We start from the raw sequence: 114,833 nt of genomic DNA, 5'->3' as shown, positions 1-114,833 counted from the left end.
TTCCTCCTCAGATCTGACTCATCCTACCATCTATTTATCTCTCGCATCATCTTTAAGTAGATACATTTTCTGCTGTATTTAACCTCAATTATCCTTTTTTGTTTTCCTGAACAATTATGCAAATTTCATGGTCCAGTCATTTAATGATTACAGGTTATCTGTTTTAAACGAAGCAGCTCCTTTTAAAACCAGAAATGGCCCTTCTGCTAAATCCTTACCCTGGATGAATGAAAGTATTGACTGTTTCAAGTGTAGCTGACAAAAAGTGGAGCATTTGTGGAAATCCAGAAAGCTCCAGGTTCATCTTAAACATCATTATCTAAGAGAACTCCTACACTGTTTTAATCACGAGCGACCCAGTGTTTGAGTTTTATGTATCTTTTGTATTCATTTGTGCCTAGCTTAGTTCACCTAGTTAATTTCTAGATTGCTGTTTAGTCTTGTTCCTTAGTTGTTTATGTCATCTCCCCCTGTACTAAGTCTCCCTGGTTCATGCGTCATGTCTGCGTGGTTATGTTTAGTTCATGTCATGTCTAATCTCCATGTTTCGTGTTTTACTTTGAAAGTCTGTATTCAATGTCAGTGTATTCAGTTTCACCTCTCAAGGTTCAAGGTTCAAGGTTCTTTATTATTTGTCACATGCATAGTTATACAAGTATAACACACAGTGAAATGTAGCCTGACACGCTCCTCGACATGTGCAAAAATGTCCTGTCCTGTCGTTAGGTTCATGTGTGTCAGCTGTGCTCCCATGTGTGGCCACTTCCCCTGATCATCCCTCATGTGTATTTAGTCTCTGTGTTTCATGTAGTCTGTGTCGCGTCGTCTGTGTTCCCACTCTCCATGTTGTCACAGCCAGTCTTTTGAATTCATAGTTATGGTTTCCTGTGTCTTCATAGTTTATCCTGGTATCACTTCCCCAGTTTAGTTATAGTTTAGTTTTGTCACTGCGCTTCTGCCTTGTTTGCACTCCTTGTCTTCAGCCACAATAAAGGCTCGCTTTTGGTTCGACCTCAGTTTTCGTGTCCACGCCTGTGTCTGCACCTGAGTCCTCCACACTCTCCACACTCTCTGCGACCGTGACAATACATACATACGTACGTACGTATGTATGTATGTATGTATGTATATATGATCCTGTGGGACTTCCAGATACAGACGGACAAAATGGTGGTGGCTAACCTACCGGACATGGTGGTGGTAGACAAACAGAGGAAGACGGCCGTAGTGATCGATGTAGCGGTTCCGAATGACAGCAACATCAGGAAGAAGGAACACGAGAAGCTTGAGAAATACCAAGGGCTCAGAGAAGAGCTCCAGAAGATGTGGAAGGTGAAGGTGACAGTGGTCCCAGTGGTAATTGGAGCACTAGGTGCAGTGACTCCCAAACTAGGCGAGTGGCTCCAGCAGATCCCGGGAACAACATCGGAGATCTCTGTCCAGAAGAGCGCAGTCCTGGGAACAGCTAAGATACTGCGCAGGATCCTCAAGCTCCCAGGCCTCTGGTAGAGGACCCGAGCTTGAAGGATTGACCGCCCACAGGGGCGAGTGGGGAATTTTTATATATATTTTAATGCATAGAGACTGGAGAAGTCACTTGGATGAGTGACAAAACGTTCCTCCCACTGGAAACGCTACATCCAGATGAACAGAATCAATTTTGGGTGATTTAATGCAAAGAGTTTAATATTTTGCTCCTGTACTTTTAGGTCTTTCTTCTGCCAGCATCTTTGGGTTAGCGCTGAATTGATTCTCTCCCTGTCACTCCCGTGCTTCCACTTGGACATCCTGAATGATTTTAAGGACATGACATACCACTGTTACACAGATGATATCCATCTATATAAATCATGCACAAAAATGTTCTAAAGAACTGGATGGCAGCTAATTATTTCTCTTTAAAAAAATCATTTTTGTCTCTCTTAGCTTTTTTTCCCATGGACTCATTTCATCCTCCTGTGAAAAATGTGGGTGTTTTGATCAGTATTCAGCTTTGATAAGCATCTTGGCTGTTTTGTACAAGTTTCTAAAAAACAGCCAAGATTATCATTATGATTATATATGCTTTTACCTGATCATGCATCGATTATTCCAATCCATTATTCCTTTGCCTAAGGAAAACATCCCTGGATCACTTACAGAATGCTGCTGCAAGGCTTCTCACCAGGTCATCTAAAAGGTCCCATGTCTAAGGTCAGCTCATCAATGGTTGTTGGTGCTGCCCAGGTCCAAGTTAAGGACACAAGAAGACTGTGGAGACAAGGAGACTTAAAGGTTGTGACTCCCAGGTTGTGGACCTTGCTTCCATTGCACTTTCTGTGGCCGCTGTTGATACCTTTAAAAGAAGCCCAAGATTTACCTGCACATGTGTGCTTTAGTTTTTTAATTTAGTTTTGTCTATTCATACTTAATGGTTGTATCTCATTTTATATTGTAACACGTTTTGTGACTTTTGTTCTTGAAAAGCTCTATAAAATTAAACTTTACTACTTACTGACATAAGAACAAAACAGCTGCCCTTCCATTGAGGCCATTTCAGATCAACTGAAGAGCCAGTTGCGTCTCTCAGGACCTGTGTCAGGTCTTTATTGTCTTTTTTTCCTATTTCCTAGGGACTTTCAGATTCATAGGTTCTTCTACCATATACAGTTTTAGATCTACCTACTACTTATTTTGTCACCCACTTTTCTCATTTCCTTAAAATGTTCATGAGCACAGAGCACACCATACCAAGTTTTTTGGCATATAACTGGTTAATCACCTTGTTTGTTATCACTGGCATTTTTAATAGATTCAGCTAAAGAAATGGGAACAAATGATATGTTTTTGTAACAGATCGCCAGCAACAAAGTGCCAAAACGTACTATTTAATATAGGTTCTTTACTCAAAACCATAAAATGAGGGGTGGCTAAATACTTGTGCATGGTAACGGATTATTTGTATTGTTATTTGATCCTAACTGGCCACCCACCAAAATGGTAGTAATGTCTAATAATTCAACCCCAGTGAATAAGCATAGCCTACATATTCATAGTGGTATCAGGTAAATATTAAGAAAAGTCCTGCTAACACAATGCAGCCTCACTTTCAACATACCAAAGGCGTGGATCTCTGCTCACTCACTTCTTTAAGAGAGCTGCTTTTCTGTTTGGAAGAGAGACCAAACCCTGAGACAGAGATCACAAAGCACTGCTAATAAACACTAAAATATGTACACTCTATGAATATTAGTGCAGACTTATGTCTGGATATAAGAATCTACTATCAATTTTTTGATGCCAACTAGAACTCTTAAGTTTAATATCGCGCTTATAAAGAACACCCTGAGTATATCTGATGACATGGGTGAATTATTCCATTGATTTATTCCCACTGTTACTCACCAGATTCTGAATGATTCACAGTGGCCTGGATCCTTGCTGCAAATATAATTAGTTTGTTTTCTATATCCTCTCCTCTTTTCAGCCCACTTTTCAGATCTCTGTGTTTTTTCTTCTTCTGTTTTGACATGAAATATTGTATACTACTGAGATGCGTGGACAAGTAATTTCACTACTCTTGCTGCATGACTGGCAAGTCTTGGGGAAATGTCAGCTTGCTCATGCTGAAACACTGCTGAATCAGTGTGGATTACAATTCAGCAAAATTAACAATAAAAATATGGACCAAAGCTGCTGTTGGCCTTCACACAGGGGACACTGGCAGCAGTTAAAAGTCCAGTGTACCCCGTTACTTTGTACACGGTACACCTTGGCACACCAAGTATTGTAATGACGTCATATCTTTTAGTAATGAAGTAATTTAACGTGTTAGAGCACTAAAATCAGTAATCAAATTACAGTTACAATTTTGTTGTAAGTTCACTTAATTTTTTTTTCTGTAAGTATCAGCTCATCAGCTGATACTTACAGCAGCAGGAAAATGGTGGTGTGGGCTACAGCTGTTCATGAGTGAAGATATGAACATTTCTTTTATTCTTAGTGCACGAAAGAAGAAGTGTGGAATGGTAAATGGCAAACTGCCACCACAACAAAAACACAATGGCATTATACTGCTAACACAACTTTGGCTCTCTGCAAGCATTTGCACATACAGCATGCTAACAAAAAGCTAGCCAAAAATCCAGAATGATGTTCAAGCTGAGTGTATGCTGACCCCCAACCCAACATCCAGAATCTGAACTTAAATAGGCAGCAATGAGAGGTCAGACCTGCAGCATTCATTTCTACCTGTTCATGTTTCTCAGCAGAATAACTGTGGAGATCGCATTGAAGTCTAGTTAGGCTGGTTTTCAATTTTGCCTTGTGTTGTCAACATTATGTTCACATGTGAGCACTAAAAGAAAGATAGTGTGTCCTTATTAGGGGCAGGGATAACTCAGCAGGTAGCGTGGTGGCCCCATGATTGGAAGGTCAAGGGTTCGAATCCACTGAACGGCTACCCTAAGGTACCGTCCCTACACACTGCTCCCCAGGTGCCCAATAGCTACCCACTGCTTCACTGAGTGAATGGGTTAAATACAGAGAGGAAATTCCCCACGGTGATCAATAAAGTATACGTTGTTGTTGTTATTATTATTAGGAGGAGGATCTGTATTGGTGTTTGGGACTGTAGCTTTTTATGGAGTAATACGAATATAATCTAATGAGTAGTACTTTCTCCAGTGAGTAACTGAGTAATTTAATGCAACACTTTTTAGAAAAGTAACAAGTAATGTGCAACAAATTATTTTTTATGAGTAAACACCCCAACACTGCTTATTAGTCCAGCACTAACCCATCTTCAGTATCAATTGCTTCCATCTAATGCAAAATGTTCGAGAGCATTGTCAGAAACATGTGGACCCATTGTGCGGCTGTGAAGAGCACATCTTGCCACACTCCTTTACTTGTGAATGACTCCTGCACTCCTTTCCAGCTGTACTATTAACCAAAATTTGGATTCAACAAGGACTTTTCTTAGGGGATTGTTCAAAGTCCTTCTGGAAAAAGAGGTTTAGTGAAGGAAGTAAACTGAAAGGGGCTAAAACAGCAGAGTAAATTTAGACATTTTTCATCACACAAACTCCTAAGTATTAAAGCTAAATGTGTGTGAATGTTTAAGCTAAGACCCATACAATTTTTAGGCATGCATTTTTAAAAAATCCCCTTAAAGTTCGTTTGAAGAGAACTGAGTGGCATCAACAAGGCAACGATTTTTCACCTTATTCTTAGCACCTATTCATTGTGTTAACAACAGCTGCCGTCTTTTGAGTATTCTTAATAGCTGTGATTATTGTTTCACTGTGATTTAACAGAGTAGAGACATCAAGCAAGAAATCATGAATTTGCTTTCTACATTTTTATAAATTACCTGTCTCCTAATTGTTTTGCAACCTAATTAATTTTATGACTAATTAGTTCTAAACTACAATAAAAGACTGCTGGTTCTTGTACAGTGCTTTTCTACTCTAACTGGGCTTTTAAAGCACTTTACACAACTTGCCTCATTCACAGAAGCACTTTTATCTAACATTCACGCTCTGAGCGAAACTTTAAGTGTCATGCAGACTGGAGTAGACAGGGATTGAATCATCAACCTTCTGATTAGTAGGTGACCTGCTCTACCACCTGAGCTACAGTCACAGAAATGATTCGTTCCCCCCCCCCCGTCTTCTACAGGGAACAGAATAGCGTGCTTCATAGATGTAATTTCCCAGGTAAAATGTCAGGCTCCATGTCAACATGCCCTATCTCAAAGGTTCCAGCATCCACGATCTTCTCCTATGTGTAAGTGTTTGTGAGATTAAGGTGAAGATCAGTTCATTTTCTTCGGCCTCCTGAGAAGAGAAATGCTGTGACACTTTTTTTTGTTGCTCAGGCTACACAGAGATGAAACTGCTCTGGAGATGTATCATTAAAATGTCAGGCCAGATGGATCGCGGTCAAATGAGCAATGATTGCTTTCAATTCACCTCCATTCCCGAGGGTCTTAATTTCAAGTCTCAGTGGGAAAAATGCCTCCCAAGTTTTTCACATTTAAATGCAAGAATATCCTTTACTCCTGTCTTTGGTCTTCATCTACTTTAATTTATTGTCAATAAATGCAGTAATAGTGAGAGGCTGAAACCTCTGCCTCTCTTTACAACCACCTTTAATCAACATCCGTTGAGGTGATGAGGCTGTTAAATGAAATTTGCAATGTGTGAACAAGGTTGATGTCTTTAATTTTGAACTTTGCATGGACATAAAATGAAATTCTATCAGCATTTGAATGCAGGAACAAATGCTTTCATATCCAAGAACATTAATGTCCTCTACTCCAGTGGTTTTTTTTCTCCTCACACAATCTGTGCTGAATGTTGTGGAAAAATTGTTATGTTATGTGAAGGCTGAATGAGGACAGCCGCATTCCATCATGTCATTTACTGCACCGAGGGCCTGTTTAAAATCAGAAAACAACCTCTGTGTTAATGTATGTAAGGAATACATAAGGGATAAGAGCGGACACTTAATAAACATAAAGGCATTGTCAAGTAGGACAATATAGTCCACGTTGTGCAGCCATGGAGGGGGTTCTCAGGTCAAAGGTTCAGACTGTTGATGTGAAACATCATCAATTTTTGGCTCAATTAAGAGATTTGGTTCAAAACAAGTTTTTCATTGCAGGTTGAACACACAGTGATATTTACCAGGGTGATTTTCTGTAGATTTCTAAACCAATTTTAATGAGTCAGAAAGTTGTTAGTCATTTGAAGGTCATCACCATTCAGCAACACAATTTCAATAACAATGATAAAAGAAAAAATAGTGATAGGAACCCAACAGGCTAACCATCTACAGCCATATTGACAAACAAAGAAAGCAGCTGGCTCTGAAAGGATGACAGCATCTCAGTGGCGTATAGTTTATGTCCAAATGAAAATGTCAGTCTTTCAGGTAGACTATTTTGGACGTCAGGACTTCAAGTGGTCGTGATGTGAATAAGGCTGTCGAGGAGGTGCACGCTAAAGATCAGATCCATCAGTGGTGGGTGGATATGTGCGACCTTGTGTAGAACATTCTTACCTGTGAAAAGCAAACGGCATTCTTTGCAGAAGGAAGCAGTGAATGTGAAAGTGAATCCTGTCAGAGTTTCATGGCTTTCTCTTATTTTCCAGCCATCCTGTGACTGAAGAACTATTCAGACCTTTTTCTTCAATTAAAAAAAAAGTGAAAGGACCAAGTATAATATCAGGAAATTTGTTAGAAATACACTCAAGTACATACTGAAAAACAGTAGTTAATATGCAAATTAAATGCATATAAAGTTAACACAGATGTTTGATAAGCATGCAAAAAAATGGACAGTCAGTTTAAAAATAATATTTTAATGCAATATTTAATTATATATGAAGGGGATTAAAATGATTTGTTAGACCAGGGGAAAAAAAGTATCATTATGTATTATTCTGCTACACAAACTGCTGTTGTGAGTTCAGTAAAAAGGACCTGATTGCAAAGATGAACAGCAGTCAGTGAGGTAGAATAAACCAAAGGTACTTGGATAAAGTCTGTGGGAGAAGCTAACAAAGGTTGACAGTGAAATAACAACAGGTGGCTGATGAGTTGCTGGGTTAGGGTTTAGGTAACTCCTACACAGCAAACCCCCAGGGGACAATGTGACGGCACAAAGAGACACTCAGAAAGGATGCAGGACACACAGACAGTTAAGCAGAAGGGTGCCTTTAATTCAGCTAACATGTCTACATAATCTTTTCACTCGACTCTCATCTCCAGTTTTGAGCTCTTTCTAGCCAATATGTGAGTGAGAGCTGGAATCAGGAGAAGGAAGAGATGAAAAGCCAAAGCTGCCAAATGACTTTGGCTCTTCAGCCAGTCACAAGACTGAGGAGGCGTGGCTTTTTGTCACATGGCGCACCACTTGATAACAAATCTCTGTAGAATACAAATGTGTTCCCATTCTCTAAGCTCCTCCAAAAGCTGCCTCTTTACTTTCACCTTGAAGTTCAATTAAAAAACTGAAAGCTTATCCATGATGATGATGGAGGATGATTTTCCAGATCACAGGATGAGAGAAGTTGTGTAAGTTAGCATAAAGAAAAGGAGGGAGGATATGTGGAAGCAGGTGGAAACAATCCGAAAAAACAGGAAAAAAAAAAAGAATGTTAAAAGCTCCAAGTAAGAGAACAAAGATGAAGGGAGGGAGATACAGCAGGGATGGGAATAATGTAGTGTGAGTTTTAATGACACAGTATAGTAAACACACACACACACACACACACACACACACACACACACACACACACACACACACACACACACACACACACACACACACACAAACCGACCAAGTAAGCAGAAGTAACTGCAGCATTTTCAGAGAGTTAATATTTGATGTAATCCTAAAGACAGACCACAGACTTCACTCAAGATGCTTATAATACACTCAGACTATGCAGGTTTTTGCTGAACTTGTTTACTTCGAGGTATTGTTTGTCTGACATCAGCTTTATTACAACTTTATAATTAAATGTAAATGCAGAGCCTCAATTCCCTCTCTGTATCGCCCCTTTGTTTCCTCAGATGTATTCCTGCCCTTTCAAGTAAAGAAATTACTTTTGAAAAGTCGACTTGTTAAATGTTTTAACAGGTGCTGCCAAGATCTATTCCGCCTGCCCTGTCTTCCCCCAGCCTGGGGTATGTGAATCCCGTGTCCTTGGCTGGTAAACACAATCTTCACGCTTGTCCCTTACCTGCTATTTAAGAGCGTATCGGCTCACTACTTCCCAGGAGATGTACTAAAATTTATTGGTAGTGAGGTCAGAGAGCCTGCTGTCCTGTTCGAGATTCATGGCCACGCACCGGCTGCAGCACCCGGTGCATAGAATGAGAGGGTGGAGCGCAGAACTCATCTAAACTTATTCAAATGAGAGTGTGTCTTTGAAGCATTGCATGGGGTGAGCTTTGTTATGGTTCCCAGTGGATGTGCCGTTGACAGTCTCAGGTTTTCTAACGAGGGGAGCCTTGGCATTTGCCTTAGGGCTTATTCACAATCACTTCGGGTGCTTCTCTGATCACTCCCTCTGCTTCTTTATACCCTTCTTTTTAATTGTGACCTTGAAGTCCACTAGAGGATTTTAAAAGGCAAATATAGAACAAGAACAAATACACTAGCTACCAATTCAGGCCATTTTATTCAATGAATCACTGATAACAGTCCAAGGTTTTTCTCCAAGGATGTTCTGAGAGTGACTGATACCAGTCTGTCCACTCGGACTCCTTAAACTCATCCAGAAAACTCCTACATGGTTCTGTCTTTGCAGTCAGTCTATGACATGATTAAGACTGCAGACCTTGAGACATACCTGATGATGTTCAGCAAGAAGAAAGCATTCCACTGATTAACAATCAAGAGGGCATAATATTAACATATAATAAGTATGTCTGTTGCTTTCTTCTTAAAGAAACTGAATTGAAACGACACTGAGCCCTTGTGTGTCTGGAGTGTTGTTGGAACAGCTCAGATGCATATTGAAAAAAGTCTTGTGACTTCTAAACCCCAAAACACTCTATACTAGAAATCAGTCCACCCTACGAATCGGATCCCCCGGCACAAACAGACCAACGTAGCACACGTAGTTAAGTGCCAAGAGGATTTACATGAATTATACACTCAAACAACCTTTACCTAAGTGGATGGCTCAACACAGAAGAACTACCTTAGACCCGAACTTTGCATTTACATCCATAGCCCAGTGACCACTCTTTCAATGAACAGGATGTACATGATCCGTGAAGGGAGGGACACTGGTTTGAGCAGGGAGTTAGAGAGGCCACTTACATAAAAAATGAAGTCTTAGTGTACATCTTCTCTGGATTCTCTAGTTCTCAGTGAAAAGTACACATTACCATTGGACAACCGTCATGGTTCTCAAAATCTAGACTCAACTCCAGATCAATAATAATGAAGGAACAATAACGAGGGAACATACATCACCAGCTTGTGGTAAACCTTTTGAATTAAAGTTGTAAGTCTGCACTTCAGCCACAAGTTGATTGTTTTATTTAAAGCCCACTGTGGTGAAGTACAGAAAAAAATCGAATTGTACAAACCTTTAAGGGCCTAAATTTGAAGTCTTTTAAAAATGTGAAATTATTAGGAAAATAAACAGCTACTTATTAAAAAACCCGATACTGGACTCCCCTCGAGGTCTGTCAGTTTAATTACAGGGAGTGCAGAATTGTTAGGCAAGTTGTATTCTTGAGGAATAATGTTATTATTGAACAACAACCATGTTCTCAATGAACCCAAAAAAACTCATTAATATCAAAGCTGAATGTTTTTGGAAGTAGTTTTTAGTTTGTTTTTAGTTTTAGCTATTTTAGGGGGATATCTGTGTGTGCAGGTGACTATTACTGTGCATAATTATTAGGCAACTTAACAAAAAACAAATATATACCCATTTCAATTATTTATTTTTACCAGTGAAACCAATATAACATCTCCACATTCACAAATATACATTTCTGACATTCAAAAACAAAACAAAAACAAATCAGCGACCAATATAGCCACCTTTCATTGCAAGGACACTCAAAAGCCTGCCATCCATGGATTCTGTCAGTGTTTTGATCTGTTCACCATCAACACTGCGTGCAGCAGCAACCACAGCCTCCCAGACATTGTTCAGAGAGGTGTACTGTTTTCCCTCCTTGTAAATCTCACATTTGATGATGGACCACAGGTTCTCAATGGGGTTCAGATCAGGTGAACAAGGAGGCCATGTCATTAGTTTTTCTTCTTTTATACCCTTTCTTGCCAGCCACGCTGTGGAGTACTTGGACGCGTGTGATGGAGCATTGTCCTGCATGAAAATCATGTTTTTCTTGAAGGATGCAGACTTCTTCCTGTACTACTGCTTGAAGAAGGTGTCTTCCAGAAACTGGCAGTAGGACTGGGAGTTGAGCTTGACTCCATCCTCAACCCGAAAAGGCCCCACAAGCTCATCTTTGATGACACCAGCCCAAACCAGTACTCCACCTCCACCTTGCTGGCGTCTGAGTCGGACTGGAGCTCTCTGCCCTTTACCAATCCAGCCACGGGCCCATCCATCTGGCCCATCAAGACTCACTCTCATTTCATCAGTCCATAAAACCTTAGAAAAATCAGTCTTGAGATATTTCTTGGCCCAGTCTTGACGTTTCAGCTTGTGTGTCTTGTTCAGTGGTGGTCATCTTTCAGCCTTTCTTACCTTGGCCATGTCTCTGAGTATTGCACACCTTGTGCTTTTGGGCACTCCAGTGATGTTGCAGCTCTGAAATATGGCCAAACTGGTGGCAAGTGGCATCTTGGCAGCTGCACGCTTGACTTTTCTCAGTTCATGGGCAGTTATTTTGCGCCTTGGTTTTTCCACACGCTTCTTGCGACCCTGTTGACTATTTTGAATGAAACGCTTGATTGTTCGATGATCACGCTTCAGAAGCTTTGCAATTTTGAGACTGCTGCATCCCTCTGCAAGATATCTCACTATTTTTGACTTTTCTGAGCCTGTCAAGTCCTTCTTTTGACCCATTTTGCCAAAGGAAAGGACGTTGCCTAATAATTGCCTAATAATTAACCAATAATTAATCAACAATATTCAACATTTGGACACCACGGCGCCAGCTGCTAGGCCCAAGGCTGGAGCCCACCAAAACAACTCCCTGATAACGACTGTGTGATGACTATTCTTCCCATCCCATGAAGGACACCTGGATCGGCTGGAGGACTGTTTACTTAGCCTGATACAGCGAAGGACACTGTCTCAGCTGAACTATGGACACGCACACACATACACTTACACTGATAAGCACGCACTCATCCCCCTCCCTTCCAAACGCCTTCGATGCTTGTTCCTGCGGGGGAAGGCAGCGGGTCTGCGTGCCGCGCTGAAATGATAGCATGGTGCAGGACGACTGCTGTGTTCCTTCGAATCACCCCCCACCCCCCTATCCATCCCCTGTGGCTTGTCATGTGCTCTGATGTTGTGATGTGGACATTAATGTGCTCTCTGTGCAGAGGAGTTTTTTTGTTTCCTGTTCTCATGCTGTCCTCCCATAGGTTGCCCAGCGTGTGAAGAGGTCTCTTTTTTTCCTCTTGTACTTTTCCCAATGTTGTGTAATTTTTTCAGTGTTATTCTCCCAACGCTGCCGGTCTCCGACTGTATTCCCTTGTGTTGTCTTGTTGTTGTGTGTGTTAGTCGGGGGGGGGGGGGGGGGGGGGGGGTCCTATTCCTCTGTGGGGCAACCTGCATATGGCCAATAAAGCATTCATTCATTCATTCATTCATTCATTCATTATGCACACCTGATATAGGGTGTTGATGTCATTGGACCACACCCCTTCTCATTACAGAGATGCACATCACCTAATATGCTTAATTGGTAGTAGGCTTTCGAGCCTATACAGCTTGGAGTAAGACAACATGCATGAAGAGGATGATGTGGACAAAATACTCATTTGCCTAATAATTCTGCACTCCCTGTAGACAAAGAACCAAAGAAAATGTGCTGCCTGTTGACATAATGACAGTCATTAAATCATAATTAAATCAAATCAGTGAGCATGCAACACTAGTGAGTGACCCTAATTGCTTACTCCGATATACTTGTCAAGACAGTCGAGCCCCCCCAAAATGCCTTTTTACCTAATAATGGAATTATTTCCCAAATGCCCAGCAGTGCACAGTAAATATGGGAGTACTGAGACTGAGATTTTCTTTTAATTGGAACCAAGAATGTGCAACTGTGAGAGGCAATGTCTTGATGCAGGAATTCCCCCAAATGTAAATGTTTCCACCTGTCATGCGCCGCGGCGCGCGTGCACAAAAGGATCCAGACGCAGACTCCGCGCTAACAAAAGACACTTTATTGTAATAACGAAAGGCGACCTGGGAAAACTAGGGAGCAAAACAAGAAACTAAAAACCCGGGGAAACAATGACACGAGGAAGCCGGGATCGGGACCGTGGGAGGCTGCAATAGAAAGGGGAAATGATTACTAGGGAGCCGGGAAGCGGGGAAAACACATCAGGACGGAGTTAGAGTAGGGGGCTTACGATAGAACGGGACCGTGGGAGCTCGGGAGGGAAGTGTGGCAGTCCGTGAGCAGGAAGTCCGTGGGGATGGCGAATGGGCCAGAAGATGCACCAAGTGATCCAGTTGAGCCGGAGGACAGGCAGGTGGCAGACGCCGAGTCGAAACCTGGACACAAGTAGGCGGATTAAACACAGTTCCAACCAGAAGTGAATGCACGCTTTCGTGGAAGTCTAGTTACCACTGTGGGGGTGACTACGGACTGGCATGGAGCATCCGTCAGCGCCGGGTTAAGTAGATCCTCGTGTAGTCACTGTGATGGAGAGCAGGTGTGCCGGTGATGGCCCAGTGTGTGGCTACCCGAGCATCACGCATTCCACAGACACAGGACCACGGACCATGACACCACCGTTTTAAAATGCCATGCTAAAATGCACTTGTGTCTTGTGGCTATGTCTTCAAACCCTCAAACACACAATAATAACATGGACTGAACCACCACTCACAACCACTAGCACTTTATATAGCCTCTGTAGGAATTATATCTCACTTATCTTAACTGCACTACTGTATAGCTCTGTTTAAATAATCATTCTGTACATTTGATCATTTTTAATCCTACTGTTTACAACTTGCATAGTTCCCATTTCTGTATAGCTGTATATCTCAGATTTCTGTAAAGTTATTTATTTCATATTCTGTATAGTTTTTCATATTTATATCCTGTTCATATCCTGTACATAGCTTGTACTCACTACAGCCTGTACATACTTATAGTTATAGAATATTCACAACATACTTCATACCGTGTACATTATAACATACCATAATAGACCCATTTCTGTAATATACTCACATATCTATATTATTGCTAATATATATTGTAATATATCTATATCACTAAAGCACTTCTGGATGGATGCAAACTGCATTTCGTTGCCCTGTACCTGTGCATGTGCAATGACAATAAAGTTGAATTCTATTCTAAAATACACGTTCTCCCCTTCAGCAGGAAGTGGTGGTGTGGTCCAATTATCCCTCTTTGTATTAAAGGCTTCAAACCACCTTTTGTCTGGCAACCCCCAGGGATCATGGCAGGTAAGAAGCAAGTAAAGAAACAAAGGTTAGTCAAAAATCAAACAAAGTAATAAACTGGTATGAAGACATAAGTAAACTAAATGTGCATGCTTGCAAATAGAACAAATGTACCTAAACCAATAAATAAACTTACTGGAAACTAAAATGTGTTATTGTGTTCAAGTGAAGAAATAAAAATACACAAGAGTTACCAACTCTAGAGTGTGGCCATGGGTTTGGCCATCACAGTCTTCTTTGGACGTTCCCTGGAATTACAGGTTCATTTATGTTTTGCCAAAGTCTGATGGTGTTTAAAATCAGAATTTAAAATACATATCAGGCATTTGATGCACCAAGTAGTACACTGTTTCATCCAAAACATGTTTCCTCTTATATCCTTTGAAAGACCCAAATATCTTTGTTGATGACACATTTTTATCCACTGCCTTGCTGCTGATATCTCTAGAATGTGACACAAATATTTAGATGACAATCTAGTGTTTTTGTCATTTTATTTCACATTTCTTCATCTTCTTTTTTGTTTGCTTTTGTACTGAAATTAGTTTTTTAAATAACGTGTAAAGCATATTTTCAAAGTCTTTCAGCTGATTACAGACAAGCTTGTAAAACATTTTTAAAAAAATGTTTAAAAAGTCCCATGTAACTGCTAGTTGTTATCGATGTAATTTCAGCTCACCGGCTTCCTTCAGCCCTTTCATCTTCTTTAGACAATACAGTAACATGTGGGAATGAGGATGCTAATTAATTCAAACACAAAAATTGCTTAGAGCACACACAAACACACATAAAGTTGTCCATGTTTGAATGTGATAGTGACTGTCAGGAGATCATTTCCTTGAGTTTCCCAGCCAGTGTCTTGTGTTTCCTTATTTTTGACTATTGCATTGAGCAGAAATCCAGGCTGGTGCATTCAGATGATTGCCACTCACGTTCTGTGCTGACTGAGCACTCAGCCAGCATGTGTGATGCACTGCTTTTAGTTGCAGAGTCATATAGGAGTAGTAAAAATGAAGAAGTGCACATCTGGCGATAACCCAGCTGTCATGTAGAGATGTCCTGAACAGAAAAGAGAGTGAGAGGAAATTTGGAAGGGAGAGAAATAGCCGTTCAGAGCTGAGCTTTGCTGTTATTTCTTTTTAAAGTTTAACATTTGGGGGAAATTTCTGCTGTAATCATTTATAGTTTGAGGATTAGCCAATTTTAATTCCATAATAACAGTTGAAGTCTGTCTTTGAACACTGAAACCACAAACTGTCTGGTCAGATTTGAAGTGAATAACACCGGTCCCGATTGCCGCTAGAAAATTCAGTTTGCATTAAAGCTCGAGAGTCTCCGCTTAGCTAGTTTACCTCATTTGAACCATGAAGCTTCTGTTGCTTTCAGCCAATCAGAGCCTACTATTGTGGCACTGACAACTCCCTATTTTCAAATTGCATTCGATTTAAGTCATTTTAAGTAAATTGCACTTTTTTTTGTGAAACATAACATTGAAAATAAAATAATGATAATTAAGTAATGGAAAACATGATGTGACTCAGTAAGCCATCAGCCCTCGTGATTTAGCCTTTCAGGCTGTGTGTATTGACAAAATGACAAAATTACCTCCTGCAAAGGTAACATCAAAGTACCAAAATGGTAATAACGTCATTCAAAAATGCAGTTTGAATCAGCAGGATGCAGTAGATGAATGATCTCACTCCAACACAAGGCACACTGGCATTGACGCACAAGTTCCCTGCAGAAGAACATGATTTGCTAAACTACTTTACAGCCAAAAGCAGCCAAGCCTGCGCAACAAAGAGCTCTGTAATTATACTGACAAAGCAAGATCTGGAGAGGTAATCACACCGGCAGACATTACCAGACTTAGAAATGTATTTGTGTGATCTACTGACGGCGTTTGAATGTATGAGAACAGACTCACCTTTATCATTTCCGTATTGTTTTGCAATCAAGCAGACCACAAAATGGTGTGAGTGATGACTAAAAATAAGTACAGGTTTTATACATGTTTTTATTTTACAGAACAAGCAGAGGAACTGCTCGGTGTGGAATAACTGACGTTAGTGGAGGAATTGATCAAATACTGTACATGGCAAAACCTAACCTGCCAGCAAAAAGGACATCTGTAACACAGCATGCCCGCAAATGCATGTGCAGAATGCGGACAAAGTACATTGCACAAGATAACACGAGCTTATCAGTCAAAGCTGCTGTAGGCCTGACCAGCATCTGTAGGATTTTTTTTCTTAACCAAAATCATCCACCAACATCCATCCAGGATCCTAAAGCCATTTAAAACAAAGAAAAAGAAAAAATAGTTCAAATCTTCAGCTTAATAGCCCATGAATTTCCCCTTTTTTAAAATGTTGTCTAGACGTGTACTGTAGGCACGACATGACCTTACAATGCTTGTGAAAGAGTTGTTAGAGCCCTGCTTGAGCTCTTAAAAAGGAGAGGCAGCAAACACAGAAACACACAAAAACAAAAAAAGAGTTTCAAGACGTTTTGTGACCGAGGGCATTGCATAATTCTTATTATAAATTTGGAATAATCTTTCTTAGCAACTGATAAGTTCTGATAATTGAATATATCTTACTTTTCTATTAAACGACTCTCTCTCTCTCTGATAGCTCGACTGTTTTGTGGTGTACACATTCACTTAGTAAGCAAAACTCTGACAAATCAAATATGTGGAGCTACCTGCTGTTGTGACACCTAGGTACAGGCAGCCAGCTATAGCTTTTAATCTCTCTCTCTCTTTTTTTACTACTTCCTCCCACCACCTGCAAATGAAGCCACATCAAGTAGAAATTGATTGACATGCTGTTTTTAAGTCTACAATGATATAAGCAGGAAATTGACCAAAGCAAAGTTGTATGATTGTGTGACTGTAAAGCCTGTATGATTAAATTTAACCCCTAAATGTAGCTGTTTGAAAGGGGAAGCCCACGCCTTTCCATCACACACCTTTAACAACTTTAGTAAATCCTGAGAAGTTTTGTAATCCCCAGAAAGGGTTTGTTCCGTTGAAAACATTTAATCTTATTTCCATTTATTCTAAATATCTTTTGCTTTCAATACTATATGTTTTCTGTTTTTAGTGGTATGAGGTTCCCTTGTATTATAATTGTATGAGAAACTGTTGGAACGTCTACACCCCAATCTCCAAATAAATAACATGTTCCTCATTTTCATGCCACGGTGTCAGGCATATTAGCTTGCTGTATATGAGCTTGCTAAATCAATCCTGTCTTGTTTTCATTAAAAAGGAGCTGTATGCTACAGTTCAAGGTGATTTTGATTAAGAATTACCGCTTTCTTGACTCACTAGAGTATCTTAGCCACACTTAGTTCTTGCTGTGACTGTGAAGTCCCTGTGTGATCCTTGGGGTGCCGTGTAATCTTTTCATATCCACTGATCCAGAGGAATAGAGCAGTAATTTGGACAGCCAAATGCTTTTCCTACCTCTCTGCTGAAGCAACTGAAGACTTAATGTTCCCTGTGAGTGGTGTCCTTGTAATTATTTACCTTCTGTATACACTGAACCAACACAAACATTTGCTGGAGTCAGTAAAACCGGACTTGATTAGGTCTATGAATGAGTTTAGAAACAAACTAGACCCATCAACAGCTTATAAAAGTGCTGTGGTTTTAGGTTTTGGATATCTTATTCCAAAGCGATCTTTATCATATCCAGTTAGGGACATGAAATAAAGATTTATGTTATTAAAAAGCTGCTGGAAACATGATCTTGTGTTAGGGACAACCAGAATATTGTGTTTTCGCTGAAATTTGAGGGTTTCCCCCACTTGACATTTGGCTTCTTTCAAGTTGCGCAGCTTAGTGTATCTTTGCTTTGTTGTTAACAAGCTATTGTTGTGATGCTTTTGAGCCGCGCTACTCACTAATCATCAATCATTCATGCAGTGCAATTGCAGCTTGTTTTGCCCATTGATCTCCTGTTAATAAAGAATGATGTTCTGTCAGCGGGACTCTTTGAGATCTTGTTCACCTCACAGTGTACGACAGCAAATGCAGCAAAACTGACATTTATATGGTAATGTAGGAGATTATTATTACAACTATCTTTCACAACAACTCGAGGAAGTTTGATTGCTTCATTTGAATAAACTCTGTGAATTGAATATTTAAAAAGAGCTATTAAGGGTGTGAGCAATCTCTTGAGACAAACGTGGTATTTGCTAAAGGACTATAAAGAAGGTAGCGTGAGTTGTGGAGCTGAATTTGCTTCTGAACCCACGGGGAGCATTTCTTGATTGTGTGCAGTTCCACATGAGTATTCTCTTTGGTCGCTTCCCTACAAATTCCCACTATCTAAAGGGGAAAAAAAAGATAAAAGAAAATGCAAAGTCCATTTCTTTTGCTGCCTAGCACAGACATGTCAGTTGTTATTATGAGGATTTCTTCTACACCTTTCAAGGAGAAAATAAAAGGTTTAGCGGTGGTCAGTCCTTTGAAGTGACACAGGCCATTGCTAACATTTGTTTCAAGAAGGCACAGGAGGACTGAATACTAATTAGGCCTGTTTTGCCCCTCATAATTTCAAGGAGAGAAGAGGAGCTGCAGAACTGCAGTGATTTGGCTGGAACAACCTACACAACTGTAATGGAATTACATTTATTAGAAAGACAATGGGCACTTTCAGGATAACTTAAGACTGTAGAGCAATAGTTTTACATTTGAAATGCATTTATTTGATTTCTCATTAGATAGATGAGGCCTGTCTCTGTTTTCGTTAATACAATCACGTCTAGTTACTGTGGAGTCCAAGAGGAATCAGCAAAGACACACAACACTGTATACTTGCCATACACGCTTTCATTCAGCTTTTTCAAGTTACTGATAAAAAAGCAAGGCCAAGTACCAAGAACTTTCAACTCTAGAACAAACCTGTGGAGATCAGCTATATTCTAATGACCTCAAAGGCTAATTTAAACTCATGTCTCTATTAAACAATGATAAAACTAGCCAAACTTTTCCTTCTCTCAGTGCACCAAAGATGTACTCAGAAACTGGATTTTCTCTTTTTGATTACACTCTGAAAATGTTTTATGCACCAGAGTTAGTGATTATGTGGTATTTTGCAAATACTGTTTCCATGATTATATTTCGATAGCAATTTTAATATTTAATTATTAATTATTGCACTTTTAATATGCTCCTGATTTGATTTTGCTACCTTTGCGCAGAGGCAGACCAAGCTAGCTGTTCATTGCGTTAACTGGTCATTACATTAACCAGCAAAGTGTTTCTATTACTCTCTGACACAAACATTGAGCAAATTAAATGGTCAGGTTTGATGTAATTTGTTTTTGGGAATTTTATTGCTCGTGGACACAGCCAGGATAGTTCATTATGATTGCATATTTTCAGTTATTCTGTTAAGCAAAGCTAGCCTTCTGGCTCATATTTACAACACTTGATGGTGGCATGTCATCTTTATGGTCTATACACATTATGGATTGTAGGAGTTAAAACAGGCCTTAGCTCTCCAATTCTAACTTGAACTTAACCACTGTACTCACAATTTTCCTCTGTTTAAAAAAAATGAATTAGCGATTTGATGACAAAGTATTGCTAGTAGTAGCCATGTGCTGTTAATCATATGCACTTGATTAAGCTTAGCAGTTTGGTGGTCTGGAGTGTTCACCAGAATCTCACCAGGAATGGACCACCCAGCAAATTCACTACAAGGTCAAAGTGTGCACTTTGCAGAGAAATTGCAAAAAAATCCAAGCTCTACATCTGAGACTCAGTTAGCATGTGAAATGTTAAAGTTCATGTCAGTGCCATTAGAAAGAAGGCTGAAGTACTGTAGTTTGGCTTGTTTGGAAGAGTTGCAAGTTGTACAAACAACAAGACCTCTGGAACAATGACAGATGAGACCAAAGTGGAGGTATTTGGCCCAAATGTGCAGTGCCACAGTCAAGAAACCAAACACAACACATCAGCTCAAATACCTTATGCCATCTGTCAAGCACAGTGGTGGAGGTGTGATGATTAGGGCTTATTTTGTAGACACAGGGTCTGGGAACCTTGCAGTTGCCATGCCAACTGTGACCTAGTCAGTGCACCAAAACATTCTAGAATCAGATGTGAAGCCATCTGTCCAACAGCTGAAGCTTGGTCCAAATTGGCTCATGCAACAGGAAAATGATCCCAAGCACAGCAGCAACCACAACAGAATGGCTAAAAAAGAAAAAAAATCGAAGTGTTGCAGTGGCCCAGTCTGAGACCAGACATAAACCTGACCAAAGTGCTATTACTGATAGTCCCTGCTGCTGATGGTAGCTCTACGAGCAACTGAATCATGCGGCGTATGCAGTTTCTCACAGGTTTGCAGAGTGCTATGAAAACTTTCTTTTTACGATTGTATTCTTACTTATCAGATAGAAAAAAAAGGATAAAAATGCTTTAATGATACTGTAGAATGAGATTGTAACCTCATTCTCAGCAGTTATAAATTCCACTTTATTTTGTAAGAGTGCTGTAAAATAGGAATATCTGCTGCTCTAAATCCTTTTCGTTTAGGTAGCTGTGCTTGGCACCACACTGAAAGGTCACAGCATATCTTGGTATATCTATTTTTAAAGTACTATTAATGACTTTGGTGAAGGTCCCTCCCCTACCAGGGCTAAAAATATTTCAGGAGAGGCAAGGATACATAGATGAGTGGGGGAAAATCCCTCAAGTAAATTGCGCCCAGCATGTAACATCTATATGCAAAGAATAATACTCTAACCCCACTTGCTGCAGTCTTTACATCCTTTTCTGTATACGCCCAGTTTTTTTTCCACCAACTGAATGAAATAAAGTGTATTCCCTGGAATTAAGTGTTATTGTGTGCGCATGCTTCTCAAATAGGCATCATAGTGAAATACAGCATGTATTTCACAGGCTGATCAGGGGTAAATAAGCAGCAGATACTGAAACATTTAAAAATGAAGGCAGGTAAGTCTCTTTCATCCATTCCATGGCAAATAAAAAACATTTTATGTTTCCATTCATGTACTCCAAATGAACGTAAATTAGTGTAAGATGGTACTTTATTGGTTTCAAGAGATGGAATTGCACCAGCCCAGAGTCTTAGTTGAATGAACATATCCTTGATTTAAAGCATTTCACATGTACAGTAGGTAGATCTTCTCCAAAATCATCTTACACAAACTGTTGAGACATTCAGTTCACTGTTGTTTAGAATCCGGTTTTTAATATTTAAATGAACTATAAAAAGCACATTAAAACATCTTAGTTACAAAAATGGGTCACCGAAAGGGATTCTCAATGCATTCACAGAGGGATCTGAACAGTGGATCTCTAACAGTTAATGTATTTCTCTCTTTTAAAAAATCCCCACCCAAATATATATAAACTTAATTGCTTAACCAAGGTATATACAGGGCATGGCAACCTTGCATCTTAAAGGTTATCAAGAAAGTTTGAGGTATCCAACCAAAATGAAAGCCTGTCAGAAAATGGAAAAAACAAAGAAACAAAACAAAAGAAAAATAGAATTAAATAAAAGAAGATGAATGCCATGATTGCTTCCTACTAGCACGGGATCACAACATTAGTGGGAGATGTTGTCATATACGTGCAGGTGTAATACTTCCAGTTGTTTCACCTACGGTCACAAGGGCAAAACAGCAAGTAACCTCAAGCTTTGGACTGTCAATATATACAAAGGGCATACAGTCTAATTTAGCAATAGAGAACTGTTTGAATGCTCACTTTTATTTTCTTCATGACATGTACACAGTAAGTGTTGGAACAAAAAGACAGAATTATAAATTGACTTGACTTAATGATGCCTTTAACTTACACGGTATGTCTTTAAACCAGCGTTGAAATGAAAGAGCCAAAAGTGAAATCTGATACACATGCAAGTTTTGAAAGTGGATTTAGAAATAAAAGTTTTGTACAAAATAATAATTACAGTATTTTATAATTAGCAAAATACACCTTCTTTTGTAGCACCTCTTTTAGACGTTGTGTGTGTTTTGAACAAGCACCATTGTTGTTTTCATACAGCACCTGGAGAGTCCAGAGAGGAGACGCGTGTCACCCCCCTCGGTTATGTCCGATTCACCCTCTGCCACACGATTCGATTGTCCTTCACCTTTGCTCCGTGACGTGGTTAAGTCATGTGGTTCGAGCCCCACAAGGGCAACAAGTATTTTCCTGGGTTACACATACATACATGGAAAGACATGTTTGCTACACCATCTCTTATTCAAAACTTGCATGTGGCATGGAAAAGGGTGGGGGGCTAAAAATGGGGTTTGGTAGTACCCAGAATGTCTCAACTTGACTTTCTTTGTTGGCCCCATCAAGTCCTTTTTTTTATTTTTTATTTTTTTATTTGACTTTTTCATTTGTATTTAGCCAAGGAAGCAGACAGGCCCAACTTCAAACCCAAACTTCTGGTTCGGATCCCCAAAGTCAGTCAACATGACATCGATAATTGGAACCTGATCAATTTTGGGAGTATTAATCTCCATCACAGTCTTTCCGTAGCCCTTCCTCGTCTGCAACAAGAGAGAGAGGAACACATTAAAAACAAGCAGTCAGATGAGAAATGATCAGGAAAATAAACCGGGACCTTCAGCTGTGTGCTCAATCTGTAAGCTCATCATAAAGCCATTTCATTTATATCTTAGAGAAAAAAGCTACTGGAAAAACTCTGTTTGAAGGAAGATGTTACCAACTGATAACTTTAATTGCATGAGTAATAAAAGTTGTAATTAAAGTAATTAAAGGTGCCAGCAGCTCAATTTTTTATCCATTCTCTGATATTTTCTCATTTTTCATATTGTATGAAGGTTTGGAATCAGTTGAATGATTTAAATTGTGATTTAGATCATTCAACTGTAGATGTAAAAGCCCAACAAAGGCCAGCATTGGAACCATGTCAAACTGCATTGTCTCTTTTAAGTAAATGAAATACTTAAAATAGCTCTATTCAACAAATGTGAATTAGATAACAAACAGAGATTATAGCCATTCAGAACAGGACTGCTCTTTATCTTTAATTTAATACACCGCAATAAACATTCTTATTTAGGCGGTCAAGCTTACCTCGCATCCATCTGAGATGGCCTTGATGTAAGGGTTGTTGTCGTAGGACATCTCCTCATCATTGGCACCCAAGAAACGCAGTGCCTTGTTGTAGCTGTCGCTAGAGGCGTCGTACCACGCCACAGACTGGTGGCAGCTGTAGGTGAAGTTTTGCCTGGCTGAGGCTGTCAGTAGTCTGAGGAAGGTCATTTGTACCATGTTTATTGCGTTCCCATCTGCGTCGACATAGGAAAACTGGACAGAGATGGAAAGAGAGAGAATGAGCAGCAATTACCAAATGTTTGTGAAATAAATCTAAATAAATGTGATGACTGATACCTGATCTTATTTAACAAGAACAAAATGTTCTGTCTCTCCATGCAAGATCGTACAAACTATGTGAAAAACAGTGCAAAATAATTTCAGATCCCTAAATACTTTAAGTTGAAGGACTCATGTGGATAGTAATGCATGTGGATAGTAATGCATGTGTATGGATGCTCTGCATCCATACACATGCACAGTCTTGGAAAGCTTCAAGAGAAACAAGACCTTTAGACACGACACAGTTCTGACAGATACTTTGTGTAACTCATGTCTGAACATGTGCATTAAAAGCACTCACTATCCAAAGTCAGGAAATGCACCGGGCTTTCAATACCTCAAAGTCGTGTCATTTTCTGTCACAGCCAGCCTTTGTGCTGTTGTGGAATGAACCATGACACCAGTTTGATGGAGCAGGACAAACCTGTTTCTTTCATTGGTGAATACAGTAAATAGATGACGTTTAGAGAGAGATTTTCACTGTCCAGGGACAGAAGGAGGACAGCTGGAATGCTAACATCCTGAAGAATTCTCCTCGGCTTCACTCTGATATTTTAGTGATACTTTCTTCTGTATATGGCAAAGTCTGGTTACAGAAATGTTTCAACAGTAACCATTTATGTGTGGTGTTACTGTCTAAGCAAGTTTTTGAAGTTCAATGAAAAACTTCAGTGTATGCACCCATAAAAAGCAAATCCATACCTGCTTTAAATGTGATTGCTTTCACTCTCAAGGTCATCTTCTTGTAAAGCAGTGCAGTGCTTCCAGCACCTCTGTTACATTTACATTACTCACTAAGAGTCCATTTTTGACTCCTTGACTTCTTGCATTTGTGATATTATCTTGATCTCAGGTTTGGCAGAGATCAACTTCTGTGTCAAACTGACTGAAACTTATGTTTAGGGATGGGTATCGAAAACCGGTTCTTGTTGAGAACCGGTTCCCACTGTTTCAATTCCTTGGAATTGTTTGCCATTTTTGCAAACGATTCCCTTATCGATTCCAGTCGCCCCGAATGACGTCACCACGGTGCGGAGCATCATTTACCTAGCAGGAAACACGGCGCGTAAGCGGCTCAAACGCTCAAAAGTTTGGTTACACTTTACTAGAACGGATGACAACAGGGCAACTTGCAATACTTGCAAAGTAGATATTTCATTTAAGGGAGGAAACACTACGAATATGCAAACGCATTTGCTCAGAAAACACGTGATAACCTTAAATGAATGTCGTGTTTTTAATTCCGCTCCGGACTCATGAATCTCAACCCAGCAGCAGCGGTAACGTTTGCACGTCCTCTCCCGTTAATGCGGTCAACTAACAGTGCATATTATGTTAGCGCGATCTGCCTTATTACAAAACCTGCCATTACTGTGCGTTTAGGTGATCATGATGAGAGAGACAGACAGAGTCTGGCTCAGATGCTGGCAGTTGTCGCTGCAGTCTACCGGTAGCGTCTCCTTTCAGGCCAGGATAGACGAATGTCACCCAGCAGTGTCTAAGTTTGTGGTCAAAGGCTTGCACCCATTTGCCACAGCAGATGCCCCCGATTTTAGGTAAGTGAATGTGTTTAATTGTAGGCAGGGACATTACTGGATATTCTTGTATAATTGCTACTGAATAATTTATGTTATATTTTGTTATTGCTACAGAAGAATATTTATTTTATTATTTTACATTTACAAATTTTTTTCCTGGGGACCCTGTGACACCCCATTGAAGAGCCGTAGGCTGTGGATCTCTTAAGATCTCACTGTTGGGTTTGTAAGGCCATGTTACTCCTAAATTTCTATCTTGTTCAAAGAGAAGATATAAAACGAAGTTCCAAGCTAATCGAACTTAGTGTTCTCCTTTCTTATAAAGAATCGATAAGAGAATCGATAAAGAATCGAATCGTTAAACAGAATCGAAAATGGAATCGGAATCGTGCAAATCTTATCAATACCCATCCCTACTTATGTTGCAGTTTGGGCCTCCAAGTCAGGAGAAAGTGCATTAGATCAGATCGATCTTTCTTTCTTTCTTTCTTTCTTTCTTTCTTTCTTTAAAAAAAAAATCTTTTTTTTACAATTACAACTGTGAATCTTGCCCAAAAGAAAAAACTGGTAACAGGTTTTTGCATTTTTTTTATTGAAGTTTTTGCTAAAACAACACAATGATGGGACACCGCCTGGAGTATTTGCCCCTGTTTTGACACACTGGAGTTGATCCAGCAATTGGGATAAATGAACACTTCCAAGTGAAAATGGGACTTTGACTGAGTGACTGAAACCTAGCAGGACTGCTCAAAGAGACAACTTTGAAAGAGTTTGCAGCCAAATTCAAACTAAGCTTCTTTTTTTTTTTTTTTAATAGGTGCTGAATCATATTGTTGAACCAACAGCTGACTAAATATGTTTCAGTCTATGTTAGATCTCTAAGAGATGGATGAGAGATGAAAACAAAAAGAAAACTTACTATTTTACCACGCTTAAATTCACTAAACCATGATCCTGGGACTTCTTTGGGCCACGAAGATATTCTGACCTTTGGAAAATAAAAAGACAAAGTTTATTAATATTTTAGATTACCACAGGCATAATATGTGAACATTTCTGCTGTATACAGCAATGCCTCAAGCATAGCATCAAAGTTTATCATCTGGGAAAGAAGATAAAACTTATATCTCCGAGAGAACATTTTCACAAACTTCTTGAGTTGTGTGTAGTGTTTGCCTGTCGGTGGTGTTTGAGGTGCTTGCACAAAATCAGATCTGAACAGGTTTCTACCTGCAGCAGATCAAACAAGTTCTTATAAACAATGGCAGCCTTGTGATGTGCCTTCTGTTGCGTCATTGTCTTAGCATAATGGCTTAATAGTAATTTAGAAAGGATGATTAACAATAGTCAGTTTGAAATAACTCGTAAAAACCTAAGTTACTTACTCCACTGGACTTCTTATCTGGATAAATGCAGGTTTCGCCTCCGGCAGTGAAGTTACAGTAGACTTTGAAGGAATCCCCTGAGCAGCCTTGATTCGGGTCAATCCAGTACTCACCTGAAGAGAACCAAGAACAGCCAAAATTTCTCTTCAACTTACATCGACAGAAAATTGCAGAAAGCTCAGTTTCAAACGTTAGTGTGCTTGATTTCTTTACCTTAAGTAAAAATTTGTTGCTCATTTTCATGGCTCACACACAGCTGGATTAAATGATGTTTTTATGCCTGAGCCAAGGTACATTTTATTCCTCAAAGGAAGTAAAGCAGCAGTAATAAACCTACTGCGCAGCAACAGCTATGGTTATAGACTTTAGAAGCAGATAATCCCACATTGTACCGAGAGGAGAGACGGCCTAAAATTCATGCATTAATTATAAGGCAAAGACAGGGCACAAAGGTTTAAAAAGGAGATATACAAAGAGCTATCAAACAAACACTAATGCTCTGAATTTAATTCTTTCAGAGCAGGTCTGCCAATCACTGTTATACCGGTTTTATTTTTTTCAATAGAGAATCCATTTGTCACAATAATGGCTGTTAGGATGAGCATTAGTATCTGAAAACATGAGGAGAATCTCTGGTGGCTGCTTCTCTCTGCTGATACAATGAAACATGACAACAACATGGGTGTGTTTTCCTTTCAGGCTGAAGTCTTGCTGGGCTTCAACTTACCATCGGCAAACTCTGGGTGGCAGAGCTGCAGATCTTTACATGTCCTGGCGGGGTTGTTTTGGGTGCCCATGGGGTATTTCATGCGTTCAATATCTTGCTTGAGGTTGTTGAGGGAGCCAAAAATGTCCTCCATACCCTCGCCATAATCCATGATGGTACCATCTGACTGGATATCACTGGAGCGCTTTGTCTTCTTTGGTGACTGAATTGGCAGAGGCTGGATAGCTTCACCTGGTGGGCCCTGTAAGGTGTTTTAGATTTCATACAATATAAAAATATACAACAGACTTTGTACAGGAAACAATGAAAACAGTAGATTGAAAGACTCACAGGAGGACCAGGAGGACCAATTGCACCAGTGTCTCCTTTTGGACCAGCAGGACCCTTTAAAGTTTACAAACATGTTATTAAAGCTCCATTTAAAGTAAATGCTGATTGTCGCAGCAGCAATGCATTATTAGAAACATGGGTTTGTACTCACACTTGAACCCTTGGCTCCTTTGGGACCTTGAGGACCCTGTATGACAAAGAACACAGTACAGCAATTTAGCAAAGTCATTCTGTTATGACATTAATATATAAGTAGAATAAGTAACAAACATACGGGCAAACCAGGTGGGCCTGGGGGACCAAGAGGACCGCTGGCTCCAGCGATACCCTGTTATGAGATCAGATCGAAGTAGAAGGTACATATATTTGAGAAGAAAAACAAAACAACAACAAAAAACATTGCAGGGAACAGAATTACTGTCAAGCTTGAATAATTGGTGACATAAAAAAAAATACGATAAGAGAACCAGTGACATTCAAAGAAAACTATCAAAAGTGGCCAAACACTGCACTTGTGACAGGCCTGTTGCTTCTCAGGCCTTAAAGTAAACATACGAATCTGAATAAAAATGTTTACATTCTTTAGCTTTGATAAAAGGAGGCAGTGCAGTATCACATGGATAGATAACCAGCACACCACCTTAAATCACTAAACGAAGGCAGGCTGAAGACTACAGCAGAATGTGTTACAAATGTAATATATTCAGTGATCCTGCAGTGTGTGTGTGTTTTTAATGCATGAAGGCTGTCATGTCCTCCTTTCAGTACTGCTTCTTATTTAAGTGGAAAAGACAGAATAAAAGCGGTCTGATTTTTAATGATGTGGCTCAGAATGAAAGCAGTTTTTCACATCACACAGTGTGATATTATAACAGCAGTGTCACACACACATAGGAACTGACCACGGTGTTAATGAGTCGTCAAAGAACATCTATACTAGTGTTGATGCTCATATACTTGAACTGCTCGTTTCCATGATGTTGATATTCTACATGCTAAAGCAGTGTCAACTAAAGAGTTTGGTTTAAACACCTCACAGCCATAATTATACAGTTTTCTCTACACATTTTAAGCAATTTGCATCAGTAATCCAATGAGACAAATGTTTTGGATACAGCAAGAGAAGAGATGTGCAGTGCATTGCAGAGCTCTAGTAAAAAGCTGTAGTCAAAAACAAGTGACTGTGGCAAGATCTGTGGCCACAGTAGAAGGGCAAATGGGCTAAAAATGGCAAGAGGTGCAGGGCAAGTGGCCTGTGGACCAGTGTGGGAATAGAGTCATCAATCACTTACACCGTCGCCCTTGCCACCAGGAGAACCTTGAGGCCCGGGCAAACCTCGGTCTCCCTTCTCTCCTTGCTCGCCAGGGGGTCCAATCAGACCAATCAAACCTGGGTGACCCTGCAGGATGAAAACAAATGTCACTTGTGAACTCTACCATAAAAAAATGTTCATATCTCCTGACAAAGGTGAAGTTATTTCTTTATCCGCAAAAATGAAATGCACGTGGGAGGCTGCAAAGGGTGAAGTTTCATTACAGTACAAATCCTCAGGGATTAAAACTGGAATGCTTTTCTTACAGCACACACCGAAGAACTTCTCTGAAAATCAAACATGAGCCAGGCCAATTCACAAGTACGTGATTACTGAGAAACTGGTGAGTTCTAACCGGGCCCGCTAAATTGACAACATGCAACACGGTGCCTAAATTGTGCACTTTTAAACTGCTCACTCCCAAGCCGACCCTGTCAGTGGGTGGGAGGCAATTTAGCTTAGCAATGTGTGCTGTCTGAATATCCTCTGCAGTTATATTTCATCAGCAAATTTGACAGTGTTTAGTTTAGACAGATTTACAGTGATACATCACATTCAACTGCATATTCAATCACTTTAAGGCATTTTTCCTTACAGAAAGTATGACAGAACTCATTTTGGTTCATTTTAATTTAAGGGTATAGTTGTCTTCTTAATTAAATCTGTTGCTTTTGATGATTTCCAAAAGGCATGGAAGCTGGGTAGAAGTTGTAGTCTTGACTCACTTCTGCCCCAGAGTTCCTCTCTCTAATTATAGGGTTATCTCCTATATCAAAAATGAGAAATGAAACCAGTCTGCAATCAGACGAAGAAGAAAGTGCTACGCTCACCTTTTCACCTTTAGAACCCGGGTCACCTTTCAGGCCAGGAAGACCGGGAGGACCCTGAAGAACAATAACTGAAGTTAAAAATCAATTTTCACAGAGACGAACAAAAAAAAAAAAAAGAGAAAAGAACTCATGACAGTACAAGCAAAACTGTAAAGTTACAAGACTTGATTTTTTTTAAATGAGGCAATAAAGAGAAAGAAAGAGAAGACAGTAAGAGAGAACTTGGAGTGTCAAAATGAGAGGGAACAAAATAAGTGACTCAAAAATCACACGTTTCACAGAGAGGGAAGCAAAGAAACAACACAAAAGATGAAAACACTTTCAATTGAGACATTATTTAAGGGGATAGGCTATGGTTTTGTTAAACAACCAAATCTGGAACAAGTCTAATGTGAGTTAACCTCTGCAAGTCTGGAAGCAAGACTGTTTCAAAAACACCCCCTTCCAACAGCACCAGATCTAGTTAGACAGATAAATGCCAAGGGTAGAAGGCAGGAGAGTGTAGGGGACGCTATGCATACTAACCATAGGACCTGGTGGGCCATCTTGTCCTGGGGAGCCGGGCATTCCTTGTTCACCCTGTGAAAAACCATTCAATTGTAGTGAGCATTATAGGCTGCTGTATTTTCTCTGGTCTGCCATTGATTTTCTGTGCCCAGCATGATGATTAATAGCCCAAACAGGGAAGAAAAGTGTGCTGGAATAAACAAGCGAAACTAAAGTATAAGCCAAATGGGAGTATTGATTAGTCCATGAAGTCTATCATCATGCCTTAGCCGTAGTTTTTTTTTTTTAGAAAAAACGTGTGTGCACTTTGAGTGTGAGTCTTAGTTTAAGCATGCGTATCTCTCTGGAGTATATCGTATGAACAGGAAGGCATCATTGCTGAAGCTTCAACTTACAACAGGGCCAGGGATTCCACGCAGACCCTCTGGACCAGGTTTTCCTGGAGGTCCCTGGGGGCCAACTGGTCCTGTTTTACCTGCTGGACCCTCCACACCTGACTCACCCTGTATGTGGACATACAAATGATCTAATGGTATAACTTAAGCAAAGTTTTGTACAGTTGAGCAAATGCAGGTTTTAAAGTAGCTAGTCCAAAGTGTTCAGTCATTGAAGAAATTTAGGAAATGTGTCCTGGAGCCTACAAGCAGTAAAACAAACAAATAAATCAACATGCACACGGTTTTTAGGAAAGCATAGCCTGCAAGCACTCACCACAGATTCAAAACCAGTGGTATATAGCTGGTTATTCATAAAAGTCTTAATGTGTAATAGCAGTGTGTAATATAATGGGATAGATTAAAAACTGTGTGTGGCGTTTGAGATCTGCAACACACACACACAACCTTATTAGCTTATTAAGTATTTTTCTGAAGTGACTCAGCACTACAGACTAATTTCAACTGCAGGCTGCTTTGAGTTTTAAATTATGCCGAGAAAGTATCTCGTCTTTAGACTGGGTAAATGGGGGCCAGTAAAAAATTCATATATAAATAAATGAATAAAATTAAAAAGATCCTGAGTTTTCAAAGTTATGTTGCTGCTGCTTTACACAGGGTTGAAAATTGGCCCAATAGATGGAAGTTACTCTGGCCATGTTTTAATAAAAAGCTCATGAGAACATAAAGTCCTCATGTTCTACAGCTGAATACTGACAAGCTGTAATCTGAAACACAGCATTATGCAAACAGAGCACATGGAAATAAACCATGTCTGAGCTGCAAGGCACTTACAGATTAAAGGCTTATTGCAAAGCTGTCAGAACAACTTTACTGAATTTATTATGACCACTGTGTATGACATATGCAATGTTTTCGATCAGGAATCAGATAGTTAAGGCCAAATCTCTGTTTTAAGAACACCGTAGAGTGTCATTCATTAACAGTGATTATCAAACATGTATGCAAAGTGTGCAACACTACTGGCATTAAAAAATATTATTTTCTTCAGGTTAACATCCACATCCTCCCTGTTATCCATAAACAGAGAGGCATCTTGTTGCAAGCAGCATCTGGTGTTAAATGATTTTGCCTATGCACAAAGCAGCAGAGTATGTGTGTACATTTAGACAATGATGAAACAAAGAAATTGGCTTACAACAAGTGCAAACTCAAGAGGAATTTCAGCGAGCACAAAAAAGAGAAATGCACGATAACTGAAGAATACCTGAGGGCTATACGTAAATAGCCTTGACTTCCTTTGTAGGCCTCGAAATTAAGCCACAGAACAATAGGAGAAACAAGTGAATCTTGGTTTTAATCAAATAGACTGTGTTCATAAATTTCCATCTAATCTGCGATGGAAATTAAATGACTTCAGCGCTTTTTTTGCGATTTTAATTCCACAATGTGGGCGCAGTGAGGGAGGAGGAAGTCCGAGGGACTTGCTGAGACGGCTCTACTTTGCAAAGGAAGAATTGATTTTCCTACCTTAGCGCCCTTCTCTCCTTGCCTGCCCTCTGCACCAGCAGCCCCCGGAGGTCCCTGAGGAGGATGATAGTACACTGCTTCAGCATTCCGACATAACATCAGCACAAGCCAACTGTACAAGAAGACTGCACAAACGCGTACAGGAAATGAACACCAGAGTTATTCACAGAAGTTGTTACTCTGTCTGTTGGCTCATTTTTTCAAGTTACATGCAACTCTGCATCATGCATATTTTGGTCTCAAAAGGGGAATCGCTGGAAATTTTTGTCAGTTGTCTTTCTAATTAAATTCTTGGTGGATATTTTCTTCAAACAGGGTGGATCTTTCTCTATCATCCAGTGTGAAGTACAACAGGTCTATTATGCAAAGATCTATCTGAATGACTCTTCTATGTCTGCCTTCAATAATTTGCAATCAGCCATGTTAAAAACAGAAAAAATCACATTTAAGAAACACAGGCGTCTTCGGTCAGAGCCAACAGTTGTTGGATCCTCTTATCTTTCTGGTCAGGCTCTTCGAGGCCCACAATGATTTCTTTCAACTCCACCCTCTTCAAATCCACTCTCCATCCAAATTCCACTCTGATCTGGCCGACTGCAGCCTGAGTGCTATTGACTGAGAGCCTATAATGTGAGCTTGCCTCCTGTCTTGGCGCTTTCATCTTCTCCTGATGTGCACCTCTTACTGGTGATGAAGAGGCAGGCTCTTGATCACCACAAAGAACCATTTCAGTTGTGGCACAATATACAGCAGCTAGAGTCAATAAGTAGGTTTATGTCAAGGTTTCTAAAGCACCTTGACATATGCCATGTGTTTAGGACAGAGATTATTAGTGTTCCAGTTAAAAAAAAAGAAAAAAGAAAGAAAAGCTGTGGCCTGTACCCAAATAAAAAGAATTAAAGCCAGACGGGGTTAATATGTTTTCCCACCTCTCTTTTTTCAGGGAGCATAGGTGAATAAATTTCCAGCATTAACGCATTATAAGAATAAATGAAGCTAAATTTGTGGACAGGCTCAACCGACTAATTAAGAATCACAGGCTGAAGCAGACAACGATTTAAGGACGGTTACAGATTTTTAAAAGGCCAAATGCAGAGAAATTACAAAAAAGTGTTAGGAGGAGTTATGTATGAGCGACCGGGCATGGACTACCAAGGATCTGCGTGGAGGGAAAAATGGCCCTTATCCTAACTATAATCCCTAGGACATTAAGGTGCAGCATATGCTGATACCATGCTAAAGACTCAGAATATAAATTTGACTGGAGACATTAGAAAAGCAATCAACCCTGGTTTATAAATGCACAACATGTTTTTTTATCCCATTGGACCGAAGCCCAGTGCTTTTCTTTGAAATGCAGTGAGGCACTCACGATTGTAACTTTTCATTCAAATTTGGGAGAATAGCTGCTCATTTTCATGTGGACTTTGAATTTCATGTGGGATTGAAAATATGTTAATGTTCAATCCTTGACCTGCACATTCTGTTCAGCAATTTATTTTCTTTGATATTTTTCACCGAAATCTCAGCCTCATGAAGTATATGAAGGACATCTGCTTTACTCACGTTGTCTTTTAGTGTGGCTATATGCTTTTTTTTTGTTTTTTACATTTTAAATCAGGCCTGCAACCTTGAGAAGATTCTCCCAACGTTGAAATCCTCTATTATGGCAGCCAAAACCGCAGTGGTGACAAATCTCAGCTGTCACACATACTTTGACTGGTTGCTGTGCACTGTCCTGGCCTTGACATCACTCAGCTCTTCTCTTTTAATAACATCCTAGCAATTTTTCCATGTCCATGTTTTTGTTTTGCTCTGCCTGTCAGTCTAGCACCCATGGATCAATAGTGTGTCAGACTCGCTATATCTCTCTCTCGCTTTTGCTCTTTCTGCCATATGGACCTAAATGAGTTTGGAACCCACAGATTCTCGCTTTTTTTCTCCTCTTACCAGCAATTTTTTCGGTAAGCCTTTCCAATTTCTTGCTATGAAAAAAAAAATTGATTCATGATTTTCACATCCTGACGTTCATCTCTCAGTAGGCTTTAAGGTGGCTTCTCTTCGCAGACAGCGTAACGCCTCGACCCCTTAAATCTCCCACTTTGTTGTCCCCATTCTACTTTTAATGAAAATGAGTCTCTCCGGGCTTTACTGCCAAAATTGAGCTGTCGAGGAGGAGTTGTCGCAAAGCGAGGAAGAACACTCGCCCGCTGGCTAAAGAGGCTTTGTACAGTGCCAACAGAAATCCCACCTCCTTTATCTATTTTAAAAACGACCTAATACACATCTCAAATGAGCATAATAAGTTAAGATGTTGTAGCTGATAAAAGCGTTAGTCAGCAATGACAACTGTAACAATGGGACCATCCGATTGGTCGATTATGGATTGTAGCTGGAACCATACCAGTGATGCAAACAGTTTGAAATGAGTTTTAACTGCCTCAGGCTTACTCTCTTGCCAGGTGGTCCAGGTGGGCCGGCTTCTCCTGATGGACCTGGAGGTCCCTAAAAGAAGCAAGCCAAAAAACAAAAGAAAACAGAGAAACGCTATTAACAGTTTGCATAAACAAGTAAATCTGTACTGATTATGATTTTTTATGAAAGCACAGCATTCGTCTTCTGTCTGCCAGAAGGATAATAACACAGAGGCCGAATACACATTTTGGGAATGCTAAACCCCTCCATAGTCTGTAAGAGTTACACCCAGACCCAAAGTTGGATGGTGCACAGCACTGCTTGAAATAATACACACTGTGTTCCCTGAGATACTTTCATCCAATTATCTCTGAGTTAATTGCAGACAATCAGAGTGTTTTTTTTTTAAACATTCAAACTGGTAAATATTCACAGTGTTAATCAGCTCATTTTTGGGATGACTGCACAGTGACATATAAATACAAAAGTCATTGTGTGTAGATCTGATTTCAAAGAAGGGGAAGCCATCATATGAAGTTCACATTATGTATTAATATACCTTCTAAATCAACATATTTCACTGCAGCATTCAAAGATGCAAACCGGCTTCATAAACAAACAAACAAAAAAAACAGAATATGTAACATCGGTCGAGTTTTTCTCTGGCAATGATAAAGGCTTATTTACATCCATAAATATTCAGAGTTGTCATTCGTTGCACTTTACACAGGGCCAGCACATTAATACGTGGATTTTATTTCTAATTATACTTAATGAATCTACAAAGCAGATAAGTCCATTTACCCTACACCCATACCTATGAGGTAACTAGCATGAATTAAAATGCTGCAGTGTAAATTATTTACTCACTAAATATAATTAGAGCATTTAGTGGCAAACTTGTGGTGGAGTACTAAAGTCTAATATAAAACTAAAAAATTAATAAAAGCACTTTGACAGAGAAACTGACTATTAAGCTGATGTCCTCATATGATGTGCTTGCACCAAGTGTACCAAATGTTATACGTGATATAAGGTCATGCAGTCATTTCTTCATTCCAAATTATAAAAAAGTGTCAACTTACCGGTTGGCCAGCCTCTCCATCCTCTCCTTTCTCTCCTGGTTCGCCATCAGTGCCCTGCAAAAAAGACATTAGAGATTAGTCTGACACTGGAATATCCATTAGGACCATACTCTTTAATTCTTGCATTAAACATGATCCACCTGGAACAGAGTTATACGTACTCTGTACTCTATATAGGGCTAACATAAGGGTTTCATACTTACAGCTACACCTGGCTCTCCAGGAGGGCCAGGGTCTCCAGGGAATCCAACAGGACCCTTTGGAAGAAAGAAATAAGATGATGAGATGCATCCGTGTTTAAAAAAAAGACATAATTTTCCTGGCTTCAAGCATTAAGGACATGGTTAGTAATTTCGACAGTGATTTAGACTTGGTGTACTTGGTTACAGCCTCTGAAGGAAATATGATGGACTTAATGATAATGTTGCAAATCTTTGAGAAAAGGCTTCACTGCATCCCATTTCTATGCAGGCATAAAATATAATCTCCATCAATAAAAAGGCTTTTTAGCTCATGAATATGTTCTAGGCTAAAATTGCCTGCCTTATGGCTGCAAGAGATATTTCCTTTGGAGCAGTAAATTTAAGCTTGTCTGAGTCAATCCTAAAAAACTCTTATAGAGATATTGAGAGTATGTGCCAGACGTACAGGGTTGCCCTTGGGGCCATCATCTCCAGGGGGTCCTTTGGCACCAGCAGGTCCAGCAGCTCCAGATGGGCCAGCTTCTCCTTTCTCTCCCCTCTCACCTTTAGGTCCCTGTAGTGATGGGGGGCAAGGGAGGGCATTCATTACATCAATTCCACAAGAGGGAGCATTTTTTTCTTCCAAGGCTGACACTGAACAGGATGGGGTGATAAAAACAGACAAGCAGTCAGAGGCTGCTGAGAGACACTGGATCCAAAGATCATCCCAGTGTTGGTAACAGAGCACAGCAACCCTGGATGGTCAAAAACACTGATGTGAAATGAGGTGCAACATATATATTTTTAAAAGCCTTATTTAAATTATATAGATAAATAAAATATATTTTAAAACCTCCCTGATGAAAAAATATGCTGGTTATGATTTTCAAGTTTTCAAACCGTGTCTATTATTTGCAAGTCCAGCTGTTAAGTGTTGTAAAGGATTAAAGCTGATTTGGTGAGAAATCAGGAGAAGATTTGGATACATGCGAAAAAATCTTTTATTCTGAAAATTCTGACTTTAAAGTAATTTGATTGTAACTTTAATGGAATCTGGTCAGTATATAGTCAGTTTATACAAAGATCCTTACTGATCAATAATTTGAGTAAATAAATCTTTACTTTTACACATTTCAGGCTATTTTTACTTTTTGCTTCATGTTTATGTGGGTGAAAAATCAAGTCTTTGAGCGTACGAGTTGGTAATTAATGTCCTTGGTTTCTGCAACATTTCTTAAAGTAAGATGATTCACAGTTCAGTTAAGACGTGGAAACAAGCAAAGAAACAGAAAACTAGAAACTCATGTAGTCCACTACTGTTTCATTTCTTAATATTTGTATTATAAATTAATTTATTGTGTCTGAATCTGATGTACAGCATGTAAAGGTTCATGCGTGTAAGCAAATAGGATGACAGCTAGATTTAGATTTATTTTATACTAACTAAACTATACGGTACCAACACTATTGCTTATGATAGGAATGTAAACTTCACCCTAACTCTGAAACTGTCACACCAGCAATTCAAAGAGGAACTAATAGAGGGCATACAGACACCTATAATCACACTTTTTTTACAACTTTTCAATCTGCTGTTGTACCTCAATAATGATAAATTAAGAGCTAAAAAGCAAACACTGATGGGTGTTTTTCTTCGACAACAGCAAGGTCAAGTGTATGACTGCAGTACGTTAATGAGTTTAAAGCTTTTAGAAGTAACTCCAAACAAGTATGGCACTGAAGAGCACTTCCGATTTCTTGTGCAACAGCCCCAATGTAACTATCAAGGAGGACAAATCACAACTTAAGCTGCATTAACACGGATGTCTGATGTTTTAAAGGCAACTTGCTTCAGGGTTGCTGCAATCATTGTTCATAAGGTCAGAAGCAGTGTGCAGATCCTCCTGCTAATTAGGCTGCATCTTAAGAGGAATAGACTCAGCTTGGCGGGTTATGTGGATCCAGGGTGCAAAGCAGAAGAGTCATGCTGAGATGACTCTTCTTCTGTTAAATGTGAGGAACAATTACTATCATGGTGATGAATACACAGTGTCACTTACAAAAAACAAACAAAAACACCTCCTCATTAGGTTGGAGTTAGTGGTAAATATACCAAAAGTTAGTGAGTCTTGTTTTTTTTCCTTGTCACCATTCAATTGCAATGGTGTGCACAAAGTGAGTTTATCCATTTTAAAGACGGGCCCTTCAATCATGCTACAGTGCTAGAATCTACAGTAAAATACTGAATGTATGTCGATAAGCATGGTCCAGTGTGTAAACATCTAACATGTAACACAGTGACACAAATATACATTAGCAACACATATTTAGCTTGACAGAAAACAAAAACAAGAGCTTACTTACCTTAGTTCCAGACTCTCCAGGTGGTCCTGGGTTTCCAGCCTCACCTTGCTCACCCTGTGGTTAGACAAATGTCAATGTCAAAACAAATAAATCTTCAATATCACACTTTTTTTTTTTCCAAATTCAGATATGATATCTGAAATTGAGCCATAACTACGTAAGTCATACATGAGAATAAGTATTATTGTCAGAATAAATAATGATATTACTAACAGTTAACTCTATTAAGTCTATAACTGTAGCTGACTAATAATGTGCTACTATATTCAAAGTATTCGTAGTCCTAGTCCTGGAAGTGCTATAATTTATTTTTATTTTTTAAAAACGACATTGTGTCCAAGCTCTAAGTCATAAAAAACATACTGAAATGAACACACGGTGTTAAAAAACAAGAAGGTGACTGGGTTGTCTGAAGTTGGCTGGAAGGTGTAACAGACTCTAATTCAGTCTCAGTGCCTAACATCCTTCAGTGCAGGCACAAAACACTGGGGTGCCAAGTTTTGATTCTTACCTTCTCACCTACAGATCCCATGGGGCCCACACCACCTGGAGGACCTTGTGGACCCTGCAGCAGGACATAAGAAAGAGATAAATCATCATCAATCACTACAGGGAAGGACAAGTAATGATATAAAGGCCTCACAATGTAAGTTGATAGAAGTAAAAAAAAAAGTCACAGTCTAGTATGCATATGAGTATAGTTGTACTTAGTACAGTTGTTAACAACTATTTGTACGTACATCAGCTCCACTAGGACCCTGAGGACCTCTGGGACCAGGTGGACCAGGGGGGCCCTGCAGGAAAGAGTCAGAGAGTGTTACAGTGTATTTAACAGACTTTTATAAGTACTAACAAATATCGAGTGGTTTCTCTCTTACCATAGGTCCAACATCGCCGTTCTCACCCTTTTCCCCAGGAGGTCCTGGAAGCCCCTGTGGACAAATAAAATGAATAAATGATCATGTTATTAGAAAAGAAAACAATCATTTTACTAGAGTTGTTAACTGTAGTCACAACGGCTGATACTACTGATGCAGTGATGCTGTAAAATATTAAATGTATCTGTGAGCCAAATGTGCACAAATGAATTACTTGAATTCATGTTTCACCTGCTGTCCGTGTTCAATTAAACATCCAGTGAGTATGATCAGTAAGGTCAAGGAAAACTGCTGCCCTGAAAGGTTGAATTTGTTAGACTCTATGTTACGTACTTGTTGCCTGAGCAAAACGGGGGGGGGGGGTTAAGCTCCCTTATGAATTCTTCGGTGAAGGTGTCATGTTTTTATTCTACAATTCTTCCTGCAGCTCTGCAGACATGTAAGAGAGCACTAATCTATTATTTCTTTCTCCCTTTTGCAGTCAGTAACTTGTACATCCTTATTCCAAGGTGCAGGCATAAATCCTGCTCACTAATTCTTGTAAAATAAGCTGCGTGGTCCAGACCTCACATGTGTTTTTGATCTGTGACATTTCTACCAGTAATTGCCACGATATCACTGCTGAAGGTTGCTTTGCTTCTGTGTGATTTAGGAGTTGATCGTGAGTGAGTGGTGTAGGTTTGCTGGGGGAGATCGAAGAATTTATTTCTCCCCACATTACACTGAGGACACACAATGAAAACAAAGACCCTGTGCTGACTGTTTTGAGCTTGTGCATGCATGCGTCTCAGCATGTGTGTGCTTGCTGGGTGCTGAAAAAACGGTGTGTGGATGCATGCTAATGTCTCCTGTGCTGAGTAATATAATCTGTGTAAAGGTCCCGTCTAGTCTAAGATCATTAGCAGTGCTACTCATTATGTAGAATAGTAAATGTGCTCAATGAGGCCAGGCTATTGGAGTGGGTTAGTCCATGCAATTAATGGAATCGTGATGGGAAGTGAATTACTCCCAATTAAAAGTCCATTGAATAAAATCCTGCAGAGACAGGATAGCACCTCGGATTGATAAATAGCAGTCTATGTAATTTGATCAAGACAATGACCCCAATCTCTGCAGTAAATGCCCAACACGTCTAGCTTAAGAAGTTGATTACTAATAAACAGATAATTACAAAGAAATGAGGTCTATCTATGGGAAAGGTCCTACCTCGTTAGAATATTATCATAGTTCAGGAAAACATCATTAAAGTTTATGTGTATCTTTTTGTGTCAAAGTGTTGGGTTTTTAAAATGCACCCAATAACTTTAGTCTGGCCTCAAGTATTTCCTTGGATGAATAACCCTCACCAATGAATACATAGAAAAGAAAAGTACGCCACTGATAATAATCTATTTTGCAATACACGCACTGGCAGGCCTCGTTGGTTTTTGTGAATTCTTTGCGGGGGCTGAGACTGGCACTGCACAGAGAAGCCAGGCCGTGATGAAAAAAGGATTTTGCCGTTGAATGGAGGTGAGAGGTGCAATCGTTGCAGGTCAAAGCAAGTTTACTGGACGTGACATTCCAGATCCAATTAAAGTGCTTAAGCAATAGTGTAAATATGAATTTGTTTGTGTCTACCATTTTTCCACCGTAGCTTGTAACCTGAAGGTCACAGTGTAGTTAAAAAAGGTAAATGAGTGTTTCTGACTATAACGTGTGACATCATTAGACACACTATTGCAGGCAGACAGAATGGAAAAAAATAACGTGAATATTATCCTGTGTGACAGCTATATATTACAATTTGTATTCATAGTTATGGCACAAACCTGCAGACCAATAGGACCAGGAGGTCCAGGGAAACCTCTGGAGCCCTCATCTCCCTTCTGTCCGAACATGCCCTGTTGTCCTCTGGGACCAGGCTCTCCATCACCTCCCTTATTAACAACAAACAAAAGCAAAGATTTGAACAGCACTGCTGTGACCTCCTGCTCAGGTTTAACTTCTCATTCTTTGTCAGTACTTACAGCAGGACCAGGAGCGCCTACAGGACCTTGGAGACCGGCTGGACCAGGAGGACCCTGAAACATACAGTGAAAATAATGCCACCAAAATGCACATCCCCACAGAGTCAAAGACAAATCCAAGCACCCACGAATCACTTCCTGAGTAGAAGTCTAACGGGCTATTTTTTATTTTGAAGAAGGATGGATATAAATGTTCTGTATCACCTACCTGTTCTCCCTTGTCAGCTTTGCTTCCTTTCTGACCTGGTTCTCCAACTTCTCCCTGGTAAAGAAACAAACACACAGTCAGTTTTTGAGATAATGAAAAATGACTTGACTAATAAACAAAACATGTCCCAAACCCAACAATAAACAACAACAATAATAGTTATCAGCTAGTGCTGATATTCTTCTTCTCTGCATATTTGCAAATTCAAGCCCAAACACCAAATGTAGGATTTAAGACTTCTAAATGAGCACAATACTACATTCTGTTATTGCAAAATCATTGAAAACCTCAGCTTAACAGAAATATACATTATCTATAACTGTAATGGTGAGAGGGTATACCGACACAGTCTGCACAAATGCACTCCTGGGACTAATTTTTAGACCTGAAACTAACTATGTCAACCTTTCTGAGGGCCATAAAGGTATGCATATGTATAATATTTGTTCTCGATATTAAGGTGGAATATCAGAAAATGGTTAGGTTAGGCTGAATATTGTTTTCATTCCCAGTTTCAATTAAAGATAAATTACAGCATTTAATACACGGTGACAAGTTTCATTCTTAATCTAATTTTGTGTAATGGAAGAATGAGGTTCAAGAAGAAAATAAGTGCTTCCTGTCAAGGTGCAATTAGGTACTTTATTTCCCGAGAGTTCACGCTATGTATATACAAGTACAGAAATGTATTTTGTCAGTCAAAGTTAATGCACTGCAAATCTCTGCATGAGCATTTGTTTGGCAGCTTTTATAGAATGTCTGATAGTAACCCTAAAGGCCATAATAATTTCAAGAAATGAATGATGCAACAGCATCTCCTGCAATTGTGCTTTCTGTTACATCTGTTTATGAAGATGGATAAGCAACAGTTAGAAAAAGAGGAATATATTTTTGTTGCAGATTAATATGGGAAAATGATTGATTTACCCACATGCCCCACTTAGGGAACACAAGCAGCTGTAACAGGATGAAATTGGTGGTGCTGAATGTAGGTAACTGACCTTGTCACCATCCTCACCAGGTGGGCCCTGGGGTCCAGCAGGTCCAGGCAGACCTACAGGACCCTGGACACCATCACGACCAGCTGGACCTTGAGGCCCCTTCTCACCCTATAAGAAGACAGAAATGTCTTTTAATTATATTCTGAAAATTGGTAACCAAAGAAAGGACAAGAAGAATGAAGCTTTAGGAGCAAAGTAACACTTACAGGTGCTCCCTTCTCCCCAGCGGGACCTGGGGGACCCTGAGGGCCAGGTCTACCAGATGGGCCAATTGGACCTCCTGGGCCAGCAGCACCTCTCTCACCAGGAGAACCCTGTAAGCATGAGCACAATACGGACAATATTAATGAAAAACAAGGGCAGAAGGATTTTTTAAAGATTTCAGTTTTGTTGGCCTGGTTGCACTGAACAAACACCGAGGACATTAGGAAGATGGCAAACAAAGACCCCACTGTGTCTTTCTGTTAATAATATATCAATAGATACACAGCTACACACAAAACCCTCTTTTTAAAATGGAAAGTGTGAAAACATTAGCAGAAACATGCAGTATCAGGTGGCTTTCAAGTTCTAAAAGAGAGCAAAGCTCATTGAAAGTAGTCAGCATTATCTCCTGTCAGGGAGCCGATGTCTTAGTGGTTCTCCAAGCCCTGAGCAACTCTCACCTGCAGCTGCATTACAAAATGAAGCAGACTTCTGTTGCATATATATTATACTACTCAGTGTTCAGCTCAATCCATAAAACATGATTATGAATGACACTCAGCACTTTTTGTTTTATATTATTGATGCAGTGAACCAACCTGCATACAAACTAATTTTGGTTACAGAAACACAAGATAAAAACTCTGAGTATAAAAGCCAAACAGATCATTTAGACTCTGTTTTTATTGAACAAATGCTTTATGTAGAGACAGGGATGCATCTTCTTTTTTTAAATGATAAATTCATACAAACGACTGGTAGTTTTGGCTTACTGAGGCTGTTCTAGGCAAGGCAAGGCAAGTTTATTTGTATAGCACAATTCAACAACAAGGTGATTCAAAGTGCTTTACAGAGACATTAGAAACAAGAACAAATAAAAAGCATGATTTAAAATTGATTAAAACTACACTAATCAAACTTAAAACACTACAACGTTCAACATAACAATAACCCTAAACATGTAAATAAATAATAAAAACTTAAATCTGGTTTATATTCTATTTAGCCAGTACTGTGTTGCGCAAGTGTCATGATGACACAACAAACAAATATCTGAATTAAAGTAGTATTTGAATATTCAAGTCTTAATAATACTTCAAATGTATAGTGTGGAACTATCTAGAATAACTATCTAGAAGAATCTAAGATGATAATATAAATGGCATGCAAACCAACACAATCCAGAGAGCATAAAAACAGTTATCTTTACATAGCTCTCAGTACTGTACTTACAACAGGACCAGGTGGACCCTGGGGACCCTCTCCTCCCTTCAGACCAGCAGGGCCCTGAGGTGAAGATGGAACAAGAGACATAAATACCTTCACACAGCTGTTGAACTTTGTGTTTTAATTGCATTTAACCAAGCCAATCTCCACTACAGCTGAGCGCTGAGATTTTCATCCTAGTAAACACAAATCAAAGGCCAAAGCTATAGATTGCTAGTGTATTGTAAATCTAATATCTGTAATACATATCTCAGTCACAATATACAACACTTCAAAAAACACATTTCATCTATAATTGTGTTGTTGTGAATACTGCAGGGAAAGTGTAGTGGGATTCTTTTGCAGATAGATGGCTGCTTAAAGTTGCAAGCGATTGTATGGGTGCATACAATTTTCTCCATCTTGTTCTGCATATGCAAGCTTGTAAATTCAGTTTTGCTCATGCAGGGGTGTGCATAATAGGCTAGACGCATGTGTGCTGTTTTATATATTTGTCAGTTCCCATCATGTGCATGTGCAGCTCCCCAGTGGGCCACAAAAGAACACATAGCAGTATGGGTAATGAGTTTTTGCTGGCTCTGGCTGTTTGCTGGAGTAAATTACAATGGCAGAAAACAATCAGTGGTGCTGCTGTCCTGCAGAGCCCGACTGACCTTGAGGATGGAGGAAGCACAACACTTCCTCTCCCTGCAGTATATCCATTCCCAGATAACCCAGTCTAATTGCCAACATTTCTCACTTAATAATTTATTAGGTAAATAATGCATATAGAAACAGCACATAACTTTGCCCTCCCCACAAGAAAAAATGTTTGAGTTAAACTTTTACAAATGAATCCCTAATCAACAATTCCCAATTCTGTAATACAGGCCCAAGATCCATTGCGGCTGTTAAAACAGCGCCGTCGGTGGCAGCAGAGCAATGCCGAGGCACGCCTGTTCATTTGTAAAATGTCGCTTTGGATTTCCTCTGCATCGGATTGATCACTTGGTGTGAATTCCGGGGCCGGAGTCGGTAATGAAGTGACTTGCTCTAGATAGATGCTGGTTCATTTATTATGTAGCTATGTTCTGTCACTTTCTACTAGCAAACACGTGTAAAGGAAAACTGATGATGATGAATAGATGCAGGTGAAATGGAGCACTTACCGGGGCACCGGGTAAACCTCTCTCTCCAGGGAAGCCACGAAGACCAGGGGGACCGTCTTTACCAGGGGATCCCTGTGGCCCAGGATCACCCTACACAAGCAATAACATGTGTTTAATTGGACTTACTATAATTCAAAATGTTGCATTAATTTTTGAGTATAACTACAAATGTGTCATTTGAAACTTTCCTGTACCATACTAATTCTTTACATTAAGACTGTTATAAAAGATGAATCATCTGTCACCATTCACAAAGATTAATTCAGGCACTGTTGCTGAATAACAAAAGCTCACTTTCCATAGAAAAGTATTGAATAGCTTCACTCTTCGTATAGTCTCAGTCTGAAAAGGTCTTCATTCTTTACTGCAGGAGTATGTCCTTGTAATAAAAAAGACTTACAACTACTGTTTTGGTATGTTTGATATATATAGAGAGATTTTTACACAAAACGACATCATCTACATAACAACTGCTAACGTAACTTTACTGCATAGGAACTGATGATGTTAGTATGGGTTTGGAGATGCAACACATGTGAAAAAAAAACCAAAGGATTTTTAGTTGCACTACAAAGAAAACCTTGAAATTGAGAAACTTATGAAATGACCAAGTCACTTAATGATTCTCATCCCACTGGTGGAATATGCATTGCAGCCATTTATGTATTTAAAAAAGGACTATACTGCAGTGCTGGCTGCTGAGTAGCAGGAGGCAGAGAGAGAGAGAGGGAGAGATACATAGTACTGGGAAAATGAGCAAATATGTGTACTAATGCCTCTGAACTCCCCGGCAGGGACAGGAGTGAACCTGTTTCAAAACTGACAGCCATCATGAGCTATTAGATGCAATTAGTTTTACAGACACATGTTTCCTGTGGATTCATTAGTACTGTCATTACACAGTCAATAAATAACTCTTAATACCAATGTAGTATTGCTTTTGCATCATCAGGCACAATATGAAACATAAAGACTTCAGTCAGATTTTAAAAAGAAAATCAAAAATCAAGAGTGCTCCACTCCAGCAGCCAGTTTCTTGCTGCAATGAAGCAAAACAAAAACCCAAAAAACAGAGAAAAAAACACAAAGTTCACATCCTTCTGTCTTATGTTAGGCAAGGGTTGCACAAACTCAACCCTTCCCTAACATAAGACATCTCCTTCAGAAGTTCTTTTGTGTTCTGCCTACAAGAAAAAAAAACTTTGTACTGCATCCTCACTGAGTACAGATTTTTATTCTGGTTTGTTTGTTTTTCTTTTTCTTTTATATGGTGCAATTCTAAAACAAGGACATTTGACTTCAGAAAAAGTAACTTCTGGCTTCGTCTTCTCTTCTTTAGTGCTGGCAGGCTGACTTTATCTGCAAACAGGGAGGCAGAGAAGAGTAGGCTTGAGAGGTATAAGAGGATTTGGGCTCTGCTGCCAAGGTCTCTTCAAAGTGTCCCTGGCATACTGATGCGCAGGTCTGAACGGAGTAGACCTGACTGGCACAGTGTTTGGAGTTAGCCGACAGACTTGATTAAACTGTCTGCTTGGGGAAGACAGGAAGAAAATGAAAGAAGAACACATGAGGATTTGAGGGTTGTGGGGGTTGAGGAGCAGGATATGCTGAGTGGCCCTAGGAATCAGGGGGTTGGTTAGGAGCAGCCCATACTTCTACAAAATGCCTGCTGTCTGCTCCTAATGGGAACTCACTTCTCGAGCAGGGAGGCCCAGTGAGAGAACGTAGCCAGACACTGCTCAAATCTCATCCTCTGTATCTTCAGCAGTCACTTCCTTCAATTTTGCACTGTCTAGCATAGAGAGCAATGGTGATAGTCGGGTGATTGCTGCGAAACACATCCCACACTGTTATCAAAGGAATATGTAATCTATCAAGCATTGTATGCCCCCCAAAAGTATAAGTGTTTATGAGGACAGCTGGCTCAGTCTGCAAAATCAAATCATGTAGTACAATGTGTAGGTTTAATTTGCAGCCCGTTTATACCCTCTTGAACTTCCTATCAATGTCATGAGCATCCTCTTCTTCAGTTTACAAGAAAAGCCAAGGCCACTTTTCTTGTTTGTTTTTGAGTGTTTTCAGAAGGTTAGTGTGTAAAAGTGTTAGCTGCTAGAAAAGCATAGTTTGCTATTATACTATATCTAAAATAAATTGGAAAAGTAAAATTAAAGGGAATCCAATATGCATACCTTGGCTCCCTCTTTGCCAGCAGCACCTGGAAGACCCTGCTCTCCAGGTGGGCCAGGAGGTCCAGGGTGGCCTCTCTCACCGACGGGACCAGTTTCTCCTGTGGGTCCCTAAGATGTTATCACGCATTTGGATTTACAGGTCAACGTATGAAAATGATCACAAATCAGTAAGTTACATTTAGAAAATAAGTAATGAAAGGTTGAATTTCACAGCTGTTTTTTAACTTTTCTATTTTCGTAACCTTCTTTAAAATGTGCCATATAAATAAAGCTTATCAGTTTTCACTTATAATTTACGCCAGTACAGTAGAGCTCAAAGCCAGTAGGTGTCCAAGATCCAACTGAGTAAATGATGACCTATCTACTGTATATGAGCAATTATGTGTTTTCTTTTAATTGCCCACAGTACTTCTTGTTGGAATAAAATTGTAAAATAGAAGAATTTGATCCACAGCACTGCGAATACAGCACTTACTTTATATCACCTTCTGCTTTGCTGTTTGTTTAGTAATATATGTATTTGCCTCTTCTGTATATCTCCTCTTACCTGGGGCCCAACAACACCTCCTGGTCCTGGAGGACCGGTCTTTCCTTGGAAACCCTGAAAAAAGAAAAGAGAGAGAGTATGAAACCTTATTTATACAAGTTACAGCAGCATTGGAGACATAAATCGTATCTATTCAAGCCCATGTGCAGCAATTACTGTGATATTATTTATGATGATGAGCAGGGATTTACTATATGTTTGGGTCTGACGTTTCCTTGATTCTGGAACAAGAGTTTTTCAGCTTCTATCTACAGTCAAGGATATATTGTTTTGCAATACAGTGCAGGGTAGTAAATAACTAGAGTTATATGTACAGTTGTTTAATATGTTGTATATCTTAATGTCTATGTGGACATTAAGTCTGTGCAATAAGCTTTACAGCTTTTTTTGCTTGCAGTCCAAAGTAGACATGAAAAGGAAGGGTCACACAACATACGCCTCTTCTTTAAACCAAACCAGGCAATAAAGACACTCAGACAATAAAGTGGGGTACCTGTACTTGGATGCTGTAATTAAGATTTGAAAATAACACAACAACAGACAACAGATTTGACATGACATTTTCATTTGTTTGCTATGAGAGTGATGGATTTCTACATGAGGAATAAAAATGTGCAAAATTATGAACATTTTGGCTTCTAAGTCCTGTCCTTCTTCTTACACTGGGCTTTGGTCGCTAACAGAACACGTCACTCTTAGACTGCAGGCTAACTCGTGGTTCATAGTGTATATAAAAGCCTTCAACTTTCATGCCCCTCTTCTGTGGAACCAGCTCCTAGTCTGGACTTAGGAGACAGCCACACCCTGCACTTTTAAGATTAGGCTTCAAACTTTCCCTTTTCGATTTTGCATATAGTTACCCTTAAACATCCCTTAGTTATATACGCTGCATTTAATCATTAGTTATTATTAATCTCTGGCTCTCTTCCACAGTGTATCTATTGTCCTGTCTTCCTCCCCTCACCCCTACTGGTCAGAGCAGATAGCTGCCCCTCCCTGAGCCTGATTCCGATAAAGGTTTCTTTCTGTTAAAAGGGACCTCCTATGGTCCCTTGAGCAAGCACCAACTCATCTGATTGTTGGGGTTTTTCTTGAATTTAATTTGAAATCTTTAATAAAATACTGACTTTATGTCATTGAGGTGACATAAAACTCCTGTCATGTTGTGTATCAATGTGTAACTAGCCAACTTCAAAGCCAGCAGTATAATAGTGTAGCTGCTCTACTACTACTGCATACAGCGTTAAGTGTACAAGTCACCATTAAGTTATATGTTCTCTGGGAGAATACAGACCAGTTAGTTGTAGTTAACTTTTAAGTTTACATTCACAGCATATGGCTGATTTGCATTGAAGTACTCCCTGTGGATACGTTTAAGCACATTTAAACAGCAAAACAGGACGTGCCAAAAAAGATCCAAGTTCAGAATTCCCGAGCATTGAATCCGACAGTGCAGTACAAATCCGATGAACTTCTGTCTTCAGGGAGAGGAACAATCCAATCCACATTGACCAGAGTCCAAGTGCACTCCAGTATATTCCTGAAATACTAATTAAACAGTTTTCTTAAAACACACTATTAAGTGTACTGATACAAGCAGATAAAGAATGGTATCTTCTACCTGTATCACAGCTGTAATAAGGCTACACACTTGTAGACAGTGAACAGTGTACAGCTTAATTAAGCTTCCTGAGAGTTACTGAGAAGCAAACAAGTACAACCCCAGGATCAGCACAAGAGGAGCGTTAGATGAAATCAGCTTTTTCTATTGGATCCCTCATTCTCTGGCCTTTTCTATAACCTGTACACACTGAGGTATTACAATCGCAGCACATTTGATTTGCAACTTATTATCCTATAACTAAACAAAGTTTCAAATGCAAACTTCTTACAAAGTCAGTACTGAAAGACTTTTGACTCCAGGCCTATTGATCACTATGTGCTGTGATTTATGATGATGTATTTTTTAAAGGAAGCCCTCAAGCCAGGCTGCTGCAGCATCGGCTTAGAGACACCGGCTCAAATCTTTATTTGCACTTACTTAAATGTAACTTGCATTTCTGATGATGTGCATCTATGAGCATCTTTATTGTTGTTTGGAGCCCACTCATCAGCACATAAACACCTTAATGAAGACTACTATTGGGGCCTGAATTACAGAAAAGGCAGGGAAGCACTTGTGTGTGTTGTATTATATTATCTAAGGGAAAGAGGCAGATGGAAAAGGAAGCTTTGATAAAGGCAAAGTCAAGCTTTTAGTAGAATCATTGTCCTCCGAGCCTCGTCAAACCATGGTGCACTGATGCATACCAAGCGCAGAGGAATCGAAAAGCGGGGGATTCTAACTTCATTTGATCGAATCTTACTCCGCTTTGTTTTTTTATTGTTGTTATCTATGTGCCAATTCAGCCATTTTTCATTTAGCTCATGCACATTTTGGAACAATAAACAAACAATACAAATAAAAAAGCAACAAACTGTTTTATCCTGCTGCAACAAATATTATGCTGGCTTAGTTATCTGTAAGGTGTTATTGTTAGACAGTAGGCAGTGATACACAAGTAAACCTTAGTGGAACTAAACAGTCAAGGCTTAGCATCTATTCATTGGATATTTGCAAATATGCCAAAGTAACAATAAGATAGAAACTCCATCAGAAGTGGATGGCTACACAGCCCACAGTCTGAGCCCTGTGGATTTACCTCGACGGTGTCTGTGTGTATTCTGTCTGTGTGAATAAAGACCAGCTGAGCAGCAGACTCAGGCAGTATTCACAAGGGCTTTCTCTTTTAGAGTTTGCTTTACGAAATGGGTCTGCACCTCTGGCATCCCACTGAGATGTTGTGCCAACGATTTCATCGTTATCTACTGCATATGAAAGCACTATACATATGCTTATGTATAATAATATAATAATAAGTCTTGTTTTGAAGTAGTTTAAATGTAGAAAGCTAAAAAAAAGCCAATATGTATAATTCTTAGATCATGCTGGGTTTAAGTTCAACGTGAGGTCTGTAACGTTCATACAAGATATTGCAATTACTCACTGTTTCTCCGCGCTGGCCAGGGTGTCCGGGCAGCCCATCCTTGCCAGGTGGTCCCTGTCAGGTAGAAAACAAGACATACATTCACCAGTTTTTTCATTCAAAGTTTTTTTTCTAAGCAACAAGTTTTATTACTACAATTTTGTGCAAATGGTTTGTGGGCAGTGTAAACATAATATTGAGAAAGGAAAAACCCTTGAATATCTCGAAGTAGTTGAATGGCATGAAAATAGGCTCAGGGCTAGAGTTTTTTGTTTATTTTTGTGTGAAATAAACATCGTTACGGGCTGAGACGTGAGAGCCAGCTATGAATGTAACCGGACTCAATAGGTGGAAATTACCACTTGTCTCCTGCCTTGACTGGGTAGTGAGAAAATGAGCTCTGCTTCAATAACAGTTAGAGTAATGACCTCTGAACAGAATTAGGGATATTGCTATGTATTACTACACCCTATGAATTCTTCAAATTGAATCAATTGTGACTTCTAATGTTTGAAAACAGGCTATTTTGCTATTGCAACACCGAGGAAGGGTAAATAAAGTAAGAGATTAGACACAGAGCCTTGCAAAACCACAAAGCCTCAGTGTAGATGCTTTTTTAGTCTGAGAGGCCAAGTGGCTTTCTTCTGTTCCAAGGATGGAGAAATACTTACAGGGGGGCCTTTTGGTCCAGGGAAACCTACTGGTCCCTGTGGTCCTTGAGGTCCCTGCAATCAACACACGGTCAAATTAAGGTTATGACATTATGCAAAAAGGCAAAACAAAACCTAAAAGTGAAAAAGTGTCAGGCTCTGGGATTGCTTATGGCTAATTTCGAAACAAGGTTGGAGAAGTGGAGCTTTTCGAATTGAAAAACTAGCCTCACCCTGAGGTGAGTAACTGTGCCTCAGGTCATAAATGATATGATGTGACTACTGGTAAGACTCGCCTCACTTTCTAACCACACAGAAAAGTAGTGAGAGTAAAAGTGTATCTGGAGTTTTTCTTTGCAATGATTTATTTGTCCAGCTAACCTTAAAATTTCAGTAGCATGGATATTTTTTTGAAATCCAATATTATATTGTTATAAAGATAACTTCAAAAAAAGTCCCTATCTGATCTGACTAAATCAAGCAGACAACATCACAGGGAGGATTATAATCATGGCAATAATAATAAGCCAAAAATACCTTTTGAATTCTCCAAGTTCATCAACATAAACATTAACTCCAAATAAACTTTGTTGTATCCTAATATATTACTTTTCATTGTTGTAGAAAAGACCAGGGGGACCTCAGCTTATATAATTAATGAGGGGTTGAAACCAGCTGAAAGCTAAACTGCATGTTAAAAAAATCAGGGTAATGACTAAAAGCTGTTATACAAATAGTATCTTAATTACTTAAGGGGGGAAAAGTGTCTTGGCCACCCACAATGTTACAAATAGAGACATTCATATTGTGGGGTTGTGTATCCGAGTCTGTAGAGTCAAATATGCTAAAGAAGGATTTCAGTTACTTTACATTATTGAGGTAACAAGTGTTTTATTTAAGGAGATTAAACATAAATCGATGAAACATCTAATACAAGTTTAATGTTCTGCAGTCTAATAAAAGCTTCAAAGCTGACTCCATCATTTAAGGTTATCTTTTAATCATCCTTATTCATCAGATTCAAATTTATTTCACCTCACTTGTCCATGTTCATAGGAGTTTAACAAAAGAGGATGTTCATACTGTTACAGAGTTCATGACACTACATCTCAGATAGCTTAAATATCAAAGAACTGTTGACAGCAGTCCATTAATATCTGCTTCAATCACTGTGCCATTACTGTATTAGATCAGTAAAAAAGAAAACTTTAAGTCTGTGAAAGCATATCTATGATAAACATTTACCTTTGAGACTGAAAAAACGATTTTATGACTGATTAATGATGAAATCCCTGTACCTAGCCGAGGACAAGTAGGAGCAACATGTGCCATTATTTCATTTCTGTTGTTACCAACTTTCAACTTTCAGGAAAGAGGCTCAGTTTTCCCGATCAACTAAAATTCATCACACTGTGTCAGTACAAATAGTGCTGGTAGGTAAATGCTAATGGAAACAGAGCATTTGCTGCAGGTGCTTAACAGCCTTCCTTCTTTCAGGCCTTCACTAAATCAAGCCAATGTTTCTCATTTCTTTGATACACAACAAAATCAAATTCCACTAAAACGGCACTAGAAACCTAACAAAATCTAATGAAAGTTATTAAATAAGGTGTCACTGCTGGGAATCTCTTTTTGTGCAGCAACTGCACACTGTTTCCTTTCCTTTGTTTTGCTGAGTAAGCCACCCAGCACTAAACATCTAGTTTTGAAGCGCTTTCTTTCCTTTCTTTCCTCCTTTCCTTTCGGAGTGTCAGTTTGAAATGCAGCAAAGGAGCAATTTACTTTATTGCAATGCTGGGAGCCAAGTGATAGGGTGAAAAAACACAAAACAAAAATGCTGCTGTCTGTAGGAACAGTGATATAGCATTAAGGCAAAATCCCAGCTGACAACAACGTATAGAACAGAAGTCTTATTATAATATTATATGATGCCTGAATTACCCCTCATTAAAAATGAAACAAACGATTTATCGATTGATTAACTAATTTCTTAATTATTATTTATCCTCCTGTTGAACTAGAAAAGTAAAAGTAAGGCACAGCCATCATTTTAGTAGATGCTAGAGATCTACTGGGAAGAAAAAAAGCATATAGGTTAGCATCTTTTCTTACTATTTATCTTTAATGCTTAGAATCTAGTTTGATGAGATAGACCTAATACCAACAATTACAAGTATATTTCTAATGCAAGGACAACAAAAACAAACTGGTATGGACCTAAACCTTGTGTGCTTTTAAAATGCATAACAGCTACTGCAGGCTCAGTGTGTTGGACTTACTCTCTCACCAGGTGGGCCAGGAGGACCGTCGTTGCCTGCTGTGCCCTTCAGCACACAAAAACAAATCATCATCAGCTCAAATTAAAAAAAAAAAAAAGCAGCTCTATTTAATTATGTGACAAAGTAGCAATTTAATTGAAAAGTCTTGACTCTTTGTGAGTAGTGTTTTGTTGTAACGGCTATAGCATCAGGACCTTGGGTCCAGGTTTTCCTGTTGGACCTCTGGCTCCTCGAGCGCCCCTGGGACCCTAAAGAGAGAGAGAGACAAAGTCATGTTAAGCACACGACTTTATGGCAACAACAGTCTAGTTCAACAGCTATAATATATGCACATAATTTGACTGGAAGAATAATTTAAACGATTCAACAATGTTTACACTAATAGCCCATTAATCACAAAAAATATGGCGTGAACAGGACCTACCGTCGGACCTCTTTGTCCTCGCGGACCAGATTTGCCAGCAGTGCCCTGTTAGGTAACAAAAAAATTAAAAAAGGCTTAAGCACAGATTCTGCTCGTCTGTCCTCATCCAGCATTAATCCACTTAACATATGAAACCCCATTAACATGTGTTCCACACAAAGCATCTCTTCTACATCGAGCAACAACCAGAGAACAGTGTGTTCCCTGTTCAAGCAGGGAACACACTGTAGTGACTCATTATTTCCTTTTAACTGATAAATAAACAATAATTTGTAATTACAGGACACAGTGCAATGTCATTTACCTGTATGGGCCTACTAAGAAAACCTTGAATTTAAACTGTGATCCCATTAATAAATGTAAACGGCTCATATGGAAATATAAATAAAGAGTACAGGAGTTATGTTCATTGAAAGCAAAGAATTTTTAAGTAACTATTTGGCTTCTCACATTAGAAGAGAAATTTTGACTTTGGCTGGATTGCTTTATTTCACAAAATAACCTCTGTGTGCCAAATAAAGCTGTTAGATGGACCTGGCTTTGGTCAAATAATACAGTTTAAAGTATCCACTTAATAAAAGATTTTTAAGCCAATTTATTTAATAACTTTTTATACTTTTAATAATCTTTATATTAAAGTGGATTTCAAACTAATACTCTCTCCCACTACCTCCACCTTTAATAAAACGAATGGTGTTGAGCTGGGGATATCTGGCTTACTGCACATGTCAGTGGTGAGCGTGCAAATATGAAAACTCAAACAGCATCTCAGCAACTCTCCAAAACTGCGTGAGTGCAACTCTTTTTCAAGCCAAGAAATGAGGCCATGGGCTCAATGAAAGCACAATTGTTTCCGCACCTTTTGTTCTCTCCCTGACATTGATTTCGCTGCTGTTATTCATTTATTTATTTATTTATTTATTTTTGTGCCGAGTCACCATGCAGATGCTTTGTAATGGGAATCAATTTTCTTTTGTGCTGGACCGTGATGTCGTGGTGATTTTCATACACAAAAACTTAATGCATGTGTTTTCTTACCCTGCCTCCTTTCTCGCCATTGGCTCCGGGGAATCCAGGGAAACCGCTTGAGCCCTGTCGACAGGAGGTAGATATGTCGTGGAGGGAAAGTACAGAAACACAAGAGAAGCTGTGAGGGTCAGCACATGCATAATAATTAAAGCTCATCCTGTATTTATCTGCACTGCTGTTGCATGTCATCTTCAGTTACTTTTACACTGTTAACCCCACGCTCCTGTCAAATAGCCTGAATCTAGAGTTTGAAACATAAGGGGGTTAAAAAAAGCTGTTCCTTATCTATACTGCACTATACTTCTTGTTAAAGAACATTTTCTCAGTCCATATAAAATAATTGACACACTGAAACAAGAAGAGGGAAACTTTACAACATGGCACAAAATATCTTTAAACACGAGACAAAGTGACATTTTCTGTAATCATACTGTGAACAGGGGGATTTTTTTTTAAAAAGCTTACCTATTCTGCAGAGCCTCAAATGTTGCATTGGGGACATTCAACAAAAATTGAATCCATGGCAAACTTTACCTCCGTAAAGCAATAACACTAAAATTTTGCACTGCCAAAATAAAGCTGTGTTGTTTACTCATTTAGGGAATTATAGCCTTGTTAGTGACACCTTATTAAAAAGTGATGCCAATTTTTTTAAAATATTTTTTTGAAAAATAACTAAAAAAAATAAAAATAACCAGCGTGCTATAATATGGGATGTTTGTCAGCTGCGTTATTTCCGAGTAACCTGGCAAACCCGATGACTTGAAGTACCACAGCCAACAAAGTAAACCACCATTTAATATTTGTTATCTATTATTATCCAAGAAAAACACCAACAAAAAAACTTGATTTTTACAAACGTACCTTAGGTCCTTGTCTTCCAGGATAACCTGGCAATCCTGGGACACCCAGTTTACCCTGAGAGACATTAACACAACAAGTAAGCACAGGAATACAATTTTAGCACAACTGCAGTCAGAGCTATGTTACCTTTTCTCCAGCAAGACCAAGAGGACCAGATTCACCAGGGGGCCCAGCTCTGCCTTTAGGACCCTCAGGACCATCCTCTCCACGGGACCCAATCAAACCAATTTCACCCTACAATCAACAAATATATAACAACATATCTTAATTTTCCATCCAAATAGTAAAGATTCAACTAAATGTTGAGTCATCAGTGTTTTTATTTCAGTCAAGCTCCTCACCCGGTCTCCTTTGATTCCCATGTCCCCCTTGAAACCCGGGAAACCGTCCTCACCCTGAAATGAGAGAAGTTAGTGAATTTTCTGGCATTTTTGGGGTTAATTTACTATATTCTTGCTAAAAGCATTGTTTAACTGTCTGAAATTGATTATTTTTTCTAAGAAACTCCCTGAAACTTTTTTTTAAAAGTTATTTTTTGAAAATCTTTTAAAGCTTCAGCCTTCTTAGGTTCACTGTGTAAATCACAGGATTGACAGTGCTATCTGCTGGTCAGATAGTGGAATAGCACCTGCATGGAAACGTAAAGCTGTTGACATTTTCATCCTCTACATTTGCAGCAGTGCCCATTCACTTTTATTTGTGACTGTTTATATACCGATGTACCAAATTAGAAAACATTATATAATTTGCTCTAGTTTTAAAGACACAAGACACTCAGTATATCTACAATACACCGAATGATGCTCGGGTTTATTGACTTTGTGAATAAATGGACTGAAGGACACGATTGAGTTCATCCAAACTTATTACTCTTTTCTTTGAAACTTTCACTTGTCCATGTTTTCAACTCTCTGATGCATAATGCAGTACTGAGCACGTCTGTTGCCACCAACTCGCATCGCAAAGACCACACGCACACACCTCAAGAAAAGCACATCCTTTATTCATAACAAACGCTTTCTCCTCGAGGTTTTGGCTTTTGGATCTCTTGCTATAAATAATTCAATAAAAAATGATATGAATACCTGTCATTGTAGTAAGAACAACATCTCTCAGTCAGATAATGGATTTTTTTTACAGTGACACAGCTGTATTGATCTTGAATAAAAGTTATGCCTATCTATATATAAAAAATATTAGTTTAAATTCTACATGGATACATGCACAGTTCAACACTTCAGAAACTGCTTGGAGTTGATTGTAGTGGGCTTTCAAAAATATTCTAGAGCATGACAGCTTTACATTCAACAGTGGATCGAGGGTCACTTTAAGAAAGTCTCCGTCTTTGCTGAAGAAGGCTATCGACTGACCTCTACATTCAGGCTCCAGCAGCTGTCCACTCCAGCTCAAAGGACTCAAACCAAAGCTGGGAGTGCTGGTAAACAGCCACTGTTGGAAAGGTCCTGCCTGTGACGTTCAACTATCTACTAGCTGTTCCCAAACATTATTTTTGATGCCTTCAGTTTTATCACAAGATGAAGTTTAGACTGACAGTCTGCAATTCACTCTGCCAACTTCCTTAACAGAAACCAAGGGAGTTATCCCATTGAACTGACTCCCATTTGGTTCTTTACTTTGACTTTAGCAATACATTATGTATAATTATTAAGCTATTTTTGTTTATATTTTATATAAAAAAAATTGTGTAAAATAATATATATATTTTAAAAAGACATATATACCTTCTCTCCCTTTGATCCCTTGAGACCACGGACACCATCTGCACCCTGCAGGACAGAAGCCAGAGATTAGAATGATGACAATGATGTCTAGCAGGACAAACTCCTGTAGAATAATAAAAAGCGTTTGGACAATCAAATACATGCCTCATCAAACATCATACCTTAACACCACGAGGACCAGGATAACCAATGGGACCCTGTGGGCCTGATGGACCCTGGAGCAAAGAAAGAGTTTATGATTACTGGGGCTAACGCTTAGCAGATAAATGCAGATGGCATTAATAATAACTTGTAATTACATATTTAAATACCCGATTAGTGTCAATTTAAGATGGTTCGCCATTACAATTGCATCGTAAACAATCAGTGTTGGTCAATTATTGAACCAAGCTAAACTGTAATATTAAATACTGGCACAACATAAGCTCAGTTAACAAAAGGTTATGTGATCTGAATATGAATAACAATTAAAAAGTGAATGAATGAATAAATGAACAAATGAAAAAAATAAAAAAATAAATAAAAATAAGATAAAATTCTGTGACTTCAAAACACCTACTTGGGCTCCTTTCTCTCCAGGTGGCCCCTCCTTACCAGGATGACCCTGCAAAACAAAACAAAGACATCACAACATGGTTAAAACTTGCAAAACTATTGAACTTAGTGAATGCTGTGACCTAATGTGTGTCACTGAGCTACGTGATGCAACCGTTTATGATGTTGAAGCAACTTCACAAAAAAGAACCCCAGCGTTTCTTTCTGAATTCATATTAAGATCAATTTCTAGCTTTTGTGTTGTCCTTCAAACACATGGCAAACCAACAAAAGAGTTACTATTTCAGAGCAAAGCTGAATTGTAGTGCATTCACACAATGCTGCATTAATTATAAGGGTAAACTTGTGTGCTCTATGGTGCTTTTTTGCAAACAATAGCATAGTATATTAGCAGATATACTACAAGTACAAGTTTTTCTAGTAATAATATTAAATTAGATATTTGTGTGATGGCCACTGATGAAGTAAGGTTTATCGTACAGACAGACAGGTTGCCCACAAACATAATGGATCCTTTGGCCTCTGACATCCCGATCTGAAGTATGACATTGAGGTAGAGGGCTGTAAATCACCAGGCTCTGGCGCCTGAGGCCAGCTAAGGCTGTCTGCCTGTTGAACTTACACACCTCTCCAAGTAAGGGCAGTGAAGGAGGTATGACATGAACAACTACGGGTCGAAATAACAAATCCCGTAGGCTATTTATCAAATTTCTGGTGATGGAAAATGCCACGAGAGATGTCTGAGGTACAGTTCTGCCATGTTGCACAAAAAGGATTAAATAAAAATCAAAATATTGTCCATGTGCATTTTTTGAAGCACATAGCTTGCACAACAACTTCATTTATAGTCTCAAATGCATATGAGATATTTCAAGAAAAACAAACAAACAAAAAATCGGGCCATTTCCAAAAATCATTACCAACAGACTGAAGGTATAACACAAATAAGTCAAGGAGTCACTGTATATGTGTGCATCTGTGTGTGCGCTGTCTGTTTTCTTAGCAATCTACTTTCCACTTGGTGGGTTTATGCAGAGGATTCAATAGAGAATACTGTTGTTTCAGGTCATTTGAATGAATGGTTCTTATTTTACGGTATAAGCTTTTTATTTTTTCTGCTTTCACAACTTCTGATAACTTGCAGGTGAGACGTGTGAGACGAATATTCTCAAAAACCACCTCCACATGTAAATTTTCAATCTGTGTGAGTTATGGCCACCACAATTTTACAATGTTCCAGACATGGTTCCTGACTTTTAAGGGGAAGCATGTAACTAATTTAACTTGGGTTTTGGTTAGATTTTTTATTAATGACTGCACTTTTTGTTTGCATACTTAAGAACAATTTTTAGCAAAATGTCCATTTCATCTACTCAGCACCCATAGTTAAATTCTTAATCTATGGGAACTAAAACTTCCCTTTATTTTTGCAAAACAAATAAAGGAAAGGCTCTCAAAGTGGATTGTCCACAAACTAAACTTTGCATGTCTATTGTTTCGCTAATCCTCAATGATCTCGTAAGTACTTTAGCTGTGCAGCTATCTTTGAACTTGGTGTTTATATAAAAGTGCACAATTTCCCCATATTTAAACGGCAGTACTAAACTACTACTAATACTAGTACAAAATAAAAAGTAAAAAATAGCACCCACAATTTTAGTGAATATTAAATGAGTAAAGTGGTGTTAGATTATCTTTTTTGTGGGATATGTATGTATGTAATATTGATATACAGTATGCATGTGTTTAGGTCACAAGAGCACTCACAGGGGGCCCATCAGCTCCAGGTAATCCAGGCAACCCCGACCTGCCCTGAGGTCCCTGCATGAGGAAAAGAAAAAGACAGATTTAAAAAAACGTCCAGGATTCTTATGAAGGTCACGTGCAGGTTCAAATAAGCTAAATGCAACTTTTTGACTTTAGCATAGATTCTTAGTTTTGATGAAAGAAAACTCAAGGAAAAAGAAATTCTATCATAAACAAAAAATAAATAAACTGAATTTAAATTTTAAATTGTAGTTAGATAAATGCAACTAAGCTTCCTTAACAAAGAGACATGACAAAGAAGCATGCAGTACATAGCATACTTAGCATGAATCTTGCTAACCTGCAGATACCAAATTTGCCTTATTTTGCCAAATAATGCAAAAGTTACATCAAATCATGGGTCTTTATATCTTATATCAAATACAGTTTACTGATTCGGCAACTTAATAATTCCTCGCACAAGACTACGTTTTTTTGTACCAACAAACATTTCATTCACCAGGTACAAACTGTAATGCTTTAATAATAAGCTTTCAAATAATGAAGACAGAAATAAACACACTTTTTCTCCAGGTGGTCCAATGGAGCCTTGAGGACCAGGAAGACCCTGCAAAACAAGAGACAGATAGAGATGAGAGTCGATATAGCAACAACAGGCATGCTCAAACACATGCGCAAGCTGGATAAACTGAAGCATTTGTTGGAGCTGTAAATAGTTTAGCTGGTAAAGAAATGTTAAGCCTGTGTGTTTAAGTGTGCTTGTTCTTTCTAAGTGGGGTATATTGGTCCTTAGCATTCTTGCAAATCCTTAAATATTTGTTTATGTGCTCCCATATATGCATTTCTGAGTCCCTACCTGCCATTGCCCTTTATATTTGTTGGTTTGGTTGTGTTTCTGTCCTTGTTTCCCATGCTTTTGTCTTCATGTCTTTCAGCATTAGTTATTTATCTTTTGGTTACTTTCCGTTGTACTGTGAAAGTTCGTCTTCCCATTTGTCTTGTATTTTTACTTCCCACCTTTGCTCCTTTGCCTTCTATGCCTGACAGTCGGCCCATGTGCCCTTTTCCCCACTTGTGTGTCATTTTTTAAACCAATGCTCAGTGTATACAGAGGCTACAAGCAAACTGTCAAACTTGCTTAGGAAGAATCCTAACAGAGGGAAGTGACACAGAATCTCTCTTAGTGGCAGCCATAATAACCCTTAATAAAAACTGGATGAATTTTCTAATGACTAAGGAAAGGTGCTCCAGTGATTCTTTCATCCCCTCCTTCAGCAGTAGATAGACTAGACCAATCCTTTTATGAAGTGAAAGGAGATAATGCCCTCCCATTATTCATAGCGACATAATACATGAACATCATTAACTGCAATGAGCATCACTGACATGTGACAGCTAAATGTTCATTAGTAGTGCCGTTTCTATTTGATGCCAAAACGTGCTGATAAAATTTGAACCTTCAATGAGAGGTGACCTCTCCGGTGAACGTTATTTGTATTTAATGATGAGTCCGAATTCCGTCCTTTGTAACAAAGTGATATTTTTCACTGATTTCTCTCTTTCATAAGACCTGCATGTAACAGCACAGTAACACTGCATGAGGCATCTAAGATGTATTTTGTGTAGTCCATCTTTGAGACACTGTTTCACCACATCAACAACATCCGCTGCCACATTATTAAGCTGTCTGAGATTCTCTGACCGCTGCACTTCTCTTTTCCTAGGTCCTTATGAATTCTGCCTCACACTTTTCTTTGACCTCATAATGTTTTCCACTGAAGCACAACATAACACTATCTGATATGTGCTTATATATTTGTGTGTGTGTATGTGTGGGTGTGTGTCAGCTTGAAGCAACAGTTGTAGAAGCTTTGCAGGAATTAAACCAACACAAAGACAATGAAAACCAAACCAAACAAATAGTTTTTCTCCTAAGATAAGTCCATGGAAAATATCCCTGCACTGCACTTGTCTTTGCTTGTTTCAGGTGCAGTGATGACACCTCGTGATTGATTCGTTCACCTGTGTCCCAGGGATTCCCTGCTGCCCGGGTGGGCCTGGCTCTCCTTGAGGTCCCTGAAAAAAAAAGAAGACTGTCAAAACTAGACAAGAAACATTATTCCCGGAGCAACTCTCACAAATACAGTGCAGTTGAATTACACCCAGTGTGGCACTGTTAACAGGTGTGCTCTGTCGCCAGGACTATTTACTCTCCAGATCACAAAGAAAAAACAATGATATCTCAGGGGATAAGTTACAGAAGAGTTTAATTAACTAATTGAAATATTTTGGTATGCCTACTTTTCCCAATCTGCTTCATATACTCCAATCTGGAATATAGCTGCCTTTTTACTGAGCTTAATGTATTTTACTTTGGTTACAAAAGCAAAGTCCAAAAAATTCCACTCTTTCCTAAAATACCGCAGCATGTTTACTTAGGAGTCCAGGACAGAAATAAATGAAAGAGAGGCTATACTCTTGGTGGACATTTAATTCTCAAAAGCAGCAAAACTTATTAATAACACATTTCTGTAAGTTGTTGTTATTTATATATATTTATCTTAACATAATGTAACTTTTAACACATCTTTAAGATATAATGATCACAGCAGACTCACAACTGAGCACTGAACCTTTGATCTCACAGCTGTGCATTCTACAACCTAAAAGTTAACTTTAACAATGCGCACTGAGTAAAAGCATCTGTATAGTTCAGCCCAGGGTCTGAAGATCTGCAGCACTAAAAGCTGATATGGTCACATGTTGGTGACTATAATAATGAGGAAGCTGTGTTTGTACCATGTTTCCTTTTGGACCTTGAGGACCATCAACTCCAGCAACACCCTGCAGAGGACACATTAAACAAGACTCGTGACCGATCATATTAATTGCAGGCAGTGATACTACATGGGGACATGGTAAAAGTCAGAGTACGTACAGGTGATCCAGGGGGTCCTGGAGGACCACGAGGTCCCAGCAAACCTCTTGGACCCTATGAGGAACAAACGAGTTCAAGTAAACTGAGAATTGTTTTATGGTCATAATATTCATGAATAATTGTCAGAGGGGCACTACTGCCCCTGCTGGATGCTTGTGTTAGCTTTTTTAAATGACTTAAGGAAGATCATGTTGCAGCTTGTTGTAATTTCATAGATCTGGGATGGCATGATATAATAAAACCAGGAGCCTTACACTCTCTCCAGCTAATCCTCGAGGCCCAATCTCTCCATCCTCGCCCTGAGGGAAGAAACAGACATAATCAGAGAAAATGAAATATAATGATCTTTACGGAACTTTTAGCGTTTATCATATTAATTCAAATAAACCAGACCAGGAAGTAAACAGTGGCATCTTGCATTATATATTAGTAATCATCACTTTTAATTTTAGGTGCTCAAAATCCTCTATCAGTTACAGCTTATGTTAAACCACTGCAAACATAACTGAATGCACCAACAGCCAGGAGTTGGTTAAGGTAGTTTCATAAGAAGAAAAGGTTAGACACAACCTCCCCTCGTTCCCAGTTCCCAGTCTCAACCCAGCTGCTGCTGCCTGAGGGCTGAGCTGGTGAAGCACATCTGATCTAAATAAGTATGTTGGTGATGCATCTCAGCTGAGTGCAGGTATTTGTGAGATAAAAGAGGAAGCATTTACTCTCTGTCCATCCTCTCCAGGGGCACCTGGGGGTCCCATTGGTCCTGGTTCTCCCTAAGAAAAAGAAGAAAGAGATCAGAAAGACACACAGGTTGAGGTTAATGTCTCACATTATGATGTTCTTTTATTTATTTTGTAGAATTTTCTAGTTGGAGCTTTTAATTTGAAAACTACATTAGTGTCCTTTCAAACACTGGTTACTTTTTTGTTTCTTCATCCTTGCATACTAAACACATTATGTTTTCACTTCCTGCTGCATCTCACTATACTGTAAAAGCCTTCATACCAAACCTTTGATGCTATAAACCATTGCTCGGAATGAAACAAATACGACATCATAACACAGATTTCGAATAACCAGGTGACAGGCAGGATGTCGTACTCGACAGTGATTTCATTGGTAATTTTTCAATGTACAAACCAATTACCGAGCTTCAGTGCGTGATTAATGCAGGTACATTAGTGGAAGCCATGTAGCAAATTATAAATTGTTAATCCATTTTCCCCTCTTGGCATAACAGTTCTTCACTCAGCACACTGAAATTTAAGGATGTTACTCAACATGATCTTAGAAAGATACTGAAATTCCAAACTACATCACCCACTACAGCCAACTAAAAGAGATCCAAGATATCCAAACCTTTGGTTATTATTGTAATCTAAGACGGCTAATCCTGTATAACTGAGAGAGTTTGTTTTAATGCCAGTTTTGTGACTTATCACACGAGGAAGCAGTGTTTTGTTCACCTGCTCAAAAACATCTAGAGTTGTTTCTCGGGCAAACGATGCTCTGTTTTATATTTACTCTCAGTGGATAAATCTCACAGCTATTCTAAATCAGAGAGCTCTGCAAAAGGAGCAGACTGCACATGATTTAACGTATGAAGTGCCATATTATGCTCACCCTGTGTCCTTTTTCACCAGGCAGCCCAGGAAGTCCATCAAATCCTCTGTCACCCTGTAAGGAAACAGTACGCAATATTACAAAAGCAATCTTTATATGGACAAGAGCACTTCCACTATTTGCTCTTTTCTAGTGAAATAAACTTTAAATGTTATGTAGCAGCATTTGTACCTTAGAACCTGATTCTCCAGGCATCCCACGGGCACCATCAGCTCCAGCACGACCCTTAAAACAGAAGCGAGATTAAAAATATGAACACAGATTTTGATACCGCGGAGACGTTCAGAACATAACTATGGGATTCTAGATAAGTAAGATAATATTTTTTTTTGTTATATCTGCTTTAAAAACACGCACTTTTCTATTTTGTATTTTAGTATCAGTCTCCTTTTTCATTTCTGTAGAAAACTACCAGCGACTACGTTCTATTTATATCATCAGATAAAATGTCAATATTTGTTTTTTCATTTAGATTTACTCTTCCTGTGAACCAGTTGGCTTCCTGGATGTTGCAAATTCTTACCGATAGATGAAGAAAATGAGTATTTGTTTGGTTGTTATAATCAGTAAATAATGAATTAAAACCAAAGAATATGTTTATTTTTCAGATTTGACTCATTTTTGAAGGGCAGCTTACATTTCTCTTATTAACTCTATCTCCTCCTTGCCTCACTAGTTTTTAGGGAAAACGTTAGAAATGACAGTGCAAGATACATTTCATCCACTGCATCCATACATAACTAGCTTGCATACTGTTTATTTAATTAAGCAATATTTAATCACATTTTGTGACATTAAAATCAGCTAAGGTCCTGCATTTTAATTAAGCTTGTATTACTAACTTGCAAATGACTGGTTTATGTTTATTAGTATCCAATTAGGTCACGATGTTTGGCCCTGCAGAGGGACTGAACCGTGACACTAATTGCACCCTACATTCATAGTCAGTGTTAATGTTTTGGCATTTTCAGACAGATTAACTGCCCAGCCATTGATCCGAGGATTGGAGGGACCACAGGCCTTTAAGCACATCTCAAGCAATTGTTTGTTGGAGTGGAAATAAGCTTCTCAGCTACTGAGGAGAGACGACAAGTACAAACAACCACACAACAAACACAGAGGCATGCAAGCACACACACACACACACACACACTGCAGTGCGAGTGCTGGAGGTGAGTGAGTTCACTCACCCGCTTGCCTGCCTTGCCAGGCTGCCCTGGGGGACCTTGGGTGCCACGAGGACCCTGTAAAAGCACATGAGGACCAGTTTGGTGATCAGCAGCACTATTTGTTTCTCAGTTTGTGTGAAATGTTTTCACCCATTCATTAAGTCATAACTTATCCCTCACCTGAGGACCAGGGTCTCCACTTTCACCTTTCAATCCAGAAATGCCAGGTGGACCCTAAAGTAAGAGAACACAAACCAAGCATGCTTATATATACACATCTTTTCAAGCTTTTTTCACAGTTTCCTTCAGGAAAGATTATGGAAAACAGTTCTTTAAAAAAACAGCAGATGGCGACATTTTACAGCACTCAAACCATATACCAATGCTCATCAAAATAAACATCACTGCACCGATTATTTTTAAGAACAAATTGGCACATATGATATTATAAACTGCAAGACACTCCTATCAGATTTTTGAATCATGGATTATATCCACCTGGCTTAAACGCTGATCTTTATTTGCTGCAAACAATCAGCTTCTAAACGCTTTGTGCCAAGTTAGAGTTCAAACTTATTTGCAAGACTAGCCTGATAGCTCCAGGTCTAGCTGGCACCAGAGGCCTAAGATTACACATACAGGTACAGTGATAGATCGGTGTTTTATCTGGCATTCATCTCTGGGCAAGTCTTTTGTAGGGTCTTTTCCTGGAGATAAGCTGTGGATCTTGTATCAACAAGCCCAAGAAAAAAAAAGTTTGCCCAGTTGCAATATGTAAAGCAGCTGTTAACATGTGTGTTTTTCCTCTGTTTCACTGAGCAACAAAAAAAACGTACTACTCTGTATTTGATTGTACTTTCTTCTAGTACCAACAGTACAAAGAAAAATGCACAAGCAACAAAAGAAGATATTTTATAATCCAATCTAATAAAACACTGCATTTTTAAAAATATGCATTTGATTAACTTGATCTTGAATACTTGTTCCAGATATATACAATGGCTGTAAATGACAACTTTAATGAATACAATAAACACAAAACTATGAATAATAAACATATTTAGAGATTGAAGAGCTGTGTTGCAGCATAAATTCCACAGGATAAATTCTCACTCACCACTGGCCCCGATCTTCCCGTCAAACCCATTGGCCCAGGGGGTCCTCTCATAGCCAGCTGCAGGTATGGGCACAGACAAGAGCAAGGTCAAATTTCACTGAGGCAAAAAAAACATTCATAATACTTTTTGCAAACTGCATAAACAGCACATGACGCATATCTTTATGCATTTTTCAGAATTTTCCTTCCCATTTTACATATTTTGATAGTCTGTTTTCTAGTATCCTTGCATGTCTGCACTTAATAATCCTTTTTTTTTGGTCTTGGTTAGGAAAGTTGTGGCGCTGCTCACACTACATGATCACTACATCCTATTCTGAGATGCCTCTCATCTGGACTGCAGTAAACATTCTTTATCATCCTCCAGTTGCTGTCTCATTGTGATGACTTTAACATTTAATAATCAGATTTAGCAATTATTCGGTTTACCTGTTCAGTTATTGGGTCTAAAGTGAATTGTCTCTTTTTCTAAGTGCCCATCTCCTCTTCCACAAAGATGCAAAGACTACACCTGTTTCTTAGCCCACCCACAGACGCTGAGCCCCTGAAGTATTTTTAACAGTCTCTCCTGCCTGTCCACCTGTTCAAAGTGGCCTTTTCATGCTGTTGCTCTTTAGCCCACTCGGCATGTCTCCTTTTAGCCCCACAAGGACAACAAAATGCAGCACAACCCCTCCTCACCAAAATGCTGTCTCTGTCTTCCTTCCCCTCCTTTCCCCCTACAGCTCTATGTAGCCAGCAAGAGGGGGTAGGGGTTTGTCCACAGCCTTTTGGTTTCCCTGTGGCTTTTAAAATGTTGTTTCTACTTACTCTAGCCTGTGAAAGGATCGCCTGCGCCTGGGCTTCTTGGGCCGACACCACTGGACCCTTCTCACCATCCCCGCCGAAACGGAACTGTTGGACACACACAGACAGCGCATTTTGTTCAGCTCACTCTGTCATCACTACGCAATATCCTAAAAATGATCTTGGTTATGGATATATGATAAGTTTGGATGGAATGTAGTTCTGCTGTATGAGCACTTACTGGAAGCATCAGCATGGTACCAGGGGGCCCCGGCAAACCGTCAGCACCAGGCAGACCAGGGCGTCCAGGAGGACCCTGTGATACAGAAGAGGCAAAAAATTATTAATAGCATCAACATTGAAAACAAATTATGGCACGTGAAAAAAGTGTAAAAAATACATTTCCATAGCTGGTTATGTTTATAACATCTAACCATTAGCAAATCAGTTGTGGCAAAAGCTCTCTGGCAGTTTCCTGTGGACTTTGTCACATCTTTGTTGCCACTGTCGCCAAAGTGCTTGCTCATAGGGGGTCATAGGATTGTTGGGTTTTTCTCTGTATCTATTATTGTGCGATCTACTGGAAAAATATAAAGCGCCTTGAAGCGACTTTTGTTGTGATTTGGCGCTATAGAAATAAAATTGAATTGAATGGAATTGAATCTTTGTATGTACTACCATTTATATTTTGGCTGAATTCAAGAATTTATGATGGTACAGATCGCTAAAATGACTCAAACACGAGGGGGTGGAAAGCAAATTTATACAAAATGTAAAAACATAATTATCTATATGCTCTGCACTTTCATCAGTGCACCCTGTGACTCTGTTTGTGTGTGTGTTGACACTTAAACAAAATGATTGCCTTTACTAATTTGCTGGGTGTTTATATATCTCTCTGTCGATCTATAGATTTTAACTAAACTGCATAGTTCATGTTCAGATTAAGGCTCTGGTCAAAGATGGGTTACACTGACCCTCACTGAGTACTTTTTTCCTCTTCCCAGATTACAGCCCTGTTTGACATTTTTTACATTTTCTGTCCATCTGTAACTACATAATAAGTATCTTTATCTGAGCTACAAAATTACAATTTTTACCCGACACACTGATGTAGCTAGTGTGGCTGTAATCATGTGTCTGTGTATGTGTGTGTCATCACGGCAAAAAGGCAGACGCGCAGATACCTGCTATACCAGGATTCACAGCAATTTGCTGCGTGTTTGTTTGTCCATATGTCTGTAGACAGGTTGTGTCATGACAGCATCAAAACTATACTATTTACATTCGGGACACTGTTTAGGTGTATAGATGGCAACAAGAAGATGTCAACTTTACAATATATATAGACTAGTTTGATGTTGGACACACAAAACTACTGAATCTCTACTCAGGTGATTTATTACTTTTTTTGCTCCTTTTTAGTTTAAGTTTTAATCTTATATTGTGCTATTTCTATTCATATCATTAACATAAATGCTTAATTGCACAGATACTAGGAGTGTCCATCGGTGAGCAACACAACCATCTGCAATCCAAAACTAACAACCTTTTTTCCATCTTTTCTTTTTAGCCGTATTTGTGCACATGTGTGAGCGTGCAGCAGAACTGTGGAACAGTTGGTTTTAAGACTTTTATAACAATACTTTACATCTCAGGTATAGTCTCACTCACCTTGGCTATTGCTGCTTATGCTAATGATGAGCAGCAAGGAAGTGAAAATAACAGCTCAAGACTATTTCTGTCTACTGACAATAATCTATTAATACACTTTCAAGTGCACTATTGTAGAAATGAATGACTGTCAGAGTTTGAATGTGCTAAAACTTGCTTTTAACCATTCTTACAACAAGAAGTTTAATTTCAGTGAACTGTGTGTAGCACAAGTAATGCCCCCAAGATCACTAGTGTTTGATATTCATATTAACTTTTAATGGTAAGCTACACACAGTTCATTCAGTATTATTCTCAATGCAGTTTTCAATGCAATTAGTGTGCTATAAAATTTCTATTCCTCACACTGCCTTCCTTTCACATATAAAACACTGACACAGATCGTTATTCTTCAACGCGTAAATGAAGTCTACCAATAAATGAACCTATAACAAAATAATTTCACTAATTCGGAGTGTCTATTAAGCTGTCCAGACATTCATTTTCTGAAAGAGTATAACCGGAAAGAACATAGTTGAATTCAGAATTCAGAGTAAATCCACATAAAAAACTATGAGCTTGGAGACATAAATGATAAACCTACCCTGTCCCCAGGATCTCCAGAGGTGCCTGGGGGTCCTTGTAGGCCTGCTGGTCCTGGAAGACCCTGAATAAGCAAAACAAAGTTAGCAGACCAACGGAGTGTCAACTCAGGAAATTCTGACAAGAGTTGATAATTTCGCATAATTAGGTCTCTTTTTTTCCCAAAAAAATATACTCACTGCTGGGCCGGGGGATCCTGGTGGTCCTTCAATTAGCATGCCCTTAAAATACAAGCAAAGTGTTTATCACCACAAATAGTGGGATATGCAAAAGCAGTATCATAGATAAGTTCCAGATTAGATAATAATAGGAAAAAATTGTGTTCTGGAGATGTTTAGATAGCACTGCAATGGGATCTTTAAAGAAGTATATAAATAAAACTGTGGTTTGGGTTTGTCACTATTTCGTTTGGGTTTAATATGATTTAAAGTTCTAATAAAAGTGAGACTGCTCGCTCTGAGAATAACATTTTTCTAAAAAATATGTGTACCAGGAAAGTGATAATAAGTCATAATATTTGGACAATTATCGACTTTTTGGAGCTTACAGGTTCAATCACAGCCGGCTCGCCCTTCTCTCCCTTCTGTCCAAAGCCTGCTACGGAACCAGCGACCTGCAGTTAAGCAAGAAAAGTGGAGGCAGTTTTATAAATGTAAAGCTAAACCATGGAGCAGTTATTCTCCACAGGTACAAATAGCACTAGACTAAGTAAATCATGGATAATACAAAGCGAGACATTAACAAACACTAACAAAGAAGAAGGGTAATCCTCATGAGCGAGAACGGACCTCTGCATGCTTGAAATGGAGTCGTGCTGTCATTGCATCGTCACTGAGCAGTGTGGTTAATAAATGATCACCCAATATAACATACCAGCGGTTATCTATGTAAATTTAGTATATTTTATTTCCCATTATTTTTCCAACATTGCAATTTAGCAAATACACATGAGTAGCTGAACATAACAAATGTATAATATGAGTAAGTTCTTCCTTATGGAGGTGGAGAAGGTGTGGTGAGATTAGAAGGTGCAAGTCTGGGTGAGCTGTGTGTGAGATGGGTAGTAAAAGGCATATAAGGCCTCATCTTAACATTCTACAGTATCAATACCCAAAGGCGCACAGACACATAATGCACTTAATGGAGTCTGGTTGTGTACATTTAGCACAAAGTTGGGGCCAAATTTTCCAACATAGACACAAAATGAGGAGTTATGTTAATTTATATGGTCTTTATACTGACTAAATAACATACTGTGACAAACTGTTGATTAGTAAAGTCTGCATGTTCTTTACAACTGTGTGGGTGCACTATGCAGACAGCTGCCTACGATTTATAGGCTAATTGCAGTCCACAGTGAGACGAGCAGAGGGAGGGATCACAGCCAGCTGCTGAAAGATGAGGTGGGTAGGGAGGTGCAATAGGCCTTGTTTGGTATCAGTGGGTGTAGGCTGGGTCAGCATACACTGATTAAAAGATGTGTATGGAATAAGTGTCTGTGCTATGTTAAATAGAAATCCACCTTAATAACAAAAACTATAGCGAAATAGATGCATGCATAGTCCCTATGACCGCTGAATCACCAGACACACACTGTTGAAACAGCAGCAGATCACCTGATTCCACACTTAACGTGTCAATGACGCATTTCCCATGCCAAGCAACAAACAAAGAAGACGTGCACTGAAGGACTAAGTGAAACCACGACACACAGAGTCTCTAATGCATGCTGTTCATGCGCACACCCGTCAGTCACCAGGTCCGGGTGTGATACTTACAGTACTCTCCGAAACATCGGTTTCAGCAGCGACCCCAGGCCCCACCTCATCATCGTAGGTCGCCTCAGGTTTAGGCAGGGCTGTGCCATACTCATCATACGCCCCATAATCATACAACCTGCTGTCAACCTCGCCCAAGTCATACTGGTTTAGGTCATACTCCTTAAAGTCATATGCGTCCGCACCAGTATCCAAGGTGTCCTGTGCTTCTGCAACAACGGTGGGCTCTGGAGCAACGTGAGTGGCCTCGGTGACATATGCACCGACAACATCTTCCTCCTCAGCCTTTCATGTGTTAACCAAGCCAAGGGGGTGGGGATAATAGTGAGCAACCAAGGAAATGACAATGTTAGTTAAGCGACTGAGGTAAAATAATCCATTTTAAGATGTTATTAAAGAAAATTGCAAGTTCATTCAACAGGAAATGCAGAAAAGAAAAGAAATGGTAACACTTCACTTATTTTGAATACCATATTGTCAATCTTAGATTATCTTTAATGTGAGAAAAACAACTACACTCTTTTCACTCTTCAATATATCACTCCATTACAGCCAAGTACTGTGATATATGTATTTCAATAAATTGACTTGTTATACCAGAAAAAAAGGAATAAATAAAGTGTTACCATGATAACAAAACATAATCATTATCAGTTTGGCAATCATAGATATAAAGAAAGGCTTGATGTTATCCGAGCCTGCTTTTCTCTCTCATCGTACGGCCGTTCTGTAAATGGCATACTGATGCAAAAAGCAAAGAAAGGCTCAAACAGATGTCACTAAAGACATCAGCAACTTGCAAAAACATCAAATTATTTGAAGTGAAGTAACTGAAACGCAAATAAAATCAAAATTAGCAAATCAATTTCTATTAAAATGTTTTAGCCACAGCGATTTTCACCACAACCACGATTACCTGGCACAATAGTGCTTTTCAAACACAGTGGTGATCGCTGTGGATTTAGTTCTAGAGCAAGACAAAGTGGATGCAATTACACTTGCTGTGGACATTTAGGCAAATTAAGCATTAAAATAATCACATCAACTTTGTCAAAAACTGCAGTATACAATGCACAGTCATAGCTGGCTGTGAGCGTTAAGCCTTTTGATCATAGTTCTTTTCAAGGTAATAAGAACAAATAGTGACCAACACAAGGCTCATGTTGTGATGGACAACAGGGAATTTTATTTTTTGTTTAGCAGATAATCTCTGCTAAATAATTTACAATCAGTATTTTTGGATGACACAGCTTCTGCCATACAAACACACACACATATGTATATATATATATATATATATATACACACACACACACACATATGTATATATATATATATACACACACACACACACACACATATGTATATATACGAGCTAACCAAGCTAACCCGTTGACGCCGTGCAGCCCCACAAACGGGGCAATCCTCGCTAATGGAGATTTGCCGCGTTAATGCGGTTACAGCGTAATTTTTATGAGATCAACACTGACAGCACTAATATATATGTATATATATGTTTGTGTGTTTGTGTGTGTGTATTTTTGTTTTTAAGCATTTAAAATTATCCTCTGTCCATCAATTCAAAGGTCAAAAGACAGAGATTCACTGACTTGAATCTCCATGTCTTTGTCATATCATACCAGGCACTTCCTTGGGTAAAATCCTGGTTCATACTCCCCAAAATAACTAACACAGAAGTGAGTTGAAAATTACCTCATAGGGTCCACTCGTGGCAAAGGGGGACTGAGTGTGAGTACCATCTACAGTTCCGTAGTCAATGTCTGTATTGTAATCTCCTTCTAAATTGTTTATCTGAGTCATGTTGAAAAAAGCAAAGAAGAATAAAGGTTAGCATAAAAGCTCAGACTAGAGGTTATTTGCTGAGGTCTTCTCAAGCTGACTGAAGTCGCTGCTACCTCTACACTGAGAAGGTTAGCGAGGCTGAAATCTGCCATCACAGATTTTCCCTTCTGAATTCAGGGCGGGAAGATCTTGATGGGATGTTCTCTAATCTCGAAATGAATTTTTACCCTAATATCGCCTCGGTGTTGCTCCGGTGCTGTAGCCTGGTAGCCAGGCATCTGATGTTTCTTCTTAGTGGAATACTTTTTAGCTTTTAAGGGCTTGGGCTTAGTTTTACTGGGGGGCTTTCTGGTCATCTTCTTTTTCGAGGACAGACTACGTTTCTTTCTCTGGAAGAGGTGACGGTGATAAATAATACCAAACATGGAAAATGGAAAATGGAAATGATTTGAAGCCACACTCCTTGATTGATGTACAGTATTTTTTCAATACAATTGTGTTTCCAGAAGCAGCTGGATACACAGTACTTGGTCTGCACGTATCACTTTACATATTGTTCATGCAGATCAACTAAAAAGGGCTGCAACTGGAGCCCTGATCATGTTAATACTACTGCGTGACAGTTGGGTAGAACAGGGTGCTGTACAACAATCAAGGACTGAGCTGTTCATGTGACACACAGGAACGATTTTAGGACACAGTCAGGCACAAGCGCACAAAAAACAAATAAATAAATGCATAGATATGAAATCCACAGAAGAGTACAGAGTTGCTGATATTCCACAGTGTATACAGTACTTTCAAAGATATGCTGGAAATTCACTTAAAGCAGATGGCATTCCAAGAGAAGGCTGTAGACAGACAAGACAGGACTAGCACACTGTGTATGTTTGCATCCACATTCAAATTTACACCTGCAGTACTGCACACTAAGGGCATGATCTCAATATTTTCATGTCGCAGGGCAAGTCGACCTTTTTAGCTTTGACATGAATGTAAACATAACAGTGGGACACGGAGACAATACACGAAAGAACCAAAATCTAAATGAGACAGCGCAAAAACATCTTGTCCTTCGCTTTTTCCATTTACCTGCGGCTCAAAATCATCATAGGTTGGACTGGTTTCTGTCGTTCCCTCTGAATACTCATCAAACACAGAGTAATCTAAATCATCAGTAGTGTACTGGAGAGGATGACAGAGGAGGGAGAGAGGTTTTCATGTTAGCAATAGCAAGACACATCTTCTTTCAACTTCTTTCAACAAGAAAATGACACACATAATTTAAATCAGCTTCATCATCCGATGTGTTTAAACAGCAAACAGTTAGAAAATATGCTTGAGGTAAGGTGTTGACAGTTCAACTACATTAAGCATTATCTGAACTGCTACAAGACACACAATGTAATGCAATGTTATATTCCATTATAGTGTATGCATGAAAATTATATGTATATTTTATAGCTAATATTTTTTATGATGGTCTCTTCAAATAACAACGAGTTGCTAAATTAAATAGTAGTCTTATTTTAGGAAACTAATACTGAATCAAGCAATACAGGTTTGACCTACAAGCAAACAGGTGGGGATGGTGTCAAATCTCATAAAACAGAGAAAAACAACAGAGACTAAATTACAAGCAGCATTTCAGGGACATCGTAATAGAAATTTCTCACAGAAGTCATGTAAATTATACACGACAGGACTTCTAAGATCAGCTGGAATACCTGGTCTGATTAAAAAAAATAAAAGTGGAACTATTATATAGCAGTTCCTTATTAAGGAGTGATGGTGACTTTTGAACTTTAATTTGCAGTCTCAACATGATGCCTTCATGGTTAAATGATTAAAATATTAAGGCAGGTAGAATTTCTTTTAGCAGTTACTAATTGATCAAAAACAGGTAGATCACACTTATATTGGCCCTTAAGGTACAAATACACCTTCCAGGACATCGCTGTGGCCAGATGTACAGCAGCTTCTGACATGACTGTGTATTCACCAATGAATAATCAATAGTGCAATTTATGGCATCTTTCTGAGTATGTGAAAAAATAAAGGGCAGGTTTTGGACAGCTCCAGATAACCGAGAATTCATGGATGTGTTGGATAAATATATCTGTATTGTACTGAACACAAATGGAAAATCAGCCAATCAGTACTCTTTTACTCCTTATTTGTATAGTCTGCAACAAAAATACAACATTGCAGTAGTAGTAGAAGTTTTAGTCATGATTATTAAATCCTAACAGCTTTGCATGTCTGTCGGTATGTCAGCATGCATCACTCTAGTGCAAATGATGAACTGATTCTCCAGGATCATAAACCTTTAGGTTTGTGAAACAGTGAAAGATCAAGTCAAAGCATTGCACTTTACCCTGGGGAGTATTTCCCAATATCGAATTTATTTTAATACATTAAAATATAAAAAGAAGGGTAATTAAGGCTTTAAAACATCTAAGCCCCTCCTCTGTCACAGTTTAGTTTATATTCCTATTTTTATGTTAGCTACTATGGTTGATTTGTGGAATCTCCACCACCCTCCCTGGTGGTTGCCTGACCTCTTCTGGCTCCTGTGCCTGCAAAGAATCGCTGAGGGCAGTGTCACAGTCTGGGCTGTAATGTTCACAGTAGTCGTATGCTGCTTTGGGATCCTCTACAATCAGAAGCTGCTGGATGTCCCCCTGCAGAAAACAGAAAAACAGAAAAAATAAGCAAATTTCTACCACACATGAATTTCTTTGCCAGCTTTAAAAATATACAGTCAACATCTGAAATCCTTATTTCGTTGCATGTTAATTTGCATGAATATTACTAGTACTGACAACTCCCTAAAGGATTATGAAACCTGATCACTACCTCCCTGACAAGGCAATGCTGTACCCAGGCCTACTGGCATGAGGGTCATGCCTCATCTTGCTCACAGACTCACACAACATCCACACACACTGTGTAAAGTGGAATAAATGAAAATCTTAAATTATAGACACTTATAGAGTCTGGCAGAGTAGAGTCTTGTATGATTAAACAGCTTGAAGCACAGACCACAGAATCCACACCGACAAGGCGCAGGGAGGAAACCGAGTTCAGACACTGGGAAATTATTGTTATCAGCACTGGATTTTACCTCAGGAAAAATAAATAAACGAGTATCATCAAGACACAAGAAACACCTGGTGTAGTCGTGTGTTTTACTATAAATATAAAAGACTTTATACTCAGTACAACAACTATAGTGAACGAAAGATAAGAAAATGAAATGCAAACAATCCTGGCAATGCAGTATTTCTGTTTTTATCCCACATATGCCTTATCACATGTGCACAGGGAATATACATTGAGAAAAATAAAATTTAAGTGTCATTTGTGGTTTTGATCATTTAATTCTAACTTCATATCCTGCCACAGCACACAGCTTTTTTACACCACTTCAAAAAATAAAAAACATATTTGCCAAAAATGTTGGGTACGTAAAAAGCAAACACAAGAATCTTTGTTTCCCCTCGAATCCTTGTTCACAAGTCAGCCAGCTATCTGACTCAAACTCAGTATTTTCTGATTTGCCTAGCAAACCCACAAGACGACATGTTTACCCATAAAGTCGATTGTAGTGAGTGTCGAAAGGCAATTGTGTTACAGCTCAGCTGACCACTAAATAAAGACAACCAATTAAGCAAAATTTGTATTGCACACAGTTTTAAGTTCCTAAAACACAAACAAAGGTAGATTTCAAACATGATTTATGAATGTTTACTGTGTGACCGGATACCGCAACGCTTGACACCACTCCAGCACTGCCAAGCCCTTGGTCTTATAGCCAAATCAAACAGTTTTTTTCTTTGGCGTCTAGAACTGCTTGAACTGAGTCTCTGCAGACTGACTTTGTGCATCTACACGCTACACCACCACTGAACCAATGGCTGGGTGAAGGGTGTTGGATCTGAGGCAGCTCACAGGTACAATCCCAACATATCTGTGTCAGCAGAGGCACTATAGGTCGAAGAGCAGAATAGAGTATTGGAAGTCAGACAGAAGAGGAATCAAGGAAGCTGAAACTTGGCAGGAGAATGTGTTTGTGTGTCTGTGTGCACGTTTGTGTGTGCATGCATGAACTCTCCTTTTGTTAAAAAAACAGATCTATGGAATCCTTGACATGTACCTCAGAATAAACATCAATGTGTTGGGGCTTGCTCCGTGTATAACGATCCATCCGCATCGTGTTTGACTGCATCACTTTGGCAGTCCAGAGAATCCTGCCTATGTTTCTGAATGTAGGAATGCATTTGTAAAAATTAAACCTCATACTGTCAGTTTAAAGTTAAACACACTGCAACTGCACACAAAAGTCTATCTGATGTACCATAGAAAGCATCTTCTCTGTCTCTGGTTCTTCTAGCTACTGCAGTTGCTCCATTCCTTGGACTGCCAAACATCTGATCTTATCTGTCATGCCTAATTCAAACTTTCTGTTTTATTAGGCTAGTCACAACATTTCTGCTCATGCCAAGTCATTACACTACATATATTACATTTTAGTAGCCACACTCTTGGATCGCACAGTGGGACAATTAAATAGCTGTACCCACAGTGTCTGAAAGATACCACACAACTAAGCTTTTAGTAACCACTCAGTACCAAGGTCCGGTCTCTTCCCTCTAAGGACACAAATGGAGACAAACAATAGCAGCAAAATGCCAGACACAGAGCCCAAACACACATTTATAAAGCTTAAGGGTGATGTCTTTTTGTTTAGTTTGATTTAACATACCTGTCTGTGTATACATTTACAAATAAAAAATTAACTTGTGTTATCATTTGAAGACATTTGCCATATTGTTCATTAAATCAAAATTTTACTTGTATAATGATCATTGAACAGCTATAAATCAAGCCTGGAAAGAGATTTGTGTGTGCCTCAGTCCAAGTGTTTTGGGGGAGGGGACTCAATAAAAAAAGGTAAGATCAAGCTTTCTCCTGAATCAAGCTGACATGTATTACCTCACATGTGTCACCATAAGACCAACAGTGAATGCTTGAACCCTGATTTGAGTCAGCTGTAATTAGTCCACGTCTGAGAGCCACCCTTCTGCACACAAATAGGTTGTGGAGACATGGTGTTCTCACTCAAAACCAGCTCAGCACAATTAGTAAACTTCTGACTGCGTCATGACCAACATATTCAACAATAGTTATAATTAGAAAAAAAATGATCAAAGATGGGCATTCACAATCAAGAACACCAGTAAAGTTTTAATAGATAAAAACATTTTAAATTAAATTTAAGATTTTATTCTTGGAGACTGCTGGGATGATAAATGTTGAAGCAAATCTATATGAATCATCTCATCATCAATATACCTGCCAAGTTCTTCTTTCATCTCTCAGGTATAAACCGAAATCCCACAGACAGCTTCTTCCTTTAACGGTTCATTAAAATGTCTTTCCAGTAAATAATAAGACTGCTGCAGACCTGCATTACAAACAAGAGCCAAACCACAAAACCAAGACAAGGTAAGAGAGAAACTAATATTAAATCTGGAAAGTAACACCATGAGGGCTCCAGAGACAGACGGGGATTTAGAGAGAGCAGCTGGGATGGTAAAAGATGTTTTGTACTGGGAAACACCTGGGAAGAGTTACACCACAGTTCTAAGCCTGTCTTCTAATGTGGACTGCTGAGAAAAAAAGGGGTGAAAAAAGCCAAAGCAACTTGGAGTAAAGCCAGAACTCCAAAATATGCCCCTCCTGGCTACAGAATACCTCTGTGCAGCATGGAAGCAAGCCCATGAGGTTATACATTAATGACTGCACTGTTAGAGGTCAATAAGAAAAGGGAGGGCATGAATAAGAGCAGTGGGACTAAGATCAACAGCTGATACTTGTCAGTCCTTGTAGAAATCAGTTTGCTACTCTATACCTGCTTTATCCACCTTGTGAAGCATCCCATGCTACCAAAATAGTAAAGTTATGTAATGCCTTTGAAAAAAATCCACTTTCACAAAGGGCTTTGGCAAAGAAGTTAAAGCAAAATACAAGACTAAGAAACGGAGATGCACTGATCAACCAGCCAGGGACCACAATCAACTGATTTCCAAATTGTTCAAGGCGGTCTGTTTCAGGCATGCGCAACATCCACACGTGTGCACGCTCACAGCACTCACAGCCACATGCTAACATGTCGTTAGCATGGAAGCTCTTCACTGTGTGTGCAGACACAAAGTTTGCCAATGTAAACCGCATCTGTTGTCACAAAAACAAATACCATAACAAATGTAATCAGACACTTAAATCACCCTCACCCACACATCCAATGGATCTGTTAAAGAATCTAACAAGGGAAAAGTAACTAAAATTAAAGCTATGCTAATTTTAGTTAATCAGGATAAGCAGGGTCAAAGCAGTTACGAAGAACATTATTATAATTTTCAAATAAATTTACCAGTTATTACATTATTATCTGAAACATGTCTTTGTTTGTTTCACGAATCGTTGTTAACATGTACTAGTTAAGTCAAGGAGTCGCTAATAAAAAGTTATGTTTGTTTTTTTTGGAAAAACTGCATCTGTCTTATACTTTATGTAGCACAAAGTGACAGAAATAAACCTGGAAAATAATCATATTTGTGATCTGCAAAGGGCAAATTCTGACATATATCTTTTTTTACATTCTACCTCATCCTAACCACAAGGCATCTTGGGATATAAATAAACATGGAAGAGGTCCACGCATAGTAAAATTGTTGGAATCGAGAGGTATATTGAAATAACATCTATTTTTTGAACCATTAGCATGCAGCAATGTCACCTTTTTCTGTGACAGTTAGCTATTTGTTTGTTTTTCTCTCTCAGTTAAAGTCCTACTTCAAGTTCTAAATACAGAGGCAAGTTATCACTGGCCAAATTTATCATCAGCATGTGTCCTTTGACATACTGTAGCCAAAGGCAACATACCTTTAAGTCTAACCACAGTCAGCTGTAATTAGACAGCCTCATACAACAATTACAACAATATGTGATTTATAATCCTAGTAAACACTAGAATGCGCAAGTAAGAAAAAGAACTCAAAAGGCAAAGTGATATATCTGTGCATTTATACATATATATATATGTGTGTGTATATGTGTGAGTGTTTTCACCAGGCATGAATAGACAGTCTCGTTTAACACAGTAGGGAGGCCTGAACCTAGGGAGGATACAGTGGGAGGAGGGGGTGGTGAGCATGGGTGAGTATGCAGGGAGGGGAGGAGATGAGCAACTAAGAAGGCCTGAAGGCTCAATGAAAGACTCCCATTCATCTAAGCCAGATCCCTTTGCCATGGTGGTCGCCTCAAACCTGAGGCAGGTACTGCATGAATAGACATTTATGAAAAATGCAGGTGAAGTTGGGAAAATAAATTCCAAAATTTGAGTAAAGAAACACATAACAGCAATGTGTGCTATCTAACCCTATAAATCGAACACTACTCATTTAACAGAGAAGTAAAACTTTTGGACAAACTGGCAATTTTGTATTTCTTACATTTCAAAACATTTTTTAAATTTTCTTATACATAGTTATATTTTTACCAGGTCAAATCTCATAAAACTCGAGCAATGACCAATTTTACAAAAAAAAAAAAAAGATCAAAACATCAGGGGGAGGTCTGACATCATCTCTCATTATAAAAAAATTGGCATGAATGTAAAAGGTCGAGGTATTTCCTTCCCCTCTACTGTACATCCCAGCATGCAATGGGCACTGAGGATATCTGAAGAGCGCAAGGACAGAGAACAGACAGGAGACCTGTTCCAAAAACTACACAGAGAAGATCCTGTTAGGTGACTTATGGCTCATATTTTCAGCCCTTCCACTGCCAGCCTCTGACTAGACACACTGTTTGATACAAACACGGGCCTCAGTGCCCCCCCCCCCCCCCCATAAATCTAATCAAAACTGGCAGGATATGTGAAAGCAAATCTGCTTATAAACGTTTAAAAAATAGTACAACAAATAGGAATAAGTCGGCCATCATAGATCATAAACTACAATCTGGTTTTGTCAGCTGATAAACATTTTTTAGATGTTTTTAGAAAGATTATTCACTTGAGATGAACAATCCTTTTTTAAGGGGCTCTCACAAAAATAATCAGGATATACAACATAAAAAGCAAAATAATGCTTTATAAACGTAAACAGGATAAGCAAACATGTTCTCATAACATGAAGTGGTGTGACTGTTTGTGCTGTCTATGTCTTTGTGTCTGATTTGAGCTTTTAAAGGTCTTTAATGTTGGATTTATATATTAGACACTGATGTCTTTGTTTTATCTTTTCTCATCTTTGTGGAATATATTAAAATACATAAGTGAATCATCCACATAAATATATGCTTTAATATACACCTGCAATGGTTACTTTTTTAAATAAAAGTAAAAGTAGGCAGTAAATCTAGTCTGTACCACTTAGGCAAACCTCAGTCCAAAATAGTTCTCATGCAGCCACCCAGTGACCTTTATGTTTCACCATAAATATCATGACAATTCAGCCTCTGTTTGTCATTATTTACGTCTGCCTGACCCACTGCCACCATCAACCTCTGGATGACCTGCGCCTCAAAGCAGAACAAACATCACACTGAACGAACAAATGGTAACAAACCCAAACTCCCAGACAGTTACTCATACAGTCTGGGAGTTTGAAGCAGAACAAAGCAGATTTGTATTCGATTTATATTCAATATCCCTTAGTTATGGAAAATTCTTCTGTGGGAAGATCAAATAAAACAGCAAATGTTAAAGTTGCCACAAGGTAGCTTTACTGAAAATGAGAAGCGACAAAGCTCAAATGGTCTCAGATATCTCATATCTGATACGCATGTTGTCAGGATCACAAGGATCTGTGCCAGCGGGATTTAAACTATAACCTACTAAACAACGCACTTTCAAAACTGGGTAGACAGTAAATACTCTTTCAAATTAAACAAGGGAAAAATGCATTTAATACACACAGTAATGGATTAAACTTCTACTTTTTCAGTCACAGATGGCAGATGCATGGTTCCTAAACAATGTGCCAAAATACAAAGCAAATGTGTCAAAATGCAGATTAGAAAACTCAATCACAAACACTGTACATATGCAATCCACCACGTTGACAACCTTACCTGGAAACCCTCCTGATCCAGTATCCTGGTGCCGAACACAGTAATGCCATCGGTGCTGACGGAGGCATGGTCACTCCTGGGGAGGTTTTTGGTGACCTTGTTCTTACAGTCTACAATGATAGTGGCCACTTTGTTCTCCACACTGATGGCTACACGATGCCACCTAATCAAGGACACACACAAGGAGAAAAGCAATAAATGAAAAAAAGGAAACATCTATAAAGTTCAATAAGTTAACTGCTTGTTATTTAATCATTTTTGAAATGTTGTTGCATGTTGTTGCTGTGGGAATTCTCACATAATAAAAAGGCCTTGACACAGCAGATAGCTGCTAAAAAATATTATTATAGGTGTCAAGTACAAATTAGGATATCTAATTTAATTTAATTTAATCATAATCTAAAACAACATCAGCACTTTAACAGTATGTAGTCCACTTTGACTGCTTCACAACACAACTCAAGGAGAAAGAAATTCACAATACTCATTACAATACATGCTCCAGTGTTTATGGTATATTTTGATCGGCAACCGCCATCGATGCAATGGGTTAACTGGGGTCACACGTGAGTCTGACACCTTCCTTGCCTCTGCACCATTTGCGCTGCACTTGAGGGCTATTGCATACCAGGCAGCACTGGACCACATTCTTGCCCCCACACTTTGGCCCTGTTTAACACGGGATTACACTCATTAAACTCCAAACTTAATCCTCCTTCTGGGTTACTTAGCATGACAGACGTTGTGAACATTGTGGAAAGTGTGTGTCAAGATCCAGGAAGGCTTGCCTTGCCAGAGCAGGAGACAGACAGTCAAAACATTGTTCACAGGTGGAAGATGAGACCTGACAACATCTTAACTTAAGATAGCAATCAAAGACCTTTTTTTTAATCACAGATATAACTGTTTCTGATAATTCATTTATCTGCGTGGTCAATTGTGTTACCAAAAGTGAAAATGTGTCTTTGAATATCAGCTAAGTCATACAGACACATTCCAGGGCAGGAAATGGAGCTTGGAGAAAAATAAATGTGCAACACTCTCTGGGATAAGCACTACGGCACAAAGGACTATTTGTCACCTTATGTGGCAGAAAAGCAATCGTTGACTTCAGTCAGTTTTCTCAGACTTTAAGTGCATATTGATCGGAGGGGTAAGATTATATTTGAAATAGCATATTATTATATAAATCATATTTAAAAAGTGTAATTATGGCAAAACTAAGTTGCATCATATCTTATCCATTTTTCTAAATAAAAGAATGCTCCTTTTTACCTCATTAATAGCAGATCATTGTACCTCCCTATTCAGCCTGAGTGTCTGCTTGCTAGTACCAGTGAATCCATCCATGCATGCAGCTATAGCCACTGAAGTTTTAAACAAGACCTTGAGCTGGAAAGTCCTCCACCAAAAACAGTGCACTCTCTAACAAAGCAAGTAGCACATAATGGGCAAAACCGCCTACAAGACTAGCACAAAGCCGGCTCAGAGTATCTTTCATTTGCTGAAAAATGCTCACGAAGCAGCATTATTGCTGACTTTTCAAGGATTTGTCAAGCTTATTTCTATTATGATAACAGCATATATACTATAACTCATCTTAAGCCAATTTAGAGCACAAAAATATTGTGACTGGGTTCTGACTTCCTTCTAAAGTTCAGCATGTTCAGCAAGTGCAAAATCCTTTAATAACACTGGAAGAAACTGTAAAGCACAGCATCCTTTCTGATTATTTATCCCCAGCCTGTCCCTGCACATGGACTCTTGACAGTGACCTAAAAACTCCCACTGAGCATTTTGTGATTTTTGAACATGGGAGAAGATAATCAGGTTTATGCTAAATGTTAAGAGGCCTGTATTTCTGGTACTGCCCCTTGCCTCTGTCTCTAAAATAGCAGAGGCAGTGAGTTCATAGATGAGGTCAGGTTGTCCATAGCAGTCCTGCTGTGCCCCAATAATCCAGTGTCTGTCTCTGACCTGTCTCTATGCCCACAGACCCCTGATGAGATGGCTAATCCGGTGATGAGCACCTGCAGCGCAACAAGGGGAAGATCTGGGTTGTTTTCTCACTTTTATTAAAAAGAACAAGTCAGTGGGAATCAGAAAATATTTAGCTTTACATGGTCATTAAACTATTTTTAGGCTGATTAAAATAGCATTCAATGCATTATAGGAACGCATAGTCCAGCAAAACTGGCACCAATAAATAAATGCTGGATCACTTTGTTCAAAACTATTCAGTGCTGCAAAATGCCAAAGCACTGGCATGTTTCCTTTGCCCCATGTTGCATTTTAACACCCTTCACTCTCCACACCCATTCCCTCTGAGGTCCTGTGCATGTGTTCGAATACGTGACTACGTGAGTGAATGTTCGAGATCTGACGTACTTTCCGTCAGCAAGGTTAAGACCATCAAACAGGGGGTATTCCTCTGGGACTGGCTTGCCATTATGATCCTCATACAGGAAGATAGGTGAGCGTCCAACCTCCACGCCCAGCTGCTGGACTCCTTGCTCGTTGTAAATGGACAGCAAGAAGGACTGGATGCCAGATTTGGGACGCACTGTGGCTAGGATGGCGAAATCCTCAGGAAAAACACCACCTGCATGGTCAAAACAGAAAAGTTAATGTGACTGAGATGATCTAATAAATAAAATTTAATTTCGCCCAGCATCACTTTTCTTTTCAAAAGTAATAAATAACTACCAATAAATATTTTTAGTACGTTCTCAGTAAATACTCATTTTATCACAGTGAATTACAATAATAATAACACTATAATGATGCGACATTACTCGCTTTTAATTTTGGTAAAATATTAAGGCGCATGGAAATCTACACATATCTGCATGGTATGTTTTTCTCATGCTCACCTAATGTCGTGATAAAAGCAGTCACTAGCAGTTTGCACATAGCAGCCTAAGGTTAAAGGTACTTACCAGGGAATAGCTGTGTGGTGGGGGCACTGATCTGGACCTCCTTGGCAACTCTGTAAGCTGTATCTGGCGTCGATGCTCTTCGGTTTGCGCAAAATCCTGTTGTTTTTGTCACTCCTTTGGGGTAATTTTCAAATGCTAATACTTTTAGGACATCCACTGGCTCTGCTGTTTAAAAGGCAAAGAAAACATCAGGTTATTGCAGCGATTTCTGTGGGCAACATGAAGGTGCGCTTCCTTTTCATAACCACCTCATGAACGATTCAGGTTGGAAACATAAAACGCAGTCCATCAAGATAGTATGCTAAAGTGAAGGTGCATTCTCAACAAAGTCCAAAGATATTAAGGGAACAATGATGAGTGTTGGGGCTTTTAACATTTTTTTTTTATATAAATAAACATGTCATTGTGCTTGTAAATAAATGCAGGGCACTAACAGGACTTCTACCTAATGTTAAATTAAATTTTTATAAATTATGGCTTTTTATCAAAAATATGTGTGTTATGCTGGTTAAATGTGGAGTTCAGTTTCTTACAATAAATAGTTAAATTAGGAAATGTGGCCTTGCCCAGGCTCTACAATCTCATCTGACAGGAAATGTCTAAGCCAAGCATACCAATGAACAATGCACCAACAGAATTCGAGCTCTATAACACCTGGATAGGTTTACCTTGATAAGACTCTTCAATCTGATGTGCTTTACATAAAGGAGCCTATGTGGGTGCAAATGGACTCCCATGGGAAAGCATTGTAATTATGCCTTCTATTCAGACCACTGTCTCATCATAAAACATTAGGTTGGGAAAACATCAACTGCAACATATACCATATGTATATATACCAACATTGGCCATATAGGCCATTAGCAGCTGGAAGATTTTTTTTTCCTGCCCAAGGTCTGATAAAAATGTGAAATATTTGATGGATAAATTCAGCAAGCGTTATTTATAGACAAATGAGTTTAACTCCTGAATATGCTCAAATGACAGTTGCTCAGTTTACTCCATGAAGCAGACAGCGGTATCTGAATAAATCAGGCAATACAACTGCAGACTGCTGGATGTAATAACACTAATGTGTTTTTCTGGAGCGGAAGCATGCAAAGGTGCCTGAAAGCATCAGTAAGCCTCTTCTGATCGCTCTCAAGCCGCTGTTATGGTTGGCATGTTGAGGTCAAATAACTCTTGTATTTCTCTAACTTCTTGACACAAGAGGATGTTAAAAAAAGTCACTGATGTTGATCTCAACACTTTCTGGTTAACATTCCAGCAATGGCAAGGAAAAGAAAAGAAAGAGCATGTTTCATTCATTCGGAGAAGCATGTGCTCTGGGAACAAGCTCCTGTCTTAACATCTACAACTGAATACTGAATGTGCCACTAGCAGCTCTCATACAGAAGGCTTGTATAAGATCATTAGATAGTCACAACAGGTCAAAATGCTAGCAGAGAGCTGATCTCCTTAAACTTGGTGCACTTTGAACTTTGAAATCTGAAGAAGTCACAAGGCCGTTCACAAACACCAACCGCTAATAGATCCCTCTAAGAAAAATCTGTGTTGGCTGATTAACTCACTCGCATTTCAACAAAACGCTCAAAGGAAGATAAGGCAAAGTATCTAAAAACATCTTAAATAAATGCGAAGTTGAGAGCATTATCAGCCGTGACTGTGGGAATACCCTCACTAAGGACAACATGGTCATTTTTGTAGCTTGTGAGGATGAAGCAACTACTTATTTTGGAGCGTGAACTGAGGAGCTTATTGTGAGTTCCCGCAGAGTCGCTTTCAGTTCAGACTCCAGGACTCATATGTTCCAGATGTGCCAATTTGGCCAGGCTACGACCCTCATACAGTGGTGCTGTGAAAACGTCAATACTGGCCAATCCATCAAGGTGGCCAAATGAGTGTGCACAGATTTTAAAAGAGTGCATCTGATGAGCTGGTGTGTTTGCCCTCAAGGCTAAGTAAATAGGCCACATAGCTGTGAGAAGAACTCAGGATGGACCTTCCTTAGTGTGGAGGAGGAACCAGTACCTAAGCTGCTAAATACTCTGTTGTTTCATCACTCCTTGCGTGGATGATAATGCAAACTATAGAGAAAGAGGAGAATGGGAGGAGCAATATAAAGCTTTGTTGCCATAAGACATCAAAATGGACAGATTTAATTTATTTGTCATGTTCACAAGTGTACATCATTGTAAACTGCATGTTCCAAAAGATATCATCATTCACATCTGAGGCCAAATACTCTCAACTCTAACTAAACTGTACATAACACTCCTATAATAAATCCCACACTCACTTTCTCATTTTCAGCATTTTTGTCTTTTAAGGTAAAGAAATGTAAAATTGGCTGGTAAATAGAAGAGGACCTTTTCACCTGCAGCTCCCTGAGACTCTAATAACATCTTCAGAGTGTCTCTCTCCCTCTCTCTCTCTTTCTATATATATAGCCCCTCTCCCCCACTCTCCCTCTCTGCTTCCTTTAACTTCCACCACGCTGCCGGCTAAAACAAGACGGCTTTATGCTGCTGTCATACCAAAGAAACTTCACTGAGACCAACCCAGTTTTCAAAGCATTTCCCCCCACTCCTCTTCCTTCACTTTACTTTTCCTCACACTATCTCTTTTTACTGTATGCCTCCATATGGAAATATGGGTTTGTTTGCCCCATTGTGTTTAAATCTCTAAATGAACTGACAATAACAATAAATGTGTGACAGCTTCAGCAGACAAAGGTCCAGCAAGGAGCTGATTAGCTCTTGTTCACAGTTGGGCATTTTAAGGAGAAGACTCTGGAAATGCTAGCTTTGTCTGCTGGAATGCACATCTGAGCCTACGCCCCAGGGGCTGAGAAAACGTGTCTGTACACTGCTAGATGGAGAGGGCACCCTACAGGAACAGCTCCTACTGCCATAAAGAGTGGCGAAGAAATTAGGACCATAGAGCACAAAGTCTGCAGGAGGATATTTAAATTGTATAAAAATGTCTCTAGTTGTTTAGTTATTAAACGGTACATTTTCAATTTAGACCATAAATTCAGTAATTTTCATCAAATTTAACAGGTTCTGTAGTACTTTAACACAACAAATGATACCAAAATGCTGTGTGAAGTAGATAAATGCACAACAACGTAATCATGAACCCCTGCATTTGCACAACATCAAGTGAAACAATTAAACTGCATTTATTTCTTGTTTTGCAGAACACGCTTTCAGTCTACCACTGAAAACCCACTAGACAAACTGCAGGTATTGGATAAATATCACTATGAAGTTCATGTTTATCTCCAACAGCCTTTTTTTAAACAAGGAGTCCTTACAGAGTTGTCGGCCAAGATGTGAGACCCATGTAATCCTGAACCATGTCACTTGTGGCTGTAATGGTAGGCTAGGCCCATACGCAGGTCTGCTCTTTGAAGGCTCTTAAATCATAGGGAAGCTCAAAAAGGACCATCATCAAATAACTGCTCAATACTTAGAGAGGAAGCATTCCCACCACGGACACAACACAGCCTTGTCCTGCAGCTGACCAAACCTTTAAGTGCAAAGTTGGTGGGTGGCAAGGGGGAGGGGGGATGCACAGGCCAGTTTTTGGGCTTTGGTGTGGACCAGGGCAGTGTGGAGATAGGGTGAACCTGCATGACCACATTAGCACCCACACCGACAGTTGATTTGCACTCTGCTCTGACAGGTCGGAGATCCACTGAGACCTTTCATAAAAGCGGATTTCATGAAACGATTGCTGCTGTTCCGCAAACCACAACTTTCACGTCAAAATGTTTGTGCCCAAGAACCTTCAATTAAATATCTTTCCACACGTTCACACGTTAGAATTTCACCCACTGTATAATTTGAGACTGGCAATCAGATCACGGCCAAAGTTAAACACCAATCCACTGTTGAATATATCTTCAGCCAGGCATGAAGTAAAGAACTGCATTCTGATATGAGTGGTGCAGTTAAACAGTTGTAAGAAACAAGTGAACAAAGTCCAGGGTCCGACAAATGTCCAGTGCCATCTGGCTGGAAAAGCCCACCCTGCTAACCGTGTTCCAATCCACCTAGGGGACCACAGTTCAAACAAAGAGGTTTCTTTTTGCCCAAGTGAATCTTACAAAAAAGAGAGAGAAAAAGCACCATGCTCTGTTTCCTGATCTTTATAAGTGCATACCAGCGGCTTAGGATGAATTTAATTAGGCCATGTGTTTCATATTTGCCGCAGACGCTTTTCATTCATGCGTAAAAGTAGCACGAGGTAAAATTTGCTTTAATTAACGGGATTTTGATCAACTAATACACGCATTTCAAGCGATTCCTCACGAGCACTACCTGCGCCGCCTGTCTCAAAGTATTTAACGGTTCTCCTCACAGTGGCAGTAACAGGGCACACCTTTGCGGTGCCTTTGGTTCGGCTTTCATCGGCTTCTAAATATGGGGCAGTCTCACCTTATTGTGACTCGTTTGTTTGTGAAACGGGAAAACACGTCTAATTGCGATGCGAGCATAACGCTGCCTTCTCCAGGTAAGTATGTTACACCCCCACCCCCCAATCTCCATCATCAGTTACCTAGGTTTGCCATCCAGTCGGCGTTCCGTACACCGTCCCCTTTTCGGCAATACAAAGTTTATTAGAGGCGTTTGGGACCTAGTAATCTTACCTGCTCTGACATTAGCAGCCTGTAGAACCAAGGTTATAGTGATGAATCCGGTTACAGTGGAATCCATAAGCCACCTTTTCGTTTTCCACCTTGTGGACCACCTTTGCATCTCCATGGTCGCGCGCCCACAAGTGTATAAAACTTCTGGGCGACTTAAGTGATTTTTACTGACGTCCCTTCCACAATCCCAAGTAATGATAGATACTGTCCTACAAAAAAGCCATATGTGACGAATTTAAGCCTCTTCTCTCAGCCACAACGAGGCCCTGATCCTCCTGTACCGTGCCCAGCCTTCACAGTGAAGGTAGTCGGGCTTTATCCAAAACGCAAAGAGTGCAATCGGTACACTTGGTGCGTCCACGGACAGGAGGGCTGGGCGAGCTCCACAAACCAGAGCAAGGATTACAGGGAAATGACAAGTGAACCAGCCCCCGATTAGCAAATCACGGGGCTGGAAATTCTCCTTCGGGTCCACCCATTGGCTTTGTTGTGCGCCCCCCGAAGTCTCTTCAGAGCGCTTTTCATGAAAGAAAACTGACACAGCTCATAATGACCTGGGAAAACTGTGCACGCAGGATGTTCGGTAACATTGATAATATCTACAATTCACCAGAGACTACATCATTTGTTATCCACAATGTTTTCTTATACACCATTCAAAAATAATAGTAGTGAATTATAATGCACCATTGAATCAAACAAAACACCAGACAGTGCTACAGAGTCACTGAGGATTCAATATTTTACATCACTACAAATACTAATCAACAGGATTTTCCGTGGACAGAAACATGAAAAAGGAAAAGAAAACCGACCCTGAAAGGTCCTGCGGGTGTGGAATGAAAGAAAACACTTGAATAAATTAGAGGAATGCAGATGTTTTGCTTTGGGGTATGAGAGATCAATAAATGTTTTGATGTTATGCCTCATAAACATCCAGACCAACTAGACCTACGGAATATTTTAGTCATACACTGACCTTCAACAAGCTAACAGAATATTATTTGTTTGTTTGTTTGTTTGTTTTTGGTCATGAAGGGTAATGTTCTCCTGATGTGTAGTTAAACTAAAAAAAGAAATAACAACAAAACCTGAAGATACATTTCATTTTATTTGCTAATGTTATCGCTTTTTTATACTTACACCATGCTCTTATTCAAAGCCAATAAACCTTATGTTGTGCTTTCTAGATCAGTGATTAGGTCATTTTGCTTTTAAAGTTTTTTTAAAGGAAAGAAAAAAAAGACAGAAAGACAGAGAGTTACTTCCTCAATTTCTTGGACCACAACACACTAAGGCAAGTTACCTTCTTTTGTTTTTTTTTCTTTTAAACAACTTTAACTTGTAATTGAATGAAGTTGAAGCATTCCAGGATTTAGGAGTCAGATCTGTATGTCTTTTGGCTCACTCCACTGATGGCAAGAGCTCTGATCAGCCTCTGTCTTTTCAGCCAGCTCATCCTCCCAGGCCAGCCCAGCCAGCTCCCAGCCAAATCGTATCAGATGCTAGTCCCAGTGCCCAGTGACCGAATCCATGGCTGGGAAGAATAGCTGTCTGGTCAGAGATGGTTTCATGCTACATCTCATCCTAGCATGGTTCACAGAGCAGGGGCAGTCATTCAAGAAAAGTGGGCTCCAGTGACGTCCATGGGTTCTTTTGGAGGTCTGCTTAATCCTGAGTGTAATTTTATTTTTTGGTTCATAAGAAATTGTTCCAGTTAAAAATTTAAGACACATTTGGTGTCAATGTATCTAGCTTGTAGGATCTTAACTGTTTTTATTGTTATTTTCCTGATCAGATGTAAATCATGCACGTAACTTTGCTACATTGGTCTAACAAAACATCTGGTCAAATGAAATTTGCATGATTGGCAAGTCTTTCAGGGCAAAGAATCTTATTTTTGTGTGTATTTTCACTTATTTTTATTGCTTTAGAGTCAGAAGTGCACTTCAAAGGAGATAAAGTTGGGGTGAGTGAATCAGCTACAGTACAGTTCAAAGATGCCAGGGTGACAGCAGCAGATGGTAGCCCCGGGGACATTGAGGCACACTTAAGGCTGGTTTGATTTCCTGTTGGACAATAAGTAAAGCAAATTCTCCCCTGTGTTTTAGAAATAGGGTGCAACCAAATAATTGTACTTAGTGATTATTTATGTTGTTATAAATATTAGATAGCTAAATACAAGTAGTGCCAGAAAGCTTTATGTGCCTAATCTGTTGGGTGTAATGTATGCAAAATGCATGTATAGTTAAAGTGACACATTAGAGGTGGACTTTAGAGTTGACATCCATTTAATGACGTTTTAACTGTTTCATGGTCCCTATTTATAAAATAAAAACTCTTTCAGTGTGATATATAGTCTGTCTCAGATATTCTCCCGTAATTACTGCCAGCGTGTGTATGTAGCTGTTATCAGCTGTGAATATTAGAACAATCAGCCTTTGTTCAAAATTATTACCATCTCCACTAATGAGATGGCCCTAAAACCCAAAGAACCAAAGCCAACTAACTGCTGCCAGAGAAGTGATGAATAATCTCTCTGGCTATCTGCTTTAGTCTCTTACTATTTCCACAGTAATGATTACTGATTCTGTTCAGCAACTTGTAAATAAGTGTTTATGTCTTACAGCCAAAATTAGTATATATTGCTGTATGAAGACTATAACTGCACAAGAGTTTGGGTAGTGCTCTGCTACAACTTTGGGGTTATGGTATTTACAGTTATACAATTCAATATTCATTATTACATGTATATCCAGAAACTGCTGAGAATGCTTTTATTAGTTATTATTTGGTCACAGTAGGAAAAGTGTAGGAGGAGTTAATACTGGTTTAGTTCAAGCATGCTGTGTTATGGCTCAGTCACAATAGAGTTATAATAGGTCGGTAACCTCCTTGCAGCTAGGAAGAATTGATGGTTGCTTGATGACTGCGCTGATTTTTCTTTGTATTTGTTAACCAGTTGCAAGTTATTGAGGTGAGCAGCTGATTGTCCAGCGGTTGAACGTGCAACCCTCTCAACCTTGCTTTCAGTTCCTAGGTGACTGCATGGTCGCCAAGGTCACCTGTAGGAAGGCAACCTCTAGTAATCACCCCGAGACTGGTAAGGCTTGCAAATATATTAACTTAAAAATGCAAACAGATTTCCAGCATGTTGCAACCAGTTTTGTCAGGTTGCAACAAAGAATGCAACACATCTGTGAATCGTCTCTCTGAAATTGGAGACTTAACTCAGCTGTTTGCAGTATACTGGTTTTATTCGTATGTAAAAGCAAGGTTCCCAAGTGCCTCTGTCATTATGCAGTTCAATCACCATGCTGCTGTGTCACTAAAGGTGGAGGAATTTCTGAATTTTGTCTCAGATCTATAAGGTTTTGTTTAATTTGAAATTTTGCAATTTTTGTTGATTTATCAAAGTTATTTATCAAAGTTATTCACTGTATTATTACAAACTGATGTGATGCATTTGCCAACTTGACCGCATTCAATTGCAAACTGATAGCAATTTATCACTATTTCGACACATTTGACCGAGTAACACATAAAGGGATTTATAATTTATTCATTCATGTGAGGAAAAAATCTATTTTATAACTAAGAGTGTTAAGAGACATAAAAGAAATTGTGTGTGTTGTTGATACAATGAAGGTCAGAATACAAATCAGTCTGCATAAAAGCAAGCTTGTGTGTTAATGTGCTAAAGTGGCAAATATGCAAATCTATGTTAAGGATTGCAAATCATTTGCAACTATTTTGCCATTTGTCAAAACCTTAATTTAAACATATGGAACAGCAGTCAGTGATATTTCAAGCACAAAACACAGAACCCTTCTAACGCAAAATAGACCTGCAATAAAAATACTATATAAGCAGAAGTGTAAAAATTAGAGTTCTTTAACCTGCTTTGACTTTTACCTGACATGGTATTGAAACACAAGCACTTTTCACAGGCAAACTTGAGCCACCCTCCAGCCACTGTCTGTCACTGTTTACACACTGCACAGAGGCGAGTATAAAGAGCTCTTTCTCCACACTCACTCTAGTCCTCTGTCTAAAACAAGTAAGAAAAGGTTCCCTGACTTCAGTAATATTATTTTTGGCTGTTACTGTATTGCAAATGATATATACAGTACTGTGCAAAAGTCTTGAGCCAACAATCATTAGCTTCTATTTTCTAGGAAAAGGAAGGAAGTTTATTGAAACTTTTGCAAACATAAGGAAATACAGTATATAAAGCAAAAGTTGAAGTCTAATTTGCTTGAAAGTCAATATTTGGTGGTATCACAGCCTGAACTCTCTTACACAGCTTTCTTGTAATGTCTCTAAGTAGTCTTCAGGAATAGTTCTCCAGGCTTCTTGAAGGACATTCAAAGCTCTTCTTTGGAGGTTTCTGCCTTTTCTGCGCTTTGTCGAGATGATTCCACACTGCTACCATCATTTTTAAGGTCTGTACTGTGTTTTTCTATCCAGTTGAGCTTTTACCACATTGGCAGTGTGTTTGGGGTCATTGTTATGCTGAAAAATTGAACTGTTGACAATTAGATGTTTCAAGCTGATATTGGATGATGAAAAACTGACTCATCACTTTCAACCCTCAACACCAATGGCTGAAAAGGAACTTCAAACCATGATGGAGCCTTCAGTGTGTTTAACTTAGGGCTTTAGACAGTCACTGTTGGTCCTCCCTCTTGTACATACAAAATGAAAAAATGTTACATTTGGATTCATAGCTTCATAAGACCTGTTGAAACTGATTTTCAGTCCAGTTGTTGTATAATTTGGCTTTTTTGTCCCTGCAACCCTTTCACAGCGACCTTTTCTGATTAGGCTTCAGTGAACAGTAGATCAACAGAAGGGGCGTATGTACCTCTGAGGTCGTGTGTCAGGTGTTTTTTTGTCTTTTTCTTAAGGGTGGGCTGTTCAGATACCGTTCATATGTTAGTATAGATAGTTTGTTTTCAGAATAAATCCAAGCTTTGCCAAGTTTTGGCTAATAGCAGTCTGGGAATCATCTTATTGGTTAAAAAATGCCATCTTGTGCCAATCAAACTATATTATGTTTGGCATTTTACATGATTTTACAACAGGCTGCTAGTAACAAAGTCTCTTGAAACACAATCTAAAATGACTTCTTTGCTAAATTTTCTGTTATGTGCCTAAAGACACAATATTGGTTTGTCTCACCAGTTAGGTGCCTTTTTATGGTTGAATGATTCATGGGTCAGTGTTAATTGGCTTAAAAAAACATTCCTCTGAAAATGATCAGGCCAATATCCAAAGAAAACTCTGAGGGACCTTTAGAAAGCTTGGAGAACTATTCCTCAAGACCACTTTGAAAAAAGAACAAGAACATATGGTTCCTTCGAAGCAAAAATGAAGAAATGATAGACGACTCAAGACTTTTGCACAGTAAATATAAAGATATGTATCTTTCTATTTATATAAACATATGTATCTTTTACGACTTTCTCTCTCTCTCGCTCTCACACACACACAAATAATTAACAAAAAATCTGGCTAAAGGATATTCTTGGGCACAAGAGAACTATTTATATGGGGTTTGTGTTGCTTATTAAATTTAACATTCTGTTTTAAGCAGGCCTGAGATAAAAGCTCCTCCAAACATGCCTCTATTGTTTATATGGATAAAAAACACAAATCTGTGTCAACTATTTTGGGCCAAGAGAAAAAGAAATGAACTGCAGTCAGTCTGGCCTGGTCTACAGGTGTTCTTAATGGGAAGCAACTCAATGCTACAGCACATAAGAGAAAGAAAGCAGCAATTTTGCAGCCAGACATGCAACAAGCCATTTATGTGTCTCAGAAAGTCAGGAATGTCTTTCCGTCTGAGCACGCTGTAGCTAAGAGGCATCTAAAATGATGGCTTCGGTTGATAAAAGTATAATTTCAAGGGTGCTGTGATATTCACAACTCAGATGGCTTAATAATTACTATTTTATGTATGCTATATGAGCCACAGGTAATAACAGCTCAGATCCAGATCTCGGGTAAGTTTGTCTCACAAGACAGAGCGGAAATGTAGTCAGCATTTCTAGTGTGCTAGCCCTGTGATTTAAGAATACTGTTCTACTTTTTGCTCATAAAGCGCAGAGAGCCATAGTAAGAAAAAAAAAAAAGAAAGAAAATCATTTTCAAATTTCAGCCGTACCATAAAACATACCAGAGCACATCAGAATAACTTCATTTAATATATTGATGGACAGTTTGAACAGTTTCCTTCACTGAAAAGAAGCGCTACATTCAGCCAATCAAAAGAGAGCTGCACATTTTTCCACCAACTGATCAGGGCGCTTCCAAAGTGAGCCCTCAGGACAATGGAGGATTAGAAGAGTTGCACAAACGTGGCGTGTAAAAGTCTGTGGAAAAACATACTGCACATTATTCTTCTTACAGGTGTTAAGGTGAAGATCATGACACTAGGAGCAAGGTGTGCTGTGACACTAACACGAAACAGTTGAATAAAGAAGAACATTTTACAAAGGATTGAAGCAAACTTGGACTGACTGGAGTATGAGTGAAGAAAGCAGGTGAACACTGTGGCTGAATCACAAGATAGCAACTCTACTGTGAAGTAATGGAGGATGGCCCACAACTAGCTAGCGTTTTTTGTGTTTGTAAGCAACAAACATTTTTATAGGTCAGTGAGGAAGCCACCATCTATCACTATGTAATAATATGTGAAGACCGGAGTGAGTTAACTGAACAGTAGTAATAATCCTGTAATAATGAAGTTATAAGAAGCTCATCAAGTGCCTTAGCTGCACACATGTCACCAATACAAAGCAGAGGTTTCTTAGCAGGCATCAACTAAAATATTCTTCCTCGTGTTTCCGGGTTTGCTCTGTGGGCAGCTCGAGTCAGGCTTCATTCATAGAGCTCCTTTTCATGCACTATGTCTCTCTCCTCCCACCCTGTAACTGAGCGCACCCACAGGGGTGGCACTGAAAATACTGCAGCCTCTAAATGGAAGCCCATGAGGAAGACTGGCTGAGTGATGAATTGTAGGAGGTAAACTATAGTTTGCTATTCATGTTACAAAATGACAGGGTGTGTGCATTACCATACGCATTTGATGTGGTGGAGTTTGGATGCAGTGTTTGATCCAAGTCTGTCTGCAACCACCATATGATTGTAAAAGAGTTTATGAGCATTAGCGTTTGTTTTATCAGCTTCTTTCACATATAAACATGACCACCCCACTTATGCTAATACACAGTTTGCGTACATGGTTATCCATTTCCTAAAAGTTCCGAAGAACTTCTTAAGAATTCACCCCAAACTAAAAAGACCCAAATATTGAGTTTATACAAGTTCACTTGTACCCATACTGTCAAGAGATTTAAAATGATGGGTTGGGCTACTTACAATCACAGATGTTTATACAGGCAAATGTTCAGTATACTCATTTAATTTTTGGGTGGTACAAAACACTGTAACCATACTCTCTTTAATTTGATACATGCACATTAAGAGAGACTTTCCCTTACTTACATTAAATGGACTCATTTTTTTGATACGTTCTACAGACATGTATTGGGCCACCTACACATTACACCTACAGCATGATGTCACGTTCTTTATCCCCTCCACCCATTGCCAGCTTTAATGGCTTACGTTTGTCAGCCAAGGATTTCTACAAGATTTTTTAAAGTGTCTGTGGATTTTTTTTTTCTTCATTTTTTGTTGTTGTTTTTGCCCATTCAGAAGAGTGTTTGTTAGGTCAGACACCGATGTTGGATGTTTGCAATCTCCATTCCGGTCCATCACAATGGTGCTCGATGGGGTTAAGGTCAGGGTTTAAAGCAAGCCAGTCAGCTTCTATGCCAAACATATTCAGTCATGTCTACTAAACTTGGTTCTTGCAGGGGTAAGAGTTCTGTGGCCTTATGATGTCTCTCTCTCTTTCTTTTTACACACACACACACACACACACACACACGTACGTATGACTTTGCCGGTTTCAATTGAAACAATTCCAGTGTTTTTAGTTCACCATTTATGAGGCTTCAACAGGGAAAAAAAGACAGATCTGAATGTTTGAAATTGTTTTGGAAAAATTCTGTAATGAATAGATGAAAAATAATCAAAGGAGCAATTCAGTCGGTTTATTATTTTGTTACATACGAAGAGCAAAAAAAGTTAAACGAGTAAATAAAGAAACAAGACAGAGGAGAGAAAACCCCAACGATCCCCTCTGAGCAAGACTTGGGGACAGTGGGGAGGAAAAAGTGCCTTTAAACAGAAACCTCCAGCAGAACCAGGCTCAGGAGGGGGCAGTCAACTGCCAGGACTGGTTGGGGGTGAGATGTCTTTCCTTTGGAACAAGTGCAAGCGCTTTTTCCTTCTTTTTCAGACACTTTTTTCTCCAGAATGAGGATTTTCAACTCATCGATTGTTTCAGCATTTTGCTTCTCGAGTTTCTGGTATCTTTGCTTCACTTCTAACGTTGCTTGTGTTTCTTCAAGCTTTTCTTTCAGTTCTTTCGATTTTGCCTCGTGTCCTTCGTTTTGCAACTGCTCATTTCTTCTTTGGACTTCTTGAAGCGTACGCTGCAGGTCTTCATTCATTTTCTCTTGCTGTTGCTTTTGTGCCTGCATTTCTGTGTTTTCACGCTTCAAGTCATTGTAGTTCAACAACATCACCTTAATGTGCTGTGAGTTGTTTCTTGCTATTCCACTGATCCTATGCTGCATCTCTGAGGATCGTTTTTCCAGTCTTTCCTTTTCTCCTTCAAGTTCATTTGTTTTGCCCTTCATTTTATCACAGAATTGTTGCAGTTGCAGGTTTTTCCTCTTAAAGTCCTGCAGAATACGTTTTTCTTCTTCCTGTCTTTCCTTCTGTTGCTCTTTTTCTCGAAGAAGCTCTTCATTGTTGCGCAGTGTTTGACCAAGTCTGGCTTTCAGCACTCTGTTTTCTTCCTCCATGCCTTTGAATTAACGCTCCATTTCTCTCTGCTTTATGTCCTTTTCTTCCTTCTGTTGGAGGATTTCTTTATTTTTTTTCCAGCGCTTCATAGAGCTTTCCTCTGAGCATCTGATTGTTTTGCTCCATGTCTTGGAGATCCCATTGGATCACCTCAATAGTAGCGTTTCTGTCTTGAAGCACTCTTTTTCTTGTTTTCTTTTTATGTCTGGCTGGCATTGTTGTTTTTCTTCCAGCTCTTTATTTTGTGCTTCCATTCGTCTGCACTTCTCCTCTAGTTGATTAATTTTGTTCTGTAGGTCGTAGTTTTCCTTCCTACTTTTTTGTAATGCCCTTTGAATGATTAATTTGCTGGCCACGCCAGGAAGGAGAGGCGGCGTAATCTTTTCTTCTTTGTTGGCGTTTTTGTGGATACATGTTGGAGTCTGTACACAGGTTTCCAAATGTATCTCTGGTCAAACGTTTGAAGGCTACGAGCACAACTGCTGTGAACAAACTGACTAAAAATTGCTGATTCCTACTCTCCTTTCTGCATGCAAAGGGTCTAAGATCCTTCATGATGTCTTTGTGACATCATCAGTCTGTAAGCCAATGAGATTGTCACATAACATTTTGGAATGGGAATATTTTTTTTAAACTGTCAAAATGAACTTAAAGAAAACACGAGTAACTCAGTTATTTAGCTAAGCCCAAAGATGTTCTGGAAAATGTTCAACAGTGATCAACCAAAAATAACCAAGCTGATGACTGACTCACTCTGCCCATTTTAGAGGCAAGGCAAGGCAAGGCAAGGCAAATTTATTTGTATAGCACAATTCAACAACAAGGTGATTCAAAGTGCTTTACAGAGACATTAGAAACAAAAACAAATAAAAAGCATGATTTAAAATTGATTAAAACAAGCAAACAAACAAACTAACTAAACACACACATTTCACACCTGTTCGCGCGATCTGAACCCTTATCGTAAGGGGAGCTACCAGTCCTTCTGTGGACGAGCTACTTTCTATTTTAAATTCCCTGAATTTAAAATACTCTCTAGACCCAGTCTAGACCCAGTTGGGGAGCTACCCAGAGCTCTAAACCCACTTAACAAACAAACAAACAAACAAAACAGTATATAAAATCAAAACAGATAAAATCAGAACAGTAGATAAAATCAGTAGTTAATGTAAGTTTTGAAATTTAAGCTTAACAAACAAACAAAACAGTATATAAAATCAAAACAGATAAAATCAGAAATAGATAAGATCAGTAGTTAGTTTAAGTTTTGAAATTTAAGCTTAAAAGTGTGGATTTGGTGCTTTATTCAAATGCAGCTGAGAATAGGTGAGTCTTCAACCTGGATTTAAATAAACTGAGTGTTTCAGCTGATCTGAGGCTTTCTGGGAGTTTGTTCCAGATATAAGGAGCATAAAAGCTGAATGCAGCTTCTCCGTGTCTGGTTCTGACTCTGGGAACTGATAAAAGACCGGATCCAGATGACCTGAGGGATCTGGAAGGTTCATACTGGGTCAGGAGGTCACTGATGTATTTTGGTCCTAAACCATTCAGAGCTTTATAGGCCAGCATCAGAACTTTAAAGTCTATCCTCTGACGGACAGGCAGCCAGTGTAAAGACCTCAGAGCTGGACTGATGTGGTCCACTTTTTTGGTCTTAGTGAGGACTCGAGCAGCAGAGTTCTGAATGAGCTGTAGTTGTCTGACTGATTTTTTAGGTAGACCTGTAAAGATGCTGTTACAGTAATCAAGCCTACTAAAGATGAATGCATGGACTAGTTTTTCCAGGTCCTGTTGAGACATCAGATCTTTTATCCTTGATATATTCTTGAGGTGATAGTAAGCTGACTTTGTTATTGCCTTAATGTGTTTTTCTAAGTTTAGGTCTGCATCCATCACTACACCCAAATTTCTCGCCTGGTTTGTGGTTTTTAGATGTATAGATTGAAGTTCTCTGGTGACCTGTAATCGTTTTTCTTTGGCGCCAAAGACTATTACTTCAGTTTTGTTTTTGTTTAGTTGGGGAAAATTGTGGCACAACCAGTCAGTAATTTCCTCAATGCATTTACCAAGAACCTGTACAGGGCCTCGGTCTCCTGGTGACATTGTGATATATATTTGTGTGTCATCTGCATAGCTGTGATAGTTTATTTTGTTGTTCTTTATAATCTGTGCCAGTGGGAGCATGTAAATGTTAAACAGAGGGGGTCCCAAGATGGAACCTTGGGGAACTCCACATGTGATACTTGTCTGCTCGGATGTGAAGTTACCTATTGATACAAAGTATTTCCTGTTTTCTAAGTATGTTTTGAACCAGTTTAGTACAGTTCCTGAAAGACCTGCCCAGTTCTCCAGTCGTTTGAGTAATATGTTGTGGTCAACTGTATCAAATGCTGCACTGAGATCCAGTAAAACTAAGACTGACATTTTTCCACCGTCTGTATTCAGACATATGTCATTAAACACTTTGGTCAGAGCAGTTTCAGTGCTGTGGTTCTGTCTAAAACCTGACTGGAAGGCATCGTAGCAGTTATTCTGTTTTAAGAAGTAACTGAGCTGTTGAGAAACTGCTTTTTCAATGATCTTACTTAAAAATGGGAGATTTGAGGATAAAAAAATGACATTTTAACTGCACACTACTTGCTCATTGTTCCTTGGCAGTGTTCATCCTGTTCCTCCTTGCACAAAGGAGATACAAGTCCTCCGGATTGCTTAAGGGTCTTCTACAGCCTGTCTTCTGGAATCTCCATCGTACTCTTGAGACTGTGCTGTTAGTCACAGCAAACCCTCTGGCAATGGTATGTATTGATGTGCCATTCTGGAAGAGCTGGAATATCTGTGCAACGTCTTTAGGGTCCAGGTATCAACTCATTCTGCCAGTAGACACTGACATTAGCCAAATGAAACTAGGCGAAAAACATTGAGAAAAGATGACAAGGGACAAAATGTCAGAGGCCTCCAACTGTTAAACCATTCCTGTTTTGGGGGGTTGTCTCATTGTTGGCCCTCTAGTGCACCTGTTGTTATTTCATTAACACCAAAGCAGCAGAAAGTGATCAAAACCCCTCTGCTAGTTAACTGACCACATAATTATCCCACTACTAACTCACTCGATGCTACATTCCAAATAAAAAGTCTTTTTTCCGTACGTTGCAGTTGCCATGTAGCGAGTTACACAGGCAGCTGGAAAATCCTACGACTCCTTTCAGGCATCAACATTTCAATGCAGTGATAACACCAAGAGTAAAGTAAGTGTGAGCATTCACTGTATTTCACTGTGATGGATGACATGTCAAGCAGCTTGCACGTTTCTGCAAGCTGGTGCTCATACCACTCAGTCATGACTTGTGACCAGCTGCTGCTGAAAACACAGGAATCACAGCAAATTCAAAGCACACTTTAGAAAAAGTCTTAAACTAAAATAAATACAATAAAACACAAATGCCGACAAATGCTTTAAATAATAAATAAAGACATTACTTAGTATATGCATGAACAGTATTTGGACTGTGCATTGAATGTTTACTTTTTCATTTTGGCATGAATTTGAAAAAAAAAATATGAATGTAAAAACATTTTTTTACAAAGTAACTATTGACTACATCATAGCTCAGAGGGTGAATGAGTGTCCATGAGTTGAATTTGTCATCCTGGCAATCAATTGTGATTTTGGCCAGCAAACTTATTAGCTCATTGTCAGGAACTGAATGAAAAAGGGTTGGATGGAAATGTTAGGTATCATGCTGCTTTTATGTTTAGTTGCCCTGTTTTGTTTAGCCTTTAACCCCTCTGAGAGTTTGATGAAGAAGTCCCAAAATCAAAACAAGTCATCAAATCCTGAACCCAACCAGAGCTGTCTGTTTTGTACGTTCTTTTACCCTGTTGGGTCTGTGCAAGTTATCCAACACAGGGCCCCAAGGTAAGCTTGGAGTAAACTTCAACTGCACTTCAGTGTTCAGGTATGCTGCAAAAAGTATGTCAGAAAAATCTGATTTATATAAATGTATTCTTCTTGGTTATTTTAGCGTGAACTGCCTAGCTTTGGAGGTATCCACTGTGGATATATGTGTAACTGGGTCATAAATTACATATTGTTATAATTAAACAAAATGTGACCCCAAACCATTCCTTTTAAACCTGACTTTTAGGACCTCCAAGCGTGTAGTTGTGTTCATTATCAGTTAGAGCCCCTCCTCATTCTTCTTCTTCTTCTTTGGTGCAACCCTATAAATACAGGGTACCCCTTTGGCCTCTCCCCTTTTCTACACTTCCCCTGTGGGAGAGGTTGGTGTAATTTCTTTTCCAACACTGTAAAACACACATACTGTATATTTAGCAACCCTGAAATTTCTGGTTGTGTTTTTAGTTCAATTTTATCATCATTATGCCTGTCTTTCCTAGATCCTGTAAATGTGTAGTACGTATGTGCCGCGTCTGTGTTATAGGCACAGTTAACGCTAGCATGAATAGATAATTCTGGCTAGCTTGGAAGTTGTGGTGGGTTGAGCTAACCCTCTTCCCTACTGTTTGTATTTGGTTGTAGAAGCTGGAGCGGGCAAGTTAATTACTTGGAGGTCTTTCTTTCTTTTACCTTTCATTGTCAGTTATGTCTGATTTCGTGTTGGTGTCCTTTTTTAAACTTATATCAAATGTTCCATGCAAGTTCGTACTTTATGTTAAATGTAAAAATAAATGCAGCCCTTTTCTACAATTCCCCTGTGGGAGAGGAGCTGGAGCGGGCAAGTTAATTACTTGGAGGTCTTTCTTTCTTTTACCTTTCATTGTCAGACATAACGCAGGAACACACCGGTTACATATGCATTCTCTTGAGTGTAACTGAGGTAAAATATTGAGCCAATATAAGTTACTCATGTTAGTTTGCTAGCCAGATTTAATTAGCATAAGCTCAGTGGCTGCTCAGTTTCAATGCTGATCCTGGACCATCATTTTTTATCACATGTGAAGAAGGTGCTGGAGAGACTAGCCTTGACTAGTCCTGAGACCACAGTTGAAAAACACCTTTCAACACTCTATAGTTTGCATACAGACCAAATCTGAGAGTGGATGACCATCAACCTGCTGCAAAGAGCTTCTTTCCATCTATAAAGTGACAGGTGAATGGTGAGAATGGCTTTCTTTGATTTCACAAATGCATTTAACATGATCCAGCAGCAACTGAGAGCTAAACACATCCACTATCTCGTGGATCACTGACTGCCTGACAGACAGGATGTATAAGTGGAAGTAGGAAGTGCTCTGCCTGATTTTGTGATGTGGAGTAAAGAAGCAGGGAGAGCTCATGTGCTGTATCAATTCCTGTTCACCTGGAACACCTCAAACTTTGAGCACAAGTCCGGGTCATGCTATCTTTAGAAATACTCAGATGATTCTGCAGTGGTTGGATGCATTAATGATGGGCAGGAGGAGGAGTATGAGCACAAGTGGATGATTTTGTGACATTTATTTTATTTATTTTCTTTAGAAAGAGGGGCAATACATATTAATGAACATCTTAACAAATGTAAATATGCCAGATTATAGCCTTGGGCTAATTTCCACCTGCAGACCCTCTGGCAGGTTGGTGTTAAACACAAGTTAGTAAAAACATGCAGAGACACTATTTACAGATCATGTGACAAGGACAAAAACAGTGATCACATTATACTAAAAACACTAAGCGATCTGAAAGAAATCCTCTGTGAATAAGAACAAAGAGATGATTAATTTCAGAGGGAAGAGAATAACCACACAGTCTGTGTTAATCCTGAGACAGGATATGGATGGATGGGGTGCCTGGGCACTGATAGCAGGCTGAAAGAGGAGGAGCGGGTCCTTCAGTGTGTGCCGCAAAATGATTAAGATTTTCTAGTATTCAGTTGTTATGAGGGAAGTGTACTTTGCTGTGGTCTGCTGGGGGAGCAGCATCAGATGGACTGAATAAATGATCAGAAAGGCTGACCCTGTGATTGGTGGCAAACTGGACACTTCTGAAGCTGTGATTGAGAGGAGGTCACTGACAAGCTGTTAGTTTATGGAGAATCCTGACCAGCTGTTGCACCACTTACTGAACAGGCAGCAGTCTGAAACAGCCTGATTCAGCTCTGCTGAGGACGCATAAAAGAAATCTTTCGCTCATTCTGTCACCCTTTACAGTACACTATATCTCTCTGGCAGAGAATGATCATTATTATTATCTCTTATTTATATCTAAGATTTTATGTAAACTAATAAGTAATGTAAGGTTGATGAGTCATCACAGGATATTTAAAAGATTATCATTTACAGGATTTTTTTCCGAGTTGACTGACACTCTTTTTACTGTGCCCACTCCAACCTCTGTTTTACATGTGCTATATAAATAAATTGGATTTGGATTTCAACAGCTATGAGTTGGAGAATTCCAGCCTGACAAGAGAGTTAGTGGAGACTAGCAGGCACGACATGTAAAGAGGTGGGAATCTTTCTCCATCCTTCCCACATTACGGCTGTCCTTAAATAGCCCTGTGACTTTAACTGCATGGGAAATCTCTTCCATATCACTTCAGTACTGTTATGGATTGTGAATCCCAGCAATCCCACACGTGGCTGCATAGAGCATTTTAGTGCATGAAAAGAGCTAATGTATAAGACCATTTGAAGCTTAACAATGAGTCTAACGTCCCAAAGCAAAAAATGATCATGTTATGAGAAGAAAGATGCGTGTGTACTACCATTAAATCAACGCCTGTTTTCTGCAGCAGTGGTTTTGAGCACAGCTGCGAGGCCGTATCTGGAATCTATCAGATTTGTGAATGGTCTCCGTATGTGCCTTTTGTTCCCAATGCCACGGAAGTCTCACTTGGTATATTTTGTGAGGTGTTTAAATTATGTCAGATCAATGTGGAGGGTTTTTGCTCTTTTCTTTTCTTGTTTTCTTTTCTTTTTTTCTTTCTGGAAAATAGTTTTTTGATGGGACTGAAATCGCTGTTTTCAATAATTTTTCTCTGTTTTCTAGTGTTGACAATCTGATTTTTTAGGGAAAAGCCTTTGAGGTAATGTCAGAGTGAAGTAAAGATAAAATCATGCTCAATTATTGTGTTACATAAAAAGAAACAACTGTTTCTTTTTACATAAAAAAGAAACACAATCGCCGAGACACAAATCTGTGGCTGAAACAACCTTTAAGGGACATGAAATGCCTGCAGAAAGTGGAAGATGCCTGCTTTAATCCAGCTGTGTGCTTACAGTCTCAATGTGGTCCAGTCAGACTCTGGGAGGTGCCCTTGCATTAGAGAGATAATTAGCAGTTTGGGGTGGGCGCAGGCTGAACGGGCAGATTGGGATGATGTGGCCTGACAAAATATCAAACAGGATGGCAAAGCAAAATACAGGGTAAAAGACCTTTTTACTAAAATTGTCAATAAAGGACCTTTGAGCTGAGCAAAGTGCTGTGGCCTAGTTTACATTTTGGTTTCTATTCAGAAAGTGCTCCCACCATTTGCTAACATTGGACATTTTAAGGATTATTTTCTTTGGTTCCTATTTTGAGTGACAGAGAGCACAAATATACTTGTAATGCATTCACCAGACACTTGAGTGCACGTACATGTTGCTTCTCCCTCCTTGAACTGCCTTATATCTCCATCGCATAGATTCAGCAAGATGCTCGAAGCATTCCTCAGAGATTTTGGTCCACATTGACATGACAGCATCACACAGTTGCTGCAGATTTGCTGGCTGCATGTCCATGATTCTGAAATCATTCGAGCTTTGTGGGGTCAGTTATTGTTGCTTTTCACCTCAGACCAGTTGAAAACGATTTTCCAGACTTCTGGCATCAACAAGGAATTTTTACCCAAAATAAATAAATCTTTTTCAGATCATTCTCTTTAAACCGTACAGATGGTTCTGTGGGAAAATCCTATCAGCAGTGATTTAAGTGACTATGAACATCAAATTAAAAGTCATTTAAATCACTGATGCTCCGTTCACACTTCAGCAGGTCATTGTGACCAGATCTCCAAGCCTAAATGTTTGGAGCTGATGCCCCGTGATTGGCTGATTAGATATTTGTGTTAACAAGCAGTTGAACAGCTGCATCGAAAAGTGGCTGGTGAAGGTATACTGGAGACTATCGTGCAATGGGATCATTTTACATGACAAGGGAAAGACCTTACAGTATTTTAGAGACATTTCTCCCTCGAGTAAGCACTTAGTGACAATGGAGAGGAAATCTCCTGACCCAAATGTATCAGTGACATTTGATATGTTTTCATTATTAAAGTTTAATATATGCAATTCTAATGATTTTTTAAAGTAACTCCCTGATTTAAAGAAAGGCTATTCAACCTCAGCTGTATTGACACTAATCAGTGAATGCAAACATGTTAACACAAACATCATGTTGAACGTGTTAAACATCTGCTAAAGATCAGATCTCAGCATTGTTGTTGTGAACATTCTGCCATTAGTGACTCGCTCAAAGCACTGCTGTGACTAACTACTTCCTGACAGAGGCAATAAATAAATAAACTCTCAGTCCTGTTCAAACGAAGGGTAAAACTATCATGTAGACTTTAAAAGGAATTCAAATCATTATTGCAGCTTTTCTTCTTGAAAACTTTTCACGTCTTCATTGTATTGATCGAGTCATATTCCAGGCTAAGAGAATCCGTCACCATACCAGCTGACTAGCGCTAGCATAAACCACAGCTTAACAGCCTTATGCCCAGAGCCCTCTGTGGTTTCCTCAAACCTCAGCATGGATGAAGATCATGTAATGGTGTCGAAGCACGCCACTAGGAGGAAGAAAATGCTTCAACTGACATGTTACTGCACATGTTTTGAGTTACGTGCTTTAATGTGAAATAATAATTTGAAAGTCATGCACAGCTTGTTTTCATTTTACTTGCTGAAAAAGGTGCAGCCCTTCATCGGTGCAAACGGCCCTTCCTTCACACGACTTCATGCATTTGGGCTGGACCCTCACTAATATAGCTCAGCCTTTAACTTTGACCCCTTTGCTGCTGCTCTGCAAATCCTTAGATAGCATCTCTCTATGGCTGCTGGTTTTCACTGTTCAGGTCTGGAGGGAACATTCCTCACATTCTGCCTCAACCCTGGATTCCTGACCTCCCTTCACCCCTTGCAGTCTTCTTCCACGGTGGGTGACGCGGTGTTTGATCCCCTGCTCGCTTCTTGCCTTCTTTCATCAAGGCTTTCCCTGCATAGTCAGGAAGACAAAAGGAAACTCGTGAGCTTGTTTAAGCCTATCCAATGACAGTGCAGCCTGTACTATCATTAATCGCAGAGCACAGCTGAGGGCTGGAGTGGTGTGTGGACTGGCCAGACATAAATGATCTCTCAAGTAGCCTGTTTACACGATTCTAAATCAGGGGGATTTGTTCTTCAGTATCTTCTGTCTGCAGAACAGAAGAAAAGAAAGATTTTACGACTGCAGCTTTACTTTTTGGCAAAGTGATTTTGGTGTGTTTTAACACACAGTTACACTACATCGTTGTGACTTTAAAGCTCATGTTTGGGCTGATTCTGAAACTGCTTATCATGTAAAACCTAGTAGGCTGAACTTTACCATTTCCTCTCCATCACCACCCATCAAATGCTTGTTGGGAAATGCTGTTTAAACAACAGCTCTCCAGTTCATGTTATTTCCGTCTTTGCCCGGACTCCGATAAGCTGCAAGGACTCCTGAGAATGAGAGGTTAGCTCAGTACCCGAGAACCACTCTATGCCATGATTACCAACTTGCGCTATCCAGATCCACAATGTGCATCTTTAAATATCACATGCCACATCTCCTTTTTCTAAGCATTGTTTAGGCTCAAGGGGAAAACAGACATTATGCTAGAATATTTCTTACAAAGAGACTCAAACTATAGTAACTGTTGCGTAACTTATAATGACATTCAAATTATAACTTCATAGTACCTCCAATATGGAACATCTGCAGGCCACATGAATCTTCAGTTTTCACATGGCTTGATCCACTATATCTGTCAGCACAATGACTTTGTAATCCACTCTGACACAAATTAAACGCAACACAAACAGCATGTGGTGCCTGTTGTGACTGGCTGAAACATAATTTATATGCAGTGTCAGCTTGGGACATTCAGTTCATCATTCATATGTCTGTGGGATGTTTTTATGGCGTCTCAAAAGACAGACTGTCTTGTTAAATGACTTAAACACAAGGAAATTGAATCTAGCAGAAGCAACCACCAGCATTGCTGGTTTGCAGTAAGCAACTACTTAGCAGATGCTTTAAAATGAAAGGATTTGGTATGATTCTGTTAGCTGTCTTGCTAATTTTTCTATGTTAACTGAGCTGAATTGTGTTGCCTCGGTGGTTTCAATGACGTTTAGGCTCACTGTGGAAGAAATTCAAATAATCACATTACTAAAGAGTTACTGAACAAATGTCATTCCCATCAACATCGTTGTACTTTGTACACATGTTGCATACAACCAAAACCTGAAAGAAGACTTAGATGACATAATTATCTCTGAAGCTTTCGATAATGTCAAAATCTTGAAGATAATTTCTGCGTTTGGTCTAACTGCTGCAATTTAATCAGCCTCAAATAGGAACTACAATACTAGTTTCCAGCTATGGACTCTACTAGAGTAGTTTTGCATAATTTACAGTTCAAAACTTCTGTATATTGGACCTTGGTTTCTGTTTCTAGGCTGTGTTCACAACCAGATTTGTTCGCCGAAAGTGATCCACTGTAAAATGAAAGCTAAAAACAAAATAAAATATTTTTTAAGGTAAAAGAAAAGGAAAATATTTTCTGTCTTTACATTAGTCTGTAATTATCATTATTATTATTACAAAAATAATCCTAATCCTAATAATAATCCTCCCGGGGCAGACCCAGGACACGCTGGAGAGATTATATCTCTCGGCTGGCCTGGGAACGCCTTGGTATTCCCCCGGATAAGCTGGAGGAGGTTGCTGGGGAGAGGGAGGTCTGGGCTTCTCTGCTTGGGCTGCTGCCCCCGCGACCCAGCCCCGGATAAGCGGAAGAAAATGGATGGATGGATGGATGGATATTATTACAAAAAATTCCTTAATTTTAAAAGAATACATTGATACACTGTGCAGAACTTTTTACTGATTTTTTAGGCCGAGTTTTTGGCTTACAGGCCTTACTTGGGCATAATTTGACCCTTTTATTTGAAAATCTTGGCCATGGTTAAAGGGCATCCACCACTGTACCAATATAAAGTCATGTGAAAAAGAGTTACTGTGTGCAGTCATGTGTAAAACTAAGTACATCCTTACTGTTTCCACAGCAATTAAGAGGGTAAGTAGCAGTCAGGTGCGATTAATCACAAGTATTTGGTCAGTGATCATCAGCAAATGTGAGCGCCTCTATAAAAGAAAAAAACTTTGGAACTTTGTTAAACTTGTTAAAGCTAATGAACAACTCAAACATCAGCACAAACACCTCATACTCGCCGTCAGGCATGGTGGTGGAGGGGTGATGATTGGGGCTTGTTTTGCGTCCACATGACCTGGCAACCTTGCAGTCATCGAGTTAACTTGATGACTGTACACCAAAGGATTCCAGAGTTGAGACCATCTGTCTGACAACTAAAGCTTGTCTCAAATCATCCAGCAGGACAATGAGCAACAAATCTGCTACAGAACAGCTGAAAGAGAAAAAAGTCCAAACTTCAACCTGATTGAAAAGCAGCGGTGGGATCTTAAGAGCGCTGTGCACAAATGAATGCTCTCAAACCTCAATGAACTGAAGCAACGCCGTAAAGAGCAGGTGGCCGAATTCCTCCACAACAATGTGAGAGACTGATAACATGCAATAAATATCACTGTTAAGCGTTGTTCTACAAGCTGTTGAATCATGAGGCGTGTTTAGTCCCATGGAAGTCTGTTTAATGTGTATTGACTAACAGGCAATAATAAATTGCTATTTATTTATTTCAGCGATTACCATTTCACACAATAGTTAAATTCTAGTAACAATCAGTCCTAGTTACTGGCAGGTGCCTCTGTGAAAGTCACGACTTACAACACACAAATATATAAATAGTGAATGTTTGTTGTTTGAATATTTACTGTGGCTTCTACACTTCTATAACCATGAATGACCGGAGCGAAAGATTGCTGCTCTAAGAGAGAGGAGAGCGAAGACTGTGTGCTTGCATTCCACACCAATCCGAGAGATGGCCTTTGTCAAACACACACATGCAAAGTTTCAAACAGACAGACAGGAAGAGGAAGGGATTCAGCTGCCTGCTCTGCATGCAACTAGCAAAATGAAAGCTAGGTGCACTCACTGTGAAAGGAATAGTTTGACGTTTGGGCAAATATGTTAAGTTATCTGTCACATCTTCATTGTGAAGCCAGAGCAGACAGTCAGTTAGAATACTTTAACCCAGGGTTGGGAAACGGGTAACTAGGTCTGTCTATACTAAAGTAACAAAGACTATTTAAAAAATATGTATAAAAGGAAATTTCAAAAAACAAACAAACAGACATGTCTCAATCAGCACCACCAAGTCTGATGTGACATATTTGTACAAGCACAATAGAGGCATGTTATAGTGGAGTCTAAGTTCTTCAATGCTGTTTCCATGATGGGTTCTGGAAATACACACTATCCCACCACAGAGCCCCCTTTTGCCCTGTACATTGCCCCCAACCATGAAAGAGTCCATTTAAAGCGTCAGAGGCTGGGCATGACCTGAGTTTACTGTCTAAGGGGTATTAGCCTAAATCCTTGTGTGTCCAGTCAGGGAAAACTGGTCATGGGGAGTTGATGAGGACTGTAGGACCCTGTTGAAGGTGCAGAGCCTGAAGAGATTATTTTGCTCCCAAATTAGTTTGAATTTCTGGGCAAAAACACTCATCACATATGAAGGAAGCGTGCGTTTTCTTATAGGTTTATTTGAATTTATTCGGATCGCTCTTCCAGCTGAAATGCTGTAAGGTTCTTTCTTTTTTTGTTTTTTCAGGTTGTCCCTCAAACTCACAAACAGGAGTCGGTGTGTGTAGTTTCCAGTATTTTTCTTGTGTGGGTAGAACCACGCAGGAAAGTATTTTGGTGGGCAAACTCGGGGAAAAAAGATACAATACTGAAGAGGCAAGTAGAATTTCAAGCATTCCCCTAAATCCTTGTGCCTTCACTTTAAATAGCCAGGAGAGAAACTGTGTCTGGTAGATTAACATCAACATAAAACATAATTAATTCAACACAAACACCTAAGCAAGGTCACTTCATATCGCATTATAAACTATTATTGTAACATCTGACTAAGTAAAGCAGCAATTTAGCGAATTTTTCAAAATTTCATTTTTGCTCAGTTCAGGTCATATTTGGTCCATAAATAAGGATAAAAGTGCTAATTCTTTGCCCAAACAGGCCCGGATCTTCACACCTCAAACCTAACCATAATCTGGTAACTGGCACTAGGCCAGAACTTCCTAACTCTTGGTCCGCTGTTGACAACACAGCTGAGTACCAGGAACAGCACGGTTGTGTGCTGGTCCCTTAAAAAGCCTACACACAGCTTTGCAGACCAACACTGTGACCACTGGGTTTAGAGTCAAAAACTGCTCTTCTTCACATTTTTGCTGTTGTTGGTGTTTTAGCTCAGCCGCTGATGAAGTGAAGGAAGAATATACAAAGAATTATTTTATAGTGAAGAGGAAGAAAGTATTAAAAACAACAAAAACTTGCAGTAAACTGTCACCGTGTCTCTTTCTAAGCCAGGATCACTGTCACGTGACTTACAGATCTCAAGAGGTTTCACACACCTGTTTGGGCATCTTGGTCACAATCCTTACACCTGACACTCACCGTGTTTTTTTTGGGGGGGACTGCTCAAAAGTACATCTGCAAAGGTCATTCTGACAAATACCTACACAAACGCAGTACCACAAATCCCGCATTAGCCTCATTTAGCCTCAGCTAACTACCCAAATCAGGATATCTCCTTAGGATTTAATATCAGTGATTACAAATAGAAAACCCCTGCCTCTGGTCTTGTTCATGCCTTAATCACACGTCAAACACCATTTCCACAACACTGTTCATCACCAGACCTCACCTGCCTGTCCTGCTCAGCACTGACAAAAGCATTTATAGTTTTTTCTGTGCAAAGACCAAAACGCATTGTTGTTGTTGTTGTGTGGCAGGAGGGGGGAGCGAGCCCACCTTGTGCCAAGTCTACAAGAAATTTCATGAAGTAGAGGAAATCAGAAGACTACAGATTAAGTCTGGGAGATTTACAGGCTTGTTGTTGTTGTTTGTTGTCATGTTTTAATACCACACTGATGGCACAGCAGTAAGAACTTACATACACTTTTCCAGAGGATGTTACTTTAAGTGGACACCTTCATATATGCAATGCTTTTTTTTTTTTTTTTTTTTTAAATACTGAAATACAGTTGACATATACTATCCAGATCAACTCAGCTCATGTGCCATGATTGTTATTGCTTTCTACTGCTTCCACCAACCAGTTTCCTGGCTGTAGTAACAAATGTCGAGTTAGCAGGCATAAAAACTATCAAAATGAGCTTTGGAAATAAAACAAACAGTAATACTGTGTTTTCTGAGAGAGACAGAGAAGCAGTGCAGCAGTGATGGAAATAAAAATAATAGATCTAACACCTCCACTTAAAAGGAGCATGCTGCTTCTATATTGAGCCTTAACGTCTCCAAATGACTCTGTTTGATTTTCCAATAAATCACTGAAAGGCTGCTAAGCTTTTTTTCTTTTGGGCTGAAATGAGAATCTTACTCTGCATCCCAAAGCTGTAAGTGTGTCTGGATGAGAGGATTGGCTAAATGACAAGTAGGAGCATCAATATCTCCCACGGGGGCCTCTCTGCATTTAAAATGTCCTACTGAGAAAGACAGGGGCCTTTTTCTAATTGTGTCATTTCCTCAGATTTCTTACAGAGGCAGCCACAGCCTTTCATCGTCATCTCTCTCACTACCTGAAACTCTTTTACAGTTTTAGTAGTCCATGCCCTGCTTTTCACCTCTTTCCTTAAAACCCATATGTAGGGTGGGGCTTGCATTTTATTAACGGTGCGATTGAGCCACCTCTGATATGTCAAACATCACGATTTCATCACAAATTATTAACAATCTGCATCTTTAGTCCCTGAAATAATGCTCTCAGCACAGTCAACAGATACTGAGTCAGTGCTCCACACTCCGCATTTTTTCTCTTTCTCCATGCAGCAGCCACATTCCCGCTTCCTCAGGCTGATGTGTTACACTGGAGAGGGGAGGGAGGATCGAGTGTCCGCCGTTCCTCCCATCACCTGTGAAATTTCAGAGCCAGGCCACGGTGAAAGGGGGTATTGTGTCCCCCTGATGAGGAATGCCCTCGCGTCGCTCGTCAAAGAAAAGGCCTCATTTGGCCAGGAATTTGGAGGGACCTCGAGAGGTGTAGGGAGATTTTCTCAGAGGTGGGGATAGGAACCTGGATGTTTTCACGAGGCTGGACAGGAGAAGGACAGATCTTAACTTGAGTCTCTGTGACAGTAACAGATCAGAATTCATACAATATAAACAAACAAGAACACTGTAAACTTGTTTTTCTTAGAAAATGGTCAGTTACATTAGACAGGTTTTTTTGTATTATTAAAACACGCTTAGCTTTAATCACATCGCACTGTTTTGTTTAATAATAAAATACAATATAACTGTGGCTTAAGGGAGAATCTGGAAGTTACTGCTGAACCTGCTTAGAGCAGTCAGACTAATCAGAGTCTGATGTAGTGAGTATGCCAC

At 39.3% G+C, this 114,833-nt stretch overlaps 1 protein-coding gene across 3 annotated transcripts; it reads right to left on the bottom strand.

Moving 5' to 3' along the window:
• Window positions 1-21,206: 21,206 nt before the first annotated feature.
• Window positions 21,207-90,506, bottom strand: col11a1a (collagen, type XI, alpha 1a). 3 transcript variants are annotated; one of them, XM_085418344.1, is made up of 68 exons: window positions 90,115-90,506; window positions 85,458-85,622; window positions 84,907-85,120; window positions 82,519-82,681; window positions 75,936-76,058; window positions 74,467-74,559; window positions 73,602-73,763; window positions 73,285-73,383; window positions 71,572-71,856; window positions 70,341-70,406; window positions 69,973-70,014; window positions 69,795-69,857; window positions 67,779-67,853; window positions 67,562-67,645; window positions 66,752-66,808; window positions 65,815-65,868; window positions 65,656-65,709; window positions 64,637-64,690; window positions 64,466-64,519; window positions 63,562-63,615; window positions 63,100-63,144; window positions 62,846-62,899; window positions 62,707-62,751; window positions 61,930-61,983; window positions 60,470-60,514; window positions 59,908-59,961; window positions 58,145-58,189; window positions 57,747-57,800; window positions 57,586-57,630; window positions 56,185-56,238; window positions 55,970-56,077; window positions 55,844-55,897; window positions 54,989-55,042; window positions 53,951-53,995; window positions 53,721-53,774; window positions 53,527-53,571; window positions 51,269-51,322; window positions 50,619-50,672; window positions 47,572-47,625; window positions 47,025-47,132; window positions 44,836-44,925; window positions 43,694-43,747; window positions 42,463-42,570; window positions 42,257-42,364; window positions 41,256-41,309; window positions 41,048-41,101; window positions 40,850-40,957; window positions 39,039-39,092; window positions 38,901-38,954; window positions 38,672-38,725; window positions 38,161-38,214; window positions 36,263-36,370; window positions 35,818-35,871; window positions 35,615-35,668; window positions 34,566-34,619; window positions 32,115-32,168; window positions 30,585-30,692; window positions 30,208-30,261; window positions 29,683-29,736; window positions 28,832-28,939; window positions 27,814-27,867; window positions 27,691-27,726; window positions 27,540-27,593; window positions 27,210-27,450; window positions 26,483-26,595; window positions 26,017-26,085; window positions 23,257-23,490; window positions 21,207-22,706 (listed from the first exon to the last, which is right to left on the bottom strand). In XM_085418344.1, the coding sequence occupies exons 1-68, from the start codon at window positions 90,227-90,229 to the stop codon at window positions 22,560-22,562; spliced, it is 5,589 nt and encodes a 1,862-aa protein (XP_085274470.1). In that variant the 5' UTR covers window positions 90,230-90,506; the 3' UTR covers window positions 21,207-22,559. The 3 variants fall into 3 exon arrangements, with proteins under 3 accessions (XP_085274470.1, XP_085274471.1, XP_085274472.1); XM_085418345.1 differs by lacking the exon at window positions 73,602-73,763 and having other exon boundaries at window positions 90,115-90,505; XM_085418346.1 differs by lacking the exons at window positions 71,572-71,856; window positions 73,285-73,383; window positions 73,602-73,763 and having other exon boundaries at window positions 90,115-90,505.
• Window positions 90,507-114,833: the final 24,327 nt, after the last annotated feature.

This window comes from Rhamphochromis longiceps, linkage group LG9 (assembly GCF_057381845.1).
Source record: "Rhamphochromis longiceps isolate RC_006_pf linkage group LG9, R_longiceps_female_GT1.1, whole genome shotgun sequence".
NCBI classification, from domain to species: domain Eukaryota; kingdom Metazoa; phylum Chordata; class Actinopteri; order Cichliformes; family Cichlidae; genus Rhamphochromis; species Rhamphochromis longiceps.
This window is presented reverse-complemented; position numbering and strand designations above follow the sequence as displayed.

Excerpts from the sequence above, each read along its gene's own strand:
- col11a1a (XM_085418344.1), bottom strand. The coding sequence starts at position 90,229 with ATGGAGATGCAAAGGTGGTCCACAAGGTGGAAAACGAAAAGGTGGCTT. Across the intron at positions 66,809-67,561 it reads CGATCCTTTCACAGGCTAGA|CTGGCTATGAGAGGACCCCC; the intron begins GTAAGTAGAAAC and ends CCATACCTGCAG. Across the intron at positions 56,239-57,585 it reads AGGGATCAAAGGGAGAGAAG|GGTGAGGACGGTTTCCCGGG; the intron begins GTATATATGTCT and ends CTCTCATTTCAG.